A 121,896-nucleotide genomic window follows, 5' to 3' on the forward strand; every position below is an offset into this window, starting at 1 on the left:
ATATTTTAGACTAAACTTGGACCCACTAAAGATAATGTTGCTCTTTGTTCCAAAAACAATGATAAACAATAATATTTTACCCATTTTTCATGGAACACTACACAACTCTCTCTCATGAACTCACCGGTTTTATAATAAATAGAAAATTGCAATGCGGTGTATTTTTCTTGGGTTTAAGAAACTTAAGATAAGAGTATATTTCGATGGTGGCAATGTTTATTTTAAATGTGGGCATTTGTGAAAGATTGTTGTGATTTATAAAAATTGCAATGATTAAAATACAAGACATATACTACTGGCGCTTCAATTATATTAAACACTGTGGTGGTTCATGAATATACGAAGGGGAGCTCATGACAGCCAATAGAATACACCACAAGCACTCGTTGACTTGTTTTCCTTCAATAAATAATGTTAATACTTGTCTCTTAAATAAATAATTTGTTCATGATGATTTTTATTGTAGCAAAAATAACCAAATTTTATGTATTCATTAGTACTCTACCGCGCATATCATTGGCTTTTTTCTACTCATATATATGAACCTATATTGATTGTTGATGCAAAGAAGGAAAACAAAAAAGCCAATGGCCAGCACCAAAGCATACAATGGTTAAACAGGTAAAGAAGGAGACCATATTCAACACAAGAAAAAGATTGCATTATCGTATCACATTGTATATCGCCTCTTTAATAAAGATAAAACCTACTTATATTGTTGGGTTATACAAAAACAAAGTTCTCCTAATAGTTCATTTTCCGCAAAAGATTATGCTAAAGTGATCGTTGAATGAAATCTTTTCATATATTTATTCTTTTAATTTTGCAGTTTCACCTATTTCTTTCATGTTTAATGAAAATTTTATTTCTTGTCACGGGGCCTAAAATAGTCCCGAATCACTTTGAGTATAACATAAAAAGTTTCTTATGATAAAAAGGGCTTTTAGATTATTTGGAGAAATACCAAGTTTTTTTTTTTGGCAGCACTTTCTTTTTTAACAAATTTTTTGATGTACTTGGAATACAAACGCACGCCCATGAGCCTGAGAGTCAGTCAAGTGCAGAGGGAAACAAACAAGGAGGATAGTGAACCCGGTCAAAGAGTGATGACGCAATTCAACATGCTCCATCTTATCAATCGATGAAGTGACTAATATCATTAATAAAGTTACAGTTATGAAGAAGTCGCAAGAAAATGAGAGAACCGCCCGTAGGGAGTACATATTCAATTAATCAGAGTTCTATCCTTGTGGAACTCATTCTCAATCATTTGAAAAATATATGAATCGATAATAATGCCGATGTTGTTAATAGTGAATTTTGTAAGTAATTAAGTTGTCGATAATGTCGATGTTGCTACTAGTGAACTTCTGGGTCGTTTATCTAAAATATAACAACATAGTGTCAAAACAAACTGATGGACTGAACCTGAGTTTTTAGGTCTTTTCAGAGAACTAATAACCCACGTTGGTCTGTCTTTATTTCCACATTCATCAGTGTGTACGTTATGGGTGCAATGTGGAACTTACTCAGGTGCAAATCTGGAAAAGGCCACTGACTCATCTGAAGGGGGGCGCAGGGCAAGTGGGCACTTGAAATTTCCATGCTGGGAATAAAGCCAAGAGTTACGACGCAACATGCATGTATAAAGATTAAAGAGGATGTAAAAGAGTGGACGCATTTGCTACCGACTTTAGGGCTTTATCTTGTGATTGGCTGTCATTCATTGACAATTGAAGGCCCAATAATTTAACTTGAGCTTTTGAACTAATGTTGAAGCATTATTCACTTTAATAATATTCGAGGAGTGGACTTGATTTTGATATATATATTTTTAAATCGAATTTTAAAGCTTCTTGTTTGTCATGTACGACATACTTTGCTTGAGTACCCCTCACGCTTATAAATTAATATCTTGCTGGTGTTGCACAGTTCATCGGAAGTGGACTACCCAATCAATTTGTTTTTTTATGTCTTATAAAAAGAGTACCTCAGCTGCCAATCAAAACCCTTTTCTTGTATAGGCAGGGAAGGCAGACTTTCCATTTTCCAGTTTCCAAACCTATATATGCTAAGTCAGTGTCACCACCATCGAGAGAGAGAGAGAGAGAGAGAGAGAGAGAGAGTATATACACATGAATATGAATATTGATGTGAAACATATTTTGTAGCCCATGTGCCATGAACAACTCATTTTAGCTATCAGCCCACATCCCATTCCCTTTTATTTAGGTTTCCTTATATCAACATAACAATACAGCATGTCATGTCCTAATTCATCGCTGACACTCTATAATAAGCTTCCCTTTTTCACTTAATTACGTATTCAAACATTCTTGCGATTAGGATTAACATGTAGGAGATGCTAATTTAATATACCTGATGATAAGGATAGGGATTTTATCATATATATATGTATAAATTTGTTTGCGTCATTGACATATATCCATGGCATGTCACGATCATGGCAAGTCTAAAACATACGACACTAAAACTTTAATAGTATGGACACAAAAAATCTGTTGTCGCATGCGTGTCTTGACTGTATTGCTAGCTGCTGCATTTTGTGCATCGAAGAGGAGAGCCATACATGCAAATTTCATTTGCATCAAATACAAACTCTAGATCTACTTATATTTTGAACAAAGGAGGACATGCGTGTCTCGCCTGTGTTACTATTAGTATTGCAAGGCATGCGATTGGCAAGTTCATGAGCTGCTTTTTTCTTTTTCTTTTTATGGTTGTTGGAAAAAGTATTAAAAGTCAGTTTTTAATTATCTTCCAACATGCGGTTTAACGAATTGAAATGACAGCATTGGGGTCGACTTTTGCTTGTAACTCTTCCACTTTGAGGCTCATCTATTATCTACTATATATAAAAACTTTGCTTTCTATAAAAGTCGTAACGACTTTTCTATTTTAAAGGAAAAATATGAAGCAGGTTACATCATGCAAATGCATGCACATTAACTAATTTATATTTTTAGCAACAAAATTACTCTTTAATCCAAATGAGTTCTTAAAAACTGGTCAGAAGTTCTAATTCGATTGGGCCTGAAATAGCTGAAGATAGGAGAACTTTTTATGATAAAATACAATAAGATTAAAACAACAAGAAGCTTTGCAAACCAATAGAGAAGCTGTACAGACCTACATATATATATATATATATATATATATATCAAGGGGGAACTGCAGCTATACCAACCAATAATACTAGAGCTCAAGAATTTTCTAGACCAAAAGGTTGGTGATATGATATACTTGGAGGGGGCCATCAAAGGATTTAAGGTTGTGGAAGAATCATCATCTCATCAATTGTATTCCCATTGTCATTATCATTCCAACAAAACGGACGGATGATATGAAAGAAGACTAGGAAGAGATCCTCCCATTAAAATTTTATATTGTTAACTTTAAAAGTGCGCTCAAGTATTGAATGAGGAGTTCAAAGGTACATACATATATATCACCCGCCACACCACACCAACAACAAAAGTTTTGCTCAATGATTCATGCTAGCGAGGATGTATCATGTATATTAATATCATAAATGCTATTTTCCTCTCTCTAATTGTTAACTAATTCATTAAGTAATTCATTACGTATGATGTGGTCCGGATTCTGCTGCCCACTACTCGTAACATTGATATTGTCCCCAACTTAACCATCTATAAAATCTAGTAAGTGTAAAGTTTTATCACAAAATGCCTTGAATGATGATACTAGTAATGAAACCATTCATTATATGTTATTTTTAACCTTATATATTTGAAAAAACAATATTTAAAAACTCAAGTCTCTAAGAAAAAAAGTTGGCAGCCTCCTTCCCTACCTCATCCCTCTCCTTTCATCCATTCTTTTCTCCATTCTCTCCTTTTATTGTTAGTTTATTTTGTGATGTAGAAACAGTGAAACGATGTCGTCGCCATGATATAGTCACTATATTTTCTGTTTTGTTTTTTTCCCTCTTAAATGAGTTGGTATTGATAAAGATTTCTCACAACTTCATGACTCTTCTCGCACAAAATATCTTTGGTTTTTTTCTCTCCAAGTCTTCCCGTTCATTTGAATCTTCAAATTTTATGGATGGTTTCTACACTTGAAGATCATTATCATGATTAAAGTAACCAAACCCAATTTGCTCACCATAATGCGCCCACGATTTCTCAGAGATGTGAACAAATTTGTTCGAGGCACACACCGAAACTCGAACTTTTGCACTTGCGTCGCATTCAAATGATTTTGTCTTAGCACAAGACTTTAATCAATGTTTTGCTCATTGAGGAATTGTGAGGCAAAGACAAAACCATGTGTCAATAAAGCCGGTTACATCATTTTCAATCTTAACCTTACATACACCATTCACTGCCAGAAAATCATTATAGATACCCAAATACGCGTACGATTTCACATCAAGCCTAGCCTAGGCCCTATATTATTTTGTAAAATTATATAAACACATTTTTGTATTGGCATTACTTTATAGATGGCAAGTCTGTCGGAATGCAAAGGAACAACATCATGTGTGAGTGTGACCCAAGATTAAGACAAAGTAACATTTTGCTTATGTTGCCCTGCCAAAAATGGTCACGTTTCTGGTAGATTGCTAATTCAATGGTAATGCGTTTCTCTTGCAAATTGAAAACCAGGCTGGCCACAACTTTGCTTTTAATATACTCATTATTGTGGAGACCCGTCGTATTATAGCCAGCCATGAATGAGCCTCAAACCTACACCAGAATCTGGCCACCCCAAAATTTAAAGAGATTAACTAATAATAAAAAAAGCCACTAGACAAAGATCATAAGACTCATCATGTTTACGTATTCAATCATGGATTTCTCAAATCATCCAAATTCATTCTTCCGGTGTGCTTATTAACACATGGGTATTATAATGATTCGGATGATTCCAAATCATGTGTTTACTTACACCTTAGGAATAAAAAATTATGAGAGTTTCATGCTCAAATCCGTAGTCAAGTACCCTCAAAACCATACCATTTCCATGCCTAACTGTTTGTAACATCAATTATGTCTTGTGACAAAAATGAAAATTTGAACAATAATGTAGAAAAAATTAGGAAACTATAACAGTAATTTTTAAAAAAATTTAACTATTGAGATTAAAGTGGAATAAAACCTAGGTACAAGTAGCAACCTAAAAAAGAACAAACCTAACTATAAGATTCAAGAGTACAAGTAAACCTTTCCCAGTTTGCACATGTTTCCATCAATGTAAGTGTTTGAAGTATAGGCTCAAACTAGAGAAAGGTACATCTGTGAAACACATCTTGTTTCGCCATTGCAAAAATAGTCCAACTTTATTGGAGGAGTGGAATAATTAGTAGACAGGGTGAACTCCATCCCAGCTTATGAACTTTGATCCTCGGCTTCAAACGTTGGAACCAGGTTGGCCGCACGTAATATTGAAATTGTACTTGTACCATATTTAGCTGAATTGGCTATGAGGTCGTATTTGATGGCATACATATCCACGTACACAATAATAGCCCCCCTCATTTGTGATCTCAGCTCTTCACACAGAATATGCAATTGCTTGTTAAATGCTTTTGCAGCGTCATTGAGAAACTTGAGGCAGCCATGGTTATCAACATTTCCGGCGTTTGGGGCAGTTCTGGCAAGCTTTTGGGTAAGCAACCCAGCGGTCCAGTATTGTGCACCCAAAAATATTTACCACCATGTTGGTATATACTCTAATATTATTGATCAAATGTTATGAAAGGAGAAATTAAACAAATAAAGTTGAAAATAAAAATGACATGCATGTTCGAAAATCAATCAATTATATATATGTACATTTTAATATTAGGTGAAGCGATCGAGCTCGAAAACGCAGGAATTGGAGAACTTGAACGTCCAAACTAAAGGGCAGATGTCTAGGAAGAGTGGATGAACCACTGATTGCAAAGTTAACTCCGTTTGTGAAATTTGGCCCCAAAGATTCAAGATATGGGGTCAAATAATGGGTTTGCAAACTTTCACCTGTTAATCAAGTAATTAAACCAAATCAATGAGCAAATAAATCTCTCCGGCAAACATTGTCATAACTACAATAAAATAAAAGCCAAAATTTTGCAAGAAAATCAATTATTAATCGTCCGTCACATAATCTGCCTGCTGCTCACGATGCTCATGGTGGTGGTAGTGGTGGTAATGATGATGGTAGAAAATACGTCTATTAATTCCAAGTGCATTGAAAAAACCACCTATATCGGAATTGTAATCACCAAAGTTAAATATGACCGGCTTTTTTATGCACTCACAATCAACACGGGTAAGTGCTGAGAAACATAAGATGATGACAAGAGTAATAGGCAGAGGAAGAAGAAGATAGTACTCATTTCTGCTTCAAGTTCGTTAATTAGATTCACTAAAACCACTAATATATAATCTTGTATCATGTATGTGCGATTATTGAATAAGAAAAAAATTAAATTAAACGTTCCAAGTTTTCCTTTTACAGAATGTGGTATGATTAGCAAGTTTGCGGTTTGATCCGCGAGTTTTTTTTAATGTCTCCATAACATAACAATGCAGCAGTTGGGATGAAAGAAAACCAAATCAGAGCTTAAGCCGCTGATTCCAGCATACTACAACTGAATCGGCCATCTGACAGAGACAGCTTCTCTGCTTTTGTAACAGCGTCAAGAGGAAGGGGGCTGAAACTTCGAGATGGACCGTAGAAATGAGGGAAGCTATTGGAACCATCAACAACTTCATATATTAATCCTTCGCCCAGCTGTGTCAACGCATATCAATTTAGAGCAAATTTATCTCAATACTTACTGAGATTACAAGGTATGAAGACAAAAGGAAAACAATGCCAGCAAAATGTGAGTGTGAGTTACATGTGGTTCTCTACCAGTCTAGGTTTCGCACTTTCTATTCTTAAAAGTTTTTTGATGAATTTTGGGGAGCATTCAGTGCCGTGATAAATCTTTGGTTAACAAAAGTCACCAGGAACCCCACCCTGATAAATCTTTAACTGCTCGTCCAAGGAATTCACAAACAAGACTGGGAAATCATTTGAAACCTTAAACACAGGAAGGAAGGCAAATTTTGAAGAAGATACAGTTAGCCATATGACAAGATTCCTATCTTTTAATCTGCAGCTAAGTGGTATGAGATTCCATAACTTCTTATTTCAAAAATAGGTAAGAAGCTTGGAACCGCCCGCAGTTGCAAGATTAGGTTCCATAAAATTAAAGCATGCATGAAATAAACTTCATTGTGCACTGAAACAATTACTTATTTCAATGAAAGTCTTCTGAATGTTGAGTAATTATCTACGCTTCGAACATAATAGGGTGATAATTACTTGTAGGCAAATGGATTAACTGGTTCCCATCATCTGTCAAATTTTGAAATCCTAGCTCCTAAGTGGTTTGACAACAATTGTTTTTACACAACAATATCTAGTTGTAGGCATAGCCCATTTCTAACTACAGAAATTGAAGGTAAAAGTCATAATGGATGGATGCTCATATCATATGTACCTTTTTGGTGTCAACTTGAAGCAAGTAAAGATCCACCTTAGTATTCAGGAAAAAATTCTGCAATGTCAACTGTACCTGAAATGTAAACCAAGCACCCAAAATTTCTCTCATTTAGACTAATTCTTGGACAAATAAGGTTCAATATGCTTAATCATAAGATTTTGAGAAACAGAGAGAAAATAAAACGACTCCAATACACACAATCTTTCAGCGATGCAAAGAGTAGACATAATCAGATTGGGTACTGGGTGGGTGCATATAACTTGAGAATTTAACAAGGTAGGAATTTTGAGAGAAAAGAAAAAGAGCCCATAGCGTTAATCCTGTACTTAAACCTGAGAAAGTGAAGAATTGGGATATAAAATATTAGAATTTGGGGAGAGAAACCTGATTGAGTTTGCTAAGATGAATGAACCCAGAAGTCTTGTCAAGCTCTCCACAGAAACTAGACCCAGAGCTCTGCAACTGTTCCCACTCCTTGGCTGTGCTGATTCTGTACACATATTCATCCTCACGTGCAGCCATTCTTCCTAAACTGGAGACTGGAAGACGGTCTTGTCCAAGGGAAAGAAATGATGCAACAGACAGACATATCAAATCACCATCTCCTTTCCCTTCGGCCCATCTTCAGCTTGGACCCAATTGAGCTATATATATGGGCTTAGCTAGAGCCCATGTGAAAGCAATTGCATGAAGAATCTACCTCGCGTCGTTTTAACTTTTGAAGCTTAAAACTTTCCAAGTGACCACAACGACGTCAACTGACAACAACTGAGACGGAGAGGCTCACTGGCTCAGTAGTCAGTAAACATGGCTGCAATGGCGAAACCAGGCCTGCTTAACCCCCTCCGTTCCCACCTCAATGAGCTTCCTCTTATAGATTCGAGCTCGATCCGCACCAAGCTCAGAGAATTTCGGTTCTCTCACTTCAATGTCACTCTAAAGCACGCAAGAAATGCGTCCGTTCTTCCTGTGATAAGAGCCCAGAGTTCTCCTGGTTCGTTTTTCTACGAACTTTTCTGGCAAAATCATTCATGGGGTTTGAATGTCATTTCAGATTTTGTTTTGGGTGTTTTGGATTTTGAATTTTCATAGTCTCTATTGTTGGTTGCTCGTAGATTATGTACCAGACTCCAAATTTTACAAAGTGGAAGCGATTCTGAGGTGCAGAAACCACTCAATCTTCTTTCCTTCTATACATTGTTGGTTCTTAGGTCCAGCTTGTCTCATTCATTTATGTTTTTGTTTGTATTGATTATCTATACCTCTGCATGTCTGTTGTGATCTTTTTTTTCTTTTTCCTAATTGCATACAACGTTTCAGCTTATGGGTTTTGATTATTTCTAATTATTTCTTAATCTTTGTTCTGATTATGGGACGAAATAGGCCATGGCGAGTTTCGCAGGTTTCTTCGGTAAGAACTATTGACCACAGTTTACTGCATTTTTAGTTCGCATTGCTTTTTTCATTAGGATAATGAAATCAGGAAAAATATGAATTTAGGTATCAAATTTTTTTTTGACAAGATGATAGATAGCTCTGTGGCTTTGCCCCTGTGTAGTTATCTCAAGCACAATACCCACCGTATCCTTCAAGGATTGGCTTTAATCCTTTACACAATCAAATTGATTTCCGGATGAACTCTTAAAATTGAAGATTATTGGTAGGCAGTGTTGATGAAGTTATTTTGTGCCTGATAAAGTCTTAAATATCGTCCCCAATATGGCAATATCACTCAGTCCTTGCCAGCAACTTGCTGACCAAGTTTTCTACTCCTTTCTGTATTCATTACCTTGTTCATAGTCAAGGCACAATAGCATTGGTCTTCTAATAAACATGCTATTCTCAGCATCTCTGAGCCGCTTCATCTTTCAATCCATTACAGACATGAGGCATCCCTAGGATGCTGCCATGCCAGTGTGTTGTCTGTGGTGCAGTAAGCAATGCCATTTGGTATACCAAAAGAAACGTAGAAGCAAGATGATCAAGAGAAATCGCAGAATTAAGATGTTTCCTGTGGATGATGTTTTTTTGTTTTTTTTGTTTTTGGAGTTAGAATGTTACGGCTACAGTCTATAGTAGGAAAAGAATGGTACCCTCTCGTCCTAACCATCCTTTTTGGACGCATGTTCTCAATTCTCTACTAATGCACAGTGATGGTGTTAGAAAGTGTATGATATACGTGTTTCTCTAGTTATCAATCTTTTCATGTGTAATATTTTTGAAGGTCCTTGAGAACATAGCATGAGCATTAACCTTTTTCTTCTTTGCCATCTCCTCGGTGAAAAACAAAGGCTCTGTTGAAAATTGGTATTCGCGGGGTTACAGTATCTGATGTTCGAGGCTTTGGTGCTCAAGGTGGTTCAACAGAGAGGCATGGTGGTATGTTCTTGCCTTGACATAGATCTTTTTCCCTTCATTTTAATTAAATCTACCAGAGGTTTTGATAACTGTCCCTACCCGGTCTGTTGCTTATTTATCCTCCTACTTTTTGGTTTGTATTATCATTTCATAATTGTCTTCATTTTTATTTTGCATTGCTTTGTAAGGCTCCGAATTTACTGAAGACAATTTTGTCGCTAAGGTTAAAATGGAGATTGTAGTGAGCAAAGACCAGGTATGAAGAGTATGAGTGATCATTTTAGTTGTACGATGAATTCTTCTTGAAAATGTGACATAATTTGCCATCTTGATCTCAGGGAAGAGGAGAAAAAATAAATGCTCATTGTTAAAAATCACTGATACAATCCTGCATGTCATTACTTCTTAGGTTGAAGCAGTAGTAGACAAGATCATTGAGGCAGCCAGGACTGGAGAAATTGGTGATGGCAAGATTTTTGGTAAGACTGAAAACGTCTTTATTTGTTGTGAATTGTCCATTTTGAAGCTACAAAGATACAGTAAGCAGCTAAGCAGGTCAAAGAAAATTTTAAAAAATGTAGTGTACTTGCAGCCTTGTCTTTTCTCCCTCGGTTAAGGCCTTGTTCTATTGTTCCTTGAAGAGGAATATCAAAATTCTAAGATATGTTGCTTTAACATGATCAGGGCATGGTTTATCATATTTATAATAATTATTTTATTTTTAAAATGATGTACATCTGAACTATATAAATTACCTTGTTTTCAGACACAATTTTTCTTTTTACTATACAGTTTTCTTCGATGGATTTGCGTCTTTCTATTTTGTTACCAATAGATGGTCTCAAAAAGATACATGTCCCTCCAGCTTTAGGGGCAATCAGATTCAATAAATTACATTTTATCATGTCTGTAATTTGAGATACTAGTCATCAAAAAGTTCAATGCTTGTGAAATTGTACTTCAAAGACGGGTTGTTAGGAAATGTAGCAGTTTGGACAAGGCTGATCATCTGTCAAAAATCTTTGTACTGTGTATTCTGCAATCACTCTGCTAGTTACATGACATATCATTTTTGGCCTCTCTATTGAATATTATGCAGATTCAATTTTTTGTCAAATTTCTAATGAGGTTTCCTATCTTGTGCAGTGGTGCCAGTCTCAGATGTAATAAGAATTCGCACCGGTAACATTTTACTTGTCAACTGATCTAAGTTTATTTCACACACACCAAAAAAAAAAAAACTGATCTAAGTTTAAGATGATTTATGCTGATTTTTTATGGCCATTGGAATTGATGATTGCTCTTTAGAATTTGCCTAAAGTTTCATGTGTATGTAATTTTCAGGGGAGCGTGGAGAGAGGCGGAGAAGATGACAGGTGGGTGGTCTGACCAGTCATCTGCTGCTGCTTGAGCTGCATTATCCGTTTGGGTTCAACTGAGTGAGATACGCCACTTTATGAGCTCTACTCAAATCAACCCCCGTCCAATCTCCCATGTCCATTAGATCTTAAAAGTCTGGTGCTTTTATTTTGCTAGTGTTATGTGATGATATAAGACAAAAATAAGGTGTAATACTAGTCATGTAGCTTCTCACTTTTAAGAAGGTAACCGGTAGAAAATAATTTGGTAGTTATTTCCCCCATTATTTTCTGAAATTAAAGTAGTCAGCTTATGGGGAAACTCGAATGTAGCACTGAAGAAGAATGTTAAACAAAAATAATGGATACATTATTTTGCAATGCATCTCATTTGAGTCCCGGAAATTTCAAACGCTCTTTTAACGTGTGAACTTTTAAATTGTCCCTAGTTGGTCTAATTTCTAGTCAGTTTACTTTTTAACAGTTCCACTTCCTAGTGAATGCATACATGAGTTGAGTAATTCCTCTGTTTTCTTTTGAAGTTCGGTAGATACACTGCTCTATTTCTATGGAATCTTCTTTTACTTTTTACCCAACCGATGATGCAATGCATTTCTGTTTGTTCTTTTCTTTTTTGGTCGAAATGATGCAATGCGTTTGTTGAAAGTCACATTTAATCTTAGCGGAAAGCAGTGTTCGGACAAGTGCACGAAAATGTTAGAAAGATAGCAAAGAAATTAACGACGTTTCATCAGATAAATCCAACAATAACAAGAATATTTGTAAGATAGTAGAAACTAAAATAGTTCAATCTAGAAATAGAGACATGTCCCAGACGAGAATGACATAGAACTAGACAAAGTAAGATTCAAATGGAAGAAATGACAAGATGAACAATCATGCTGCTAAGGTTAGGTTTTTGGAAAATGATAGCCAAAGTCCTACCATGTCATGGCTTAACAAGTACACTAACGGAAATACGAAAGTGATAGGAATAGATGGTAAAAGTAGAAACTCGGTAAATTTTTGGCTAATCCGCAATGAAATTGCAAGGCAGAAAATTTACAACCTATTTCAAAATTATTAATATCCTTGTTCCCGGTTCATATATCATGGAAGTTGTAGGCTAACCGTTGTTTGGAGGCTAACAACGAATCAAACCAACGATAACAAACAACTGGTTAAAAAGCATTTTGTATTGTTCTTAACAATTTTATTTTATTTTTAAATATTAAAAAAGAAAAAAAAAAAAAAAGTATAAATGGGATTCGGTCGGTGAGGTGTATTCTTATTCATTTTATTTTTTGTATCGCTCTCCCTGATCTATAAATACAGATAGTGTGAATCGTAGCGAGCGTATCGGTGTGAAGGACAGCTCCTCTTCCTCTTCTTCTTCTTAGACACACACATATACACAGACAGAAAGAGAAAGAGAAGCGTAGATCTATTTGTTGCTTCAAGGTCGCGCTCTTCCTCAGGTAACCTACTTTACCCTTCCTTCTTCGTCTTCTCAGATCTGCATCGTGAATTGCTTTTTGATATCCGATCTCGAATTTTCTGACTTTTTGACATCCGATCTCTTTGTTTTCCCTAAATCATTATGAAATTGACCAGATTTAGTCATTGTTGTTATAAGATCGTCTGTGATTGCTGATTGATGGATAATTTGGGTTGGTTTTGAAAATTTGAAGGTGAAAAATGGGGCTGTCTTTCACGAAGCTTTTCAGTCGGCTCTTTGCCAAGAAGGAGATGCGTATTCTGATGGTGGGTCTCGATGCGGCTGGTAAGACCACCATTCTCTACAAGCTCAAGCTCGGCGAGATCGTCACCACCATTCCCACCATTGGTACGTAGATACCCATCTCTACCTTAATCCATTCCTTTGAATTCCGCTCCTGATCTATTTCTTTTTCACTTATTATTAGTTATTAATTTGCTTTCAATTATGTTAATTCTATTTGGTTAGGATTCAATGTGGAGACTGTGGAATACAAGAACATCAGCTTTACTGTCTGGGATGTTGGGGGTCAGGACAAGGTATCGTCTTTGTTTTCTGTTTACTCTTTTTAAATTTTTTAAAAAAAATCTTACCTGCCTTTTGTAAATTTTGATTATTGCACCCGATTTAGTTGATTTTGTGTAATCAAGGACAAACCTTGAAGGAGACATGGTTTATTCCTTTTGGGCAAGGTTTTGTTTGTGGACTGTCTATTGCTTTTGGTTTGATGCACTTGCTAGTAGCCTTGAGACAAACATGGGTCCTCCATAGTTTGCTGTATTTGAATGTGTAATGTATATACTTGGTGATGCCCGAGTAAAATACTTTTGCCCGTGGATTGTTTGGTGCTGATTTGAATAGAGGCAGTGCCCAATATGTGGCTTACAAGTCACATGTTGTATTGCTACTTTTTCATTATCCGTTGAATGTTATAAAGCTGTTGGCTTTTCGCTTTATCTTGTTTGTGATTGCATTTAATGTATTTTTCAGATCCGACCTTTGTGGAGGCATTACTTCCAAAACACACAAGGACTTATCTTTGTGGTTGATAGTAATGATCGTGACCGTGTCGTTGAAGCCAGGGATGAGCTGCACAGGATGTTGAATGAGGTATTAATAGTCTTTCGAACTTCTTATCTCAATGCTAAAGAGCGGGATGAAATCTTGTGCACCTCTGTTACTATATAGGATCCGTTTTTTAATAGCTAAGTTTTTCTTGTGTTGGCAGGATGAGTTGAGGGAGGCTGTCCTGCTTGTATTTGCAAATAAGCAAGATCTTCCAAATGCCATGAATGCTGCTGAAATTACTGATAAGCTTGGCCTTCACTCCCTCCGTCAACGCCACTGGTAAACCCGAATATGTTTATTTTTCTCTCTCATACACACGCACACACGCACCTCCCTCTATGGATAACTAACCTTGTAAATTATCCATTGCAGGTATATCCAGAGTACATGTGCCACATCTGGTGAAGGACTGTACGAGGGACTTGACTGGCTTTCAAACAATATTGCAAACAAGGTGGACACATACTCATACATTTTGAGAAACTCCATTGTTGCTATTGGTTTCCTTTCCCTGACTTTGGGTTCCTTGTGTTGAATTGCAGGCATAGATGGCTTGGCTTGAATTTTGTGCGGTGACGAAGTTGGACATTGATCCTTGGTGCTCTGCATTTGCTACCGTTTTAAGTACCCTATTTTACCGTCTTTGTGTTTTCTTTTGCAAACAGTGCCTTTTTTTACCTGTAGTCTAAGAATAATTCGTAAGTTGTCAATTTTTCTCACGGTATTAACTCAATAGCATTGTTCCCCCGATTGTTTGTGTAATGAAATAGCTGCCATTTATTTTACTACCATTTCTTCGTTTATTCATTACTTTGCTGGAGATTATATAAGATGATCCTGCCCTCATTCTCTCACTCGTTCAAAATTCAAATCTCGATTGTTTTCAATTTACTCTCATCTCAGATTGAACAAAAAAATGTAATATGGAAATAGATAGCTGGGCAAGTGATAAACTGAAAATAGAAATCCAGATTCGCTTCATAAACATTGCATTATTATGTATATGGTACAAGATATATCAACAGAACACAGCAACCCGCATCTCCTAGCAGGTCCAACCAGAAACAGAAGAAGATGAAACAAAGCAAAAACATCAAAACCTGCTTTTCCCCGACCCCAAGCATTTGATTCCATTCAGTTCATTAACAGCCATGGAAAAAGAAACATAACAAAGGAATCTAAATATTTTCACTCACTCCACGTCTACCCTTCTTAAGCGGCTGATGGGGCAGTCACATATTGCACCACACCAGCTTCCGACAGAGCCTCAATGAAGGGCTGCATGTTCACCCCTTCACCTTCAGCACCGCCCACAACAGCTGCTCTTGCTCCTGGTGCCGATGGTTTCTTGTTATCCAACGACGTGTCGTTGTATATGTCCCACCATTTCCTCACCAACATCTTTATGTCCTCCCTCTCCATGTTCTCCTCCTTGCCTGTGTACCTCCACGGCTTTGATCCCTGCAGTGCAACAATTAATATTCAATCAATCGTTCAATCATTTTCGAAATTAATCAAACCCTTTAATTGATATTTGAATTATAAGACTCACTGCTGCACAATAATGCACCACTTTCACTTTGTCAAGCTCCACATTCTCCGGGTGTCGCCACAACATTGCGAGGACCAAATTGTAAGCCAAAGGAATTGGCTTGTAGATTTTCCTAAAGAACATGTTCAGATAGTCCTGCTCCGCAAATGGGGTGGGAGGAGTCACTTTGAGAGTGTTCAAGAGGTCATGGTAGGTTTCGAGGTCGGGCTCGAACACAAACATGCCGGCGTTGAAGTAAAGTGAGGGTGGTGGTCCCAGCTCCGATGTGGGCCACTGCACCTTCTCCGGGCACTGCTGGCAGCACCCGATCTTGTACTGCGGCGTGTGACTCCATGTTTTCTCGCAAAAGCAATCCATCACTGCGTAGAAGTGGCCGTCTGGCAGATCAAACAGGTGGTCTATATTGTCGTACACCTGAATGTCCCCGTCCAAGTATATCATCTTGCTATACTCCACAAACTGCAAATTTAATACAAAAAAACATTAGTATATACTTATCAACATAATCTTACAAATCCACACAAACTATAAGAGTTTTATTATACAAGCGATAATTTAAATTAGGCATTTGAACTTGGGTGCAAGAGATTAACCAAATATTATGTGCACAAAAGAAATGAAATAATCAATCTAATGTTTAAAGAAATAAGTTTTTTATGTCGCCTACGTACCTGCCACGTGTAAGAACTAGAGCAGCGCAAATTACACGTGTAACTAAAAGAGCACATAATTATATGGCATGGCCACGTAAGCAAGCTAAAGAACGTACCTCCCAAATTCGGAGCTTGGAATAGTTGATTACGTAATAGGCCATGGCGAACCGGGTCTGGTTCTCGGGCGGGCAAACGGGTTCGATCTCTCGGACTATGCAACCCTGCGACTCCAGAATACGACGGTGCTCTTGAGGGACGTCGGGCAAGACCGCAACGACCAATGGGTACGCCGTTTTGACCTTCCTCAATCCCTTGGCCAATCCGACGACGCCTTTCACGTAGTCGCCGTTGCCGGCCAAAAAGGTTACGTATGCTCGGCTCGGCAGGGTGGCGGGTATGGTGAAACCCGACTTAGCGACGCTGGTGGGGACGAGTACAGGAGCCATTGTGTGGTAGTGACGTGTCCAAGGGAGAAGGGAACGAGGTTGATAGAGGAAGAAGGCCTTGACCCTTGCAAAGCTAGAGAGAGAGAGAGAGAGAGAGAGAGAGAGAGAGCTGGAGATGGCGAGAGAGAGGCAGAGATCGATGGCTTTGAAACTGCTCTGGAGGGATGATGATGTTGTTGGGTTTTAGTGTTGGGGTGGGAGGGGGTTTATATAAGCATTGGAATGAAATTAAATTTGCCCGAAATTTTAGGTTAATGCAGTACATCTTCTGGGATGGCCTTGAGCTGTTTTTCCATACACGTGTCTTTGTGAATTCATCCTACGGTAAGAGGCTGCTCCGGGAAAGTTCCGGAAAGGACCTCAACTTAATCGTGACATTTTTATTTTGAAAAAAAAAAAAAAAACTGTGGCATAGAAGACGCTCGAAGGTCTATTTCCATGTTTGCTACAGTTCGTTTTGAGTTGGAAATTGAAAACCGATGTGGTTGGGTGTAGAGCCACGTGTAGGGTGGTATTTTATTTACAAGCAACAAAGGTTAATTAGGTCTTTACGAAGAATAATCTACTGTTGAAACCATGACATTCGAATTAATTTTTAAGAAAATTCTCATCTCACTTATTACTTCTACGTATTTATTAAAATGAATAAATACAATTGAATACAAATTTGGAATGGAAAAAGTGTCGAGATCTAACACATTTGAGCACCTTTTAGTGAGTTAGTGAACTCTCACGATATTTTTTTTAAAAAAAGAAAGAAAGAAAAGATGATAAATAATAAGATTCTATTATCTATTCTTTAGTTTTCACGTAAAAAATGGTTGAAATTGCCATAACATCCCCAAAGTTTAAATCGACATGATTCTTTCTTTGTCCTTAGTTGCTTGCTTATATATTGAATTGGCCTAAATAGGTTGAATATGAATTTTGAGTTGGAGTCAACAACCAATCAAACATGATTCTCTCTTTTCATTTGTTGCTGGTCATTTGCTACAACTTACCACCAGACGAAGACTGAAATGAAAAAGAAAGGACACCCCAAATTATATTTGTTTGTGGAAAACAGAGAGACAAGGAAATGTGGGGCATTCTAAAAGGTTCCATACGATACCTCCCAAATTGCATTTGCATTTGCTATTTGCATGCATCAAATTCGTGGGCCCTTGCCTTGACGACGCTGAGACTGTGCCAGTTGTCAAAATGGGCCCCAACGTTGAGTTCTCCTCCATCATCTTGAACTTTCCTGTGCTTTGACTAGCAGCATCCATTCTGGCAAAATCTACTAATTACAATTTACAAACAAAACACTCACCCGCCATTTGATAATCTCATAATTACTACATTAGACTATCATTTACTTATTATGATTGGAGATGTTAAAAAGACAACTCGCTGACAATCCCGTGTGTAGGCTGTAGACTGTAGACTGTAGACTAGTGGTGGTGGGGTGGGTAGGGCGTGATGAGTTGACGAGAGAGGTAAAATGGAACTGCCCATCACGACCTGCCCAATTTGGGCCATAGTTTTGCTTTGCGCCTGCATCTTTTTCAAAGTGCTCGTACCGCTTTCTTTTTAGTTGTTGTTGATGCCCTCGGAATGGCCCAGCTCAGGCCTCTTGTTGTTTGGGCTTCAGCCAGCTTCTCAACCCAAAGAAGGGTTCTTGGACCTGACTTTCTGCCCATTCTTCCACAAAAGCTGTGCTGCTAATTGTTGGTCTCGGGTTCATTTAGGTTGGGTTAAAATTGAATTATTATAACTTGTATTGTTCATTGGAATTTTAAAGCTCAATGACCAAAACAAAGGTGTTTTGGATTATTTTTTAGCTTGAAAACAATATATAATAATATTTTAGAAAAGTGCTGCCATATCATTGAAATCCACCAATTCAAACTGTCTATTTCAATAAAACGAATTGATCCAATTCAATTCGATTCCATTGTAGTTTAGGATCCAATCCAATTTGTACTGGTCGACCTGTTTTAGTAATGGAGAAAAACAATATTGAACTATGAAATAATTCTCATAAAATCCAACTAGATTGGATTCGGTTGGATCTCATAAGTAAATTCGTCGTTCAATTTAATACGGTTGATTTTAGAATGAGAGATTCAATCCAATACACCAAATTATTGAAAAGAAAATAAATAAATGTGAAATGTGTAATGTATTGTTGAAGTATTTTAAATGTTTTGACAGATACGGACTTAATTAAGTTGGTTAGAAAGGATGTATTCCTTATTATGTAACGAGTTCGAATACCCTCTCCATAATTTAGCTTGTATTTTTATTTTTTTATTTATAATAAAAACGTTTTGTTGCCACGGTGTTCATTCTGGTTAGGCCGTATTACATCACTCCGCAAGACGGATCCAAACTGCTATTTCATTAGCTTCGTCTCCTCTACAAGCGCCCCACTCTTCTCTTCTCTTTATAAAATAAATTTATTTTCTTCGCTTTCTCCTCTTCCTCCACCTCATCGTCTTCTTCTTCTCTAACGGTAAGGGCTTAGATCTCACCAGCTTGACCTTTTTATTGCTATTTTTTTATTTGAATTCTGTTTGATAGTTATGTTGTATTTAGGCTTTGGTTGAGTAGAAAAATCGTTTTGCATTCTAGATCTGTGGTTTTCAAAATGTCTTTGATCTCTTCAATTTTCTTGGGTTTTATCGGGATGCAATCGTTGTGGGTGATTTAAGCTTTGTTCGGTGTCGCTTGAGATTGTGGTGATTATAAGGTAGATCTTTTAGTTTGATTTCATCTTGTTGCCTGTTTTGATGAGATACAGTTTCAGTGAGAATTTTATTTCAGTAATTCTTCAGTTTTGTAATGCCATCTGAAATATCTTTAGATTCGTTAGAGTTCATGAACATAACATTTCAAATGAAGTTTTAATTTGTTGGATCTGATTTTAGCTTGCAGTTTAATTGCATTTGGGGAAAATTTAGTTTGTTATGTGAAAATTGTTGCTGACTTGAGATTGTAAAATGAAGTTCTCTTCCCAATTCGGTTGTATATAGAGAATTATATGGTGGAGTGACTAGATCCCATGCAAACCAAATGTGGATTTGAGCCTTTGATGCATACAGTTGAGCCACGGATTCCGAATGTTCACACATTTAGTCTCTCACTTTGTGCTGAGTTCTGTTTTCCCACATGCTCAAATTTGATATTTTTATTCTTTCTTATAATCAAGCTCACGTGTGATTTGAGTGATGCAAAAATGGTGGAAGATCATGATGCTTCGTTATGCCTTCCTCCATCCTTCTGATTACTTTGGGTTGTCTGATATTCTTAGTTTTGTGACATTTCACGAGACTTTCATTTTGAAGGTGCTCCTCTAATATTTTTTTTAACTGCCTTTCAGTTGGTGGCTGTCAATAATCTCCAAGTGAATCAAGATGGTAACAATCTGACCTTTGTTAGTTTTCCATTTAATTTTTGAGTGATGTTCTCAGTGGAGTAATGATTATCTGGTTTTGGTGATTGATATTAGTATTATTCATACATTTTAACCACTCAACATGAAAAACTATTCTGTATGCAAGTTCGACTGAAGATGCCACAGCAAAATAAATATACGAGTATAAATTTCTGAGGCTCAGTCAGTTTAACTTGGATCCAGAATAGTTTATATTCTTCAGTTTAATTTCTCAGGCTCAGTCAGTTTAATTGTATGAGTTTATAATCATGTAATTCATTGTGTTTCTCTTCAGTTAAATGCAAAGAGTTTTCCTTATTGAGTGGTTTAAATGTGTATACACAACTTAAGAATGTTGTCCCTAATAATTTTTTGTTTTCTTGGAATATCTCTTCTCATTTTCCCCTCTATTTGTAATTTAGGTTGTGCTCGCTTCTTCAATTATAAGCAAGTCTGGGAAAGGTGAGTTCTGTGCATTTTTCTTATGTTTCTGTGGGTTTCTGTTGGTTGATAATAATAATTCTTGCCTTTCCTTTGTCTACATAAAGTACACATGTGGAAGTGTAGGAATTGTTGATTGGTGAAATAAATAAGAATGACACTTGATTGAATTAGGAAATTGATACACCCTTGAAGGCAGTCTGAGCTGTGTCTCATGCACTAGTGCACTAAGGTTTAACCAAAAAATTACAGTGGTTTATCTATTTCATTGAGATTCACAAGACTCTCATACAATCTTGGTGATGAATTTAGTCAATGGAGTTTCTTGCAGTAAGAGAGAGGGAAATGAGATGGCTTTGGGTATGTTACAGGAATTAAAGATAATCCAGGTTTTCATTTTCTGTTTTGTTATGCCGTATCTGGGGGTTATTAAAAGGAAATAAATAGTTGTACTCTTCGCTGAGCTATTTTAACATCACTTTCTTTTGCCTTAATTTGACTTGCTAGTAACTAATTTGTTGCAAAGGTGCATATCATTAGAGTTGTTAAAATTTTATCTATATTTATTTTCTATTTTTTATTTTGCAGTGCTTGTTTCTAGGCAGTTTGTGGATATGTCTCGTATAAGAATTGAGGGTCTTCTTGCGGCTTTCCCTAAGTTGGTAGGCACCGGCAAACAACATACATATGTTGAGACAGAAAATGTGCGCTATGTTTACCAGCCGATAGAATCTTTGTACTTGCTACTTGTTACAAACAAGCAGAGCAATATATTGGAAGATTTGGAGACTTTGCGGCTGCTCTCTAAACTTGTATCCTTCTTATGCTGGCCTATGATTGTTTTCATGTTGTTTTAATGACTCGACTTCTTGGATCCATCAGTCATTGCTGTTTTTTTTTTGGCAGAACAATTGACTTGTTGCTATGATGATAGTGATAAAATGTTAGAATCGATCTAGATCCTTTTTTTATTTATTTGATTTATGTGCTCATGCCTTCATTTTATTATTCCCCCACTCCATTGGGAACTGCGATTCACATCACACATCTTGGTTCATGGTTTGTGGCCATTCTGTTCTTCCAAACGGGTACTCTCAACTTACAATTATAAATGGTGAAGAAAAAGGATTTTAAATGTGAAAAGTAAATAAAGCTGGAAGTTAGGGCAAAGTTTGTGTATACAGTTTCTGGTCTTCTCATCCTATGTATATGTATGCAAGTGTTTGTGGTTTTTTGCATGCATGTAGATGTATGGATGTTCCTTCAAGTTATGCCCAAGCAACCCAAGTAACAAGTCTAACAATGTGCACCATTTACTTGCCATAACGTACCATGGTTCTGGTGGGCCATAAGTTATTTTTGAGACATGTCTTTTCGTTTCTGGATTTTTAACCATCGAGTTGATTCCTTAAGCGTTTTTAGGTACCTGAATATTCTTTGTCCCTAGATGAAGAAGGTATATGCAGGACAGCATTCGAGCTGATTTTTGCTTTTGATGAAGTCATCTCTCTTGGGCACAAGGAAAACGTGACTGTTGCACAGGTTAAGCAGTACTGTGAGATGGAGAGTCATGAAGAGAAGTTGCACAAGCTCGTAATGCAGAGCAAGATAAACGAAACCAAGGATGTTATGAAACGGAAAGCTAGTGAGATTGACAAAAGCAAGGTAATTATTTAGGGCCCTGTGATGGCTCCTGTAGTGGCTTTGTGCTTTGCTTTGCAAGCCTCCTCTTTAACAATACTATGTCATGTTTCTCTGCAGATTGATAGGGGCAGAGTTGAAAAGGGTGGATTTATGTCTTTACAGTCAATGGGATCTGGAAGAATTGAGAGTACCTTTAGTGATATGAGCATATCAAGTAGTGGAAGTGGTGGTTTTGGAGGTGGTTCTGGTTTTGGATTGAGCACTGATATTGACTCATTTTCTACAAAGACCAAAGGTTTGTGTCTCTATTTGTCTGCATGAATCTGTGATTCATTCTGATATTAATGAGCTGCGGTGATGGTGGTGTGTGGTACATGATTTAAAATTCTTATTCGATTATGATACGCGTAAACCATATGATGTAGTTCCCCGATGTTAGTTAAAATGCTATGTTTGTTAAGCTGTTCTTATATAGTATGTGTAGGAAAACATTGAAAGCACATAATGTACAAGATTTCTATCTGCCACCATTGTGCCTTTCACCTTCATTTTTTATTGTATAATTAAGTCTACTTGTTTTTACCATGTACACTTCTATCGTCAGGTCGTCCACCTTCATCTGCCACCGCTCCTCCAAAGGGTTTAGGTATGCAGCTGGGAAAATCACAAAGGACCAACCAATTTTTAGAGTCCCTGAAAGCAGAGGGGGAGGTGATTCTTGAAGATGTACAGCCAAAAGCAGGCCAGTCTAAATCAGCTGCTCCACCTCTAACTGATCCCGTCACTTTGAATGTTGAAGAGAAGCTCAACGTTACACTTAAACGTGATGGTGGAATGAGCAACTTTGATGTTCAGGGGACATTATCTCTGCAAATTCTTAACCAAGAAGATGCACATATCCAAGTCCAGGTACCGTGTGAAATATTACCATGGGCATAATCGAGATGGTAGTTTTAGTTTTAACATCTCAGTGTTCATGATGACGTTTAAGTAACACATCTTACAACTGACTTATTTGATTACTAGGCTTGCTCTAAATCAGATAGGAACTTCATAATTATCCTTTCCATGGGATGGGAGACTTCTAGAGCTGTGTCTATTTTGAATGTTGTCTTTTGAAGTAGGTCATGCTTTGTGTAACAATGTGTTTTGTCTTATTTTCAGATTGAAACTGGTGCAAATCCTGGCATCCTTTTCAAAACACACCCTAACATGAACAAAGAACTGTTCTCCAATGAAAACATTCTAGGCCTAAGGGATCCTTCTAGGCCTTTTCCCACCGGTCAAGCTGGTGATGCAGGAGGTGTTGGTCTTTTGAAGTGGAGAATGCAGACTACAGACGAGTCAATGGTGCCCCTGACAAGTGGGTTCCACGTATTTTCATCATCTTGATGCACAATTTATCTTGTATGCTCTGATCATTAAATATCAATCTATCTCTGTTGCAGTCAACTGTTGGCCCTCTGTTTCTGGGAATGAAACTTATGTCAACATTGAATATGAAGCTTCACAGATGTTTGATCTGCGAAATGTTGTCATCTCAGTACCTCTGCCAGCTCTTCGAGAGGCTCCACGAGTAAGCCAGGTTGATGGTGAATGGAGGTGAGAAAAGTCAATTTATTTTTCTTATTTACTCTAGCTTTTGGCACCTTGAATTACAGCCATACGCACTGAATATGGTCGTTGTTTTACTGGTACAGAATGTTCCACTGTGAACATGAATGTGGATACAGAGGGATTCTTTTCTGATTGGTACCTTACATTAAACTGTGTGGCTGTGATTTTATGGACATGCTCATAATCCTAGGGTCCTGATTCAGGGTGGAGTTAAAATAATATTTGTGAGATACTGTTTCCAGTGCTTTTTTATTTTAATTTTAAATTCATGATTCTCTAAGTGGTGATTACGTGAAAGATGTTTTAAATTAATTTTTTTTACCTTTGATGCTTCCTTGAGTTTAAGTTGCATCAATAGAATGGTAAAATTGTGATTTAAAAATTTATTTATGGAAAAGCAAATTTTTTTTTACATAAAAAAGAAAAGGAACAGTGAATTCAGTGCTTATATGTAGTATATAATACCATATAATATATATACATTTGTGTGTGTGTGTGTGTGTGTATTCTATCTGTGTTTGAAGAATTATTTTTGGTCACATCAATCTCTAGTCAAGTTTTCTGCTGATTGTAAATTGTAAATGCTGTCCTGTGTGGCTTTGAAACTGTAGTTCAATGGAACATAAACTCTGGCTCTATTAGCATAACTCTTAACAACATTGTCCTGTAGTGTGTAGAACTTTACTATCATTAGTAGTTATAGTGGTTTAACTTTTCTGATAACAAGCCTGGAACTAGGAATTTTGGGTGGCTGCAATTTTGAGTATGCATGGGTTCACATATTGTCAATTTTGTGATATCTTAACTTTCGTTAAGTAGTTTTGTGGAAGTTTTTCTTTTTTCATTTCCTTTTTGATATATTTCTTGCTGGAAGTGCCCGTGATCCCATGAACAACGGGTAGGATATGAGTACCCCCATACATCATCCTTTTGTGTAGATGTTGGTACCGGATACTAACATGGAAAAAACCTGGGAATATACTGGGAAATAGGTCCAGGAATATGCCTGGCGTCCCTGCTATCATGTGATGGTGATGGTACTACTCCTGGAGCAAAAGGATTGAAACATTCACTGCTTTTTTGGAATTTATATTTCTTATATTTGATATCAACATTTGCATTGCAGATATGATTCAAGGAATTCAACGTTGGAGTGGTCCATACTTCTTGTTGATAACTCGAACCGCAGGTCTGCAAATGCTCTGATTCTTTTGGGTTGTTAAATAGTCCTTGTATACTAGCGTTAATGAGATTGTTATGTTTCTGGAATCCTTGGCAGTGGATCGATGGAGTTTGTTGTTCCCCCAGCAGACTCATCTGTATTTTTCCCCATTTCTGTGCGCTTCTCCGCCACTAGTACATTCAGTGACCTGAAGGTACAAGTGCTTGACTTTGATTTCTTGATGAAGATCCTTGTGCTATCATACTTTCCTCATTTTGGTGAATTTAAATAACACATGCTATAAGCGCAAATACTCTGTTGAGTCCATTGTCTCATACTTTACTCATTTTGATGGACTTAAATAACTCATACTATAAGTGCGACTACTTTGTTGATTCCATTGCGGATGTTATACCGCTAGGCTTTTTGGCCTACCATGTTATTAGGTACCTCAGGAATTGGGGAAGTATTATATTGCTCTAACTTCTATCATACTGGCGAGAACTCACTGCTTCACACGCCAGTAACACGGATGGGCCGCAGAGTTTTTATTATCTGCCCATTTATTATGTATATCTGTAGTCCACTTGAAACATGGCTAATTCTCAAACTTCATGTGGAAGTCTTTGGGTGTGTGGTCAGTCCACTCAAGGACTCCATAGCATACGTGAATAAGCAAAAATGTTTTTATTTTCGGTGCATGTAATGGCCAGTCTGATTCTTGACCGAGGTTAGAAAAGACTTACTAACTTGTGCACCGTATAATTTCCTTCTGAGATTGATTAGAGATCTTCTGCCACATATAATTTCCTTTCACTATCATGAATAGGCCACTTATTCTCTGATGGTATTGACGGTTTATAAATTGGAACCTGATCTTATGCCATAACTTACATCTGACTTTTCTTTCTAGTAGCATTTACGTTAGTAGATTGTACTTGAGAAGGTTTTTTAGCCACAAAGCTTTTTCTCAATTCTTTCCCGAAAATCTTGTGTTTTGGCATAATTTGCGTCATATTCATACCTTGTATAAAATTTGCCAATGTCAACTTTATTTTGCAGGTTGTGAACATTTTACCTCTGCAAGGTGGAAACCCTCCCAAGTTCTCTCAAAGAACGCAGTTGATCACAGAGAATTACCAAGTGGTGTGACCGGTTGGGGTGTCAGTTTGCAACTAGATTATCAGTTTCTACTACATTTTTGGACACGAATTAAATTCTAAATCGACAATTTATACTTTTTGGTGTTTTTCCCCCATTCAATTTGAGATGAAGGATGCCAAGAGTTACATTTTTATAAATTTGAACCTAATGTCTTAGGATGCTTATACAATCTACAGTCTTTCATGTGTGTATCTGCCAGACTTTGGATACTATAAATCTTCATGTCATTTCATTCTGTACGTCAGTTTTTATCCCGACTTTATACTTCAATTGCATATTGATCCACCTTTGTCTTTTCATACGGTAGTCTCAACTTGAATCACAAGGATGAATTCATGAATGAAAGTTTTGATGGCTATCCATGATTCATCGATCATCTACTTTATTGTGATAGATGAAAGATTTTATTCTATTTTTATACAAGGAATAGTCTAAATTAATTTAATTTATTGGGAGGGAGACTCTAATTTGAGTGCTAATGGGTGGGCTATTTCCCTGGCTATTTCCCTGGCTACCCCAGTTTCTATGACTCTAATTACTACTCATGTTGACAATTGGTTACCCTTAATTCATTCGATATCCCCAATCGAGCTCAACAAAAAGTATTCTCAATTAACAACCCATTCTCTCTTGAGCAACCAAAAATTTAGAAAATCAAGAACCCATTAAGTTCTATGAAAACCTACAAGAAAAATGCATGAATCATTTTAGTCCCTCTGGGACACGCATTCAAAACATGATATTTGTTATAAGATAGTTGCCAAACACCTCCCCTCGGTCTCTGTCTGGATCAACAAATCAATTAAATATTTAAAGCATTAAGAACAATAACAAATACTCAACATGGAATAGAAACTAGAAATTAATATAAACTATAAAAATTAAGTATTCATGGTTAGACTACATTGTAGCCCTAGTAAGAAAAATTAGTTCATGACGACAATAAAGATAAATAAAATATTCATTGTCATTAAACCAATTCAAACGATGTATTTGGTCTCAGGAATCTCCACAGCAACACCTTTGAAGGCTCCAATTACTCTTGAGAGTCAAAATCTGTATTGTGTATTAGAAGGTTACTTTTAAACAATTGGCAAGTCCTGACAGATTATTTGTATTCATAGTCCAATCCGGTATAGTATATGGTGTCCTATCTTGCAGGCAAGTTTTTTCCCCTATCTTGTTGAAAATGCTAGTCATGTGTTCAATCCAACCTTCTAAATGAGGCCTAAAGGCTATGGTCCCCAATCACTCAAAGAAAGGCTAGGGGAAAAACAGCCTCGACGTTTTTCAAGAATTTATAACAATTAGGCGTTAGTTTGGCTTCTTTTACAAATTTTCTCTCTCCTTTGTGTTTTTTCAAAGTCTTCCTAATATAATTGTGTTTCCACATGTCTATGCCTTGAGCTCTGCAGCCTATAATATATTTTTATTTATATATAGTGTATGAGACCAATGGGGCACTATAAACAGCAGATCCAAGAGACTTATTTGGAAGTTTGAGCAGACACATAAAGAGGAAAAGAAACCTCACCAATGTCTAAGCCAAGGTAAGAAATTCAAAATCTTTCTTTTTGTATCTCAACCTTATTAGATCTTCCGGCTGAGTTCCAATGTTAATTTTCTTGTAACATCATTTCAAGTGCTTGATCAGTTAACTTGGATTTTGGACATCATATTCCTTTTCACTCTCACAATCACAAACACCTTCAAATTCCATGCCTTAATCAAAATGCATGCTCTTAATATAAACAAATATATACAATTATGATTTTATAGGTTGGAGGGCAAGGTGGTCCTTATCACAGGTGCAGCCGGTGGGATTGGTGAGGAGGCAGTGAGACTATTTGCAGAAAATGGAGCCTTTGTTGTTGCTGCTGACATTCAAGATGAATTGGGTCCTCACGTTGTCGCCTCAATAGGCTCCGAAAGAGTTAGCTATTGCCACTGTGATGTAAGAGATGAAAACCAAGTTGAGAAAACAGTGAACTACACGTTGGACAAATATGGCAGCCTAGACATTTTGTTCAGCAATGCAGGTGTCTTGGGTCCAATGACTGGCATATTAGACCTTGACTTTCAAGGCTTTGACAACACCATGGCCACGAACGTTCGCGGCGTTGCTGCAACAATCAAACACGCGGCACGTGCCATGGTGGCTCGAAAGGTACATGGTTCAATCATATGCACAACAAGTGTGGCAGCTTCTATTGGAGGTATATCTCCACATGCTTACACAACTTCAAAACATGCTCTGTTGGGTTTGGTGAGAGGAGCTTGCAGTGAGCTTGGGGCTTATGGGATCAGAGTGAATAGCATTTCCCCATTTGGAGTTGCAACCCCTCTTTCATGCAAAGCTTCCAATTTGCAGCCAAGTGAGGTGGAGGCTAATTGCTCTGCCATAGCCAACTTGAAGGGCATTGTGTTGAAGGCTAGGCATGTGGCGGAGGCTGCTCTGTTTCTTGCTGGTGATGAATCTGCTTATGTTAGTGGACACAACTTGGTTGTCGATGGAGGCTTCACGGTGGTTGGTCATACTTATTCGGCCAACTAGAATTGTGGTTTGTTGTCGCTCAAGGAGCAAACTTATTTAACGTATGGTTGGCATTTTGATTATTATTTTTTGTTGTCGCTTCTTTTCTACATTAAACAGAGTTTTCTGTTCTAAAGTCAAACTTTGTTAGCAGTAATTCCCATGTGCACTTTCCTTGTAATCTGCAATGTGATCTTTTTTTTTTGTAGCTTCCACTTCATAAATCCATCGATCATGTCTTTTGTCTCCCCCTTGTTCATACACTCTTAAGTTTTCTAATTAATTAAAGAAAGTGAAAACAGTACAGTTGAAAAGAAATGAAGCTATAGTTATAGTAAGGTACATTGAACAATTGAAAACCGATGTTTGTATTGTATATTTCTGACAAAAACCATTATAATTATTTGGACATCATTTTATGAACCCCATTTGACTTGAGGGGTCTATCTATTCTGTACACTACACAAGATTTAGCACTTTAAATGTATCAATAGATGCTAATGTGGGCAATTAGTGCTGAAACTAGCCATTCGTATGTGGCTGTTATTTTGGATATAGATGGTATAGGGAGAACCCGAACCTTAGCATTTAGAGTAGGGGATGTTTGGAACCAGCTGTGTAATGTACCAATTATTAGGTGTCTGTTTGCTTTATTCATCACCCAAAAAGGGAAATAGAAAATTAGGGAAAACTACATTTTGAGTATGTGATCCTTGCCAAAACCGCAGAGCAGCAGCACAGATGGAGCCGCTTGACAACTTGTGCATCCATCCATCCATCCACACACCCAGAGAGGAGACACAACAAACAAGTATAGTCTGGTCAAGTTAGATGCGGCATATGATACAATGCATAACATAATACAGCAAAATATAACACTTATCTGAGTCACTTTGACCAAATGCTTCATCATTCATCATTCATCATTCATCATTCATGTCATGTGGTCCCAAGGAAATGTAGCTACTACTACTATAAACTACAATGCAAAAGGCAAGAAGAGTAGAGAAATTTAGCTCTCTGAGCAGCAACTGTACCATTTCTGCCAATCTCTCTGAGCAGTGACTGTAAGCCCTCTGAGGGGTTCTTCTTTGGGCCTCGTGGTGGCTCCTAGTCCTTGCCTCTTCTCTTTGGTTTGGTTTGTTCTACTTTTTTATTTGGTGGCTGGTTAGGCTCTTTGGGCCTTTTTTGGCTGTTGTCAAACGATGGTTATGCCCTCTGTTTCTGTGCTATTTCTTAGGCCTTGTTAGTTTCTTAGGCATTCTTCTAACTTTATTTGATTTACTATTTAAGTGTCATGAGTCATGACAACAAAATGCATACACAAGCACGAGTTTTAATTTACACACCGGGTAGAATGTTAAATGATGTTAATCAATTGAGCTACAAGACCATTGCAGCATTAATACTGTTATAATAGGATTAAATGAATCGAGAAATTTTTTAATAAGGGATAAGATGGGCACAAAAGAATTAAACTTGATTTAGTTTTCAAACATCACTGTCAAAATGGAAAGTGTTACGTGTACATTCATTCACCCACTCGTTGCCTTGCCCCCAGTAAAATGATGAGAATGTAGTTTTGACCTAAATAGTTTGTATTTGGGTTAATGACCTAAATGGTCCTCCAACTATCGCTCAATTATCACTTTGGTCCACTAACTAAAATTTTCAATTCAAACGTCCTTAAACTTTTTATATTGTACCAAAATCGTCCTTCCGTGACAGATTCCGTCACTTTCGATCACACGATGGCCACGTGACTGAGTTTTGAAGGGTATATGTGACTTTTTGGAGCTGCTTTTTCACCCATTTCACTATGTCTTCGTCTTGGGTAAACATCACCGGCCTATTCCCTGTCAAGAGCTCAAGCAAAACGATCCCATAACTGTAAACATCTGATTCTTTTGTGACTTCTCCTGTTAGAACTGCTTTAGAACTGCTTCTGGAGACACATAGCCTAATGTCCCAACTGTGGTTGAGCTTGAGGCCTCAGCTGGGGTTGCCAATGTGAGTTTATCTAGCCCGAAATCGGACAGATGGGCTTTGAAATCGGCAGCGAAGAGCATGCTTTGGGGCTTCACATCGTCGTGAACCACTGCGGAACTGTGTAAGAAGGCCAAGCCACGAGCAATTCCAAGTGCAATAAGGTGGCGCATTGGCCAATTGAGGACGTGGCCATCTTGGTGTGATGCTTCTTGCAAAAGGGTAGCGAGATTTCCTTTGGGCATGTAGTCATAGACAAGAAGCCTCATGTCTGGTGGGCTGGCGTAATAGCCTCGAAGAACTGTTAAGTTCCGGTGCTTCACTCTGCCTAGTGCTTCAGCTTCTTTTATGAACAAGTTTTCATTGAGTGCTCCATCTGGAAAGCGGTGGACCGATAACACCATACCATCAGCATAACAAGCCTTGAAGACCAACCCATATCTTGTTCTGCTGAGCACATTTTCTTCGTCGAATTGTCTGGTAGCTTCAATTGTCTCTGCCAGTGTGATTTTGTTGTTGAACATAACAAGCTTTGGCCCTTCACTATCAGAGCTTCCACTGTCCCCACTGGCCCCTGAGCTTGCCCTTGCTGGACTCCTGTTCTTCTCTCCAGATGCCTTTTGTTTGAGCTTTTTACGCCACCTGAAGAGGCTGAAGATGTAGAAGCAGCAACACACAGAGCAAAACCCTCTCTCCAACTAGTGGCCAAGTCGTTTTAGAAGAGGATACTCACCTAAAAATACGGTTTTGTCCCTCAATTTAACGAAATAATACACAAATTTTGACGAAAGGACGATTTTGGTACAATATAAAAAATTTAAGGACGTTTGAATTGAAAATTTTAGTTGATGAACCAAAATGATAATTGAGCAATAGTTAGGGGACCATTTAAGTCATTAACCTTTTATATTTTACAAATTTATAAATAAACCCAATCCTAGACATGTATTTATAAAAAAACTCAAGCACTATTTAAACATAGAAACACACCCAAAATTAACCCCAAAGTCAACTTTTTGGGTGTATTTATTAATGAATTTTGAGTGTGTGTAATGATGGGTTTTGGGTGTGTTTATATGTTTAAATAATGCTTGAGTTTTTTTATAATTTCAATCCCCATTTTGAGTGTTTTAGTGAAACTCCCTTTATATTTTGTATCTTTAGGTTAGTTTTGTCACCGACCAATCTCCCAAAGCGTCCAACGTGTCCAAAAATCCACCTCTACCTTCTCCGTCTACTCATTTCAAATCATCATTCAGAAAGTACTTCCAGACCTGACAGTCAAAACTACTAGTCGTCTCCATCAAACGATCAACTGAAACAAGTTCCAGATACACAATGGTGGTCTGTCTCATTGGGCTTTCATATCTCAAATTGGAAATTCTGGGTTTTCATTTCTGGAGGCTCAGATTTCAATAAACTTCTTCCACTTCAACAACAGCCATGGCACTGGAGGTTTATTGGTATGACTTCGTGTGCTTTGGCATTGTTGGTGTTTCCTTCTTTGGTGCTTTATGGGTCATTTGGAGGAGGGAAGGCGCTTCTGCAAGATTCGAAGATACAACCTTGTATGAGAGCCTTCTGGTCACTAGACCCGACAGTGAGGTGTTTGTGAGTGCACTGCCGAGGGGTCATGTTAGCACTTCTCAGCTATGGACTAGTTGCTGGAAAGGGCTCCACCCAGGTTGGCTCTTGGCCATTCGATTTCTCTCCTTTCTGGCCCTTGCTGGGTTCTTGACTTGGGATATTGCCGATTGGGATGCTTCCATTTTTATTTACTACACCGAGTAAGATTTGATTTTCTGACTTGCTCATTAATTTCAAGTCTATAGCTTGATGTATGATTTGATAGCTTGATCTCTCAGTATATGTCTAATTCATCACAACTATAGAGTATTGGACCCTCTGGCTTCTGTGGGAATTTGACTTAACAATTCATTTTATCAGCATGGTCTGTAATCAATAAGATACCCTGTAAATAAGTTCCTAATTCTGCTGATCATAATCATGGTTTTGTTTCATTACTTTGTGCCTGCCCCCATTAGGAAACTAAATTGATGGTCAGTCCGTTTTATTTTACAAGTAAAACAGTAATACTGGTTAGGGTTTTAACTGAAAGGGTGAGACCAATGACCAATTTGGTAAAGTATGTGAGAGGATGATACATCAAGCTCACCCAACGTTCTGCACATTATGTGCATGAGGGCAACCCTGTATTGAAACAAGATTGAAGCACCACTTATATACTAAAGCATCCCTTGGAAAGATTAACATGTGGATAAGCGGCAGTAATTGCTGACATGATGAATAAAACATGGGCCTAAAATTTGGTTTTATAGTACGCTTTCAGAGTTCCTTGGCAATTGTTTCAGCTTGAGTTTTCTGATTCAACCTAAACCTTCAAACCATGCATGTCCATTCTCAATACAAGTTCTTCTCCTTAGATTGCAATCCTCTGGATCTATGCCACTTATTAAACATGATATTTAACCTTATATGTGTTAATGTTCTGTTAATGATCTCCTTCATTATTTATTTGATGTTGTTGATCTGCAGGTGGACTTTTACGTTGGTTATGGTCTATTTTGCGGTATGTCAGTCTATACAACATCACATTGTCTTCCTTTTTCTTTTGGTAACAAAACACGCATTTTATTGGCTCATTTTGGTGTTCATCCGTATCATGAATACCCTACATGCTCTGGTGTGGAGACTTTCACATAGAGAAACAAAAATGAACCGTGCATAAAGTCAATTTGGGTTTGGTTTGTAGAATTAATAAATTAGCAAGACCATATCTGTTTCAAATCTGATCCTGCTTTGCCTTTACACATTGCTAATTTCTCTGTATAGCTGGGAACTATAGTGTCTGCGTATGGTTGGTGGTTGTCCACAAACAAACCCCACTCTGAAAATGGGACAAGGGCTGAATCTGTGATAAGGGATGTGGAAGATGATAATGGAATCGTTAATACTTATAGGCAAAAAGGAATTAACGGTACCATCAAATTGCAAAGCCACTATGCTCAAGAGGAGATTCAACATAGAGCAGGATTTTGGGGATATCTTATGCTGATTGCATTCCAGGTTAGTTAACCAAGATCCAGATTTTGTACTTTGTAACCTATTCCCATTGGTATATGTGTGTGTGTGTGTGATTTTGTACTTTGTAGCCTATTCCCATTGGTATGTGTGGTGCGCGCGTGTGTGTGTTCACAAACTGTTGTCAAATTGAGGTTACTAGATATTTACGATGCCTCAGAATGATTTCAAATCACAATTGTGCCTAATGTTGGGAATTAGCTTGATTTTTGAAAATTTTCATGAATGCCGTTTGTTGGAGGTATGCAATATGCCAAGAAGCTGATATTTCTTGGTAACAGACTTGTGCAGGAGCTGTTGTCCTCACAGACGTTGTCTTTTGGTGTGTCATCGTCCCATTTTTATCAAACGCTCACCTGGGCCTAAATACGGTGCGTGTCTAGCTATTTCTTGTAATGTGTCCAATTCTTGTACATCCCCTAATTTGTTGCTTAATTATGTTTTCATTCACCATCTATGAAATATAAAGTTGCTATCTTATGGATTGACCGATGACTAACTTGTATATGTACTTGGCAGTTGATGTGCTGCATGCATACTTTGAATGCGGCTTTTCTTCTTCTGGATACCTCTCTTAACAGCCTTGTGAGTATTTCAATATGTCAGCCAGGCTCTCGTACAACTGGTTTTACCATGTCTATCTCATTATCAGTTTACTGATGTCCCTTCCATCTTCTTTTTTTTCAGCCATTTCCTTGGTTCCGGCTTTCGTACTTTGTCCTTTGGAGCTGCATCTATGTCATCTTCCAATGGGTCATTCATGCACTTGGTTTCCCATGGTACGCTTAATTAATTAAAATCTTCTCTCTTTCACACTTTTAGTTGGCGTGGAACAAACAATGAGTCTCATAGACCTGTGATTAAAGAGCTAGTAACATTGTCTTGAGTATTTTCAGGTGGCCATATCCTTTCCTCGAGCTTAATACACCATGGGCCCCATTATGGTATACTAGTTATATATATCTCCTCTGTTTTGACTTCTCTTCAAGATGAAGTTATAAGCATAAAATTCTAATGGATGTTTTCTTTGATTTGACAGGTATTTTTGTATGGCTGTGGTTCACATCCCTTGTTATGGGATTTTTGCTCTAATTATAAAAGCAAAGTATTCACTTCTCCCCAAATGGTTCCCCCACGCTTTTGTGAGGCCAATCTAGCTCACTTGTTATTCTTGGTTATTTGAAGAATTACATACAATTGGGACTGGTTTTGATTTTGATTGTTTTCTAGTGTATATAGAGAGGGCAATGCTTTTCTCCGTCCCTCTCGGGATACTTGTGATTCACATATTTTACAATGTCTTATTAAAATAGTTGGATTGAACCAATCATAGCTTCTTCTTCTTCTTCCCTTTTTTTATTTATTTATTTATTTATTTCTCCTGTCGCAATGAAGCTATATGATCCCATACTTCTTTATTTAACTTATTTGAACTTTTTTGGAATTTGCAACAATCATGTTCTGATCCTCTTTGTTTTCTTGTGCTGCTCAAAAGAAATTTGGAATCTCACCACAGCAGTGAGATTCCAAATACATAGGTTAGGTCTTTCAATAAGAAAGTTTGTAGACCAAGCATGTTTTATCTTCACATAGTTTTCAACGAATGATTAGACTAGTATATGATTCCTGTTTTATTCTCCACCCTTGAATGCGATCACCGCTGCTCCAATTTGACCAAATATCAAATACACACACGAACTACGTGGGGTTTTTTTTAACAAAAAGACACGACTGAAACCCATGTAGTTAAAAATTTCTCCTTAACAATCACAGCCAGACATTCAACAATGAACATTTGCTTGGCTACGTCCTCAAAAAAACATTTCCAAATCAGTGTGACATTAACTCATTATTTCTTATAAATAGGATTTCATTACTCGAATTTCTTTTGCTTTTGCGGATGATTATTTGGTGTTTGGTCGAGAAATTTGGGGATTAAGGTTGGGTTACATGGAAAATTTTGGAAAGGAACCCGGAGCACTGTGGAGGTCTTGGTGGGGCCTAGGTTTTTTTAAAAAAAAAATTATAAATTTTATAAAGCTTTTTTCTTTTTTTTTCCTTTTGATTTTATCTATTTAACTTTTATTTTATTCAAGAATACAAATATATCCCTAAAATTAAAGGAGAATTGGATGAGGCACATTACTCTTATAAATTTAAAAAGTAAAATTTATATACACATGTCAAATTATGATGAGCAATTAAATAAGAATGACTATTTTCAAGAGAAAGAGCTAATTATTATTGGAAAATACTTCCTTCGTCTATGAACTCATGCATTAATGTCAATGGCAGTATGACATATATAGAAGTTTTTCTTTTTGTGCTTTTGATGAATTATTAGGTTTTCTAGGTATTTGAGTATGTAATTGAAAATGACCACACAATGTGGAGGATCTTTTTGTAGTTTGTCCTTAAAAACACCAAATGACAAGAAGCCAGTTAGAGCATCCACAGTGGGGAGTGTATTTTCGGGAGTGTAAAGCTACTTTTACATCCCTTTATAGCTCCGGGGGGTGTAAATACGTTTTTTGCTTCAATGAGAAACGATGTAAATCTAAATATGTATAATTTATTTGTTTGTCTTAATTTGTTTTTGTGTTAAATTTGTATTTTGTGTTCACTTTATAATTTTATTTTTTTTGGGTATTAGGTTAATTTTATTTTTTCAAACAAATAGACCTAAAAATATTTAATTTCGGAGAAGATATGATTTCATACTATAGCCAAGATCCCACCTTTTTATGCTGACTTTTTTTCATTTTCCCTCTTCTTTTCTCAGCTAAGTCCCACTTACAAGAGATGTAAAAAAAGATGTACAATTGAATCTAAATTTACATATCATGGTGGTGATATAATTATACATTCATTTACACCCTCCATTATGAGTGATTCTGATCACAACGGCTGTATATTTAAGATACACCCCATTATATACCTCCTCACTGTGGATGCTATTACAAACTAAGAACAAAATTTCAAGGCATATGGTCCGTGAGTAATGAGCCGTGAACAACTTGGTGGGCCTTCCCACCCCGACGCTTACCATTGGCCTCTCAATAGCTAGATAGTCGGTCATTTCGATTTCAACTACCTACCCAGTAGGCCATTATTGCTTGGCATTTTTCATCCAGTCATCTTCCCTCTTTTTCTTGCAGAATTCCCACTTGAGAGTTGAGAGTTGAGATTCAGCTTTTTCTGGGTTTGTTCAGAAAGAAATGAGCAGTGAAGAAGGAGAAGGCCCTGGCTACTGGCTTCAATGGCAAGTGCTGGTTTGTGCTCTGATTGTTACCGTTCCAGCAGTGATAGCTCTGAAATTTGTGAAGAAAGCAAAGCAGCAACCTTTGAATTCTGTGGACTTGTGGAGCACATGCTGGAGATCCCTCGATCCTCTTTGGCTTCTCTTTTACAGAGCTTTGGTCTTCCTTTGTATGGCCAAAATGCTCTATGACATGGTCTCCCAATATGGACTTTTTACCCTCGTTTTCTACACCCAGTAAGAGCTTTGATTCATTCACATCACACACAGTTGTTGAAATTATTAGACTTTTTATTTAACAACATCAAGAGCTGTGTAATATTTGTGGCAAAATTGGGCTGTAGGTGGACTTTTGCGTTGGTTATGCTATATTTTGCGGTATGACATAGAAAGAGTTGATCAACTCAAACTAGTTTGGCCATTTCAATAATATCAAATTAAGCATCTCTTGCTTTACATTTGCTTATGCTTTTTGTTTGTGTGTATAGCTGGGAACAATTATATCTGCACATGGATGTTGGGTTGGAAGGTCTACTTACAGAGAAGAACAATCGAAGGGTAGAGTCAAATCGAAAAGCCACCAAGCTCGAAATGAGATAAGCCAAAGAGCAGGATTCTTTGGAAATCTAATGCAGATTATGTATCAGGTTTGTCCATCTTTTTGAGTGCTGAATGCCTTGATCCTTGATTCTAGTGTAGATTTAATCTTTGAAGCAAGCTTTGTTATAGTTTACAAGGGCTATAGTATTATTGTATTAGTAGGTCATCTGAAACCAACATGAATCATATATGGCTGTCTAGTTGGAGGGCTTGAAGCTAATATGAGTAAGATATGTTTGGGAAATCAGATATGTGCAGGTGCTGTGATGCTAACAGACATTGTATTTTGGTGTCTCATACTACCATTTCTAACAAGCATAGAATTCGAACTGACCCTGGTGAGTTGCTCGTCTTCTCCTCTCTTCTAACACAGGAAGATTAACTCCTCTTAACATATGAATATGATACATGATGTCAATGGCAGTTGATAGGTGCCATACATGCTGTGAATGCTGTTTTTCTAATCGGGGATACCGCTCTCAATAGGCTTGTAAGTCTTTGAAAAAACTGCCATTTTGTTTTGAATGTTGTTTTTCACAGCACAAAACTAATGATGCTACTTTGCACGTTGTTTTCAGCCATTTCCTAAGTCGGGTTTTGCATATTTTGCGCTCTTCGGCTTCCTCTATATTCTTTTCCAATGGCTCCTTCACGCCTTTGGTGTTAAATGGTAAACTTTTTTTTTATTGTTTTCAGAAAGAAATTTTACATAAATTGTTTTGGCTTCAGTTAAGATCCCTTGTTCCGCAGGTGGCCATATCCTTTCCTTGAGCTTAATACACCTTGGGCACCTTTATGGTATGTCGCCTAAGCCATATCCTTCAATTATTTTTGGGAGTTTCACTAAAACACCCAAAATGGGGACTGAAATTATAAAAAAACCCAACACCCATCATTACACACACTCAAAACCCATTTATAAACACACCCAAAAAATATACAATTGTTGATTTTGGGGTTGATTTTGGATGTGTTTCTATGTTTAAACAGTGCTTGGGTTTTTTTATAAATACATGTCTAGGATTGAGTTTATTTATAAATTTGTATTATTTTTATCTTTGTTAAATAAAAAAAGAATCTTATCCAAATTTTTATGTGTATTCCTACTATACAACAGGTATTTTGGATTGGCAGTATGGCACATTCCCTGTTTTTGGATATACTCCCTAATCGTCAAGGCCAAAATTTCAATCCTCCCAAGCTTGTTTCCTCGTGCATTGGTAAGGTTATAATTTGCCAATCATCCTTTGATTATTTGATGATAAGCAGACACTTGTTCTAAATCTTCTGGGGATTAATCGCCCATATTTTGTATACTGCTAAGCTATACCTATACACATTGTTAAGCAGCTTGCCATTTTTTCTTTGTAATTGTCACTCGGGCTAGACATCTACCATTACAAGTTACTGGTTTGAATAAAATTGGCCATGGAGTTGGTGATTCTAACGGGTCCAAAGGCTGTTCAACCCACCAGACAGGCAGCTAGATATGACATTCACAATAACAGAAAATATTCACAATCCTTCCCCATCCTCAAATCCAATTCAACGTGTGAATTTTAAAAAGTTTCGTAGATAATAAGGGAAAATGAACCACAGAAGGCACATACAACACAGAGTGCATCAAAAAAGCTCAGGCCAATGACGCAGACAGGCACATATGGTGGTATGGTGGGAGACTGGTAAAATAGAACACAAACTTCCATTTAAATGGTAAAAAAGTTTCAATTAACTTTGGCAACAATAATTAAGGAAGCATACTCTTTGTGGACATGATCATGAAACAAATAACTTTTTTACCTAGAGATTTCAAAACCAACATTGGCTTTTGAAAGGCAATGGAACTTGGGGGGCATTACATATTAAAGTTTTGAGGATGCAGAAACCCAATGCTACCTTGCAAAATAGGAAAAACCCGATAAAAAATGCAGAACCAGAAACTACTTCAACAAGCATGACTTGACTTATGCTTCCTTTAAGATATAGCTAGGCAGACAAAAGGTCATCTGACCAAACATACTTAACAATTTACTGTGATTTTGCAGGACGGCATGGAAACATTATAGACATCAGAACAGAAATAAGGAGTTCAACAAGGGCTAAATGAGCAATGAGACTAAGCAAAACAGGCATCATTCCCGCTATAGTATTTGGAAATGATTACAAATTGTATTGATACACAGGATTAGATAACACTAATTCCAACAGAAATTGCTTTTCTAATTGCAATTGTGACCGAAACGGGGCACATTAATGGCAGTTTATATCCTGTGCATCAATGCAACCGCATCAGCAGCAAATAAGTTTACCAGCAGAAGCAACTAAAAACTCAATTTGATGGTCAAAATAACAAACATCGAACTGAACCGAACAAAAGACAATATTCTAGGAAACAAATTTCAATACAAAATGAATTAATCACAGGCGTACAACTAATATAAAATATGTTCAAGTTCTAAGCTGTATGACCAGAGAACAGACTGAAATTTCACCCAATAATTGGAGAACCACTTCGAAAGGCACAGGGGAATGGAGAACCCACATCAAATTGGGAATGTCGAGAGTTGATGGAAATCAACACATGTGAAGTTTGTTAAGCAAAAAATTCCATCCGGAAATTGTGTCAATAGAAAAAATCAGAAACCAAATTCCACCTACTGGATAAGAACGATTGAGTTCATCCATACAACAAAAAGCACATCAAATCACAGGAAAAATAAATATAACAAAATTATAAATAATAATAGCTAACCATTGAACTCCAAAATTGAAATTAAAATTCTAAGTACCATATCAAAATACATAAACCATAAACCATAAGAACACGGTTCCAAATCCTAAAGCAGAATTATTTAAAATTAACCAATTGTTCAGCACCCTAACATAGAGATATTAAAAACGAACCCAAAACGGTGCGTTTGACTCAGTCGCCGCCAGCCTTCTGATAGACATAGGTGAGGCCGCACTTACCACAGTAGTGCCTGTCGAAATGGTTGGCCATGAAAGTTCCGGCGCCGCACTCAGCATTGGGGCACTCCTTCCTGAGCCTCTGGACCTTTCCAGAATCGTCGACCTTGTAGAACTGCAGGACGGCGAGCTTGACCTTCTTCTTCTTGTGCTTGATCTTCTTGGGCTTGGTGTAGGTCTTCTTCTTACGCTTCTTGGCTCCACCACGGAGACGAAGCACCAGGTGCAGAGTCGATTCCTTCTGGATATTGTAGTCAGCTAGGGTTCGGCCATCCTCGAGCTGCTTCCCTGCGAAGATGAGACGTTGCTGGTCTGGGGGGATGCCCTCCTTGTCTTGGATCTTGGCTTTCACATTGTCAATGGTGTCGGAAGACTCAACCTCTAGGGTTATAGTCTTCCCCGTTAGGGTTTTGACGAAGATCTGCATCTTTTCTCCGCAGACAGAGAGAGGGAGATTCGGCTAGGGTTTCAACTCTCAGCTCTCTCAAATGTGCGCTTAAGAGATGGGAGGGGATTAGGGTTTTGAGGACCCTGGGGTCTGGACAGGAAATGACTTTTATGTCCCTGACGGAGGAGGTTTTTAGTGACGTGGCGTGTTTTCAATGGGCTGATGCTTCACAAAATCGGCTTGGCCCATCACTGTCCAATCAAACGACGTGCCGTTGATGCTATACGACAATCGTTGCAGCATCTGTCTCTAGGTGGAAGAGGCAGTTTCAATCACTCGACTAGGGTGTCCCCAAACTGCCGGGCTGGAAGCGGAGAGGAGTGAAAAAGAGAGCAAACAATGGAGATTCGATGCAAATTTTGGCTTCCTAAAAAGAAGAGATTTTGTGCAAATATCCCCCTCAACGAATCTTTGTAAGCTCAGCATCTTTCTCTGTACTCTGTTTCTTTTGGTTTAGTTTGCTTTCTGATTTTTCAAAGTTTGTTCAAACAAAAACACCAAATTATGGTAGATTCTGTGGCAACCACACACCCAGGTCCGATAGCCAGTGGATTCCATGTCCAATAGACCCTTCTCAGTAAGCTCCTTCTTTCTCTTCTTTTCTGTCTGATTGGAAGTTAGAATCTTTCACTAAGCATGGTCTCTGCATTCAATTGTTTAACCTTTTTTTTTCTTTCCATTGTTTATGTGATTCAATAGCTCTGTACTTAAAGAGAATCTTGAAGGACATGTTAGAAGATGCCCATTACTCAAACAAGTGCAGTCTTTGACTCTCCAACCCTTTTACCAAAAGGGTATCAATGCTGGCAAAGAAGAGGACCAGGAAGAATTAGAAACATTCAGACCCAAAGGAGCCGATGATTTGGAATCTTCTAATGACCCCGAGTCGGGGTCTTTGGATAACATTCTTTCAGAAATGAAGAGGAATGCTGTTTATAGTATGACTGTACTTGATTTCTATAAATTAATTGAGAAAATTGAGCATGTTCATGAATCTATATGCAAGGATATTCAGGACTCATATAAGGTACCAGAAGCTTGTGGAATATGGATTAAACGAGAGGTTGACAGGTATATATGAGCTGGAATGTTCATTTCATTCTTGATGTGGGGTTGTTTGATTATGTAAGATAAAGTCGTTGTTTGCAGAAAATTGCCAGTTCAAGAGAAACATGTTATGCAGCAGGTGTCCATTCTTGGGAACTTGGAAGATCTTGGTGTATTGATGAGTTCTCTAGGAAAGGAGAGGGCGGATTATGATGATGACACTGGTATCCCTGCGGTGGTTGAGTTTGGAGCCGGCAGGGGATACTTGACACAGATGCTGGCAGATTGTTATGGGATAAAAAAGGTCTTTCTGGTTGAAAGAAAATCATACAAGTTAAAGGTTAGTTTGGTTCAATGCATCTTTTCCTAAGGCTAGATTGCTTGACTTTTATACAATCAAATTTGAAGATGTTCATTTCCTTGGACCTAGATTGGCTAATAGTTCACTCATTCTGTATGTCATGTGATGCTATTTCTAGGCTGATCGATCCTTGCGGCAGAAAGAGAGCTTGATATTGCAACGTTTGAGAATTGACAGTAAGGTTTCTTTTTCTTTTCCATTTTTGCTGGTAAGAAAAGAGTTTGTGTAGTTTCATTATCTCTACTACCTTGTAAAGAAAGTGCATGAGTTTCCTCCTGTAACTTTTAGCCAACTCTTTGTCTCTTCGTCCAAGCAAATAGGCAGATATCAGTTGTGCACACTATTCTTTTAATTTCATAAAATTACATGCACATAGGGTTATGGCTAATTATATGGGAAGATGCTGCCAAAACCGTTTGTCGGTCTCAAACACTATATTTGTGTCCATGGACAGAAATTATAGCTTTTTTATATAGTAAAAAGAAAAAAAAAATATCATACATAAGATGGCGGATACCTTGTGATATTACAATGTTTGATTTGCAGTTGAGGATTTAAACTTGAATGCTGTTGAGTCATTGCAGGAAGATCCTTACCTTGCTATTGGTAAACATCTTTGTGGGCCTGCAACAGGTGATCATATGTTTTCGTAAACATACCCTAAAATAATCATTACACATACAGAGAACAAATAACTGTTGCTTGTGGGAATTTCTGTTTCACTGAATCACATAACTTAATTATAACTTATATATTTCGTACATTGTATAAATTTTGTTCTTTATGCAGATCTGACTTTGAGATGTTGCCTTGGTGAACACCGTAATCAAAGTAATGCTGAATTGCAGAGTGTTAACCCAAACCTGAGAGGTCTAGCTATAGCAACATGTTGCCATCATCTCTGCCAGTGGAAGCAATACATAAGTAATCAATTTATCTCACCATACAGTTTATGAATTAGTAGTTGAAGTCATTTAAGTTATGTGCATTTATCTTTTCATAGATGAATGGGTGAAAAAAATTTGGCTTCCTTGCAGATAAAAAATATCTATTAGAGTTGGGAATCACAAAAGAGGAATTTCATGCAATTACTTGGTTTACTAGTTGGGCTGTAGATGCTGATCATGGTGCCGATCTCCCAGATGTTACTGATTGCAAATTGCATCTTGAATCTGTGTAAGTAATCATGTTGAACTTTTGTTTATCTGAATGCCTACGTCTAACATTTCTATCTTTTCAATCTACAGTTAATAGCCAAACCACTAGATGGCTTTCCCTCTTCTTCTTTTTTTCTTTTTCTTTTTCTTTTTGATGATGGTTGCTTACCATGTTGTTGTGACAGTGAAAAGAAGCAATGCGGTGAGGATTATGGAGTTGAAGACATTGTGAGAAATATGAAGGCAGTTGAAAGGGCTGTGTTAGGGTTTATGTGCAAGAAGATTATAGATATGGGTAGGTTGATGTGGATGAAGGAACATGGCTTAGACGCACAGTTTGTCAAATACGTCCCATCCAGCGTTTCTCCTGAAAACCATCTATTGATTGGTAGATGCCCCCGTCAATTGTGAGATGCCATCTCCTTTTTTTACTTTAATTCAGATTGTTTCTAATGTACAATTTTGTGAAAGCGTCTTCTTGAACTAGTACATTGACAAATTCTTCTCTCTTTTGCTTTTGGAGGAGTATTAACCTTTGACACCTCTCGCATGCAAAACCCACCCCCCCAAACAAATTTTTTTTTTGGGAAATTCACTATTATATTTAATATAGAGGCCCAAAATATAAAAATACTCTATATAAAATGGACTTTATAAACACACTCAAAGTCCATTTACAACGTAACAAAAAAACTTTTAACTTCTTTGAAATTACAAAACTGCCATCAATTTCTTAAAACAAGTCTAATCTAAAATCTCATAAAAATACTCAAAACACTCAATAGGACATCGAAGTAATTTAATAATTAATATTAAATTCGATAAGGTCAGTTGTCATTTTTTGAATTTTTTTTAGGTTTGTTTATAAAACTTCAATTGTATATGATTTATTTATAAGATTAGTGTTAAGAATAAGTATATCACTAAATTTTTTATTTATTTTTTGGTCCACGCGGCATAATGAAATCCTTTTGCGTTTGTTTTCTTCGTCCGATAACATAATATGATAATATAGTGCTTCTTGTCTGGTAATGTCCAAAAAACGTCAGCTCATACGCAGAAAATCTCATACATATCCAGTTCCACCACCGCCACCCCTACTACTGTCTTTCTATCCACGAAATCGATCCACCTTAAAGCCATCACCTTCATCTTCAACTCTCTCGCAACTCTCACCAATCACAATGAACGACCCCAAAGGCACTGTCGTCTTCTCCACTGTTGGCAGGCCCCACTACGGCTTCGACCTTTTCTCACTCCCCCTCCACTCCGCCTTCAATAATCTCGCCTCAGAGCACCGCCTCTCCGACGGCATTTCCGTCAACTTCAACGCCCAATTTGCCAACGACGATCCCCACTCCGTCGTCTTCATCTCCGAGAGAACCGGGTTGCCTGCCATTTACCTAACCCGACCCGGACTTCCCACCCCCAAACTCTTACACTCCGAACCCGGAAGCCTCTTCCACGACCGCCCCATCCTCAAAAACGACATCCTCTACTTCATCTCAGCTCACCAACACCCCAATCGACCCTTCAAGTCCTGGTCTGCTCTCTACTCCACTACCACCACATTCCTCCTGGATGAAGATCAAAACCAAAACACCAAAACCACCCGATTGACTCCTTCTGACTCCGTCGATTACAGTCCCGCCATTTCTCTCTCCGGCCAATTCATCGCCGTTGCGTCCTACGGCTCTCGTCCTTGGGACGGTGAGTTTCACCACCTCAACACCGATATTGTCGTCTTCCGAGCATCGCAGCCCAGCAAGCGTGTACTCGTCTGTGAGCGAGGTGGCTGGCCCACCTGGTCCGGCGATGCCGTCATCTATTTTCACCGCCAAGATGACGACGGCTGGTGGAGCATTTTCCGGGTCGATTTCTCCCAAGATCTCGAGTCTTCTTCCGGGTACCCGATCACTCCCACTCGGGTCACTCCCTCCGGGCTCCACTGCTTCACTCCGGCTGCTCTCCACGACGGCAAGCAAATCGCCGTCGCCACTCGCCGGCCAGAAAAGAATTTCCGGCATATTGAGCTCTTCGATGTCGAATCAAAGACTTTTCGTCCGGTGACCGAGACTCTGAACCCGAACTTCCACCATTACAACCCGTTTGTTTCTCCTAATTCCCAGTTTCTCGGGTACCACCGATTCCGCGGTGAGTCAACCCAGTGGGGGGAGACGACGATTCCTTATCTCGAGCCAGTTTCGTCTCCAATCAAACAACTCCAGATGCTGAGGATTCACGGTTCGTTCCCAACCTTCTCTCCGAACGGCGATCTCATCGCGTTTAATCCCGATTTCGATGCCAACGCCGGCATCAAGATCGTCAAATCCGACGGCTCAAAGCGTTGGAATTTGATCAAGGACCGTGCAGCGTTCTACAACGCCTGGAGCCCCACAGAGAAACACGTCATTTTTACCTCGCTGGGCCCAATCTTCCAGTCCGCAAAAACAACGGTCCAGATTGCACGAATTGAATTTAACCCGTCTGATCTGGACGGTGATAAAGAGGAGATCCCATGCAATGTCAAGATATTGACTAAAGAGGACACAGGGAACAACGCCTTCCCTTCGTGCTCCCCAGACGGCAAGTCGTTGGTATTCCGCTCCGGTCGGACCGGCCACAAGAACCTCTACATTATTGACGCCGTTAACGGCGAGTTTAATGGTGATGCTCGTCGGTTAACGGAGGGCCAGTGCATTGATACAATGCCCAGCTGGTCACCGAAAGGAGACCTCATTGCTTTCTCATCGAACAGACACAACCCGGATGATGTTGCGGTGTTCGGCATTTACGTCATCAAACCGGACGGTTCTGGTTTGAGGAGGGTCTACGCGGCGGGAGATGACGTGGAGAGGGAGAGGATTAACCACGTGTGCTTTAGTAAGGATGGGGAGTGGCTGTTGTTCACGGCGAACTTGGGAGGCGTGATTGCTGAGCCGGTGTCGCTGCCGAATCAGTTTCAGCCGTACGGGGACTTGTATGTGGTGAGATTGGACGGGAGTGGACTGAGGAGGCTGACGTGGAATGGGTACGAGAATGGGACGCCAGCGTGGCTTGAGGGTGATGAGGAGGTGGACATGGGGCGTTTGCGTTTGGACAACGAAGTTGGAGGAGATAAGCTCAAGGGTCAGTTTGAAGAACCTCTTTGGATCTCTTGCGACTTCTAGAATGAATCTGTTTTTTTTTTTTTTTAGGCTTGTCTAATATAGATCCTTACATTTTCTATTTCCTAGACATATACCCATCACTCTATAAATTTACGTGTAAAACTCAATTTCAAATTTAAATTACCAGTAGGATATAAGAGGTCGTAGTATTTCTATATTTTACATCGTTGCCACTAAACTTCATATTTTATTTATAATTTATTTCAAGCATTTCATTAACTGCCATAATTGTAATTAATATACTCCCTATTAATATATCAATCACCCCATTTCTCACATCCCGCCCCCTAAAATTGCAAACCAAAAAAAAAATGTAAATTACATATCCAATAATGTACTTATGAAAATTATAATATAGATATATACATATAAAATATAGGTATCCTATAAATTACATATCCAATAATGTACCTATGAAAAATAGGTACATTATTAGAGGAAAAAAATAGGTAAGTTATTTGGAGAGAGAAAATAGGTTCATTTAAAAAAATTACTTTTAATAAAACAAATAATAGGTACTTTATTCATAGAAAAAAGGCTATATTATTTATAGAAAAAAATAGGTACATTATTAGATAAATTATTTGTAGTAGGTATATTATTCAAATGGTAGGTACATTGGATGACATATAATACCTAAATCCTAATTGTAAGTACATTAAAATTAATGTAGGTATATTGGATGTCGTATAATGTAGGTATATTGGAATAGATAATTATGTACACTTTTCATACTAGGTAAATTATATTTTTCATAAAACAAACAAGTAATAGGTATATTATTTTTTCAACATAATTAGTATGTATAGTTTTATTCATAAACAATTATAAAGTGGATTATTAGTCATGTATAATTCATAAAAAGAAAATAACATAAACATTTTATTAAACAAACTGATTACCCAAATTTGAATTTATTGTTAAATTTTAAAAAAAAAATGTTTCAAATTATTTCCTACATTCATTACAACCATTTGGAGATCTTTCCAAATTCAACATCTGTCATTATATACAATCCAATTAAAAGCTGTTTCCATATTGATTCCTACATTAATAGACAAAATGCAATAATGGCTTAGTTGGGGGTATTTTTGGAATATGAAAAGTACAATAAATCAGATTTTATGCTTAATTAGGTAACTTGCTGAGTTGAATCCTAGTCATGGGTTTTTTACTTATACAAATTAGGTATTATTTATAGGAACAAAAAGTGAAGGGTTTTAGGTACGGCAAATTGAATTTGAAGGGTGTAAACCAAATTTACTTTTTTTTTTTTGAATAAATAGTTTTTTGTTTGGAGTTGGAGGTCAAAACAGAAATGTAAGACATCATATCTCTCTATGGAGAGAGGAGCCTTATGAAAACAGATTTATGTCGGGAGGCTAAATTGAATCAATAAACTTGTGAGAACAATTATAAATTACTATATCCACTCGCTGACTCACTTGACAAGATATACACACGGATGCAACACGTGACATATTGATGTGATTTATCAAAATTTGCTCAAATTATTATAAGGTTTATTATCACAAAACGTCCTTAAGGTTTGCGAAACTGTCATATTGCATCCTTAATTTTTTTTTTGTCATTCGTGATCCCAAGGTTAGTATGTGTGATTACAAATAGTTCATGCCGTTAGGTTCTGTCAAAAACTCCGTTAGTTTGTTGACATGGCATATGGCTGGGCTCGGTTTGGGTTGGTTCGGTTTTGGGCTCAACTCGAAATCGAACCGTAGGCTTCGGTTTGACTATTTTGAAAACCGAAACCAAACCATAATTGATGAAAACCGACCATTTCAGTTAACTGGAATTGGTGGTTTGGTTTGGTTCGATTTCGATTTTTTGGCTTTCTGAGAGAGAGAGAGAGAGAGAGAGAGAGAGAGAGAGAGAGGAAATAAAAGCAATGGAGAGGAGAAGAAGAGAAAAAAATAGGGAGAGATGGAGAAGTAGAAGAAGAAGAGGAGAAAAAGAAAGGAGAGAGAAGAAGAAGAGGGAGGCGGGGAGAGGGCGTGAAAACATGTATAAGAGGAATGAGAAAATAAAAATAGAGAGAGGGACTGATGAAGATAAGACAAACGGAGAGATTGAGAGAGAAGAAAAATTGAAAATATTGAAACTATGTATTATTATATATATATATATATTTCTTATAATAATATTATATATAGTATTTTTTAAGGTTTTTTAGGTTTTAGATATAAAAAAAATTTCACTTTTGGAAAAAGCCAAAGCTTTTTCAAAAAAGACAAAAAAACCACTCAACTTTCAAATCAAAGACATGCAAATGTATTGGATTCCTTAGGAAATCTAAAAATAAATAAGGGCATTTTTGTCCATTTTTGCTTCTTTTAAATTTTTTTTTTCTCCTTTTGCTTTTTCCAACATGTCCCTATTTTTTAATATCTTCAGTTTGGTTTGGTTAAACTGTGGATTTGAATATTGCAAACCGTACATCGAACCATATATTTCGGTTTGGTTTGGGCGGGTTGGCCGGGTTTGGGGTCCAAATGCCCAGGCCTAACGTGGCATATATATATATATATATATATATATCACAAAATATCTCTGATGTTTACGCACCTATCACAAATGGTTCTAGCAAAAAATTTTAATTTTAAAATTTAAAATTCATAAAATTTTTGTTTTCTTTTTAAAATTTTATGAATTTTAAATTATTTTAAATATATTATATTTTTAAGGCTTAATTATGTACATGCCCTCTGTACTTTCAAACTTATCTCATATTACCATATGTGTTTGCAAACGTCTCAAAGTACCCCCCAACGTTTTGAAAACCATCTCACATTACCCGGTTCGTCATTTTTTTGACGTTCCGTTCTGACGTTAGGCCCCACTTCCTTTTTCTTCTATTTTTCTCTTCATCCCCCTCCCCCAAAATTTGAGAATAGCAGCCCCTCCCCAACCGGCAGATTTTCAATTGCTTATTTACCCTCCAAAACTCATAAATTTCTCATAACCAACACAACTAATAGCAAGAACAGTTCGAAAGGTTGAAAAACCATACATGGATCGAAGCAAATGGTGCTTGGAATCACCCGAACGAGCGATGAAGATTTTGGGTAAAACCGGCCTATTTCTTGCTTGTTCCGACGATCCAGACGGCGGTTGGCATTCTTGAGATGTGAGGCGGTAGAGGACAACGTCTTTGGTTTTTGATACCCATGCCGTCGCTTGGGTGGTCGGAGGAGGAGATGGCCGCCCAAAACTGTTCGGATGAATAGTAACAAAGGGGAGGGCTGCTTGTTCTTGAACAAGAATAAAACTTAACGGAACGTCAAAAAGCGGAACGGATAACGTGAGAGGGTTTTAAAAGGCTGTGGGGTACTTTGAGACGTTTGCAAACACAAGTGGTAATCTGAGATAAGTTTGAAAGCACATGGGCCATGTACATAATTAAACATATTTTAAATATATGTCACACTATATTATTGTAGATGTGGGCTCCGTATATATATCACATCAACAAACTAACGGAGTTTTTTAAAAATAATTTAAAATTCATAAAATGAAAAAATGAGAAAACTAAAGATTTAGGGTTCATTAATGGTCCTTAAGATTAAAATCCTTCTATAAATGGTTTTTTCATTTATAAATAACTTAAAAAAGAAAACCAAAATTTTATGAATTTTAAATGAAAAAAATTGAAAATTTTCGTAAGAACCATTTGTAATAGGTGTGTGAACCTCAATGATGTTTTGTGATATATATGCCACGTCAGCAAAATAACAAAGTTTTAGATGGAACTTAATGGCAAGGACCATTTATCATCGCACATACTAACCTTGAGGACCACGAGTGATACAAAAAATTATTAAGGATACAATCTGATAGTTTCGTAAACTTTAGGGAACGCTTTGTGATATTATAATATCCAAACATAACGAACAATAAGAGAAAAAGGGGCAGCCAAAGGTGGTTCATATCATACGGTAGATCCAAAGATTCCTTGTACTAACAACTAAACTTTGAATATTTGAAGAATACGTTATGATCCATTCCAAACAGAGATGTGAGGCCAAGGTGGGAAGGTAGAGCAAGTTTGCAGGAATTTACAACCATGAAAGAGAAATCATTGTTCATATCTCTGAACATTGGCATGGCCCCCAAAGGTTTTCTCAGTGCTATAACACATGTAGAGAAATCCATCCTCGTCCTCGAAGGATTCATAGACAGAGTCCATCAAACTAGCTGCAATGTGACATTCATTCATGAGAAAAAGGACTTGTAAGTTACAATATCATTCTGGCAAGAAAATCAAAACAGGCCATGCATGACTGATACTACAAACAAAGAATCAATTTTCCATTTACCTGTTTGAGGCAAAGTATCCTTCACAAACACAAAGAGAGCTTTTCCATGGGCCAGATGAAGTCTGCTGCTCAGAACGTAAATGAATTGCCCGACAGACATGTCTCGGGGGACAAGGTATCTACCATCAAAGAGATGATCACAAGGATGTTAAAACTTATAAGCTTATTATTATTAGTGTAAGTTAAAGTGTACATGGCTATTAGTCTACACATTACAAAAAAAAACATTCAACTCCTCCAAGCATAAAGCAGGAGGAACCCAACGCTCCAAAGTTTAGAAATTTGGTTAGACAATGTTGGCATTTGAGATTTGACAAGGTAATGCAGCAGCCTTTGATAAATTACTCATACCAAGGCAATCATTTATAAGTTATTGCAAATCAGCAGCCACACCCATTCCAATCTTAGACACAAATCACAAATGTAGGGTTCGGTCATAGGACCATTGAAATGAACAATGATCTAGTGTTAACTGATAGAAAGTATAAAGGTGGCAACTTTGAAATATGAAAGAGGTCTCTTAAGCTTACTTTTTCTTTTCCATCTGAGGAAGGTCGGTCCTGGAATACTTTTCCACAATTACCTGTGATACCATTACCCAGAGAAATCTGATAGTTAGTAATAATGAATATGAATGATCCCATAACATCTCTTTTCCCTTCAATTTCAACCATACATAATCTTCAGTTGTAACCTGTATGTCCGTAAACAGAGTTGAAACCAAAAATGAGAAACAAAAAAAAAAAAAAAGGAAAAGAAAAAGACTTATTGGTGGGTCTTACGGGTACTCGATCAGGGTATTTGGCCTTGATGTCCTGTGATTCTTCAACCCTTTGTTCTGAAACAATTTCAAACAAGGAGATACAAGTTATAACATCAGATTCTATAAACAAAAAGAACAACAACAAAAAGATGAGATTTTGTTGCACAAGAAGACTTCAAGTGTTTGGAACAACAACAAACCGAATGTAAACTCATCCTTGAATGATTTTGTTCTACCCATCCGTGAGTCTGTGGTTTGTGCCGTTACGTCTGCGTCTGAGAGATTGCAGAGGAAGAGGGAAACGGTGCCGCAAACGCAATGGAACTGGAGAACGGATGACGACCTTTCAAGAAAGAAACAAGGTTTCTATTTCTTGGGTTTATCTTTCCCACTTACACAAATTGTTTGGGCCAAGCCCAGCCCAGCCCAGCCCATTACGCTTAAACCCTTCAAACGGTTCAGTCAGTAACTCTCAGACAACAAAGAAAAGGATTCAAGTTCAGCCAGTCCAAGCAACGAAGCAAAGCCAAACCATGGCAGTGGAGAAGAAGAGAGGTTCTTGGCAACTGCGAAGCGGTCAATACCTCGGAGAAATCTCAGCTCTATGTTTTCTTCACCTACCTTCGAGCTTCTCTTCTTTCCCTTATCTCATCGCCGGTACGACTTTCATAGTATCAGTCTCTCTCTGAAAATCTTCAGCTTCAAATTCGTTTTAACATGTATTTTATTGAACAAAACAGGGTCAGGTTCTCAAATCATGGTGTATGATTTGGAAGTGGGAAGAATGGTAAGGTCGTTCGACGTGTTCCAAGGCATTCGAGTGCATGGGATAGTTTGTTGTAGCTCTACTGATTGCGCAGAGGGAACATTGCCTTCTGTTGTTGCTTTCAACATTGTTGTATTTGGCGAAAGGAGAGTGAAGATGTTTAGTTTGCAGGTTGCAATGGGGCAGCTAGTGAGTGTCAGTTTGACGCTCTTACAGTCCTTGCCAAAGTTTGCTAATTGGGTATTGGATGTTTCATTCTTGAAGGTACGAATGCTTCCTCAAGTTCAACAACTTTTTTTTTTTTTATCAGGTTGAGAATATTAGTGAGTTTTTTTTTTCTTCTTTTTTCTTTGGTCTGTTGAATTGGTAGCAGGGGTCTGTGAGTGGTTGGAATGAGGAGGGTGATTGTCTTGCTATAGGGTGTAGTGACAACTCTGTCCAGCTTTGGGATGTCACAACTTCTACTGTGGTTCTTAAAGTTCACCATCCTGGTTAGTTCTGGCTGAATTGACTCATTTTTTTTAGCTTTAAAAAAAAACTTTTATTTGAAGTTCAAGAACTGAATTCTTATATTCAACTGTAGAGAAAACCCTTCTGTATTCAATGCGGTTATGGGGTGACAATCTTCAAGCTCTCCGTGTTGCATCTGGTACTATCTATAACGAGGTGGCTAATCTTTTCTTTTCATAGTTTTCCCCACCCATCCAAACAAATGATTGCTCAGTGTGCGTGTGTGTATGCGTGTGTATGCATGTTTCTGGTTTAGATAACTACTAAAGAATTGGATTTGCACAGATCATTGTTTGGAAAGTGGTTCCTCAGTATGATGCATCATCTTTAGCAAGTCAAGTAGAAGACCACATTGATCAGAGTAATTTATTCCCAAAATGTGTTCAGCCTCATGGTTGGCAGTATGAAGCTAGTCATATGTGCAAACTTTCTGGACATGAAGGTTCCATTTTCCGCATAGCATGGTCCTTTGATGGATCCAAACTGGTTTCCGTCTCTGACGATCGCAGGTGAAGTAGTTACTGAAATTATATGATTTTAAAATCTCCAGCAAGTTGTGCTTTTTTTTTTTTTTTGTTTCCTTTAATGATGCTTCCAATCAATGATTTGGTCTCTTCATTGGTGTAGTGCTCGTGTCTGGGAAGTTTCCTCTGAGATGAAACATTCTGAGAAGCTAGGGGAACCCATTGGCCTTGTGCTGTTTGGTCACAATGCCCGAGTTTGGGACTGCTGTATTTTTGGTTCTGTAAGTTTTACAAAATCTTATGAATACTCATTGCCTTCTTATTTCTTGTTTATTTTTTTCTCTCCTATCCAAAATAATAATACTAATAATAATTGTTGGAGAGTCAACTCACCATATATTAGAACAGATTACTCATGTCAGTTTTTCCCTGGGGAAAACTTTTCATTTGATAGGATTTTCAGTCCTGTCTATCTCTAAGTATGCCATTTCACTGTCTGTCATTATGTCTGGTGATAAGGGTTAACTTTCCAAAATCAGTTAACTTAGTCAACTTGAATTGTTTTCATAATCATTCTGGTTTTTTTAGCACGTGGGTTGAGTTCTCCTGATGGCGATGGTCGAGATGATCTAGACTAGATTATAAGTTTACTTATGTGTACAGTGCTGATTAGTTCTTGTTTCCATACTTTTTTATTTTAGTTGATTGTCACTGCTGGTGAGGATTGTACATGTCGTGTGTGGGGACTGGATGGTAAACACCTTCAAATGATCAAGGAGCACACGTAAGTGGCTTGCAGTTCCTTTCTGTTGATTACTTTGGTTTTTATTTGTTTTGAAATGAAATGGTTGTATTGATTACTGAGGATCCAAATCTCAACATAACAGTAAAATAATTTCTGGAGAAAAGAAAATAGCCTCAACCATTTACTTTTTTTGGTCGTGTTATGTACAGAGGAAGGGGAATATGGCGATGTTTGTATGATCCAAACTCTTCACTTCTCATTACTGCTGGTTTTGACTCTGCAATAAAAGTGCATCAGCTGCACGCTTCACTTTCTTGGGGACTGGAGGGACTTGCAGAGACAAAAGAAATCGATAGAACGATTGCATACACAACTCATATCCCCACTTTGTCGGAGCATAGTGGACCTATGGACAGGTAGTACTTTGAATATTGAACAAACTTTGGGGTCCATCTCAACATTGTTAACTCCAAACTTTTGATATTTCTAAAGAGAAAGAAAAGATAAGTCTGTAGTCTTGGAAATTTGAAAATGTGACAATTTGGTCCTCCACATGCTCAGCAAGGGCATTGATTCATTGGCACCATAGCTAAGAAAGGACATGACTATAAGAGTCCGGCTGCCTGGAGTCAGGTAATTGTAGATGTGTCATAACAATCTTAATGTATGATAAACAATCAACTGGACAGGTAGTTAACACCTAAATAATTGAATGTCAGAACCCAGCAAGCTTTATAATAAATACACACACCACACGCACACACTTTCGATCCTTTGGTCTATGGTTCTTCTGTTGTTCTTTTCCTGAAATTTTGTGATTACCGCAATTCTATCTTACTTTACATTGGTACTAAGAGGACTTGTTGGCTTTTTCTCAATTTGGTTCAGCAAAAGCGAGTATGTACGTTGCTTGCACTTTGCACGTGAGGATACACTATACGTTTCCACAAACCATGGTTATCTGTACCATGCTAAATTATTGGACAATGGAGAAGTAGAATGGACTGAACTTGTCCGCCTCAGTGAAGAAGTGCCGATTATTTGCATGGATTTATTGTCAGAACCATTTGAACTTTGCTGTAGTGTTGAGGATTGGGTTGCTGTTGGAGATGGTAAAGGAAACATGACAGTCGTTGGGGTTATATGTGATGCTTGTACCCCAAAAGTGGGTTTTGCCCTTACTTGGTCTGCTGGAATGGAGAGACAACTCCTAGGGACACATTGGTGCAAGTCACTAGGTTATGGGTAAGGATCAGCCATTATTTTTTTAAATAATAATTGTTAATTATTTCTTCTATACCTAAGTTGTTCATGGGTGCTGAGTTGATACTATCTAGGTCTTTACTCTAGATGTACTGTCCATGATTGTCAAAGGTGAGCCATATTCTGCGATGGCTACACATACTACTTCCTAATTGGCAGAATGATCATGTCCCTGCCACTTAGATTTTCGATGACAGACATCACCTAGGCCTTCTTGGAATAACTCTCAGATGCAGAAGTTTAAAATATTCAGACCATCAATTCTGCTGTTGTTGCCATGTAGGTACATCTTCTCAGCTGACCCTAGAGGAACATTGAAGCTTTGGAGGTTGTCTAACCATTCTGCCAGGAGCTGCAATGTATCTCTTGTAGCAGAATTCACATCTAGTTTTGGAATCCGAATCATGTGCTTAGATGCATCTTTGGATGAAGAGGTAATTTTTTTCCGTCAGCTTCTTTTTTCTTTTAATTTCATTTGAATGGGATTTGTCACATTCTGTGCCATTTTCTGTTTCTTCGATTTTCTTTTAACCTTTGATTGGTAATAAGTGTTCAGAATTACTAATAATAACGAGGGGTTCAGTGTTGTGTAGGCACAATACCTCCCCTCTCACACAAGCGCACACACTCTCAAATCATGATTTTGAAAGTTGAGATGAAAGAAAGCGAACAATGACTACTGCTGAGCTACATAGGGAGATGAAAGCCCTTCCCTTCAACTTTAAGAAAATTATTAACTACGTGCCTAAATTTATAACACAATAAACATGAACAACCATTGATCATGTGAAAATCAGATGTTGGATTGATTCACTTTTCAAATGCTTGAATTTGATCTAATAATTGTTTTTACACCCCTTCTGGTTGAATTTTGCAGGTATTGGTATGTGGAGATATACGTGGTAATCTTGTTTTGTTCCCTTTGCGGAAGGGCGTGTTGCAGGGCACAGAGGTGGCATCTAATGTGAAAATATCTCCGTCAAATTATTTCAAAGGAGCTCATGGGATATCAAGTGTTTCAAGTGTTTCTGTAGGTAGACTAAGTTCCAGTGAGATTGAAATACGCTCGGTATGTCAAATTTCAACTTTGATCTACAAGAGTGATCATAGCATTTGCTTTCTAGTAATTCTGAGTGTGTCTCTGTGTACAAGTGCATTTTAACTTTGCTTCTTTTTTTATATAAACATGTTCTAGCCATTATCTGAAAATATTGGAAGATAATATTTCATTCAAGTAGGCTGCTGTGTACTTAATTTCTCATTTTTCCCAGACAGGAGCAGATGGTTGTATATGCTATCTGGAATATAAAACAGATAGGAAGACATTAGACTTTACAGGGATGAAGCAAGTGAAGGAGTTGAGTCTTATTCAATCCGTCTCCACTGATAATAGCTCTGTCAGTGAGTTGTCAAGCTGCCATTGTGCTGCTGGTTTTGCATCAGTGGATTTTATTATTTGGAACTTAATGACTGAGACCAAGGTAGAGTCCTTTCCTGTACCTCAGACTGCTTACTGAAATGATTTGTAAGTTGTTCGTGTTATTTATTTGGTGCCTAAGGGCCCATATTTTGTTGCAGGTTGTGCGAATTCCATGCGGTGGATGGCGTCGTCCTCATTCCTATTATCTTGGTGATATACCAGAAATAAAGAACTGCTTTGCATATGTTAAGGTTCGTGCTAATCTATTTAGACTTAGTAATTTCAGAGCCACAAATAAAATAAGCATTGTGGAAAGGTAGATCCACGGAGCAGGTCAAAAGTGTTTTTTTATCATTTTAAAATAAACATCCATAATGCATGATATGAGTTCCTTTAGTTTTGTGTTATGAATTGCTTTGTGAACTGTTTTGCTGCTAAGCACATCATTCTATCTTTTGTTAATAATTTATCGTATGTTTCATTTGTTTACTTTGAAAAGATAAGGTTTCATTTGGATTTTATCTTAAAACTGTGCACTATATTTCTTTGATTTATCAGGATGAAATCATTTATATTCATAGGCAGTGGGTGCTTGATAGTGAAAGGAAGATACTCTCCGGGAATTTGCATATCCAATTCCATGGAAGAGAGATGCATTCCATTTGCTTTGTCTCGGAAGGATTTCAACCTGGAGTATCTGGGAAGCACAGCCTCTTCTCTGGATCTAGTTGGATTGCAACTGGGTGTGAAGATGGAACTGTGAGGTTGACTAGGTATGGTTATAATTCTTAGCTATTTAAGAACTTCAAATTTTTTGAAGGACAAACAGTTGAATTTATTGTATAATATAATTGAATGTATTTCCACTCGTGTAAACCTTGAGAACGGAGCTAACAGTATACATGCATGCTGTAGTCTACAGAAAAATGAATATATGCGTGATATTTAAAATATGAACCCACCTGTGTGTCAAAACTGAGTGATTTTTCAGGTGTTTATACAAGACCAGCTAATTGTCTAATGATTCACTTAGGTATATGCCAGGGGTTGAGAATTGGTCTGCATCAAAATTGCTTGGGGAGCATGTTGGTGGATCAGCTGTGAGATCAATATGCTCCGTGTCAAAGATAAGCATAGTTCCGTCAGATGTGACCAACATACCCGATACGAATGGACAAAATGCAGCAATGGAGAACATAGAAACTCCGGTTTTGTTGATATCTGTTGGTGCAAAGCGGGTGTTGACTTCTTGGCTACTAAGAAGTAGGAAGGTAGACAAGAAGGAAGAACAGCATAACATCACTGGAAATAGCAATAAAGTTTTGTTGCAAGAGTCATCTTCAATGTCATTCCAGTGGCTTTCCACAGATATGCCAGCCAAGTATTCTACTGCTCATAAGTTTCCAGAAAACATAGAGAAAAAGGCTGGTCTAGCTGCGAATGTTTCTAGTGCAGAAGCTGATGGAAGATCTATGTCACTGTCTTCAGAAAATGGAAAGATGGAGTTGAAATCTGGCATTAAGGATAAATATGAAGATGACTGGAGATACCTGGCTGTCACTGCTTTTTTGGTTAAATGTGCCGGTTCCAGGTAATAGGAAAAACGACTAATATTTATTTTTACTTATCTGATTTCCCTTTTGTATTTAATACCATATTTTGGATTTCTTTTCAGGATTACCGTCTGTTTTATTGTAGTCGCTTGTTCAGATGCCACCCTTGCATTACGGGCTCTTGTTTTACCATATAGGCTATGGTATTTATGAAGGATCCTAACCTATTCTATTCTTAATGATTCTCTTATCATCTCATATATTACATTTGTTTCTTTATCTCTCTGTAGGTTTGATGTTGCTATATTATTTCCTTTGTCATCACCAGTTTTGGCATTGCAGCATGTCATCCTTCCCACATGTCTCCCTTCTGAAGGTTAGTTATTGTTGGATTCTTCAGGGTCTAGAAGTTTGTAAACCAGTCAAACCTTAAGACATATGTATCTTATGAAATTGTTGAAACCCTCCATTTCCTGACTCCAAGGTACTTCATTAGTTAGGCAATTTTCTTGACTGAAATTTTGCTCATCATTTAATGCGATACAATTTTGTTATTTGTGGCTATTATAGAAATATTTGAATGTTTATAACGATGCCTTTGCCTTTTGATTGGATCCAAATCACAACTGCATCTCTTACCATCAGTTCCTTTGTTATAACTTATAAAGGCATTGACCATTGAGCCTATGCCATTGGAATTTGAGTGGTGTTCCCGTCTCTAACCATAGAGAATATAGATTACAAGTGCACCTCAAAAGAAAGTGTATATCGTTTGATAATGGCATGTGTTTTGGTCTAAGCAATAGATGCCAATTTAAATTGCTCGATCCCTCTTCTGAATGGACCTTGTACTGATTAAATCGTGTCTGTACATGGCTGATTTTTTTTTTCTTCTTTTTTCCCCTTAGATTTCTAATACTATTGTCACATCTCATCTAAATTTAACTAGAGATCCTTGTTGATTTATTGAACATAAAAATGCCTCTTCCTGGCTGCATGTTGATATCAGTGGAGGAGATAATTGCCACTGCCATAACTTTGCTCTCTATGACCTGAGCTTTTTCCCTTGTCATGATTTTTATACTGTCAAAGCATGTCCATGCTGGGGTTGTGAGTATTCGAAAATGTTTGTCCTAAATTTTGTATTGTGATATCTTTCAGTTATATTTTCAAAGTACCATTTCTTATAACTTCTATTCACAGAAAATGTTCAGATTGGAAGTTTGTATATTCTCATTAGTGGGGCTACTGATGGAAGTATTGCTTTTTGGGACCTCACTAGAAGCATTCAGGCTTTCATGCAGCTGGTATCAGTACTTGATGTAGAAAAGTTCATTGATTGTCAGAAACGGCCACGGACAGGGAGAGGAAGTCAGGGTGGACGACAGTGGAGATCTTTAGGCAGTAGCATGTCAAAGAATAGACTAGGCGCTGGTTCTGCCACTGTAAAATCTGGAGAGGAAACTGATCACAATTTGCTTGATCGTGTTATGGATGGAACCTCAGAGATGCTAAATGATTATGAAAGCAGCAGAACAGCATCTTCACAAGCTAGTGATACTGCTTCCCTAGATTCAGAAGTGAATGCTTGTGATTCCTCATCTGATATATGTGAAATATCTCCTTTATATGTTTTCAAGAACATTCATCAATCTGGTGTCAATTCTCTCCATGTTTCAGATGTAGAGGGTTGTCAAAGTCCTGAAATTGGTTTTCTTTACAATTTAATTAGTGGGGGTGATGATCAAGCCCTTAGCTGTGTTAGGTTTGAATTGTCAGTGTCAGCATCAGACTCCGAATTTGAGAACATGACACTGGATATCAGAAGGTCAGTCACTCAACTCGGAAATTCAAAGAACTTTATTCATTCTAGTCAGGACAAGAACTATTGGATCAGATTCCTAAATCATGATATAGTCCCCTCAGCTCACAGCTCTGCTGTAAAAGGTAGGCCATTTTATTCAAACTTGAGTTCAATCCCATTCTAGAGTACTTCATAATATGGAGCATAAAAGTGTCTCCTGTGTGTTTAACCTCTTGTTTTCTTGTTGTCTCCTTTCCTAGAACCTTTGAAGTACTAGTTTTAGTGTTTTGTCTTTGCTAAATTTATAATTTTTACTAAGAATTCAAATTGTGTTTTATTTTTCAAGGTGTTTGGACAGACGGATCTTGGGTTTTTTCCACTGGTCTGGATCAGCGTGTCAGGTGCTGGCGTCTTGAGGAGGAAGGTAAACTAATTGAGCATGCTTATTTAATCATCAGTGTCCCAGAGCCAGAAGCGCTGGATGCTAAAGCGTGTGGCAGGTGAGTAAAGCGCCTTATAAAAGCATAAGATTCACAGTGATTTAGCATTTCAGTACGATATGAACTGATAACAATTTTCTTCGACAGCTTACCAAGTATTGTTTGTGTTTTATTTAGGAACCATTATCAGATTGCAGTAGCTGGAAGAGGAATGCAAATGCTTGAGTTCTCTGAAATTCAAGACATCAGTTGATGGATGCAGGACTTGGTTCTTCGGTGATCTTATAATCCAGTAATGGCTACATATTGATCTGAAGGTCTGACCCAAGCATGAGTAAGTCTTCACCTCATACACACTGGCATTCGATCTGCAAAATTTTGATATCTGGGTTGCGTAGCATGTGTGAGCCGTCTTGAAGTTCCTCCCCAATATATATATTTATTTTACAATTGCAATGTGTGCAAAAAGCCCAGCTAGGCTGCAACAAGAATCTCAAACTCCCAGGGGATTTTGTGATGGTGAGTGGGGTCTTTTATTTTAGTTTTTTCTTCTCTCCTCTTTTGGGCCCTTGATATATATTATAGCCAATTTAACCAGTTTTGGGGTTCACTTTAGAAATCTGAGCTGTGAACTTCGACAAGCAATGATATATAACAGTAAATTGTAAATTAGCTTCAATTGATTTTTAAAATATCTCATGATTCAGTTAAATTGGCCATTAATGCATATTTTGAAGCTTAAATTACACACAAATAGGTGGCTGGAAGATCTCTTGTTCACACTAGGGGTCCTCACTTGCCGGGTACGAAGTTGGTGGCATAAGCCCAGGCATTGTTGTTAACAGGATCAGCGAGATGATCAGCAAGGTTCTCAATAGGGCCCTTTCCAGTAACGATGGCCTGCACAAAGAACCCAAACATTGAGAACATGGCAAGTCGGCCATTCTTGAGTTCTTTCACCTTAAGCTCTGCAAATGCCTCTGGGTCATCTGCAAGCCCCAAAGGGTCAAAGCTGCCTCCTGGGTACAGGGGTCAGTGACCTCACCGAGTGGTCCTCCGGCAATGCGGTAACCCTCAACAGCACCCATGAGAACCACCTGAGTTGCCCATATTGCTAGAATGCTCTGTGCATGAACTAGGCTTGGGTTTCCAAGGTAGTCAAGGCCACCCTCACTGAAGATTTGAGCTCCAGCTTTGAACCACACTGCTTCACCAAACTTGACTCCATTTCTGGAGAGCAGCTCTGGGAAAACACAGCCCAAAGCCCCAAGCATTGCCCATCTTGAGTGAATAACCTCGAGTTCACGGTTCTTGGCAAAAGTTTCAGGGTCAGCTGAAAGTCCAGCGGTGTCCCAACCATAGTCGCCGGGGAATTCGCCGGTTAGGTAAGATGGCGCCTCACCAGAGAATGGTCCGAGGTATTTGACACGATCAGGGCCGTACCAGGGGCTGCCTGATGATACAGCTGGCTTTCTGGCTGCCCTCCTCATAGAAACTCTACCATTGCCTTGGACAGTTGAGAACTCTGTCTGTGTGTTTAAAGGAATGGCCTTCCCGGTGAATGGGGATGAGAGAGCCATAGTTGCCATGTCTTATATCTTCGGAGAGAGAGAGGGGTGGATACTTATGAAGCTAGTGAAATGTTTGATGATAGAGTATGCAGAATATGATGTTCTCTTTTATAAGGGATCCAGTGAGATCCACAATCCTATCCACAATCCATGCGTATCTTCACCCTTTTCCTGATTGGTTCTTGGGGTGATGAAGTGATTAGAGCATCCGGCTCATCTTCCCATCCTATCAATGGATTATATTGAAATTATTTGGACTGTTTACTCAAAGCACATATCACGTCACCTTCTGGTCCTTCATATAACTTTACAAGGCATTTTTAATTTTTGGTTTGGCCTCATTTTGCTTTTACCCAAGTCCTCGTAGTCATAGGCGTAGTAGGGCTTTGTTATTTTGGCAATGCTTCTTTCTTTTCATGGGATTAATAAGCTTCAAGGTAAATGCTGGTGAACTGGTGAAGGAAAAGAGAGAGAAAGGCCTTATTTTAATGATGGAATTTCTTACATTGCATTCTGTTCAGAATGACATCAACATGCATGAGAGCAGAACGTGCCTCTTAATGCATCTCACACATTAATGTATAGTCCGGCTGGATCTAACAAGAGTATTTTTTTCCATGTCGCCCAATGCGATGAAGTTGACAAATTGTGTCCAAGATATTGTACACTGTAGGGCCGCTGGTTTAAAAATTAAACAAAATCATTAACAAAGATTGAGGCCCGCAATCCCAAACGGCTCGGCATGGGGGTGACTACAAAAAACAACACCCATGGAAGAAGCGGCCTTCTATGAATTATCCAGAACTTATTATACCCGAATGTTAAAAATACAATACAATATTTGAACACTCCATCCAATCTGGAATTGTGAATACCTCACGAGCAAGGTATAGATGGTTAGCGCCTGTTGGGAATTTTTTTATTTATAACAAGTACTTTTGATAACAAGTGTTTCTATAGAATGTCAATTTTTTGTTAAGAATTCAAGGGCTTCATGGGAAAACTTTGTCATAACATAAAATGTTTTTAGTCATTTCAGAGGCAGTCTCAAACACGTTTCATAAAAGCGTTTTTCAGAAAAACACTTAGTAGGAATCACTTTCAAGTGGTTTCGATGTTTTTCTAATAAAAAATAATTATTATTATTATATAAAAAGCCCCTGCTTCATATAGAAGCAATCCCAAACGGGTAGTTGCTCCTTATGTGAAATCAAACATGGTTGAATTAGTAAATCACATAAAGGGTTGTTGAGGTTTAGGAGTGGCAAATTTTAGTTAATAATAGTGGGGAACTTTATGCTGGTAGGTTTTAGAGGTATTCGGGGCAATTTGACTCCTAAGCCGACGAAAGGTCATGGCAGCCTATTTGGGTTTATAGGTGGCAAATCAGATTCATATGTTGTTTTGTCTTCTTTTTCGTGAACGTATTTAGGCAGCGAATCTGTTAAGTAAGATTATGGCTTCTGAGACAATGGATTTGGCCAAGCTTATAAGCATGTGATGTGTAAGTGTTTTATAGGGTTTAATAACTTTGTTTAAGGTCCTATATTATTTGCTTGATGGATAAGAGTTGGTTGGTTGGTGGTGGATTGGACTAGTCACAAATGACGATATCAACTCCTCATCAGCTTAGGCGGACAACAACTTCACCAACCCCCTTTTGAGCCCTTTGAGAAGAAAATAAATCACCAACCCCCTTTGAGACGAAAATAAAATGGAAAATTTGAAAGAAATATCGTATTGTTAAGAAGACTGCGTCCTTTTTCAATCATTTCTGCCAAGGGGTACACTAATCAAAGACTTGGGTGCATATAGAAGAAGCTTCTATGCAAGAACGTTGATGACGATCTTTTTTCCTTTGGAAAACAAGAATGACGACGACGAGGATCATCATCATGCAGAGCCGATTTGTGACTATTCTCAAATAAAAGTTAAAAACTTGGCTGTGAGGGTTTTCCATATTTCACCAAACCTTATTGCCCCAAAAAATAAAAAGGTCCATGTGGTTGTGGAATCTGGATGTAGATTTATTATAGGCAAGTGACAAATCCGTCTCACCAAGCAAGCTAGCAAGCAAGCAAGACAACAGGTACGTGCCGGTTGCCCCAAGTTCCCAACCTTTTGGGAATTTAGCAGATAGTGATAGAATCCATCGTCTCAACTTTTTGGTTAGTTTTTGATGGGTGGGAAGTAGGAAGAAGGTGGAAGAAGGAAGGAGGAAGTGGGAAACGCACCTAGCTTATCCCTAAATAAATCCCAACTGCCCCTTTCTCGCTTTTTGCTTAGTTGCTTCCTCGTCATCTAATCATCATCATCAGCAGCAGCCATGGCTTCAACTCTCAAATTCAATGGGTTGGGTTGGTTAAATTAAAATCCCCATAGTGCCCTCCCTCCTCCAAGAAAAAAAACAAAAAAAGAGCTAGTGTGCGTTGGTCAATGACTCAATTGGGTTGGCGACCAAATATCAGATGAATTTAATTACCTTAATTAAAGAGAGGTACATATGTTGATACAACAATGAGTTTGACTTGTGACCAAAGACTTTTTACAAACTCAGTTGTTAATGAGGATAAACCAAACCCACCTCAAAAAGCATTTGATCTCATGCATATCACGTGCTCCTTTAACTGGCTCCTACCATGACCTTCTCGACTCGAATATATTCTCTCATCAATAATGACTATAATATCCCCTAATATTACAAAACAAGCATTCATCCGGATTTATGCAAATTCTGAATGGCATATGGAATACTTTTTTTAAATATTATTTTATGTCAAGATATGGAATCCGATTGATCAACAATACCCTTATTTTAGCTTAACAACTACTTGTTCTCCAAGGATTCGATTCTTTTTGTTTTGGTTAGAGGTTGAGTAACCTCTGATTTTATTTAGGACGCTGTTTGAAACGAGGATGTTAGTCTACTTCTCTAGAACGTTGTATTTATTTCGAGTTCATAAATAAATATATGGAGTATATATATAGTTGTACACGTATACAAGTCAACAAAGGCATAGTTGTTTCTATAACACGCAATAATTGAATTTCAGAATGATACCTCACCCATTTTTGTCCTTTTCATTTCAAATCTAAGAAGAAGAAGAAAAAAGGAGCAATGTGGCAGTAATGCCAGCTTTCACTTAACACTTCCTTACCGAGCAAACTTCAACCGACGAACTCATGATTTTTTTACCTCAATTTGCATTTCATTCCTTCCTTTGCTTTGTGTTTTATTTCTATCATTACCTGCTTCTGCATTTCCCTTTCAAGAAATGAGGTCCTTGAGAAGGACACTTGCTTTCAGTGTCTTTCCTTCTTGCTTTCAGTGTCTTTAATAAGGCTAGGTTCCCAGCTCAGTTTTCTCCACTGCGTTGTCGGTTGTCGGTGGCCGTGTCAATAAGACCAAAATGCCATTGCAACTTCACCGCTACTAAAATAAGACCACAAGGTTATTTTAGTACTTTCACTACTAAAATACCTTCATTTATATATTCCTCCTCCTATTCATTAATGGGTTATGAAATAAATGCACTCTCTCCAAACAAATCCCACTAGCCGTTAAGTTAATTAATTAATTATATGAAAACGGAAACTATTTTAATTTTAATATTATGAATATATATATATATATATATAGCCTCGATTTCTGTAATTACAGGGGTTCAAGAGATTTGTGGTACACACTCATCATTGTATGTTAATCTAACGATTTAAAATTTTTTCTTAAAATGAGTGCAAGAATGAGTGAATCGTTGAATTTACATCCAACGGTGAGTAACCACAAACCTCGTGGACCGCTGTAGTCTAAGAGATCGATATATATATATATATTGATTTGATATTAATGCTAATAATGAATAGTCAAAATGTATTATGCACCCAATCTTGTCCTCGTTCAACCTTCACAAACGTTATCCTTGAAAGTAGCCAGCCAAGCTAGTTAAGCCAAGCCAGTCAGCCGAGTACCGGTTAGGGTTGGTGAAAGACCAGCAGTAGCCGGTAATACCTACGGCCCAAATACTAGATATTCTCTCTTACCAAACTCCGGAATTATCTCATCCCTGGATTCGCTCACATCCAACGGCTGAAACTTTTTTATGCTTTTAAGCTACCTTTCGCAACCGTTAGATGGTTGATGACAATCCGAAACGGACGATCCCGGTAAACCGGTTTGGTGAGATTGGATCTATAAATAGCGGATAAGAGGAAATTAAGGCTCCAAAAAGACGTTTGTAGTCGTTTAAGTTCCGCTTTCTCTGCGTTAGGGGTCTGGTTCGAAAAGCACAGCCTCCTTCTTCCCTCCAACTTCTTAAGAGTTTCAGATCTGCGCTTCAGAGGTACCATTTTCGCGCTCTTTCCTATGAATTTTTGCTTTTCATGTCTTTATGTTTTGTGGGTTCACTATAATGCATGCAGATCTGGTGGTTTATATGGTTTTGGTTTGGAAATATGAGAGATCTTAGAGGCTTGCTGTCGTTTTTGTTATCATTTGCCTCGGTTGCTTGTGACCGACAAGTCAAATTGAAGTCGTAGAATTTTATGTAGTAAATTTTGCAGATCTGGTGACCTCTTCATTTCATTTGCTTGTAATCTACAGATTTTGGGTATTTGATTTTCATTGTGTTGCTTATTTAATGAGTACTATTACGTATTCTGAAGATTGGTTTGAGACTGGTGTCATTATCAGAACAACCCTGTTTAATGGTTGATATTTTTCCCAAACAAATCCCTTTTTCTTGAAGATGACCATGATGTTCTAGTTCACTCAATTATTAGGATGTCAATCTGTTTTAGGGATGTAGATTCTATTCAGCCTTATGTCTGATCTGATGTTATTCTTTAGGGATGTGGTTGTTCTTTGTTTGTTCACTCTGTATTTGCTTTTCTGGGAATAATACTTTTGTAAAAGTATAATTGATATGTTTGCCACCAATTTCAAACTTTTTATGACATTTATTCTTTCACTTTGTTGGAGCTATTGACTTTTCTTTGTTGCATAAAGTATACTACGGTGGGTACCCTGCTTAGCTTGATATTAAGATGTCTTGTTATGCTATTGTGATGTGTAGAGAATGGAGACTTTCCTATTCACATCTGAATCCGTGAACGAGGGTCACCCCGACAAGCTGTGCGACCAGATCTCTGATGCAGTGCTCGATGCCTGCCTTGCCCAGGACGCTGACAGCAAGGTTGCCTGCGAGACATGCACCAAAACCAACATGGTCATGGTATTTGGAGAGATCACCACCAAGGCCAACGTTGACTATGAGAAGATTGTTCGTGAAACTTGCCGCAACATTGGATTTGTTTCTGATGATGTAGGTCTTGATGCTGATAACTGCAAGGTCCTGGTTAACATTGAGCAGCAGAGCCCGGATATTGCCCAGGGTGTCCATGGTCACTTCACCAAGAAACCTGAGGAGATTGGTGCTGGTGACCAGGGTCACATGTTTGGTTATGCCACTGATGAAACCCCTGAATTGATGCCCCTTAGCCATGTGCTCGCCACCAAGCTTGGTGCTCGCCTCACTGAGGTTAGGAAGAATGGTACCTGCCCCTGGTTGAGACCTGATGGCAAGACCCAAGTGACTGTTGAGTACTACAATGAAAATGGAGCTATGGTTCCAGTGCGTGTCCACACTGTCCTCATCTCCACCCAGCATGATGAGACTGTCACAAACGATGAGATTGCTGCTGACCTCAAGGAGCATGTTATTAAGCCTGTTGTCCCAGAGAAGTACCTTGATGAGAAGACAATCTTCCACCTTAACCCCTCAGGCCGCTTTGTGATTGGTGGCCCTCACGGTGATGCAGGTCTCACTGGACGCAAGATCATCATTGACACTTATGGCGGTTGGGGAGCCCATGGTGGTGGTGCTTTCTCTGGAAAGGACCCTACCAAGGTGGATAGGAGTGGTGCTTACATTGTCAGGCAGGCTGCCAAGAGCATTGTAGCAAATGGGCTTGCTCGCCAGGGCCCTTGTGCAGGTCTCCTATGCCATTGGTGTGCCTGAGCCATTGTCGGTCTTCGTCGAGACATACGGAACTGGAAAGATTCCAGACAAGGAGATCCTTAAAATCGTGAAGGAGACCTTCGATTTCAGGCCTGGAATGATCACCATTAACCTGGACCTCAAGAGGGGTGGGGGCGGAAGGTTTTTGAAGACGGCTGCCTATGGACACTTTGGAAGGGATGACCCCGACTTCACCTGGGAGGTTGTGAAGCCCCTCAAGTGGGAGAAGCCTCAGTCTTGAGCTTGAGATTGAACAAGTCATGTCCCTGCTGTTGGAAGGCTTTGCATTAATTGGCACTGGATGAATAATTCGTGTGTTTACTTGCTGCTGCAGCTCTACACTCTAAAACAAATTTCTAATGTTCTAATTTCATACTTTTGAAGGTCCCTTTTTCTATTATTTGTTTTTGGTTTATCTTCTTATTTCATTTTTCTGTAATATGTTGTCTTCATCACCAGTGTCTCTACTCTATAATGAAAGAGAATTTTGTTCAAATTGATGGCACGCTTATTATATCCACCAGCAGGGCAGTTTAGCTATCCAATTCCGAACTAACTCAAAATTAAATTTCATGCTCATACATTATACATTGATGAAGCGGACTTGTAACACAGAAAGAAAATAATAAACGAGTTGTTGCTTTGCTCTCTCTCTCTCTCTCTCTCTCTCTCTCTCTCTCTCTCTCTTCTATTTGAGCTTACAATTTGCCCTTGTCGGCCATAACACCCTCTTAGGGTTCCCCCACATCGCATTTACGTGTTTATGGGTTGGCTAGAGATTTAATTGGATGTTGAGATCAAATGGGGAATGATCAAAGTAGATCATTACAAGATTTTATTTTATTTTTACCATCATTCGAATGGCGGTAATTATGTTGGGACTTCTATTTGACTTTCGTAATTATGTTGGAGTTGGGATATTTCTGAAAAAATAGGACAGAATCAGAATGTATCTTATCTTGCAACTTTGAACATAAAATCAGGGTTACTTTTTTACTTGTCAAATACTTATTTTCCGAGGTTTAGATTTATTGTTTATTTATTTTCACTTTATCTTTTTATTTCACTTTTTTCTTTTTTTATCAATCGATAAAAATACCATTAATAAAATACAAATTTATAAATAAACCTAATCTTAGACATGTATTTATAAAAAAAAATCCAAACACTATTTAAACATAGAAACACATCCAAAATCAACTCCAAAATCAACAATTATATATTTTTTAGGTGTGTTTATAAATGGGTTTTGAGTGTGTGTAATGATGGGTTTTGAGTGTGTTTGAGTTTTTTTATAATTTCAGCCCCTATTTTAGATGTTTTAGTGAAACTCCCTAAAATAAAAGTCGAAAGAAAAGGCTCAATTACTATAGCACAGACCATTCTAGGCCATTAAAATTGAGCCGTGGTTAATAAGCTGAGCTGAGTGAAAATGAACGGTTTAATTTAGTCCAAGTTGGGAGACCATGGATGCATATAAAGAGGCTGACCAGGAGGAGAGGAGTCTGGACTGGTAGATTAATAATTTAATATTATTACTGAAAATGCAAATTAGAATTTAGACAAGAGTCAATAATCGTCAAAATAACAACTAGAAAAAGATTTACAGCAGCAAACAAACAAAGCAACCGATGAAGATGATCCTCTCGTCTCACACTGCATACTCACAACCGCCAACAGCTGCCATACATCACATCACGTTAAGCAATTAATTATATATAATTAAGGAGAATGAGAACGACGAAGAAGAAGCCAAAATGAAAGATTAAAACGTACATACATGGGTTCAAAACGACTAAGCCGGTGCCATTAGAGCATCTCCAGCAGTCGGGCTAGGGGAAAGGCTGCGACGCCGAGTTCACTCGAGGCCCGTAGCCTTTGGTGGCGGGTCCCACGAGCCCGAGGAAGCCCAAGGGCAAGTCTTGTCCGGTGCCACGTGGCGCGACGGGACTCTCCGATGGAATTTTTCCAATCCGACGGTCCTCCTTTTTGGCTAAAAAAATCGAAAAAAATCTGAATTTTTTTTTAAAAAATACCCAAAAATTCTGTATTTTTTCTCTATAAATACCTAACCATTTTATTTACTTTCCACACTAAAATCTTCATACAATTTCTTCTCCATCCCATATTTTTTACTCTTTACTCACATTATTCACTTTCCACACCAATTCTTCATACAAACTTTTCTCCTTCCAATTTTTTTGTTCATCTCCACTTACATTTTTCACTTCCACACCAATTCTCCATACAAACTCTTCTCCTTCAAATATTTTTTACTCTCTTTCTACTACTTTCCATTTGTATAAAAAAAAACAAATGGCATCTTCTATTGAAGTCGGAGGCTCGTGGTCAACGAATGAAGATATTGCGTTGTGTCAATCTTGGGTGAACATTAGTCATGACCCTATCACGGGTAATGAGATGAAGTTTCATCACATGTGGAGCAAAATTCATGGAGAATTTTGTCAAAGATCGGGTTCTATTTGGACCGAAATGGCGTTGTCTAGTAGATGGAAACTTCTTAATAAAGAGTTAGGGAAATGGAGAAATGCCTTGACAAAAGCAAAGGCGAACATTCAAAGCGGTCAAAATTTAACCGATGAGGTAAAATATTTATAATTGCCATTTTAATCAATTCAATGTCACTTTTTTTATTGCATATTCTATTTGTTTTTCTTGCATAATTTCTTTTTTCTTGGTGCACCTTTAATTTGTCCATATTTTCTTGCATAATCAATTTTATTTTTGCATTTCAAAATAGTTTATATTTTCTTGCATAATAATTTTTGTTTCTTGCACTTCCAATTATTTATTTTTAATAGATGGTACAAGCACAAATGTGGTTCGGTGCCATGGGGCAAGGCAAAAAAAGTTTCGTGCATTTCCAATGTTGGGAAATTGTGAAGGATTGTTCGAGATTCAAAATTATTCCCACCGGTCCGCCGGTTGTGATGAATGAGACGCCACTCCACGATTCAACATCAACCGATTCTCCATTGGACTCCCCAATGGAAACGGAGTCACCATTTGTGCCACGTCCGCCAAGACCTATTGGGAGAAAGGCGGCAAAGGCCAAGAGAGGGGCCACTTCGACCAATGATTGTGTACAATTATTGGAGCAAATAGCTAAGAGCGCCTCACTAAGAATGAAGAGAGACTTGAAAAGAGATGAAATGGACAAGGCACGAGAGGAAGCATTTGTTCTCCAACAACAAATGGCACAAGAAAAAGACATAGAGGATAGAGAGATTAAAATCATGGCTATGGATACGAGCCATATGTCTCCCGAAACAAAGGCTTATTGGAAGCTACGACGAAGAGATGTGATGAGGAAAAAACTTTTCAATGACGACGGACCTAGCAATACGGATTGGTTAAATGATGAAAACCATTAGGAAGCAATTGAAACACCTTTGCCATATGTTGTATTGTTGTATTGTTGTATTATCCTTTAAGTTGTTGTATTGTTGTATTTTCCTTTCATTTGTTGTATTGTTCCCTTATCCTTTAATTTGTTGTATTGTTCCCTTTTTATTCAATCAAAAAAGCATTAAATTAAATGATTATTTATTAAAAACATTTGAGCATCAAAACAAATATTAATTCAAAAAAACCTTCATTGATTGCAAACAACATACAAAACAAACCATACATAAAAGCATAATAATAAAAAGCCTAATTCCAAAAAAAAAACCACACACAAAATTAAGTATAATTAAAAACAAGGCATAAGTCCAAACAAAGCACTAATCTTGACTTCATCCATTGTGATTGCCTTTCATCTCCCACAAGTGCTCGATCAAGTCACGTTGACGTATCTCGTGAACATATGAAGATTGCATTTCTTGATACCGATCAATCATGGGGTTGTTGAATTGACCATCCCGAAGTATGGGTTCGGGCTCCAGTGGTAGTCCATTTGGTCCAATCGGCCTTTCATATATTCTTGTCAACGATGTGTTCATTGGATCGGGTTCAAACACCTCTTGAGCATCATAGTCATACTCATCCTCCACAATCATGTTGTGAAGGATGATGCAAGTCATCATAATACTCCGCAGCACCTCCTCATCTAGCATCCGAGCAGCACCTCTAATAATTGCCCAACGAGCTTGCAAGATACCGAAACACCTCTCCACGTCTTTCCTGTAACCTTCTTGAAAGGAAGCAAAGTTTCTTTCCTTCTCGGATTGGGGATTCGGAACTGTTTTCACGAATGTCGTCCACCTAGGATAAATTCCGTCGGAAAGGTAGTACGCACCAGAGTAAACGGTATTGTTGATTTGGTACGTGACACAGGGAATGACCTCGCAGATACCTCATCGAACACCGGGATTGACCAAGGGCGTTGAGGTCATTCGAGAACCGGACAACCCCGAAGAAGGCATGCCAAACCCAACAATCGAATGAAGCTACGGCCTCCAAAATTATACTTTTTTGGCCCTTCCGATTCCCGTACTCCCCTTGCCAAGCAAGTAGGATGCAGTTCTTCCACTGCCAGTGCATACAATCGATGCTTCCAATCATTCCTGGAAACCTCGGGCCTCGCCTTTTTGTAGAAGCCGTTGCAGGTCTCTTGGCGTTGGTTTGCGAAGGTACTCCCTCGTGTACAAATTTTCCACTGCATCACAAAATCTCACCAAGCACTCTAGGACAGTAGATTTTCCCATCCTTGCAATCTCATCCACCTGCTCTGCAGATGCCCCATAAGCAAGCATCCGCAAAGCGTCGATTTTGCTCCGGGATAAGACCTAAAGCTCCAACAGCATCATGCTTTTGAATGAAGTATGTGTCGTAATTACAAATATCATGCATGATTTTTTGGAACAAATGTGGTTGCATTCTATATCTTTCTCGAAACTTAGAAGCAGGATATAACGGATTTGGGATAAAATAATCCTCCATGAGATTCTTACCCCGAGACTCCCTATGTCTGTCCACATTCGGGGCACGAGGACGACGGTTTTGCCTTGATTGATCCATCATACACACCGCTGCTGCAAGCAGTAGTTCCTCTTCTTCATCGGCTTCCCGATCTTCTTGAGCACGTCTACGCCTTGTTTCTTCCCTTTGTTTCTGTTGCCTCTCCAACACCCTCAACAAGTTTGACATTGAGAGTAGAATGTGTTTTCTACAATCTGAGAAATGAAGGAATAGATAAGAGATGGTGTGAGGGGTTTGAAAATCAGGTCTAGTTTATAGACGGATTTAGAAGATTGAGATGACACGTGGCACAATTTGAGAGGATGAAAATCTTATCAAAAATCTGAGATTAAATTTTTTAAAAATATCTGAAAATGTTATCTGACATTTGACACGTGGCACAATTGTAGAGGGTGAAAATCTTATAAAAATCTGAGATTAAAATTGTTTAAAAATATCTGAAAATGTTATCTGACATTTGACACGTGGCACAATTGTAGAGGGTGAAAATCTTATCTAAAATCTGAGATTAAATTTTTTAAAAATATCTGAAAATGTTATCTAACATTTGACACGTGGCACAATTTTAAAAGGAATTTTCTTTGAATAATTTTTATTAAAATCTAAAATACTGAAAATTAACTACGAAACTTTAAATGCCGTTTTGGAAGGCCAAACGACCTCAAAATACCAAAATCCATCATACATCACGGCAAAGCCGTGAGTTTGACTCGTGGCGTCGTTCCCTTTCCGAAATGGTATTTTGCGTCCTAATCGGAGTTCGGACGACAAATCTGCAAATTCCCACTACGCCCTTTTTCTAACTCAAGCGATAAAATCTGACATTTGTTCTACATCAGACGTGGCACAATTTTAGAGGGTGAAAATCTTATCCGAAAATTTAATTACAAAAGATTATCAAAATTAATGGTTTAAACTATAAAAAAATAGAAAATAAAATACAATGAATAGTAATTGCCTTAGACTTGCCCTAGACTTTGCCCTTGTGGGTGGAATTAAATGCAAAGGCTGATACTATTCACGTGAATAAGTAACAGCCCTTACTTGCCCTTACCCTAGACTTTGCCCTTGTGGGTGGAGATGCTCTTAAAGTAGCAGTCCCAAGGGTGCTTCCCAGTGGCCTTCTAAAAGAGGTTCATGGCAACTGAAGCATGCGATACTGCATTGTCTGGCCTGAAGCAACTGCCACCTGGCTGAATGGCCCTACAGTCAATTCCTGCTTGCCCGCAGCTATAATCAATATTCTGGTAAAGCTTTTCAACATCTGTCGATGGCATAGCTATGCACCATGTAGCTCTAGCTGCTGTCCCACTGTTTCCGATATCCTACATGTACAATATTCAAATTTCATTCCACATGTTACAATATAAAACAAACAAACACATCTCTCTTACAAGCAATGGTTTAAATTATTCTAATATACGGGAAGACGAATTCGAAGGGGCGAGCTCACTGCCCTACTACGTCTCATCAAATCTCTTTTAAAAATATTAAACTGCACCAACACCTTTTATTACCTGATCATCTTGAGTAGCAAAGTTCCTTTTGACTCTGCAAGGTGAAAGGCAACCCAGAGTTAGAGGTGTACAAGTAATTCCTGCAAGTGACAATGTGCTTGCATGCATTGACTAAGGCAGAGAGAGCAAAGCAGCGCAGATAATATTACAAATAAAAAGTAGTAATTAATTTTGAATTGTGCACCTGTGCAAGCAGCAAAGCAAAGAAGAAGAGCTAAGCCCATTGTGACTCTGAGCAATGCCAAAGGCTCCATTTTATTTTATGTCTCTCTCTCTCAAATATCAAGTCACACAGAAATGAAGAGAAGAGAAGAGAAGAGAAGAGAAGCTTATATTTTCATGAGGTTGAAGGGGGCCGACAAATTTGTCATAATGATATGTACGGTTATACATGCAGTGCAGGGCAATAGTGAAAAAGAAGAGTCTGGTGGACTGGGATTTGGTGGAAAAGTAGGCAAAATTGAATAGTTTATTTATTTATTCAAGGAATAAGGGACATGTGGTGATTTGGTTTTGTTGCATGCAGTCCATTTGTCATGCATGCGTGATGCGTCCATTTTCTGATTTCCTGATTTCCAATGCTCACGCACTGCCCTTTGCATCTCTATACCACAATGTACAAGCATTATATCTGGTTAATTTCAATTTCTGGTGTGTAACTTTTATGCTAGAAGAAAAAACACACGCATAGAATTATACCATATGGTATGGCATGTTAAGATTGTATATCGATGAATCTATGAGTCACAATTAAGTGATCACGGACACTGTCCTTCAAATTAATTGTCTGTAAAGACTGCACAACTTAGTAGGTGTGAAGTTTTATCACAATAAGCCTTACCAATGTTGAAACAATTCACTTCTTCTTGTACATGTATTTTATTTTATGACAAATATTAAGTGGCATCTTAAAGATCAACGAACAGCAAGAAGGGTGAAGCCCAAAGAACAACCAAAGATACAATGCACAGCCCAATGTGTAGGAAAGACAAAAGGTTACTCCACATTACAAACCAAAGAACAACATAAGAGAACGAATGTTCAACAACCATAAAATCATGTATAAACTTCATTTTTCCTTCTAGAAAATCATGTATGGTACCAAAATTTGTATACAACTGAAAGTTACATTGATTATGATTACAGGAGCAAAATACATAGCATTCTTTTGATACAAATATACTAAAATTAAAAGGTTTGTAGTTCAAGTGATTTCAATTAAGTATATGCAATGACCACCAATGAATAATAACCAATAACAATATGTACCAAAGGTTCGAAAAGAAAATGAGGGTGATCAAGCCACGTGTGCAGAAAGCGCTTCCATAATCCAAAAAACTAGTAGAGTTTACACTTAAACCCGTTCCCAAGCCACAACACGCCATGGAGGAATATCAAATTTATCGGCTTTCCCACAATGAATCAAATCCATGAAAAGAAAAAGAGAGAAAGTCGTGACGAATTGACATTTATGAGAATTAACCATTTACGTTACGGGGAGACAAATTCTATCACGTGATGCGATGCGAGCCTAGCTGTGCACCCCAAAGATCTTGAACGAATCAACATCGACCACGTCAGTATGGGTTGCGCTCGAACGCGCCACTCTTTCTAGGGGGAAGCGGAGCGAAGTAGTCAAAGGGTCACATTCTCAGTCTGTCTTCTTCTGTAGCTGAGTCAAGTCTGGCCAACACCCAAAAAAAAAAAAATTTCAAAAAAAAAAATCCCAAAATATTAAAACGCGATCAAAATGTCACCTTCCCTAAATACATACATAATTGTGAAATTTGTAATACAATTTACAATCGCTTTTCGGTATCCTTATCCTACGCACCGCACTTCCTTCCCCGCCTATCCTGCGCTGCGCTTCCCTCGCCGGCTTTGGAGCTCAGATCTCTCCCTCCCTCAGACACCCACTGACTGACACACCCACCCAATACTCTTGTAATTACTTTACAAGCATCCACTTAGCTTTTCCCTCTCTTTCAGGTACGCTCACTCTCTCTCTCTGACGATCTGTGTCTTCGCTTTACTTTTTTTATTTTGTTTTGGTTGATCTCCATGTTTGATCACATACTAGATAGACAGTCAGATAGATAGATAGATAGATAGATAGATGGATAGATAGGGTTTTAAATAAAATAATGGAAATGGGTTCTCAAGGTCAGCGACTATGAATTGTTCAGTCATTGGTATTACTTTTTAGTAACTGGATTATTAATTCCTCAATTTTGCATTTCTACAATCCACCTTGCCATTTGCTCTCTTCGTTTCGTTTGCATTTTATGCTTTGCTGGTTTTAAATTTCAATCTCTTCATGTCAATCATAGTAGCAGTTTTTATTTAATTCACTAAAAAGATCTTTTTCTTTTTTGTGGTTGTGTGTGTGTGTGTGTAAAGAATCATGAGCTGCTTCGGCTGTTGTGAAGATGATGATATGCATAAAGCGACTGACCATGGAGGTCCATACATGGTCAAAAACCCAGCAGGTAATCTACTGTGCTATGCTATAGTCGAGTCGACCTGTTGTTGTGTTGCATGATTGCATCTAGGTTGATATATTTCAACTAACTATTATTTGATAGTTTCTTTTTTCCTTCAAATTTTGTTTCTTTTGCTTCATTTCTTCTTGTGTCTGTTTGTTTCTGTCACCGATTTCATCAATTCAACTGAGTCGAATTTCATCACACAGGAAATGAGGGAAGCCATCACGCCTCAGGAACTGCACCTAGGGGTGCTCAAGCTGTAAAGGTCCAGCCTATTGAAGTTCCTACTATACCAATAGATGAACTAAAGGAAATTACCGATGGCTTTGGGACAAGTGCTTTGATTGGAGAGGGTTCATATGGAAGAGTATACTATGGCGTACTCAAAAGTGGGCAGCATGCAGCAATTAAGAAGTTAGATGCCAGCAAACAACCTGATGACGAATTTCTGGCGCAGGTTTAGACAAGAGAATCTGTTGATTGTTATTGTTATTGCCATATTCAAACGAATTAATTAAAATTCATTCCTAACTTGATGAATAACTGATCCAGGTTTCTATGGTGTCAAGGCTGAAACATGACAATTTTGTTCAATTGCTTGGTTATTGTGTTGATGGGAGTTCACGTGTTCTTGCCTATGAGTTTGCATCAAATGGATCTCTTCATGATATTCTACATGGTATGTGAGAGTAAGATCAAGGTGAAAGCTTAATGATAGGATTGAGATTGATGTGTCTTGCTGCATAATCTTGTTTGATGCATTTTTTTATGTGACGAAATTAACTATGTTGTTTTGCATTATCTAAACTTCATTCTCGTTAAAACAGTTTCTTGCAGTTAGACTGTACTACTCGAGATGAGAGCTGTTGTCTTTGCTGTTTCTGGAAAATATAGTGTTCAACCTGATTATTTTTCTAATGCAGGAAGGAAAGGTGTTAAAGGAGCACAACCTGGTCCAGTTTTGTCATGGGCACAGCGTGTTAAAATTGCCGTGGGTGCTGCAAAAGGGCTCGAGTATTTGCATGAAAAGGCTGACCCCCACATCATTCATCGCGACATCAAGTCTAGCAATGTGCTAATATTTGATGACGATGTCGCTAAGATTGCGGACTTTGATTTGTCCAATCAAGCTCCTGATAATGCAGCACGTCTTCACTCTACTCGTGTGCTAGGAACTTTTGGTTATCATGCCCCTGAGTAAGCTTTTAATTGGTTCTTCAACAATTGCATTTAGCAACTATGTTGTGCATTTGCTCTATTATAAACTTGAAATGAAACAATGCTCTTTTTTTTATTGTTGAGAATCCTTTGGTGAAGAAATTAAAACTTGTAAGTTTACAATGACCAACCCCAATTCTAAAGGCGGTGTAATCAGTGTTTCATGTTTCTTTGGGAAGATTTAGATTTTTCTTCGTTTCTTTGTTTCCCAGTAATCAACCCGAGCATCAGTTTAATGTATTAATTATTCCTACTCAAAAAAGTTTTTACCAGAGTGTATGTCTTCCGCACTAATATATTCAGTAATTTTGTTTGTGGCTGTAGATATGCAATGACTGGACAGTTGAATGCCAAGAGTGATGTTTACAGTTTTGGTGTTGTTCTGCTTGAACTTTTGACTGGAAGAAAACCCGTTGATCATACATTACCAAGGGGACAGCAGAGTCTAGTAACATGGGTACTATATCTGTGCTCTTTATTCTATATTCATAGCACCTGCTATCTGTTTTTCGATTTGTAGACATGAGAATATGTTTCTTGTCAATCAAGCTGATTTTTAAAGTATTGGGATGTGTTAGGCTACACCAAAACTCAGTGAAGACAAAGTTAGGCAGTGCATTGATTCAAGACTAGTAGGAGAATACCCACCAAAGGCGGTTGCGAAGGTATTCATTGGATCATAATACATTCATATATGTTGTATGTACACATATCTACCTACATGCATATACACACAAACATGTAATTAATGGTAATTTCTTTTTGTATATGAACAAGGGTGAGGTGCTAAACTGGCATCTCTGTTATTTTTTCCCATGCATTTGTATATAGAGAGCATACCACATCATACCTACGACTGAAGACTGATGATGCGACCAAACATCTAAAACTGAAATGCTTTTGTGTCTTGATTATAGATGGCTGCAGTTGCTGCCTTGTGTGTGCAATATGAAGCTGATTTCCGCCCAAACATGAGCATTGTTGTCAAAGCTCTCCAACCCCTGTTAAACGCTCGGCAGCATGGACCCACAGGGGAAGTACCAAACTTGTGAAAATCTCTCTCTCTCTCTCTCTCTCTCTGTGTCTTCTTCCCCTCTGTCTCTGTCTATGCCTCTGAAGATGTGTCATGTGTGCATGTATGAGTAATTCAGCATGCAAATTGTAACAAGGGGATTGTTTTGAGGGTGGTGGTATATTGTTTGCACGGTGTTCTAAATGCTTCATTTTCATTTTCGAATAGAAATGTACTATATTGCTTCATTATTTGCGGTGTATTTGGTTTGTTCATAATGCAAGGGGCATTTTCTCCTAGTGACTGGACTGTTATTCTTCTTTGGATGCTTTGCTTAATCACGGTCCAATATTATTGAGAATTCAATTATTTCGGTTACATAAAAATTATTGACAAATTAGTGTTTGGTCAATAATTCAAAGCTTGATACTTTGACTAGATACAATTCATGGGTCCTATGCAAGAATTAGAATACACGTGGCCAGAGACTCAACATGTTATAACCTGTGCTACAACAACCAAGGAAACACGAAATAAAATGAACAAAAATTGTTAACAGAGTGATTGGATGGGTTGCTGCAGAACTGGTCTAGTTTGTTGTGAGGTGCAGTCGGAGTTGCAAATGATAACAAGTAAACAAGTTCCTTCTATTTAGTTGACATATGTCCATTTACTTACTTAACCCCAAATCTAAAACTTAACTTAAATAAACATATTGTTGTTTGAAAATGAAAAAAAAATAAACTTATATAAAAAAAATAAACCAAGAACCTAAAATCTAACGGCCACCCAAACTCCCCTGATAACCACCCCACAACGTTGGATATGCTCCGTTACCTACTTACTAATCTTGATTGCATCACCATTCAATTTGATGTCTGTAGCTAGTTTGGATGTGGGTTTTTGTCATTGGTTTTCTAGCAGAACGTGAAAGATGGTTTGTTCTTGAATACTATACAGTAATTAATATTTGTCCTTACAACATTGGATTTTTTAATTTGTTGATAATTTATTCTTCAGCGTTTTAAAACTTGAGATTAAGTTTGATTCTTACTTCTCTGGTGAGGGAGAGAGGGGGAGACACAAAGAGAGATATGAGGCAATCGATCCTTGGCCTATGATGAGGAGTAGGTTGGGTTGCTGCCGGTGAGGTGGTTGTTGGGGTTGGGTTTGGTGTATGGGACTTCGGTTGTTGCGGCTATGGTGGTGGTGGCTGTTGGCTTTTTGCTTGTTGCGACTATGCAAAAACACAAAAAAAAAAAAAAATCATTAAAAACACGAAAAGAAATATCACCTGCTATTAATGTAAAAACCCTTACTTACATAGTAAAAAAGAAAAACTTGGAGCTTTTTCTAATAAAAGTCATTCTATAAAGATGTCTTTATCTTGATGTCTAAGGAAAAAAAAGTTGCGTGGTGGTGCATACTCGTTTTTCCTAGCTGCCATTCTATTTGTTTCTCCGCTTAATAGCTGATTAGATGAGACATACGTTTGACAATGTGTACCACTCCAATGGGCTCGCAGTTGGTGGGTCGGTGCACGTCAAAACCCATTCACTTGTCATTAACGCTGTTTTTTCTTTGTAACGTTATCTATCTACACTTTAATAATTGATATTTCTCCGTGATGTGAGCGCATCAGTCGGTATAAACATTTCGCGGATTGAAACAAAATGCTTTTATCTTCCGTGGATACTAATTCCTTCTTTTTCGGTAAAGAGATACTCCTCATTTATGAAAATTAATTTATCGAAAAGAAATTTTTTTGTACTCTTGTTACATTATCGTTGGCAAGAATATAGAAGTTTTTACTTACATGGTAAGAAATGAAGTATTTTCTTTTATCTTGGTTGCTAAAGAAAGAAGAAGAAAGAAAAAAAAGTACGTTTGAACCTATTATTTAGAAGTTGAATAAATCAACAATTGATATGGGAAAAATAACATCGGACTTTGAGTCAACGATTTTATTCCCTTAATCCTAACTTAGTTTTAGAAAAGAAAGAGAGTATTATTCTCTTTTTTATTGCTAGTGCCCTACTGACTTGCCTAGTGGTTAAGCAATCTCTAACCCCCCCCTACCCCCGTATTTAAAGCTCAATTATTGGTGTTAATTATTTATTTATATAAATGGTAAAAAAGGTTGGCAATTGGGCAAATAGGGTTTGGGCCTGACGAGACGACGGTCATTGACCCCAAAAAGAAGAAAAAGAAGAAAAAGGAAAGTCTTGATCCAAACACAAAATCCACGTTAGAATTTGGGTCAAGCTGCCACCACCCAACCACTCTCAATAACGCAAAATTGAGGCTGTCGTTGCTGGAAAAAAAACTCCCCTTCATGACTTTAAAAAACAAAACTGAAAAGACAAAAATATTAGCCCCCGAAACACAAGGGAGGGGGTAAAATAGGAACATGGATTATTCCCGTCCCATGACCCATGAGTGGCGGTGGTAGTAAAAACATGGAACCTATTATATTAGGCAAGTAGGTAAGTAAGAATCAAGTAAAAAGAAAGGAATAAAGAAAAGACGGAGCAACGGCTGGACTCCAAACACTCCAACCCAAAAATCTCTATAGGGAGATACTACTTGAGAAGAAGAGATCAATCTCAAGAAGAGAGGAACCCAATCCAATCCATAAATCAAAACCATGGATTTGATTTTGATTTTGATTTTGAATTTTGAATTTTGAATTTTGGTGCTTTGAAGGGTTTTCAAGAATCGATCATCATCGCCGTCGTTCATAACTGAGCGGTGACCAGTCAGATCTCTAGTATTTGGAGAGCGCCAATGCGTGGGGATGTGAGCGGAAGTAGCATGGCGGCGTCGACTATGGGTAAGGCGGAGACGCAGTACGAGTACGCGAAGACGTCGGTGTGGTGGGACATAGAGAACTGCCAGGTCCCCAAGGTCTGCGACACCCACGCCATCGCCCAGAACATTAGTTCTGCTCTCGTCAAAGATGAATTACTGTGGGCCCGTCTCCATCTCTGCCTACGGCGACACCAATCGCATCCCTGCTTCTGTTCAGCACGCGCTCTCCAGCACCGGCATCGCCCTCAACCACGTCCCCGCTGGTAAAAATAATTAATTTTTATTGTTTTTTGTTTACTTGTATTATTCTTTGTATTTTTGTGTTTGATCTTCACCGGGCCCTAAATTGGAACCCTAGTAAACAGATTGCCCCTCCTGTTTTTTGTTATTGTTTTGCTTGGCCTGCTTATTTTTTTAATTTTGCGATTAGTTCATATCAAGGGTTGATTTTCTTTTCTTTAATTTTTTAATTCAAATAATTATGTGATGAGTCCATTGACTCTAATTTGATGGTATGATTTAAATTTAAATTTTTTATTTTTAAAATAAGGCTTACTTTGATATTGATTTTAGTTAATCTTGACAACCGTTACTTAAAAGTAGCAAGTGAATCAATTTGGTGCTATTTTTGGGTAATTCATAAATTGATTCAGCAACTTCTTGTTTTGTTCATGCCTAAATTGTTCAACATGTTTTCCATCCCAGATTGATGACGTATCGCCTTATTTTCCTTCTTCTTTCTCTTTTTCTTCTGTTGTGATAATTGATGCTTGTAATTCGTTCTCTGTTTGCTTTGTCCCCTCAAACTCTGTATATTCTTTTCTTTCCCTATCATTATGATCTTCATTGGCAGCTCATGGTCTGAAACAGGTGTGAAAGATGCAAGTGACAAGAAGATTCTAGTTGATATGCTGTTCTGGGCAGTAGATAACCCTGCTCCAGCCAACTACCTGCTTATTTCTGGAGACAGGGATTTCTCCAATGCTCTACACCAGTTGCGCATGAGAAGATATAATATCCTTCTGGCACAACCACAAAAAGCTTCCGCACCCCTCATAGCTGCAGCAAAGAGTGTATGGCTTTGGACGAGCCTTTCAGCTGGAGGGCCCCCACTTTCAAGTGGGGAGTCATCTCAGCTTGCGAATGGTAACCATTCTTATAACCCTGAAATGCCGCAGTACTCGATGCCTGAAGCGTTCCAGATAAACCCGCCGCCAGTTTATTATGAACAGCCTTCTATGGGAAATCAAAAGAATTCTACCAATGGAAGGGTTGGTGATAGTAAAAATAAAGGGAAATCAAATCGGAAAAACCCAAATCAACCCAACATATCAAGAGCCTCAAGTGTGCCAGTTGGGAACCAAGACGACAAGAACAATGATTACCCTTACCAATCAGAACATACACATGCAAAGCAGTTTAAGAAAGCTCCACACGAATTCTTTGGTGTTAGTGAGAATCTAGTCTCCAGTAATAGGTCTACTCCCAATTTCTTCCCTGGAAATTCTGATCCTTCAGGCGGTAATGGCAATAATTTCCTAGGTCAGCAAAACCAATATACTCCTCCGAGGCCGAACAACTTCCACATGCAACCTAATGTTGGACTGGATAATATGTTCCCTCCTAATTCTCAAAGTCATGGTTTTCGACCTATTCCTCCCAGACCTGATGGCCTTAGATTTTCTTCAGCCCCACCTACGAATATGCCCGATATGAGTAAGCTAAATGTCTCCGAGTACAGCAATTATGCTCAAAATTCGCAAAGGTTCCCCCATCGAAATGGAGACGAGTTTAGTAGACCCAGGTCTAGCGAGTCACTAAATTCAGCTAGCCCATATGCACCTCATAAGGGCCATAATTTGCAGAGTGGCCAGGGGTTTCATCATGATTCTATGAACAACAGGTATCCTCGGGGTTCTGATTATCTGTCCTCTCAATCCTCCCCTGCTGTTGCAAACAACATTCCTAGTAATGGCATTTGGGGAACTCAAGGCTGCACACCATCTGAATATGTTCAAGGCCTTATTGGCGTTATTTTACTAGCCCTAAACACCTTGAAAGTTGAAAAAATTATGCCTACTGAAGCAAACATAACCGATTGCATTCGTTATGGTGATCTGAAACACCGCAATACCGATGTAAGGAAGGCCTTGGATTACGCAATAGAGCAACATATGGTAGTGAAGCAGAGCCTTGGTGCACTTCAGTTGTATGTTGGTAAAAATGAGCAATTATGGAAGTGTGTGAACCCTATAGGTGGTAATCTTAATCATTACTCTAAAGCCACATGGGATCAGATACAGAACTTTCTGAGTTCCTCAGATGGACGATCAGCAATAATGGCTTCTCAATGCAGGTAAGTGTTAATGATAGATTCTTAGTCAGATGCTTATGGTTCCTGGAATGTCGAGTTTTGACCATGGTTTTCTTCTCTGCAGATATGAAGCAGCAATGATTTTGAGAAAGGCATGCTCAGAAGGGCTTGCTTTGGGCAATGTACTTCAGATCTTGAATATGATAGTCAGCATGAAGAAATGGATCACTCATCATCCGTCAGGATGGCAACCGATTTCTATTACCCTTGAAGAGACTAAAGCGGAAATGGGTGCTGAACCTGGTACTTGATTTAGTCAACAACTCCCTAAATAGAGATAAAGTGGCTCTAAGATGGTTAGATTAGAGAATATTATCAGTTTATTGAGACCTTGATCAACTGTGTTTACTTCCGAAACAAAATACAGTTGAGTATCTGAAGAACTAAGGGGGATGGAAACCTTTACATTTTGAACCAAGTAAGTAGGACTAGGTGTCTTTTCCTCTTCTTTTTTTATTCTTTTTTTCCCCCTTTTTCTTTCATACTCTATGGGGTACTCAATGAGCTTCTAAAGAATGGGTAAAAATGCTGCTAATGGAAGATGCGTATTAAACAATTAGAAGCTACCTAATTTACGAAGTTGATTGTACCAGCATTATTGTGAGCCTTTTTGTCCATTACAAAATCAATGGATCGTTCTGCCCAAAGCCGTGCTTCTAAGTAAGGAAGAATGTCAGGAATGGAATCAGGAAGTGGTGGTATCATGTTTTATCATATGAATGTGTAGGCAAGATTATGTAGGTTCTGGACAAGTTTCAGCATGTTCTACCTGGATCAGGGCTTATGTGATTATATATTGCAGACTTTATTATTCAACTGCCATGCAGATGAGCTCTATTGATGACTAGTACATAATCAGGTATCTGAGATATAGTTGTTCGAGTTCTATGTTGGTTAATTGATGAGAAAGTTTGCAGACGAAAAAGCATGAAGCAACTTCATAGACATTGAAGCCGCATTTTGACGTATATTCATTTAAGAAGGTATCCTGATGGGACTGCATTTGTGGTTCAGGAGGCTGCCAAGGTAAAGCTATCCTACAAGCCTTTAGGCATGCATGCGATTTCTGGAACCTGGTGTGGCTATATACATGCTTGGATGTTGCAAGTAAATTTAGGTTGAGTTTTATGTATCGTATTTGACACTGTTTGTTTTAAAAATATTATTGGAGAAGAAAGATGTGTAATTGCTTGCTTTCGTTTTATTCATCCTTTTATATTTGTTGTCTGCAACTCAAGCTTCGTTAGTGGGTTCCTGGCTTGGTCCTGGAACTCAACTAGGAAGCGTGCTGAATAAATTTATGTATTCTATTCTCTACTACTATGTAATTTGCATTTGCAAAATTCTATGTAGTTTTTTGAATTCCAAAGCTCCTTGGTTTTCCTGATTTCCACCAATTCAGGTTACTTGCAGATTTGTGGTAGCGATGTTTTTGTGTGTGTTCAAGGTGGGGAAGAACCCTGCAGCGTGGGTATGAGGTGCAATCAAATGCATGCGGTGGATTGACCAGTCCAGTTCTCTTGCAAATTATAATAACTAACTCATCAAAATGAAAGTAGAAATGGTTGCTTCCAAAGAAAAGGACCGAATATATTCCTTTCCTTTTCGCTATTTATTTTCATATGTATCAAATTAAGGAGGTCGTGACTCATAATGTTGGCATATCAAATAATGTGTGCATATCGTCAACAGCCTCTGGAAGTCAACCAACCTCCCGTCGTGTCACGTCACACGTGTGGCTCTGAACCCTTTCTGTGACCATTCATTCGGGCACCGGGGGAGGATTCCTCAACTGATGTACTCATCACCATTTATTCATTTTTACTCTTTCAGTTATTTTTTCATCTTTTCGTCGTTAAATAAAAAAGTTTATTTTTCCAAAGCGAAATAGGTTCTGACCCCCTAAATTAATGTGAATGTCATTTCTTATGCCACCGGCCACATTGTCAATATCATTTCTTAAGGCACACATTTGGCACAAGAAATGACAACTACTATGTTTGACGCAAGACAAACCCAACAAACAAACTGGTGCAATGCATTGGTGATGGGTAATGTAGTTTAGAGACAAGACCTGCCAAACAATAGGAATAACATTAGTCCTAGTACATTCATTGCCTTGTCTTGTGTTGGAAATTGGCCAGCATATCTATCCCCGCGACTGCCACCCAAAAGCCGGTCAACCATGCAAACTTAACCTCCATTCAGTTGCATGCACACCTAATTTGGGTAAATCGTTGCACTATATTACCCATGCACACCCTACCTCGTTTCTCCGTAGACAGAAAAGAAAGAAAGAAAAATTTAACTAGGATTATTCCCTCCTCTCATCTCTCTCAATAGTTTTCTCTCCGATCCGCCGCATCATGTTTTAGTTCCCGAGCTATCGCTGTAGGGAATAAGCGGTTCGGAGGGACATCGAAAGGTAAAGAAAACGGAAACCAAAAAAACAGATAGAGCATGGCTCTTAATAAGAAAGTAGTTGTATCAGGGATTTCTCTGATACTTGTAGTGGGCGCGGTCATCGGAGCCGTGGTGGCGATCGTCCACTACAATAAGAAACCTAAAGGCGAGTCCTAACAGCGCAGCAGAAGATGGTGACCCAAATCTGTAACTACACCGACTTTCAACCGGAATGCCAGAGGAGCCTCGGCCCCGTCGCACAAAACAACAGTGCCGACTACAAGGACTACGTCAAGGCCGCGCTGCTGTCCATCTCCGAGGAGGCCAAGAAGGCCTTGAACATGTCCGAGTCGCTCTTGGTGGAGGCCCAAAACGGCACCAGCTCCAAGAAGTCGCTCGAGGAGTGCAAGGAGATGTTGAAGGAAGCCGTGGCGGAGCTGCAGGCCGTGTTCTCGTATGTGGGCGATGCAGACTTGCACACCATGGAGGACCGCGTAATGGAGCTCAAGGCCTGGATTGGAAGCGTCATCAGTTACTCCACCACGTGCCTTGACATCATTGGAGACGACGACAACAAGATTTTTGAGGCGTTGAAAGATCCCATAGGCAACGCCTCCGCCATCACCGACAACGCTCTGGCTATTGTGGGTGAGATCGGCAGCATCCTCGGACTGTTCGGAATGAAGATAAACGACAAGGCCTTGAGAAATCTCGGCACTCAACGCCGACTTTTGGAAGACGAGCTTAGCAGCGACGGGAGGTCCCCGAGCTGGTTCTCGGCCTCCGACCGCAAGCTGATGGCGTTGCAAGACAACGGAAAGCTGAGGCCTCACGCCGTTGTGGCCAAGGACGGAAGCGGGAAGTACAGCAGCATTAACGCGGCGCTTAAAGCGTACCCGTACGGACAACAAGGTCGGTACATTATCTACGTGAAGGCGGGAGTGTACCAGGAGTATGTTACGGTGGACAAGAAAATGACCAACGTATACATGTACGGCGATGGGCCCAGGGCCACCCTGGTCACCGGACAAAAGAGCGAAGCAGGAACAGGAGACAAAATCTCCACCAGCGGTACATTCCAAGTGTTTGGGGCCGGCTTCATTGGGAGGTCCATGGGGTTCAGCAACACGGCGGGTCCCCAGGGAAGACCCGCCGTTGCTCTGCGTACAGTTGGTGACCAAATCGCCTTCTTCAACTGCAGGATCAGCGGGTACCAAGACACCCTGTACATGCAGGCGGGACGGCAGTTCTTCCGCAACTGCGTCATCTCAGGACACGTGGACTACATCTTCGGGGACGCTCGGGCATTCATTCAGAACTCGTTGATCATTGTGAGGAAGTCGTCGATCCCGGAGCAGAACCAAGTGTTCATCACAGCTCCCGGCAGGCAGTACTCTCACGAAATCGGTGCGATCATCATCCACAACTCGAGGATTGTGCCGGAGCAGAAGCTGCTGCCGACGAGGTTCCAAGTGAGGACATACTTAGGGAGGCCGTGGAAGCCGTACGCCAGGGCTGTGTTCATGGAGAGTACTTTGGCAGACTTCATCAGGCCCGAAGGTTACAGCGCTTGGGACGGGAAGGCCGGGAACACGGAGCACGCCTTCTTCGGAGAGTACAAGAACCGCGGGCCAGGCGCCAATCTTGCCAAGAGAGCCAAGTGGAACGGTGGCTTCTACGGTGAAATGGACAGGGCTACCGCGGAGAAGTTCACAGCTGGGCCAGCGCTGCTGGCTGATCGCTGGTTGAAGTTCGCTAACATTCCTTACACCCCAAGCTTCATCCATGCTGACTCCTAATCAAAAAAAGGGTCTTTTATTAATTAGCTAATTAATTAATGGGATGGGCTAATTGAGTCTAGAGAGAGAAGAAGAGATCGAGTATGCGCATATACGTATACATATACATAGGTATATATCTATGTAGCGCTAGCTCTCTCCATATATGTGTATGTGTATGTGTATGTGTATGTGTATGTGTATGTATATGTATGTATATATCGATCTTAATTAAATTAATTTATTGACGTGCATCTTGCATTGCTTATGTCTTCCTCCGTGGCCACCATTGAGCACGTCAATTAAGAATATACCATCTAATTCCCAGATAAATTACAAAACTCTCTTCCATCCTTTATCAGGCCAACAAACAAGCATAATCCAACTCCTCCAAGGCTCATCATCAAGGTCATATCGTCACTGCCTCAAAGTTCATCAAATGATTCAAGGTGAAAGCTTGAACAACATGTTCAATGGAAATGATCAAGAGCAGCAAGGCTTTTGGCTATGTATATGTTCCCAGCAGCACCATTTTCATTAATTGAATCAACCCCCCTGCAGATTATTCTCAAGCAATTATCTCTATATGAAAACATAAAAGGAGACATAAAACAGAACAGAAACAGAGCAGCGACATTATTTCTGAGGCTGTGAGTGAAGGGAAGTGGAAACCTGTCAAAGTGGCAAGACTCCCTCAATAATAATTCAAGCCTTGATTCGGAGATCAAGTTCTTTAACTCATAATTTGGGAAGAAACCTTGGTGTTCCCTTGGTGCATTCCAGAAGTCTCAGAGCAAGCTGGAAGCTTGGAAGGCTAACTCTGTCTCTTGCTGGCAGTCACTCTCATACATGTCACATCATCCAAAACCATCTTTTGCATCCAAGCATGGTTTGCACTAGTTTGTCAAAGTGCTCATGCATAGTTATTATTAATAAGAGCCGAAGCCATGTCTTCATCACTTAATTAGACTTCCATGTACTTCAACTCAGTAAGTATCTTGTTGAACTCATTGATGTGACCCTCTTTCCATCATGAACTTCCAAAATTTCTTCTCGAGTCTTCAACGATTTGTGAGAGATTTCTGTTGGAAAAGCAATTCTGAAGCTTCGCCATTATACCCTTCGTGTTAGTCTCTCATCTTGAACAGTATGCCTAAATTCTCTCGTGGCACACAACCGGATGGTAGAGCATGCCATCTCATCGAGTTCAACCCAATCTTCATTCTTCATACCATTAGATTGCAAACTCAGGTTTGAGTTTATAAGTTTCAGGTCGTGTTTGAGTTTTGTATATCAGTTTCAAATGATATGACATCACACCAACATGCTTGAAAAAAAATACACGAACGATGAGAATCAGTCTATATAGTTGTAAATAGGCTAATAAAACCTCCTCAGCAAGTTTATGTGGAGTGGTATTAGAGTCAATGGTTTGTTTGGACAAAGCAAACTGACCCCAGGTTCCTGGAACACCTTATAATATAGTTGTTGGTTGTTGGTTTACTCCGTGAACGTAAAGACAAAACTTTGTGTTTTCTCGTTTTGTCTTGATATAGATGTACATATTATGGTTATTGGTTAAAGAATTCGATGAGTGATTTGTGTGATTTGCGTGGGACTTGTTGGGGAGAAGATTAATAGTGTACAATTACATAAGTTTTTGCAAGGAATAGTCAAGGACAAAGAGAAACTTGTTAATGCTTACTCTGGATTGTTCTGGGGACAAGGATATCCAATTAGAGTGGGGTTTAGTTTTTGTTAATCCTTGATTCCTGGCAATTTAAGTTGAAAGAAATAGAGATTGCAAACTGACCTTTCACAACTTGGTATGATAAGTCGCCCCCTTGTCATTCATTATCTTCTCTCCCTCATCCAAGACAGGGCTTGCCCCACACAAACAAGTGCTTTTCCTTAGTATGTTATCTCTTAACCTAAACAAACATAAAGATAATAATCTCATCATTAGTTGTCTATTTTTCTAAACAGATCAACTCTAAGAGCCTTTTGAGTTGAAATATGGACTTCCTTCCACATCATTTCTATATTTCTCTAATCTCTACAATCTAGTTTTTTCTTTTCTTCCCCCAATTGAATCATGTAAGTTTATATATAATATACAAGGCCATGAGCAAACCCAAAAGATACGGTGCAAATTCAAATCATCTGGGTCCAGAACTGTCTGGACTGAAGGGGACAGGTTAACATATTCAATCAGGAAATTTGATTGATAAATAAAGAAACCCTCCTCCCTCCCACCACATTTCATTAGAGAGTTTGATTAATCTCTCTTTACCTGCTTAGTTTTTGGGTATTTTCACCCATTAAAAAGTCATTGAAAGTGACCCAATTCTGGATTGTGAATGCATGGACATGTGGAAAGATGAGGCCCTCCTCCATCCCAACCACACAAGTCTCTATCTTTTATTGTAAGGTAGAAAGAAACGTAGGCAATTGAAATAATATTTCAATTGGCTGTTGAGGAGATGGATCAAAGTTCTTTTCATTCTTGGTTAATAAAAATTCTAAGACTGAGTAATAAAATTATATGTGATGACTGCAGGGTCTAACACCAACTGGAATCCAATGCTAGAATTGGGAACCCAAAACAAGAAAAAAAAAGTATTGAGATTCTTGGTCTTGCAAGATATGGTTAGTGAAGTATTACTTTTTGTCAGTTTTTGATCATTGGTTTTCCAGTTTTGGCCCAAACAGATTAAAACTTGTGTTGTTATTATGTGTCAAGAGTTTATATATAAATATATATAATAGAACATATTTCTTATTTTTTATATTTCATTGGATCATGGTTTAGATCTGAGTTAAGGAGGGACAATATTCCCTGACACAAAGCCCCTCCTATAAAACAGACTTAGAATTTTACAAAGGTTTGTTGCCCACACCACACAACTGACACAACCACAAGAATAGGTGGTCAAGAGAAAGTGAGACAAACAAGGTATCAGAAAAGAATCTTACCCCATTTGTTGGGTTTGGTGATCCTTGTTTTCCTCAAATTGATCAAAAGAGTGTGATCTGGTTCGTTCTCGGCTCTCTTCTGCTGCTCTGCTGACATGGACATCGTGGACATGAATGTTTTTCCTAAGTTGTTGTGTGGATGGAGTTGGGAGGAGAACAAGTTGTTTGAGCTGGCTTTGGCTGTGGTTGATGAGGAAGACCCACAGCGCTGGGAAGTAGTTGCAGCCCTGCTTGGAGGCAAAAAAAGCGCAGAGGATGTACAGAAACATTATGTGATCCTTTTGGAGGATTTGCAGGTTATAGAATCCGGTAAATTGGATCACAAACTGGGACAGCCGCAGAATTATGTTCAAGTGGTGGATCATTGCACTCAATCCGTTTGCTGGACTGACGAAAATAACAAGTATGTGAATGAAATTCAACAGCTTTTGAAAGTCATTGATTGCTTTGCCTTTACCTTTGTTGCATTCTTTTCTTCGTTTATTGTTCATATTGACCTCCTGATTAATCATTATGTGTTTAGTTACCTTGAGCTCAATTTGTTTCTTGAAATCTTGTGGCTTTATAAATCTTATTTAGATTCTTGTTTATCCAGTTCCATGGGATATTTGAGTTTTTCTGACTTCTGGAAAAATGTTTTGTGACAGTTTGCTGGTTCAGTTGGGCTTAAATTAAAGTTGCTGGTCATGGCAGTTGCAACTACCGCAGTTTCAAAGATCTGTCGGCAGCTTGTAAATACCACATTTCTCTTCTTGTAATTCAGAAGTTAGTGAAATTCAAGCCAGATGGATTGACCCTTCCCAAACTCTAAATACTGCACTCCTTCTGACTCATGTCATATAATGTATAAGCCCTCACTCAGTTTCTAGCTACTTCTAATTTGCGTCTTTAGAATTTTTTTAGAATTTTATACCGGTGACCTCCTTCGCCTTTAATGAGATTTAACACACACAAAAAAGATTAAAGGAACATTACATGACAATTCTTACTTTCAATCTGCTCTTATTCACATACATAGACTTCCTTTCAGAGACAACATTGTACAATCAATCAGTGAAAAGATGAACACAGCCAGATCCAGATCCAGATGGGTTGTATGCACTGGAACATGAGTAGAAGAAACCATATTGATTTTATTGAGACAGGAAACAGAGAAACTTATTTTATTCAAAAACCACAGTTGTGCTGTGTCTTTTGGCATTGTTACACTGCAAAGCCAATATTTAACCACATTTAACCTCAACATGAGGTAGAAATGAAAGAAATAAAGAAATAAAGGGTGTGGGGTGAGTAAATTAAGAGGAGGAGAAAAGGAAGATTGAGGACGGCAGCCAGGGAAGAGGCAGTGCATGAGTAGAGCCACAACAGCTCTATTTTTCTGTTGGGAACTCCATCCATGCTCTACCTGTTCCCTGTCTTATCAGTCTCTTTCCCATTTTCTCCACCCCTATATTATTATTTATATGTAATTAATAGGATGATTTACCTCTTGTTGGCTTTTGCACACACCTCATCCATCAGCTCCTCTAATTTCAATTGTCACCAGCCCCCCACCAGTCTGCAACTTGTAGATACATTAATTTGTCCCTTCCCTAACCCTTGCTGGCCTTTCTGTGTATTTATTTGTACAACAAAGGCCATTTTAAATCGTACACGTGTACTACCCAAATCCAATATTCCATTGACCAAGATGACAATGCATGTACTACCTCTTCTTCTGTGTACTAAATAACTGGAGAGAGAGAGAGAGAGAGAGAGAGTGAGGAGCTTTAAGAAGGATAAGAAGAATGCACAAGATACAGATGAGAAGATGTACTACACTCTTCTTGTCGTTGTAGTACTTACCCACAACCTCCTCCTCATCAATAATAATTGTGTTGATTATTATTACCAAAAAGGAAAACAATTATTATTAAAAAAATATATATATTCATTGGAACAAATTAATTTCTTCAAGTTCTCTTGGGGCATTTTTCATTTATTCTTCTTGTTATGGGAACTAACTAATTTACAAATTAAATTAAAAATGATTCTCTTCTCACACACAACAGACAACAGTAGGTACCTATTTGACTTATGAAATCTGTGAAAAGGAAAAAGAGATTATGGTGGCAGGCAGCCAGCAACATGCGACGATCAGGCTACCTTGATCACCAAACAAGCATGACTAAACTCCAACACCACCAAATACACGCTACACGGTCCTACACAAGTTTTACTTTGTTTCCTACTTCTATTTCAACTTGTTTGACAATAAATGACTTGCAGGGCTTGTTACCTATTTCACTTGCGCATAGGACATGGATATATTGACGAAGAGTGACAATTTGAGTCTTGGTCAAGTGGCTTAGATAATGCACAGAACAGGGCAAATGATAATTCGACCAGCAGCAAGTTGTTGCATACAGAAACATTACATAGCCGATTAAGAACATTATGGACCCCAATCCTTTCCTAAGAGGCTAATTTATGCAAAAATCCCACAAGGCTAGGAATAGTTTCTTTGAAAAGCTCACAAAACATCAGGGTCCTAAAACTGTGACAAGAAAGTTGACAAGCGCCTATTAAACTAATTTAATGTGAGGCTCCTCTTGACTAAAGACTAATGGCACCAACAGCAATGTAAATCAACTCCCTAATTCCTCCAAACACAAGGGATAAAAGACCCTATGATGATAGACGCATAGTATCTCTACAGAACAAACTTAACCAAAATTCTTACATCATTCAGATTCTGGATCCACAATATCGGGAAATGAATCCTCATCTGAATCATTACCCGTTTCAAATGCAACTCCCTTGCTCTTCTCAGGCTTTGGAGTGGTAGCGAAATTGCCTCCGCCAAGAGACTCATCACCCTTAGCCACCAGAACATCGACCATATTGCTACCCCTTTGATCTGATGGACCACTTTCCATATCAACCCTCCCAAACACTTCTTCAGTAATAGTAGTAGTTCCAACAACTGGGACAACCTTTGGAGACGTGATATCCTGAAATTGCAATATGGATTCTTTCAATTTGTGGGATTCAACCATACTTTCATCCCTATTGCCTCTCATCTCCACATCCTCCATGGTTGCTGCGAGCTCCTGTACGCTTCCTGCTGCTAGAGTCTCTTTACTAAATGACCCATCTACAGAAAGCGTTTTATCCTGAATAACTGTTACAGTTTTTGATGGCTCTCCCACCTGCATAGTCTTTCCTAGGTCACTCACTGGTGCTTCCATTTCTTTACTACTTGCAAGCCAGCTATCATATAGGTCATCATGATCAGAGTCAGCAGCATCATGCATCATTCCCTGTATGTCACCTGAAAATGGGGTTCGGGGTCTCAGACTACCAGAGTACATATTTTCTGGGAGTTTGTAGTGAACTCTATCAGATGGGAGAGTTGCGTCAGTAAAATCTGCCAGCGGGAGGGCCCTGGGATGTATAAGCACCTCTAAAGCCAAAAGAGCATGAGCACAAAATTCAGCAAGTTTGGTTCCAGTTTCTTGTTTGCCTGCAGAAACCACTTTCATGTGGTTAAAATAATTGAGGAATACGAGTGCAAGAAAAAAGACAATTCTAATTGAAGAAAAACCTATTTTACACAGTTAGTTTTATTTCAGATTGTGTCTATTGTTTTTCGAAATGATGCCCTGTGCTTGTCTTTGAATTTTAATTTGTAGATTCAAAACCAAAGTCAGTCTCTTACTCCTCGGTAGTTTCCCTTAGGAGTAGTTAAGTATTATTAAAGAGGTGTAATTCCTTCCTGCACATCAGTAATTAGGTTGTAATAAAGGTGAAGAGTCCACCATAAGTTCAGTTCAGGGCATACTGGTGATCTTTCCATACATGCTTATTTCTTGCTGTTGATACTTTGACAAGATAATCAAATCAAAAGAGAGATTCCACATATTCCAGGAGGAATTACCTCTACGGAAAAGATCAAGACCCTCAGCTAAATAAGGGGGGCGGACACAAGATGAAGAAAGGAAAGATGCCAAAAGCGCACGTAGTGCAGCAAGCTGCATACCACCCCCAATATCACCAGGTTCATTGAGTTGGTAAATGTTTCCGTTCTCACCACCCCATGCCCCTTTCAGAGAATTAGTAGCTATGTTTATCAGAAGAAGATCAACATCTGATCGCCATCCTTCAGATTTCAATGCACCACCCTGTGAAAAAGAAATAAAACATCCCTGTCATTCATTAGTAATGCTTTGATGTCAGAAAAAGTTATCCACAAAGATGATAATTCTACCTACATAAGTAGATTGGGAACATGTGAACTTTGAAAGACCACACTCTTGTTCTATTAGGACACAGGAAAGACAAAACTTGATCACTTACAAAATATTTTATGGACAAAGAATTTAAAAATGGACCCAGAAAAATAAGCATGGTGATTGATTAACAAGTTGCAAAGTTTCAGGTACATTTTCACCTTTTTTATTTATTTTTATTTTAAACTTTGTTTATGAACCAAGGCCATAATGATTACAGTATAGACCTACAATTCCCTACATCCTCAATGGCACTTTTTCAACTAAAGGCATTTATGGAAATTCTTGAGTCCTATATTAGAATTATATCAGAGAGCGAGAGGAGGGGGGTGGGTGTGGGGAGAGAGAGAGAACTGTGTAACTTTTCACATAATCTCTTTGACTTCGTTTTAACCTTGATCAAATTAATCACAATAACACTGATAATTAAAAAAAAAAAACCAACAGTGTAACCAAATTGTTATCTTATGATTCTCTTGATGGTAAGCTTATTGAATTCATGTTCTGGTTAATGTGGAACTTCTGACCTTGATTTAACAAAATATAAGCAAGCACCAATAGATTACTTGAACCATCGTGAATAGATAATTTCAGGGGTGTATTTAACTATTGGAGTTGCCATGATTGATGCATATACCATTTGTTAGTGCGATGAATACAGATTTATATAACATTTTTGGGTCTGTTCTGTAACAGATTTAGGTTCAGAAATTGATAATAACTTACAAGCTATAAACTAATATGGTTCTTGGACATGTTCATCCACCACTTTATTGCCAACCTGATACCACTCTAAATTACTTCAGGTTTGTCAAGAAATTCATGAAGAAATGAGGATGCTGTTAAAGTTTCTAAAAAAACTATTGGGAATGATATTCAGGTGCGACATTTAATATTAGTGGATTGAAATTTTCAATGTGGTAAACAAATTGAAGGTCGACACAAAGATGTTATGTGTGCAAGGAACTTGTGCATAAGAAACTGAAGCAAATAGAATTTTCAAAATATATGATTCTATGGAACAAAAGAATCCAAAATCTAAAGATCAACGTGAGGGAGAGTTTTTCTTGAGGGATCCCTACCAAACATTTATGGCATATAAAGTCAAGAGTCTGATTTCTTGTAGAATAATAATTTGGATGTGTGAATACTAAGAAGTGACCTTCTGAGAATGATTCGTTTAGAAAAGAGGAAAAGTTATTGGTAGGTAAACTATATGAAGGGCAGAACCCATAGCCTATACAGTTCACAAATAAAATATCGTCTTTAATCAAAGTATTGGTTGTTCACATAGCATAAAAGGCTTTAGAGTTTCCTTTAGGAATCTAGGATCCTACAGTTAGTCTTCTACTTACAGTGTAAAGGGGACTCTACTATTCTATATTTACATTCATTACCTACAGCAACCTGATCGAAGACTATGAGGATAAACATTCTACGATGCAGAAAGATGAACTGAACCACACTGTACAGAGCTAGGAGTGCACATACCACAGTGAGAAGAGCTTCTAACGCCTCGAGTGCAGCGATTTTAACAGCAATTGGAGATGTTGTATGGTTCTTGGGGGTTCCCCCTTCCAATCTACTAGTGTTATGCCACTCAAGAGATCCGCTCGAAGCTCCATGCTTCCTCTTTCTATGGCTATGTTGTGGTGTTTGAACCAATGCTTCAGTAGAAGGCTTTGAGTTTCCACTAGAAGATGCACCACCACTCTCATTGGCAATGGGATTTAGATCAATAAATGCGCTGTTAACAACTTCTTGAGCAAGGCATACTGCCATACCTGATAAGCATATAAACCAAATAAAGGGTAACATGAGAAAACTTTATGCGATCATAAACAATTGTTATCTTAATTACATGGGGAGCACGCATTGGAGCATCAGAAGGGGAGTATAGAACACAGTTGAAGGGTGGTTCAGATACAAATTATCAGAAAGCTACTACATATAGAACTATATGTGCGGACACATACATCAGTTTATACCACATGAAGTAGCTAAGATTTGTTTTTTTTTTCTCAAAGGAATCACTTTGTTTTGTAATAAGGCTGTGCACATTAGTTCTTTAGGCTTTCTGGTCTGGTCAACACATGACATCCCTGTCTTTGCAATGTGACGCTAGTATCTAACAGGAAGGTTTCTTTTCAACAGGACCAAAATTAGATTACAATATATTTCTGAAATTACTGCATACCAACGCCCATGGATATCAGCAAAATCCTTGTGATTGAGTAGACCTTTATTCTCAATTCTGGCAATGCACATCTCTTTAAATACACTGAAAGCAGACGCACTAAATATGCAGCATGTGGTAAAAGTTGACTGCAAGGAAGATAATAAGATAGTCAGAAAGCTAACATTCTAGGAAGTCAAGAACCGGAAAACGAACTAGAGAAGAAAATATCTCTAAAACATATACTAGATGAGAAAATTAGAGCCTAAAAAGAACATCTCTAGCACTCCTAAGTTCAAAAGAACTAGGCATCTTAAACTCATATTCCAGTGGAGACTCATATCAAGTAAGCATCCCCAAAATCACAAGTTCAAGAATTAAGCATCACCTATTGACCAAATGCTCTACTAAACAATGACATCATTTTGTTCTAGGACAAACCTTGACAAATGGAAAAGAAAATAATGGCATTAGTGAGGATTGATCTACACTATTTGGCCCATTTTCTATCACTTATGAGACAATTGATCATCCTGCATGGTATTAGAGCCTTAGTTGCTTATTAGGCCTTCATTCAAACTTCTGGGATTCCCCATTTTAATCTTGCCTTCTGAAAAAGCAATGATCGCATTGTCTGGAAGTTTTGGGGAATTCATGGCCTTGAGGGGGGTTAATTACAGCTTAAAGCACGTAAGCTTGAAATACATTATGGAGCACGAGCAAGACCATCTGAAGCCTTTGGTTAAATGAACTATCCAATTCAATTGGATGCAGCTCAAAGCAAAAACAGTTTGTTATTTTATTATTTAAAAAACAAGAGTTCAGATTAACTACACTTGCACAATATCTGGCTAAAGCCAAAAATCGCAGGTCCCTGTTAATAAAATTTCCAGGTAAACATTCAACTCTGTAGAAGTAAAAACCCATACAGAAAAATAACAAGTAAGAAAAACAGTAAAACAATTACCAAAAGAAAAGGTTTAGAAGAAAGAGAAGATTTGTGTTGAAAAGTATAAGGTGTAAAGAGTTGTTGAATGCCCACATCAGAAACAGCTCTAAATGAAAGAAAGAGAGCACACACATGGAGGGTAGCCTTCCAAAATTTTATCAGTAAGACACATTGGGTAAATAATAGAGAACGATACTCTAGATTACCTGCGCACACCCTCTATGATCGCAGTGAGGAGTTCCAAACTATACGAATGCAAAAGTGGAAGTTCTGAACAAATGAATTCTTGCTGCATGGCAGTCATAAAGGCCAGCAAGGAGTGTGGCAAGGAACCATCCACGATCAGCACTCTCTCAATAAGGGCTAAAAAGGACCGAATGGGAACAGTCACCTATAAGTAAATATATGTTAGATCCTTGTGGACAATCAATTTGGTTTGCATTGTTTATAAAACACAGAAAAGAGAAGTGGAACCTAAAAAAACTATTAAAATTACATTCAGTATATCTTCTTTTTTTCACTTTTTCATAGAAAGCATCAGAAGATAGCTGCAAAAGTTATATAAACCACCTGAACAGGGTATGAAGTTGTTAGCATTGTAGAGCAGCAAACCATCAATGCAGAGACACTGGGCATTGGCAAACGCTCAGAACTCTTTCTTGCCTTCGTTGAGGCTTCTCCTGACATTTTATTCCCTCCTAAGGGAGGAGGTGTATCTTTTCCTGGGGGAACCAAAAATCTAATAATTTCATGGCGTTTGGTTTCTGCAGTACAAGTAAATAAGTGCATCAGTTTTTTACCTTAGGACCAGCACCACCACAATATTTATTTGAGGGACACCATTTAGGGTCCCTTACAAAAAAAATTTCAACGATCCAAACCATCTATTTTTTAAGTCTACATTCATAGATCATCCTTGCAAAAAAATTAGACAAATCGGAAACCATCAATATCCAATTGTGTCCTACAAAATCAATGAACACAGTGCTTCAAGAAAGTACTAAAATTTCAATATTTCAATTGAGTGGTCAAATAATATCGGATTCTAGTCATTTTTTGTAGAGATGATCTTTGAATGAATATCTACAATATAGAGTGGGTCCTACAAGGGTGTCCCTCAAATAAGTATTTGAGGGATCCCTCAACTAAAGCTCCTTGTACCTTCCTCAAAACCCTGAAAAACATCATTCAGGTGACCATTAATCAAGAATAAGATCTTCTGAATCATTAAGGACCAGCTATCCTCATCTCCTCTTGACTTTGGTAGTAATGCCAGGCAATGAGCAAGTTTCTGAATGTTGAAAACCAGACAAAAGTTATTGTGGATGTAATAATTTGGTTGATTACTACTTACTACTATTCCAGCATATTAACGCTGCATTTTGTAACATAATTTGGTTCAAGCAAACAGGACTTTACCTTCAGTATATTAACACTGCATTTTCCTGACAAAATTTTTGAAGCAAGAACATCTTCAGCCTGCATAAAACATACAATTAGAATCCATAGGCAAGCCATGATTAATTTTTGTGAGAAAATCATCCTTAGTGTTTGTTTGACCATGGGGTCCTGAGAGGCGTGATTTAATATTCTTGTTATGATTGTTATGAGCATTAGCTCCAGTAAAAAGAAAATTTTCTAGGTTTTCATGTAAAGGGGATCAAATGAGGTTTACCTCCTTGATATCATTAATTAGGCTTAACACATCTATGGTATGGGATTATATATTCCTTTAGAACAATTCAAGAGGACATATGTCAAGCCAACCATTATTAGGTTTCCATGCATTACCTATAATGAGATAGTAAGACCCTACAATGAGGCACTAAAGCAGCATAAATTATTTCCACCTCCTACCAGACCAAAATCTTACACAGAAGTTTTCTTTATCATAAAGTTGAAAATACTGTATATAAATATTGTGTGACTAAATAATATATGTTAAGCATAGAAAGATGGGAATACAATGGATGGCAACTTATCCAGAAGCAGGAATTAGAGAGCTTGTCTGATCCAATTGGGCACAATTGGTATTTGATCGTTTTAAGAAAGGGCATGTAAATCTCAAATAAATGGAATAACAAAGTTATGAACATAAGTACAAGGAGTGTTTTGATAACATACACAATTTGTTACATTAAGTACACATTTACGGTCATCCTCATAAAATGTATTTGATAATATATATTGTACTTCACTATGGAGTAAATGTAATTCTGAAAAGGAAGGACAAGGAACTTACAGTGTCATAATGGCGATTGATGCTAAATGGAAACAAAGACATAATTGTGCACAACAATTGAGCTGCTCCTTCCTGCATGTAACATGAAATCCACATGATACATGAATAACCAACATCAATAAATAAAATATAACAAAAATATTGCCTGCACTTCACTCAACTATATATCCTACCAAAGCAAAATATAATATATTCACGAGGCAGTATGGTAGACCACCATACCATGGGCCGCATTCAAGAAATATAAGTCTATATTAATCATGATAAATTTATTTTGAACGTAATATGCCGTAATCAAACTTAACACCTGTTATGACCCTTTTGTTAGGATTTTGGCCCGTCAAATATGTCCTAATTGGTTTAGGATTGTTTTAGGAAAATTAGAGGTATACCAATTCTTGTCCTAGAGGGATTAGGAAAGAATTTCAGTTTTCCTTATTCAATTCAGGTTTGGATTTCTAGAAGTCTATTAGGATTTGGATAAGTGTAATTTCCTAATCCACTTAGGAATAGGAATCCAATCAGCCTTGGGACATGTAAGCCAACTCTATATCTATAAATAGGGTGTGGCAAGGCTTATTTTAAGGAGAGGAAAAACAGCCAGAGACAGCCAAGAGTTTTGAGATTAGTTCTAGGGTTGCAAAAGTTCTGTAATCTCTATTATTAGTCAAAGGAGCGGTGATTTCTCTACCTAGAGAAATCACAACTGGACGTAGGCAAAAGTTCTGCCGAACCAGTATAATTCTTGTGTGTTTCTAAGTGTTTTAATATTTGCTAGTTTAGTCTATTGCCGTCGGTTACATCAAAGAACAAGATCTAGAAGGCGAGTTATTTAACACCTTCCTGGATTCATCAAGCTAACACTAACAATATAAAACTAAGATGCACCAATGGCATATAGCCTATATAGCAAGTTATTGCATGACTATAGCTTTGACAGCTTGGCCTCCACTTCTGGATATCAACTAAAAACAGGCAAATTTGCAAAAGACGAATTAAGAGGTTTCCTCACAACAACCTCAACTGATGGACTCCATTTTATAATCAAATGCAAAATTCATTAGAAAATTTGACCAGAGAAAAAAAAAAAGCAATTCTTTTGTGGCCAAACAGAGTTAAGCAACTTACCCAAACAACCTCTGAATGATCATCATCTAATAATTTCAAAACTGGTTGAATGACTTGTTGAACAAGCTTCCCAGCATGGGTAGTTCCATCCCTTTTTGCATTTGGAGATCCACCCAACCTAAAAAACAAAAGGAAATAGCCTCATAGTTGAGGACCTAGCACCATTACTAACCTATATAGCCTTCAACTACTATTGATAAACAATGAGGATTACAAATTCCGGTACAAAATTGTTAATGTCAATTACCACTGTTATATTATCTTGGTTTCATAGAGCAAGATGATGTATACGACTCTCAATGAAAATTTTGAGCTACTAACCTATATAGCCTTCAAATACTATACCTAAACAATGAGGATTACAAATTCCAGTACAAAATTGTTAGTCAATTATCATTTTAAAATATTAGCTTGGTATTAAAGAGCAAGATGACAGATGCAACTCCGAATGAAAATTTAGGCATGAGGAAGAGGGAGAAAGAAGATACTTGATTCAGACCTAGGGATCTAACTATAAGTATAATAAAACAATTTCATGTACTTGTAGTGTGCCCTTTGTGTCTTTGTGTGAGGCGAACATTTACATGGCTAACACTGTAGGATATACAACCTTGTGAGGAGATCTGCCATTGAGGAGCAAGAGGCCACCTTCACAAATTGATAAGTTTCGGCAGACTGTTTGGAAAACAAAACACATCATTAAAGTTAATTTGAAAGATTATTTAAAATAAAAAAGGATGGTGCAGAGAGTTTATATATAAGTCAATTTCATTCACAACAAAACCAGAAGTTCAAAAGAGGACAAAATCCAGAAAACATCATCAAAACCTACACAAATGCAGTCTGATGTACTCCAAATGAAACACAACAGAGAATCCATGTGATCCAAACAGGGTGCACAAAATGAAGTGCTTGGGGATAATTCTCAAAACATCTAATATAACATATGGTATTATCACAACTAAATATAATGACATTCAATTCTAGAGCTCAATCATAAGGGTTCACCGAAGATCATCAGGATATTGCGGTTTATTTAATTTATATCTGGCTTCTCTTTATCTTTATCATTTATTAAGTAAAAGGAATATCTGTAGTTTCTATAATTGTTGGAGATGAGCCAAAATTGTAGGCCATGGGTCTTGCTACATAAGTAGTACTGTGAATTCTTAGATATTGATTGATGAACATGAGAGTAATTTGTTTATCAGGCATGGCTGCCAAGAGGTGTGCATATGTGGCACTAGGGCCATATTGATCAACAAAACCATGCCATTAATACAAATGCAGCACAATTTTCCTTGTAACCTGATATATACAGATTCAGGTCAAAGGAGATATCACAGCAACTGATAGTAGGAGCTAAAAACAAAGGTTACATCTGATTTTGATAAGTAATCTTTGTACTATCTTACAGTTGCTGAAAGCATCATGTGAGGATCAATAACATATATAGCAAGGCTAATAGATCTAAAATATTGGATATCGTATTTTCTTGTGAATCAAAACCACAATTGGCAAGGGCAGTGATTTTAGAGTTGTATCTTATACTTTTATTATTATTTTAAGAAGCAATAGTTTAACCATAACATAATTATTATTATTTGAACAAACAGTCATTTGGATACCTGAATATGTGATAGAAGCTTCTGGAACCAACCAGAGTATGATTCCAAGAAACGCTCATAGCTGCATTCCTGACAAGTCACCCCCAGCAAACAAATTCCCGCCCAACATTTATCTGGCTAGAACAGAAGTATATGATCAAATGAATTCCCAAGGAAGACAAAGCAAACTCTTAGTAGAAATCAAATAGAAAGTGTCTTATTTTCCCTCGCCCTAACATGGTGTAAAAGTAAAACTATTAATTACACCTCAGGTTATGACTGTCAATTATAAAAGATGACTCATCCTAGAACAATTTTACTGTTTGACTTCCTCAAGTGACACTAAATCTTGTATCTAAAACTACCACTGAAATCTTACATGTGAACACTAAAAATTTTATTACTTCCATCTTGCCTCTGCAATCAAGTTCACCAAACAATTTTTTTAAGAAAGCTATGCAATTCTGTGGTTCCAATTTTGGCTTTTCTTTCTTAAGAAGGTCCTGTAGGTTCTCTCACACCTCAAATAATTTATCAACATCGTATACTTATTCATCAAGTCAAACCTTTTTCTTTTCATATAACCTTCTCAAAGAGACCCCTAGGTTCAAAAGACCCAACACTTAACTTCATGCCGGTCACTTGAATATTAGAGAGAGGAAAGACTTGGCAACCCTACCATTGACAGCTAAAACTGCAAATTTACCATTCAAACTGAATACATGGACTTTCCTAAAGTACTAAACACATGTTTCAATAAACTCAAGAAAATCAAATTTATCAACAACAAAAAGTAAAACAAGTGACGTTAAATAATTGGAATTTGTCAAAAATTAATTGGTACATACAATGTCACTGGCGATGAGCTCCATCAAATGGTTGACCCAGGAATCAATGGCGGACCTCCAATTATTGATTTGCTTTTGATCAGTCAAATCTTGTACAGACTCGCGAAGGAGGTTGTGAGTATTGATCATGTACACTACGTTGGACAGCTCGAATGGGCTCCCAAAAGGGTGCTTAGTGTCGGGGACATGGTCTCTAATGAGCGTGTGCAACAGACGAGGCTTTAGAGCAACATCGTACAAGTCCTTGATATGGTCGAAAGCTGCCATTGGAGTCCAAGCTTAAGCTCTAAAGTTGAACATACAGAGAAAAACAGAGGTAGTCAGTCAGGGTTTATGGATTGGTTGTTAAACCCTAATGGAAACGAAAAAAGCCAAATAGGCAGGCATGTAGAGAGTTCTCTGCAACTCTTCCACCTCCACAGACTGACATGAATGATTTAACTCTCAACTAAATACCCAAATTTATAGTTTGCAGAAAAAAGAAACATTCCATCAAGAAACATACCAAATAGCCGACTAGGTTTGGCGTTTATGTATGGATGAATGAACAGAAGTTTGGAACTACAGAAAAAGAATTACTGAAAACGTTTGAGAAGCAAGTGAAGATTGAGAATGTTTGGGAGAAAGGTGGAGCGGAGGAGAGCATCGTTTTACTATTAGGTGTGAAAAAGGGTGTCACTGTCAGGGCAGGGTTGGGATTGAGAGCTGCCGCCGCTGGTTAGAGACAATGGTGTGGTGGGCTAAATTTCTGCTCGGGTGGGCTTTATTTTTGTTGGGCTACATACTACCTTTTTTGGTTCGCTGAAGTATTAGTGTTTAGGATTTTTATTTTATCAAAAGGGTTTAGGGTTTAGCTTATAAATTTTGAGAGTTAAAGGTAAACTAACCTGAAATGCGCCAAAAATCAACCAAGATAAAAAGGGTTAGGCAAAAATTAATGAGAAAAGAAATCTAGAAAATAGACTAAATAAAAACATACAAATCAATATTGGAGGGTTGGATCGTGGGGTGACAGGCAGTGTGAGGATGTGGGTGCGTTGAGGAGGGAGGTGAGTTTTTGGTGAGGAAAGATTGGGGGTGGTGATATGGTGACCGGGGTGAATCAATTAAAATGTTCATTAATTTTAGGCTTTTCATCACAAATAGTCTTGAAGTTTGGGAAATTATCATCTTTCTTTCGTCATTAAGGGTTTTTGTGACCAATGATCCTCAGGATTACCCTCCGACAGAACAAAGGCCACCATCTTATACTTATGGACGGTGACGAATCTACAGAGACGCAAGAATGTGCAGTTGCATCTTCCTTTGCCGGAAGAAACCATGGTGATGGAAGAGTTTATTTTATATTTTTTTTGTTAAAGCCAAAACAACGTCATTTGGACCGGGTCTTTAAACAAATAATAAAATAATAACAAGCCTAGTCTTTTCTACACAAAACCTGCAATCAAATTAATCCGTATACGAATACAATAGCAATCAAATTTCAGCGAAGGAGAGGATTTAATCCTTGAGTTGAATTGCTTTTCTTGAAACTGGAAGATTTCTCTTTGCTTGCTCTAGACCAACAAGGTGAACTCACGCCACTTTGCTTTTTATATATATATATATATATATATATATATAATAATAATATTTTCTTTTCTTTTCTTTTCTCATAGTTTTGTTTTCTTCTAGGTTTTTTTTTAAATCTTCAGTTTTCCTATTCTTTTCTTTTTTTATAATTATTTTTTTTGCTGGTTTGGCTCTCTATATATTAGTTTAATCAGTAGCAAACTCAAAGAGGCTAATATGCATTTTGATTTGTTTATTGAATTGATACTTTGATATGCATTTCGATTAGATTAAGTGATATTGATTTTTATAAAATTAATTGATGATTTGATATGAATTTTGGTAGACTAATTATGTAATTGATATACTGTATAGACTATAGTCAATTAGTAATAGAGCTAAGATCCTTATTTGTTTTAATTATACAATTATAGAACAGTACTTTAAGAAAAAGTATCTAAATCTTTATTTGAATAATTATGGTAGTTCTAATCCTCCTTCAAATAATCCGGGTAACCTTTTAAAAGTGCTCATCTCTTGAAAAAATCATGAATCCACTAATGCTTATGGAGAAGCAAACGGGAGCTTCTCATCATAATCACTTAAAATCAATAAAAGTGATTATATAGAGAATCACATTTCTCTTTGTAAGTGATTATGACTCATTTAGAATCACTCCCAAATAAACCTTAAATTAAATCTTCCTCTCCTCCGTAGATTAGATTTGAAGTATAGTTTGTGTGAAGAAAAAAAAAATTACGTGTAGAGCGCGTGGGTGAAAGTGAGTTTAGGAAAACACATACTTCAACTTTTGTGTCTCTCGTGAATGGTGATTATGCAAGAAGAGGTGTAGTCAGAGCCCGTGAGTGACTCAAAAGTCGTGTTTTGACATGAAATTAGGTTAGGTTTGCCCACACCACACCACATCACATGGGTAGTAGTAATATGCCCATTCTATTCCTCTTTGAAAAATAAAAATAGAGGGAGAACTCTAACTCAGACAAGTACCTAGTGCGATGTATAGGTATCGTTAGTACCAAACCAATGCGTAGGCACATTTCATTCTATTCTACTGTCATGTAGGTATCGTTAGTACCAAACCAATGCGATTGGATTGGTACCAAAGAAACAATTGGAACACTTTTGTCAACGGGTGGAAGGCATTGTATTGGTTGGTTCGTTGGAAAGCAGTTTGGTGGGTGATTCTGATTCTTGCTTCAAATGGAGAAGACAGCCGCAGAGATGAGCCCTTTGCAATTTGCTTTTACAACTGGTGCCCACTTAAACCAACTTATATATGGCTATGTCACGTGTTGCAGTAATTCGGATCACATTTTGCTTATCAAATCCTATCAGACAATTTATTTTCTTTTATTTTTAAAAATTATTAATGAACGAACTTAGAACATCTATCTTCCATTTCAATAAAAGAAGGCAATCAAAGAAGGCATTTCACAAGTTTATTGGGTTTAACAATAAGAAAATAAAACTCGTATTTGGAGACAGGTTTGAAGTGATCTCCTTATGACATTGAGAATTGGCTTTTCACAATGACTTGAAGTTGAAGCTTTCTTGACCCGAAAAAAAAAACAGGAAGTTGAAGCTTTAAAGCTACCCTTACGGGATTTGCTTGCTCCGGTTTCTTCCTAGTCTCGTCACCCTTATGAAACTAACACATTTCTTTCCATTTGGTCTAAAACTCTAGAAGACTAGATCTATATATTTGGAAAAAAAAACAATTAAAAAGATGAAAAGGTTTGAGAAAAAATGCTGCTATGGATGTGGAATTATGAATTACTTCTTCTTGGGTGTAAAAATCACGTCGAAGTCACTGAGAGTCCACTCTGCCACTTCATCTTTGTCACTAACAAAAATTTCTGTACCCACATCCACTGATCCCCATATCCTTCTTGCAGGAGTGGTGCCTGGATCCTACAACAACAACAAACAGAAAATGAAAATCAATCACATAAAGTTATTGGTTGAATTGCATAAGCAGTTTAATTTGCAGTTTTTCTGTAACTAATTAGTTACCTGATAGAAGTAGAGTCTACTGGATAGGGCACCAACATCAAGCTCCCAAGTTCTTGCATCTCCAACCCAACCCTGCCCTTGTTTGGTTGGATAGCCATACTCAGCCCATATGGGGTGAGGCAGCAATTGCATTATCTCTTGTGCCTGAGGATTGCTGTAAGGGTCACATGTGCTTACAGGTTGCTCTAAATGTTTGGCATTCCCTGGAGCACAGTAGTAGTGATAAGCTGAGTATGGGAAGTTGGCTGTGTCATTTCTATAAATCTTTCTGTCATCTGGTGTAATATGGTATGGTGGGCAATTCCCCAAACCTGTGGGGCTGCACCAAGCTGGAGTTTCCGGGTTTATGATCATCTCCGTGTATCTGGTTACGTCAGTCAGCACATCCCCGTTACAGGGTTGGCCATCGTTCTTCCAACAGCTACCAATATCAATAAGGTAAAACTGGCTCTTGGGTCCTCCCCCTTTTTTGATGTCCAAAGTCAACCTCACCTTAAAATTTGGTGACTCTGGAAGCTGAAATTTAACTTAAATTGTAAGTTATGTGATAAATGACTATATCATCCTTCTATACTCAAACAGTTTAGAAGCAAATATTTTAGAAAACAAAAGCAACAAACTCTGGCAGATGTCAACTCTGGTATTCTGAGGTCCAACTTCAAACACAGATGATTATAATATGACACAATTGATTCTGTTGATTCGGTGGCCTTGTGGCCTTCACTAGATGATCATCTTCCAGGGTCGGTCTAAATGTCCCAGTACCAATTAAATAAGGTCGTAGAATGCAAAGTTTTCTAAGACCTTTGACATGGAGGGTTTGGTATGAATGTTACCTAACAATATTGAAGAATAAATGTATTCATACAAAAAAGGACAGTGACAGATTAACATATTAATTATTCATGAAATCCCCCACTGAATAAACTAATACCTCTGGAAATGCAGTTAGTTTAACAAATTAAGCAAATCAGCCGTCCAGTTATGGCCTTCTTTTGTTACTTTGTTAACGTATTAATCACATGAAAGATGGAAAGCATACACCATCTTACATTTAAATTTTGTCATGAAGACAAACAATAAGACTAATTTTTCTGTATTCTTCTTAGAAGTTACATATGTTGGCATACATCATACAGCAGCAACTAAAACAAGAGAAAAATTCCATCATTCTAGCTTCAGCTTCTCAATATAATAATGATTGCTTGCTACTTGACAAAAGGAAGGAAATTAGATTCCAGTTCAAATGAAAGGTTTCTACTTAGAAATTAAATTCAAATGAATGGTTTCTACTTACTGTTTTTAGCATTCCTCTTGTATCATAGTGATAGCCTCCAGAATATCCTTGGGTTGCATCAGCTCTGAGGTACAGCATCAGCCATGGATATTTCTTTGAAGTCTTGAGCTTATGACTGAAAACCCAACTTCTAACACCAAGTTTCTTCTGCCAAACCACCTCATAGAAAGATATCCCATCAGCTCCACCATTTCCATTACTGAGATCAGATCCCAGATCATAGGACCCACTGAAACTTCCTCTCATTGTATCACCATCCAACAACACTGTCTCTTGGTGATTCACAATGGGTTGATTCATACACCCACTCCCAAAGCAAGGAAACTTTCCCGGACTGAAAGGAGCTGCCTTTTTCCCATTTGCAGGGCACAAACCAGACTCTGTGTCAAAGTTACCATTTTTCAGCATAATCATCCAAAATTGCCATGGTTTTGGAGAGTCTGAAACTTGACATAAAGAACCCAGATACAGCTCCTTCTCTGCTGCATAAAGGTCTACATTGTTCAAAGCCCCCTGGCTAATCCCTGGGAATGGTTTGCCCACCCCAAGTTTGTTATCCTCTTTGCTCACTAAATGTCTTAGAGAAGAACCTGCCCCATCAAATTCAAAACAAATTAAGAATCAAATCAGCACATAACTACTTCAATCCAATGACAAACACAACTATGAAGTGCATTGAGATGAATTTGGAACATCTATCAAATACATTGTATGCTATCAAACTGAATGCCCATGTACATGATTTTTTTTAAAATTAAAAAATTAAAAGGAAGAAAAAAAATAAAGATTCTTCCACCCAAAAACAAATTAATGATAATAAAATCATTTGATATGAGAACTAAAAAGAAAAAAAAACCACTCTTCCTCCTCAATCCCCGAGTTGTTCGATGGTGGGGCTTACTTGTGAGATTAAAGCAATCAGCAGCTCTTGGGCTGCCCATGCCAGGTGCTTCTGCTCCAACTTCATTGCAGAAGTTCCAAGCTTCCAAGGCCACTCTCAGTTCATCTCTTCTCATTCCTGGGTCTCCCACAGCAGAGATATAATCCTTCCCAGAGGCACCATGAAGACTGATCAGAAGAAGCACATGTGCTACGAACAATGACACATGCACCATCTGATTCTTCTTCATGCTTCTCTCTCTCTCTTCTCTGCTTTCAGAGACAGACAGAGCATGCGAGTGGGCCTTATTTATATGCAACAAATACAGAGTTTGGAAAGGGGTCTCTCTCTCTCTCTCTCTCTCTCACGCAGCTTGCTGGTGAAGTGGGGATGTTAGCCAGCTCCTCTACTTTTCTGTAATATTTTATTTTAATTGATTAAAAATCAATGTCATGTAGATAAATAAATTATATTATAATTAGTCTGTTCTGTTGAAACTTGGAAACAGTAAGACCGTGCCGTGTACTTGCTTTCCTTCACCCAAAGCTATGTATATCAATGGTCTGTCTCTGTGGCCCCTGTTTTTTTTTCTCATGGAAACCGAGTTTTTTCTCGTATTATTAATAACTAAGCACAGCTCCCCTTGCTTGCTAGCGCTTGAAATTTTGAAAATCTCATCTCCTCTCAACTTTTTCGAGAGCAAAAAGTCCTTTCTGTGGTTTCCTTTTTTTCTTTATATTCGAAAGTATTAGTTTTGTTTGATTGTGTGACTCCAACTAGAAGCAACTATCGATTTGATGGATTCTCTTCTCTCTGCCCACTTTTTCTCTAGTTGGTTACATGTGGGGTCTCCTGGTCAAAAAGAAACACGAGAGCCAAACTGGATTTCGTCTGGAAAGAAGCAAAATTGGAACAATATGTCATTGCTTTCTTGTAAATAAGGTTTACACAAATAAAATCAGGGAAGCACTTGTTTCTTTTACGCCAAATTGCTGTCGTTTTTTTAAAAAGTTATTTCTATTGTGCTTTGAAAATAATGAGAGGTAAAGTAAAACAGTTTTTATGAATTCCCATTTGCCTTTTTCGTATTTTATCGTTAAATGGTAACAATTTTCAATTCATGAACAGTAAAAGTCCCTTTTTATAACTTTTTTAATGAAGGTAGGTTGGGGGGATGGAGTACATGTTACACAACTTATAATCATTAAAATCAAACCAAGGTCAAATCAAATGTATCATCCTCGTGATGCAGCTCGTCGCCAATTCGATTAAAATTCATACTAGGATAAAAGAATGTCTTCTTATGTCAATGATATTTTTGTTTTGGGGTTAAATAATAAGTTAAACATATAGTTTGAAGTATAAAAAAAAACATAGTGAAAGAAAAAATGGAGGGAAAAGTCAGGGGTTTGTTAGCAAGACCTCTAGGAGCTCTTTAATATGAGGAGAGAGAAATGACTCATAGTGGCTCTCTATAATTAAATGTTGCTTTATTTGAATGCTATTTTTAATATTTATTTCATGCAAACTTATATACATATAAATCATTTATGATTCCCTAGAGTAGGGAGCATAGTTGGAGTTGAAATTTTATAAGAAACTCCTAAAATAGCTTTATAATGTTTTTAGTTAAATTTTAACTAAAAAATAAAGAGCATGATCATGATTATGAATGCTGTAATCACATATCACATGTGGCAATATTTCAATATTTCGTTTTGTTGACACCTTTTAAATCTCATTTATTTATAACCAATACACAACTGCGATGTGATCTGTGCATAATGTATAAATAACAATAAAAATAAATAAATAAGTTGTTTATTAACATTATTTATGCGTGTATAATGTAAAAATAGTTTGTTAACTTGTAGATTAATAGCATTAAATTCGAAATTCTCTGACACTTTGCGTGTATGAGAAAACTTTCATCCTCCTTTCTAACTACAGCAGAAAAAATGTACAGTAGTCCACATGGTGATGATAGATATTTTATGGCACTTGCTACTAACTTTACAAAATTCAACGTGGACGCCGACATGAGTTTGTTTGTTTGTTTGCCTGCTTCTCTCTTTCTACCGTATCCCACAAGCCTAATGCAATGGTAATGATTAATTTATGTCCATCTGTCTGGATAAGTATATAGGGAATTTTATAATATTATTTGTAGATTACAGATGCAATGCTATGCTAGTACAGTACTTTTGCTGTGATTAATCCTCAGATGAGAAGATGCCTGCAATGCAATGCAAACACCCAAGACCCAACCCACACAGGGTAGGGTAGGCACCAGTGGCACCACTCTCCAGAAGGCATTACAAAAACTAATTAATATGTCTTGTAATTGAGGGTCATGAATTATTTGAGAAGTTAGGAACAGGTAATGTTTTAGGTTAGGTGGTGGATACATACATTTCATCAAATCATTTATATATATATATATGTATACACATAGACCGCATCACATTCTCTCAGTGATTCAGAAGCTTCTTTCAGCAGTATCTAGCTAGAGCAGGCTGCTATTCCACAATAATGTCGCCCAATTTGTTTTCCGCTGACTCTAGTATCTGGAGAATAAGAATCAAACTCAACTCATCAGGACCATGTTAGATTAGATTACACTAACCTCAAAAGTTTTAAGCTGTCAATAAATGAGTCAACCAATCATGTATATCATGATTACATGTTCTTCTCTCTCTCTCTCTCTCTCTCTCTCTCTCTCTCTCTCTGTGAAACTACAGTTTAAAAGTTGTCCATTTATCTCTTCTTGGCATGATCCAGGTGATCCATATATATATAAACATTAAACTTTCATATTACTTGAAACCATGGGCCAGGCATACGCATGGATTTAATTATTATAATGGATGGTAGTTGTCTAGTTGAGGATCCATTCCATCATCCATAATTTGCCTTCCTGATCCCTTTGCAAGTTAAATAGGCTCGGGCTCTGCTCTCACTGCCACTTCATTTCATCCTCCAAACGACTTTCGCCCATCCAATGCCATTGATAAGGACCACATATTTCACTTTCAAAGTTGAAAAACAAATATAAAGTTTAGCCCAACAGACCGGGCCATATAAAATTGGAGCCCAAGGGAATCAAAATCCAAAACTCCCCCATGCTCACTTAGATGCTGAAAGGCTTTGAGGGGTTCATTGTAAAAGCTCCCCCAGTTAGCTGAAATCAGCCGAGATTGAAGTATAACCTGCCCGCCATGTCTGAAAATTTATTAAGTAATTTATGAAATCAGTAACATATTTAAATATTCACTAAACAAATAATAATTAAAACATAATTACTAATTAAAGTAATTCATAAAAGCTAAGATACTACTTAATTACGTATATTAAATTAAAGAAGTTGACAAAAAAACAAAAATAAAGAAACTAATTTTATATTTTAAAAAAAACCTCTCCTGACGAAATTTCGTCGACATAGGTCTATACCGACAAATATTTGCCAAATTAAACTTCTACTGAGAAAAGCTATCTATGCCGACACAATATCGTCGATTGAGGTCTAATCTGGCAAATATTTGTCGGGATAGAAATTTGCCGACGAAATTGCGTCGGGAGAGGTTTTAAAATATATATATAAACTTAGTATGTTTAGGTTAATATTTTTTTTAATTTTATTTTTAGTAATTCAATAATATCTTAGTAGCGTATAGCCGAGCGGCTATACATTTAAGTCATTCTATTTTAGAGTACCGCCGCGCGGCTATACATTTAAGTAATTCCATTTTGGAGTAGAGCCGAGCGGCTATACATTTAAGTCATTCTATTTTGGAGTAGAGCCGACCGGCTTTAGAGTAGAGCCGTGCGGCTATACATTTAAGTAATTCCATTTTAGAGTAGAGCCGAGCGGCTATACATTTAAGTCATTCTATTTTGGAGTAGAGCCGACCGGCTTTAGAGTACAGCCGTGCGGCTATACATTTAAGTAATTCCATTTTAGAGTAGAGCCGAGCGGCTATACATTTAAGTCATTCTATTTTGGAGTAGAGCCGTGCGGCTATACATTTTTTGGAGTTGAGCCGGGCGGCTATACATTTAAGTAATTCCATTTTTGAGTAGAGCCGACCGGCTATACATTTATTCTATTTTGGAGTAGAGCCGTGCGGCGGTACATTTAAGTAATTCAATTTTGGAGTTGAGCCGAGCGGCTTTACGTTTATTTCGGCTATACTTTATGGAGTATCGCCGAACGGCTATACGCTTAAGTTATTATATTTTCGCGTATAGCCGGTCGGCTTTACTGTTAAGATAGCCGCTCGGCCATGCCCTTAAGTTATTCTATTTCTGAGTATCGCCGTCCGGCGCGGCGATACCGTTAAGTTATTCTATTTTGGAGTATATCCGTCCGGCTATACTGTCAAGTTAAAAACAATGAGGATCCATCCTGGTGCTACCGCAACTTTTTCAATTACAGGGCATTGAAGGCTGCAGACAACATTCGGCGGTAGTTAGCCAGCATTACAGCCCGTTTTGATCTCGAGTTATGCAGTACTGATTTGAACGATCATGACTACTCCGTCAACATAAGAAGGGCCATGCTAACTGGATATCCCTTGCTGGTGGCTCACCTAATGCACAGCTGGTAGTGTTTCCAGAGGATACTACCTGACACCAGCGAACGATAAGGTACACTTGCATCCCCCAAGTGCTTGGGTCACAAACCAGAGTGGGTGATTTACAACGAGTGTGTCATGGCAAGCAGGAAATTTATCCAGACAATGACACAAATTCCTGGTGAATGGCTTGTTGCTGGTGTACAAAACCAGGACCCATTCTGACAGAAGACATGTTATTTGTCTTTTCCTTTTGGTCGAATGTTATTTTGTGATCTATTTACTTGTTTAATGACAAAGAATAATTTATCATAATGAGCACAACCCTGTTTTAATGAAGTCTGCCCTTTTGCTTGAAAGTTTTCGTTTTGCTTGGTCTAACTGCTATTTTGCTGTTTAGACTTCTTTATGTGGCCATCTTGGCCACCTTGTAATTCTATTGTCATATTGCAATAAAATTCTGTTTCCTTTTCCTTAAAAAAAACACAAACAAAAATGAAGTCTGCCCTTTGGTCTCTTTTTTCATTGGAGCTGGTTATCACTTTGATTTGTGACTTTGTATTTTGGGGTGGTGGGGGTTCAATGGAGGGTGTAATGTAGGATATAGGCATATAGCCGAAGCATGCCATCTTTCTTTCTTTTTTGGTCATAGGTGAAGGATTCCACGTTTGCCTTCTTTATTTTTAGGATTTAGAAGTTGAATTGAAAAACTAAATTATATGGAAGTTTAAAACAACTTAATGGAATGTCTTAACAGTATCGCTGCTCGGCTATACTCCAAAATAGAATATCTTAACCGTATCGCCGCTCGGCTATACTCTGAAATATAATATCTTAACCATATAGCCGAGCGGCTATAATCGAAAAATAGAATATCTTAATTATATAGCCGCATGGCTATATAAAATAACTTAAACGTATAGCCGCACAGCTATATATATAATATTTTACCAGTATAGATTAAGACACTTCCCTGATATTTTAAAAGGGAACCTCTATCCTATTTTAAACAGTATAGCCGTGCGGCTAGACTATAATGTATTAGAAGACGAGACGACCACGCGAAGCTTGCACTCGCAGTCAAGCCATTTCTTCTCTATCAACTCAAGCTTCGATTTGTTTTCTTTGGTTTCGGTTGCTTCGTCCTCCGGGTTTCGCAACGAAAAAAGATCCGACCAGCCTAGGCGCCCAGCCTAACCGCCTAGCGCCCGCCTAGCCACCGCCTAGGCCGATTTTTCAAACACTCTTATTGACTGAAAGTCTGAAACCCGAAATTGAAACAATTTAGCTGCAAGTTTGAGCTTGAGATTGGGAAGCCGAAGCAGTGAAGCACAAGTCAGGTCCATAGAAGAACAGATCATGGAGACTGGGAATCCCAAATACAAAATTTGCTGACTTGGTGTCTGTCTTCAGTAGAAGGAAATGATGTTGTCCTATCATGGAGTTTCTGTGGTCTTCCCAATAACAAGGTTCAGTTTTTAAGCACTTGTAGGATGAAAGTGAAGTTTTCTTCAGGATCAAAAGAAGTACAAAGCTACAGAAACTGGTTGATGCTTTGTGTACCACCGTTCCCTGGTTCCTGAATCATTAATAATTTTGTTTGAGAACGACCACATTCACAAGCAGAATACTGCTGAGGAGGTAAGACTTCATCAAAACCACTGTATAAAATGTTACTTATAACAATAATTTTATTGTTGCCTTAACTGATTTGTTACCCTATTATAGATGATGCCCCTAAACTTATATATTTCTGTTTCTCATGATCAACTCCTTGTTACTTCATGACTTTGTGCAGCATCATGGAAGACAGTGATGAAATCGATGTCTTTCTGCTCTCGGATAGATGTTCCCTTTTAATATTCTCTTTGTCATGAAGTGTTGAGCTATACTATGCTCATCTTTGATAGAGCTTCCCTTTTATTGAAGACAGTGATCAACAAAATATTAGCTATATATTAAGACACTTCCCTTTTAATTTGTCATGAAGTGTTGAGCTATACTATGCTCATCTTTGAAAGGGGATTATAGGTAACCAAAGGTTTGGATGGAGAGAGCCTTACTGCAAAGTTTCGTCGACGAATGAAAGGGCGTCAATAAAGTTGTAACACTTTCAGACCAAAACATAAAAAACATAAAAAAACAAGATGGTTTTTCTTGTTTTGTTTTTGGTCGGAAAGTTGAAGTTGCTCTTGTTGTATTGTTGCTAAATATTGAAGATGCAAATAAGGGGAACCCCTGGCCTTCTTTGTTTCTTGAGTGCTTTTTGTTTTAAGTTTTAATTACAGTGTGAGCAAGGAAAGGGCAAAAAAAAGAAGATGAACTTCTTACTATGGTCAAATTGTCTATACAATTCATCTTTTACAAGGCATGATTACAATTTACATGCAATGCATTAATCTTCAAGTGAATATTCTGCCAGGAATATGCAAGACGCAGGCCCAGCTTCATCTTCAATACTTCCATCCCATGCTTTGACCAGAATGAGAAAATCAGTGCTGTTTCTTCCCCTCTGAAAAGAGCATAAACCAGTTTTAAGTTTGTGCAGTTTACAAGCGATTCTCCAAGAGATCAGGCAGTGTTATCTTCCCGGAGTGGTTCTGATCAAGCTTACTGAACTGATTGCAGATTTGCAATATATCTTTCTCCCCTATCTTTCCCATCTCTTTAAGCTTGTGAATAACATACTCTGATTTACTGAAATATGCATTGGAGCAAAACAATGTCGGGATGTTATACTAAATCATTGGTTACTTCTAAAAAATTATTGAAGATGATAAATAACAGTTAAAAAGTAGAAAATGTAAATGACAGATAAGATGGGATTATGAAAGCCACCTGATGAAACCATGGTCATTGATGTTGGCAGCAAGCAGATCCTGGACAGTGATATCCCGATCCAAAACCCACTTGATAATCCTCCTATGTCTTTTGTCCACTCTGGCCTCTGCCAAATACATAAACGCCCGAGCCACCGCCAGTGTCGAAAACAGAAGCCACACCGCAGCGAAGAGCCTCCCTTGGACAGTCTTGAAGGCCCTGTCCCCGTACCCAACCGTCGTAACAGACATAACTGATAAGTAAATAGAATCAATCCAATTCAAATTCTCCACAAAACAGAGAACCAAAGCTCCCATGCCAATGGACAACACCACCACTCCAAGCGCCAGACCAACCTTGAGCCTGATTCTCATCCTGCCCTTTGCCACATCAACAATATAGTCCCTAGCGGAAAAGCGATGAGAGTGAGCCTGAGCCTGAGCCTGGCCCATTTGAATTCCGGTCAAGATCATATTTTCTTGCAAGTCCAGCACAAAATTGACAACCCCACTTAGCAAGATGTCAATAAAACCAAACCCAAAAAGCACAAACACACAAGCAAAAATCTTTGTGAATGTTGTTGTGGGTGCAATGTCACCGTACCCAATGGTGCACATGGTGACTATACAGAAGTAGAGGGCATCGACAACCGGGTGGGTTTCTATGCCGGAAAATTTGTCCCTGTTGAAAGAGTAAATTACAACACCGAGAGAAAGATATATGAGGAGCAAGAAGACGGCTTGCCTGATGATGGAGCTGGACTCGGACTGTGGTTTGGGGATTTGGGTCGTCTTTGGCTTGAGGTCTCGCATGACGGCCATGGCGGGGCTGTCTTGCAACGGTGGAGAGTACCCGGTTTCTTGGTGCGGGCACTCGGGGCTCCGAATTGGGTTGTTGAGGAGGAGGAGGAGGAGGAGGAGGACTGTGAGTCTTTCTGTACATGATGCTGCTGGGGCTCTTGGAAGATGAGCAGAGTTGGGTCGCTGAGGGACGGAACGATTTTGAATGAGAAATCATGGTCTTCAATTATGGGTTGGAGTTGGTGTTGGGGCCCTGTTTGGGAGCCGAGAAAAGGCTCATTTTCCATCAGAGAAAAAAAAGGAATAGATTCTCTTTGGAGGTAGTGTACTGTGTAGTAGATAAGGTTGTTGGTTTAAGTTTGCTTAAAGTTCGAGACTTCGCTCGCTCAAAAAGAAAAAAAGGTTTGAGACTAGCAAAGGGGCCCATGCCATTATTCAACGAGAGTGAGATATACGGAGAAAATTTATTTATTTATTGTGCGGTAATACGACTGAGAGTATCCACAGAAAAATCTCTAAATTTTAGCTAAAATAGCTAGAAAGTCATTATAGCCAGCAATATTTTCTATACTTTGGCTCATCTCTAATATTTTATTATGAGATTTTCTATTTAAACCTCATATTTCTCTTAGTTCACCCCAACTTTTAATTTAAATTTTTAGAATTTCTAATAAAATCTCACTATCTTCCCAAACTACCCTTAAATACACCCCAAGCTGAAAAATTAAGAAATAAAAGATATTTTCTATTTAAACCCCACACTTTTCTTTATTTACCCTCAATACTTAAAACATTAAACAATATTTGTAGTAGACATGAGATTTTGTTATTTTTACAAGCTGTTTTTATCATGTGATTAGATCATATGGGAAATTGTAGTTTGTTATGGAGGTCTAAACAGAGAAACCATATATAACATCAAATACTGTTGAAGGGATTGCCAAAAAAAAAAAAATCAAATAGCAATTTGAAAAACCTATGCTGAAAAATTTATCTCCAGCCTAGATGCCCCAAATTATAAACAGATAAAGGTAATGTGGAGGGCAACACCTTGATGAGCGTCAACAAATCTCAGCCATGGGTATTAACAGCTTCCTAGGCCAAGTTCTTCGGGATTGGAAGATCCATGTCCCAAGCCTTCCGGGCAGCATACCTTAGAAGCCTAATAGTGGTTACATTGGCATCCCACAAGGACAAATGCTTGTAAGGCAAATTGTGCTTCTTGCATAGGTCATTCTAAAACTTAATATGAAAGAGTGGTGGGATGTGTGGGGTGTGTGTATAGATGTAATAGGTAGGGTTAAGTATTAAATTGGATGACCTTTTTTGTCTTTTTACACAATAATAAAACTTACAGCTTAATGATTTAAGTATTTGGGATGAACAAAGAGAAGTGTGGGGTTTAAATAGAAAATCACTTTATTATTTCTCTCTCATCCTCTCTAAATTAAAATTCCATTAAAAGATCAAAAAGTAATAGGTGAGAGAGGGTTGTGTGCTTAGGGAGAGAGGAGAGGAAGAAATGGAGAACCTCTCAATTTCTCTCTCCTCCTCTCCAAATGTAGAGAGCCACCAAACTTAAATAAGAAGTTCTCCAAAATAGAGAATCAAATAGCAAGTTTGCTAGATCTGCGTTTTGTTCTTATTTTAGCTAAAATGGCTAAGGATCAGAGTATAGCAACTCTGCTGGAGATGCTCACGACTTTAACCAATGTGTACTTTCACTATCATTCTTAATACTAGACACGTGTTTATTGGCATAACTATAATTAACTTTTTGCTTTGTATTTATGGAACTATGGTTTATGTCAATATACACGTGTCAAAAATACTCTTATGGGTTAATGTCAATAAGGGGTAATTTGATGAACTTTCAAAAATGGTATTGGTGCACCATGAGCCCAACTTCCAAGATTGAAAAATAAAGGAGAATTGACTTCTATAGCCCAAAAGTGCAAAAAAAATTTGAAAACGAAAGAGGAGAGAGTATAAAGGTGGTGGCAATGGAGGCTGACAAGATCACGCAATGAACATGATTGCTTGCTACAATTATGGGATTCACATGATTAGTCGGACAGATGATAATCTTGAAAACTTGAGCAACTCACCTTTAAGAGCAATGTCTTGAAATAATTCATCGCCGTAATATTGTAGATAAGTTAATGGCACTAAACCATTAACTTATCGTATAAATTTCGATTTTATTCACGCTTTTTCATTTCTCGACGTAAACTTTGCAGTAAGGCTCTATCCGTCCAAACCTTTGGTTCCCTATAATCCCCTTTCAAATTTGAGCATAGTATAGCTCAACAACACTTCATGACAAATTAAAAGGGAAGTGTCTTAATATATAGCTAATATTTTGTTGATGTATTACATGTATGGTATGGTCGATCTTTAGTAATATTGATCAAACATGTAATATCGATCAAACATTTGACAACGTATTAGGTACAGTAATTTGGTATCGACAATGTATCAGATATTGTAAATTGATAATGTACCAGATACTGTAAATTGGTATCAACAATGTATCAGGAATTGTAGATTGGTATCAATAATGCACAAAGTATTGTAGATTGATATCAAGTACCAGATAATCACCTGTGCAAGAGAAAATGTAGGGTAGGTATCATTTTATTGTTAAACCCATGTGACACTTACCTATTAGCAAATTGATTGTTTTTCACCAGGTGACTCAATTTGAGATGCAGTGGATTCGTATTGAACATCAAAGTTTGGCATAGACAAGACCTCCAATAGTCACTTATTGGAATTGAGCCTTGTGTTGTATTGGCAAATTGGCAATTGGCAATTGCTTATGACCCTCCTAGTCTCCTAGACGAGGCCTAAGAATTAAGTTGATACCAAAGTATAAAAATTTAAAACTGTTTTTGGACCCAGTATTGACTTATTCACGAAGGCTCTTATCATCAACGGACCTACATGAATAAATGAACATCTTTTAAAAAAAGTTTAGGCGTTTGGTAAATTGTAGAAAAACTGCAAGTGTTTG

General features: G+C 38.0%; 22 protein-coding genes, 2 long non-coding RNA genes and 1 pseudogene across 32 annotated transcripts; 15 read left to right on the top strand and 10 right to left on the bottom strand.

Moving 5' to 3' along the window:
* Nucleotides 1-6,437: 6,437 nt before the first annotated feature.
* On the bottom strand, nt 6,438-8,140 carry LOC103327283 (dihydroorotate dehydrogenase). The gene is made up of 3 exons (XM_008229588.3): nt 7,910-8,140; nt 7,523-7,597; nt 6,438-6,765 (listed from the first exon to the last, which is right to left on the bottom strand). Exons 1-3 carry the CDS (start codon nt 8,045-8,047, stop codon nt 6,595-6,597), a joined length of 384 nt encoding a protein of 127 aa, XP_008227810.2. The 5' UTR covers nt 8,048-8,140; the 3' UTR covers nt 6,438-6,594.
* Nucleotides 8,141-8,248: 108 nt separating this feature from the next.
* On the top strand, nt 8,249-11,516 carry GLB1 (nitrogen regulatory P-II-like protein). Its single transcript, XM_008229587.2, is given in 9 exon segments — nt 8,249-8,519; nt 8,641-8,686; nt 8,909-8,936; nt 9,817-9,904; nt 10,072-10,139; nt 10,293-10,362; nt 11,030-11,065; nt 11,228-11,239; nt 11,242-11,516. Coding segments are annotated over 9 exon segments (588 nt in total). The 5' UTR covers nt 8,249-8,332; the 3' UTR covers nt 11,295-11,516.
* Nucleotides 11,517-12,544: 1,028 nt separating this feature from the next.
* Nucleotides 12,545-14,592, top strand: LOC103327280 (ADP-ribosylation factor 2). The gene is made up of 7 exons (XM_008229585.3): nt 12,545-12,719; nt 12,933-13,087; nt 13,208-13,278; nt 13,730-13,849; nt 13,968-14,086; nt 14,180-14,261; nt 14,350-14,592. Exons 2-7 carry the CDS (start codon nt 12,940-12,942, stop codon nt 14,353-14,355), a joined length of 546 nt encoding a protein of 181 aa, XP_008227807.1. The 5' UTR covers nt 12,545-12,719; nt 12,933-12,939; the 3' UTR covers nt 14,356-14,592.
* Nucleotides 14,593-14,878: 286 nt separating this feature from the next.
* Nucleotides 14,879-16,581, bottom strand: GOLS1 (galactinol synthase 1). The gene is made up of 3 exons (XM_008229586.3): nt 16,129-16,581; nt 15,360-15,818; nt 14,879-15,268 (listed from the first exon to the last, which is right to left on the bottom strand). Exons 1-3 carry the CDS (start codon nt 16,456-16,458, stop codon nt 15,020-15,022), a joined length of 1,038 nt encoding a protein of 345 aa, XP_008227808.2. The 5' UTR covers nt 16,459-16,581; the 3' UTR covers nt 14,879-15,019.
* Nucleotides 16,582-18,767: 2,186 nt separating this feature from the next.
* Nucleotides 18,768-26,143, top strand: LOC103327279 (clathrin adaptor complexes medium subunit family protein). 2 transcript variants are annotated; one of them, XM_008229584.3, is made up of 12 exons: nt 18,768-18,955; nt 19,823-19,859; nt 20,299-20,338; nt 20,906-21,129; nt 21,740-21,982; nt 22,079-22,256; nt 22,566-22,870; nt 23,126-23,324; nt 23,410-23,563; nt 24,705-24,767; nt 24,858-24,954; nt 25,803-26,143. In XM_008229584.3, exons 2-12 carry the CDS (start codon nt 19,857-19,859, stop codon nt 25,890-25,892), a joined length of 1,596 nt encoding a protein of 531 aa, XP_008227806.1. In that variant the 5' UTR covers nt 18,768-18,955; nt 19,823-19,856; the 3' UTR covers nt 25,893-26,143. The 2 variants fall into 2 exon arrangements, with proteins under 2 accessions (XP_008227806.1, XP_088906423.1); XM_089050297.1 differs by lacking the exons at nt 18,768-18,955; nt 19,823-19,859.
* A 1,164-nt stretch (nt 26,144-27,307) lies between these two features.
* On the top strand, nt 27,308-28,645 carry LOC103327278 (short-chain dehydrogenase reductase 3b-like). The gene is made up of 2 exons (XM_008229583.3): nt 27,308-27,454; nt 27,684-28,645. Exons 1-2 carry the CDS (start codon nt 27,441-27,443, stop codon nt 28,456-28,458), a joined length of 789 nt encoding a protein of 262 aa, XP_008227805.2. The 5' UTR covers nt 27,308-27,440; the 3' UTR covers nt 28,459-28,645.
* Nucleotides 28,646-30,040: 1,395 nt separating this feature from the next.
* LOC103327316 (putative LRR receptor-like serine/threonine-protein kinase At4g36180) lies at nt 30,041-31,092 on the bottom strand. Its single transcript, XM_008229627.2, is given in 2 exon segments — nt 30,041-30,369; nt 30,372-31,092. Coding segments are annotated over 2 exon segments (774 nt in total). The 5' UTR covers nt 30,948-31,092; the 3' UTR covers nt 30,041-30,171.
* A 510-nt stretch (nt 31,093-31,602) lies between these two features.
* LOC148918015 (uncharacterized) lies at nt 31,603-34,852 on the top strand. The gene is made up of 8 exons (XM_089050298.1): nt 31,603-32,210; nt 32,980-33,013; nt 33,277-33,510; nt 33,807-33,896; nt 34,045-34,110; nt 34,213-34,304; nt 34,422-34,469; nt 34,565-34,852. The coding sequence occupies exons 1-8, from the start codon at nt 31,867-31,869 to the stop codon at nt 34,680-34,682; spliced, it is 1,026 nt and encodes a 341-aa protein (XP_088906424.1). The 5' UTR covers nt 31,603-31,866; the 3' UTR covers nt 34,683-34,852.
* A 1,768-nt stretch (nt 34,853-36,620) lies between these two features.
* On the top strand, nt 36,621-40,246 carry LOC103327276 (uncharacterized). Its single transcript, XM_008229581.3, has 9 exons — nt 36,621-37,021; nt 37,129-37,162; nt 37,273-37,431; nt 37,633-37,722; nt 37,809-37,874; nt 37,963-38,054; nt 38,135-38,182; nt 38,502-38,604; nt 39,430-40,246. Exons 1-9 carry the CDS (start codon nt 36,744-36,746, stop codon nt 39,448-39,450), a joined length of 891 nt encoding a protein of 296 aa, XP_008227803.3. The 5' UTR covers nt 36,621-36,743; the 3' UTR covers nt 39,451-40,246.
* LOC103327275 (ubiquitin-ribosomal protein eS31 fusion protein) lies at nt 40,116-40,861 on the bottom strand. Its single transcript, XM_008229580.3, has one exon. The coding sequence runs from the start codon at nt 40,776-40,778 to the stop codon at nt 40,308-40,310; it is 471 nt and encodes a 156-aa protein (XP_008227802.1). The 5' UTR covers nt 40,779-40,861; the 3' UTR covers nt 40,116-40,307.
* Nucleotides 40,862-40,986: 125 nt separating this feature from the next.
* LOC103327274 (methyltransferase) lies at nt 40,987-43,871 on the top strand. The gene is made up of 9 exons (XM_008229579.3): nt 40,987-41,212; nt 41,311-41,376; nt 41,499-41,870; nt 41,949-42,186; nt 42,326-42,383; nt 42,754-42,840; nt 42,997-43,131; nt 43,245-43,383; nt 43,550-43,871. The coding sequence occupies exons 1-9, from the start codon at nt 41,139-41,141 to the stop codon at nt 43,773-43,775; spliced, it is 1,395 nt and encodes a 464-aa protein (XP_008227801.2). The 5' UTR covers nt 40,987-41,138; the 3' UTR covers nt 43,776-43,871.
* Nucleotides 43,872-44,371: 500 nt separating this feature from the next.
* Nucleotides 44,372-46,696, top strand: LOC103327273 (tolB protein-like protein). Its single transcript, XM_008229578.3, has one exon. It carries the CDS (start codon nt 44,396-44,398, stop codon nt 46,532-46,534), a length of 2,139 nt encoding a protein of 712 aa, XP_008227800.2. The 5' UTR covers nt 44,372-44,395; the 3' UTR covers nt 46,535-46,696.
* A 3,693-nt stretch (nt 46,697-50,389) lies between these two features.
* Nucleotides 50,390-51,967, bottom strand: LOC103327272 (autophagy-related protein 8i-like). Of its 2 annotated transcripts, XM_089050302.1 has the most exons (6): nt 51,832-51,967; nt 51,651-51,706; nt 51,545-51,562; nt 51,399-51,451; nt 50,869-50,987; nt 50,390-50,746 (listed from the first exon to the last, which is right to left on the bottom strand). In XM_089050302.1, exons 1-6 carry the CDS (start codon nt 51,869-51,871, stop codon nt 50,628-50,630), a joined length of 405 nt encoding a protein of 134 aa, XP_088906428.1. In that variant the 5' UTR covers nt 51,872-51,967; the 3' UTR covers nt 50,390-50,627. The 2 variants fall into 2 exon arrangements, with proteins under 2 accessions (XP_088906428.1, XP_008227799.2); XM_008229577.3 differs by lacking the exon at nt 51,545-51,562.
* LOC103327315 (Transducin family protein / WD-40 repeat family protein) lies at nt 51,853-62,210 on the top strand. 5 transcript variants are annotated; one of them, XM_089050299.1, is made up of 21 exons: nt 51,853-52,288; nt 52,372-52,418; nt 52,569-52,661; nt 52,771-52,888; nt 52,981-53,063; nt 53,193-53,416; nt 53,535-53,652; nt 54,073-54,155; nt 54,326-54,532; nt 55,005-55,361; nt 55,663-55,813; nt 56,257-56,448; nt 56,651-56,860; nt 56,958-57,050; nt 57,358-57,572; nt 57,833-58,390; nt 58,475-58,555; nt 58,643-58,728; nt 59,556-60,299; nt 60,503-60,656; nt 60,774-62,210. In XM_089050299.1, the coding sequence occupies exons 1-21, from the start codon at nt 51,853-51,855 to the stop codon at nt 60,847-60,849; spliced, it is 4,326 nt and encodes a 1,441-aa protein (XP_088906425.1). In that variant the 3' UTR covers nt 60,850-62,210. The 5 variants fall into 5 exon arrangements, 4 of the variants coding, with proteins under 4 accessions (XP_088906425.1, XP_016649058.2, XP_088906427.1 ...); XR_016126071.1 differs by having other exon boundaries at nt 52,372-52,661; nt 59,567-60,299; XM_016793572.2 differs by having other exon boundaries at nt 52,372-52,661.
* On the bottom strand, nt 61,280-62,185 carry LOC103327271 (chlorophyll a-b binding protein of LHCII type I, chloroplastic-like; annotated as a pseudogene).
* Nucleotides 62,211-66,366: 4,156 nt separating the features above from the next.
* Nucleotides 66,367-68,428, top strand: SAM-2 (S-adenosylmethionine synthetase 2). Its single transcript, XM_008229574.3, is given in 3 exon segments — nt 66,367-66,507; nt 67,240-68,142; nt 68,144-68,428. Coding segments are annotated over 2 exon segments (1,182 nt in total). The 5' UTR covers nt 66,367-66,507; nt 67,240-67,242; the 3' UTR covers nt 68,426-68,428.
* A 7,981-nt stretch (nt 68,429-76,409) lies between these two features.
* Nucleotides 76,410-79,660, top strand: LOC103327269 (Protein kinase superfamily protein). Its single transcript, XM_008229573.2, has 8 exons — nt 76,410-76,634; nt 77,046-77,134; nt 77,338-77,588; nt 77,684-77,810; nt 78,055-78,328; nt 78,674-78,806; nt 78,928-79,014; nt 79,267-79,660. Exons 2-8 carry the CDS (start codon nt 77,050-77,052, stop codon nt 79,399-79,401), a joined length of 1,092 nt encoding a protein of 363 aa, XP_008227795.2. The 5' UTR covers nt 76,410-76,634; nt 77,046-77,049; the 3' UTR covers nt 79,402-79,660.
* A 2,355-nt stretch (nt 79,661-82,015) lies between these two features.
* On the top strand, nt 82,016-85,915 carry LOC103327268 (uncharacterized). The gene is given in 4 exon segments (XM_008229572.2): nt 82,016-82,316; nt 82,318-82,435; nt 83,043-84,528; nt 84,611-85,915. Coding segments are annotated over 4 exon segments (1,959 nt in total). The 5' UTR covers nt 82,016-82,148; the 3' UTR covers nt 84,798-85,915.
* A 941-nt stretch (nt 85,916-86,856) lies between these two features.
* Nucleotides 86,857-88,981, top strand: VGDH2 (VANGUARD-like protein). The gene is given in 2 exon segments (XM_008229571.3): nt 86,857-87,118; nt 87,121-88,981. Coding segments are annotated over 2 exon segments (1,740 nt in total). The 5' UTR covers nt 86,857-87,006; the 3' UTR covers nt 88,749-88,981.
* Nucleotides 88,982-91,649: 2,668 nt separating this feature from the next.
* On the top strand, nt 91,650-92,613 carry LOC103327265 (protein RADIALIS-like 3). Its single transcript, XM_008229570.3, has 2 exons — nt 91,650-92,106; nt 92,351-92,613. Exons 1-2 carry the CDS (start codon nt 91,799-91,801, stop codon nt 92,376-92,378), a joined length of 336 nt encoding a protein of 111 aa, XP_008227792.1. The 5' UTR covers nt 91,650-91,798; the 3' UTR covers nt 92,379-92,613.
* A 203-nt stretch (nt 92,614-92,816) lies between these two features.
* Nucleotides 92,817-93,328, bottom strand: LOC103327266 (uncharacterized). The gene is made up of 2 exons (XR_513770.3): nt 93,190-93,328; nt 92,817-92,911 (listed from the first exon to the last, which is right to left on the bottom strand). It is a non-coding gene; the product is annotated as an uncharacterized LOC103327266 (long non-coding RNA).
* A 730-nt stretch (nt 93,329-94,058) lies between these two features.
* On the bottom strand, nt 94,059-105,661 carry LOC103327264 (proline-, glutamic acid/leucine-rich protein). Of its 2 annotated transcripts, none has more exons than XM_008229569.3 (14): nt 105,430-105,661; nt 104,925-105,210; nt 104,098-104,214; nt 103,080-103,144; nt 102,470-102,587; nt 101,342-101,413; nt 100,519-100,578; nt 100,261-100,390; nt 99,670-99,863; nt 99,306-99,490; nt 98,172-98,299; nt 97,466-97,758; nt 95,623-95,866; nt 94,059-95,208 (listed from the first exon to the last, which is right to left on the bottom strand). In XM_008229569.3, the coding sequence occupies exons 2-14, from the start codon at nt 105,189-105,191 to the stop codon at nt 94,427-94,429; spliced, it is 2,655 nt and encodes an 884-aa protein (XP_008227791.2). In that variant the 5' UTR covers nt 105,192-105,210; nt 105,430-105,661; the 3' UTR covers nt 94,059-94,426. The 2 variants fall into 2 exon arrangements, with proteins under 2 accessions (XP_008227791.2, XP_016649496.2); XM_016794010.2 differs by having other exon boundaries at nt 104,098-104,210; nt 105,430-105,634.
* A 2,321-nt stretch (nt 105,662-107,982) lies between these two features.
* Nucleotides 107,983-111,085, bottom strand: LOC103327263 (uncharacterized). Its single transcript, XM_008229568.2, has 4 exons — nt 110,708-111,085; nt 109,807-110,396; nt 108,510-109,025; nt 107,983-108,407 (listed from the first exon to the last, which is right to left on the bottom strand). The coding sequence occupies exons 1-4, from the start codon at nt 110,934-110,936 to the stop codon at nt 108,270-108,272; spliced, it is 1,473 nt and encodes a 490-aa protein (XP_008227790.2). The 5' UTR covers nt 110,937-111,085; the 3' UTR covers nt 107,983-108,269.
* Nucleotides 111,086-116,350: 5,265 nt separating this feature from the next.
* LOC148918016 (uncharacterized) lies at nt 116,351-117,577 on the top strand. The gene is made up of 2 exons (XR_016126072.1): nt 116,351-116,901; nt 117,059-117,577. It is a non-coding gene; the product is annotated as an uncharacterized LOC148918016 (long non-coding RNA).
* Nucleotides 117,563-119,245, bottom strand: KCO5 (Ca2+ activated outward rectifying K+ channel 5). 2 transcript variants are annotated; one of them, XM_008229567.3, is made up of 3 exons: nt 118,825-119,206; nt 118,099-118,761; nt 117,563-117,957 (listed from the first exon to the last, which is right to left on the bottom strand). In XM_008229567.3, exons 1-3 carry the CDS (start codon nt 118,899-118,901, stop codon nt 117,810-117,812), a joined length of 888 nt encoding a protein of 295 aa, XP_008227789.2. In that variant the 5' UTR covers nt 118,902-119,206; the 3' UTR covers nt 117,563-117,809. The 2 variants fall into 2 exon arrangements, with proteins under 2 accessions (XP_008227789.2, XP_008227788.2); XM_008229566.3 differs by having other exon boundaries at nt 118,099-119,245.
* Nucleotides 119,246-121,896: the final 2,651 nt, after the last annotated feature.

This window comes from Prunus mume, linkage group LG4, assembly GCF_029339155.1.
Source record: "Prunus mume cultivar Tortuosa linkage group LG4, ASM2933915v1, whole genome shotgun sequence".
NCBI lineage: Eukaryota > Viridiplantae > Streptophyta > Magnoliopsida > Rosales > Rosaceae > Prunus > Prunus mume.

Excerpts from the sequence above, each read along its gene's own strand:
- LOC103327283 (XM_008229588.3), bottom strand. The coding sequence starts at position 8,047 with ATGGCTGCACGTGAGGATGAATATGTGTACAGAATCAGCACAGCCAAG. Across the intron at positions 7,598-7,909 it reads ATCTTAGCAAACTCAATCAG|GTACAGTTGACATTGCAGAA; the intron begins GTTTCTCTCCCC and ends TTTACATTTCAG. Across the intron at positions 6,766-7,522 it reads TTCAAGTTGACACCAAAAAG|CTGGGCGAAGGATTAATATA; the intron begins GTACATATGATA and ends GCGTTGACACAG.
- LOC103327280 (XM_008229585.3), top strand. The coding sequence starts at position 12,940 with ATGGGGCTGTCTTTCACGAAGCTTTTCAGTCGGCTCTTTGCCAAGAAG. Across the intron at positions 13,850-13,967 it reads TGCACAGGATGTTGAATGAG|GATGAGTTGAGGGAGGCTGT; the intron begins GTATTAATAGTC and ends TTGTGTTGGCAG. Across the intron at positions 14,087-14,179 it reads TCCCTCCGTCAACGCCACTG|GTATATCCAGAGTACATGTG; the intron begins GTAAACCCGAAT and ends TATCCATTGCAG.
- GOLS1 (XM_008229586.3), bottom strand. The coding sequence starts at position 16,458 with ATGGCTCCTGTACTCGTCCCCACCAGCGTCGCTAAGTCGGGTTTCACC. Across the intron at positions 15,819-16,128 it reads CCAAGCTCCGAATTTGGGAG|TTTGTGGAGTATAGCAAGAT; the intron begins GTACGTTCTTTA and ends TTAAATTTGCAG. Across the intron at positions 15,269-15,359 it reads TGGTGCATTATTGTGCAGCA|GGATCAAAGCCGTGGAGGTA; the intron begins GTGAGTCTTATA and ends GTTGCACTGCAG.
- LOC103327279 (XM_008229584.3), top strand. Across the intron at positions 22,257-22,565 it reads ATTTTCTACAAAGACCAAAG|GTCGTCCACCTTCATCTGCC; the intron begins GTTTGTGTCTCT and ends TTCTATCGTCAG. Across the intron at positions 24,955-25,802 it reads GTACATTCAGTGACCTGAAG|GTTGTGAACATTTTACCTCT; the intron begins GTACAAGTGCTT and ends TTTATTTTGCAG.
- LOC148918015 (XM_089050298.1), top strand. The coding sequence starts at position 31,867 with ATGGCACTGGAGGTTTATTGGTATGACTTCGTGTGCTTTGGCATTGTT. Across the intron at positions 33,014-33,276 it reads TGGTTATGGTCTATTTTGCG|CTGGGAACTATAGTGTCTGC; the intron begins GTATGTCAGTCT and ends TTCTCTGTATAG. Across the intron at positions 34,305-34,421 it reads CATGCACTTGGTTTCCCATG|GTGGCCATATCCTTTCCTCG; the intron begins GTACGCTTAATT and ends GAGTATTTTCAG.
- LOC103327276 (XM_008229581.3), top strand. The coding sequence starts at position 36,744 with ATGAGCAGTGAAGAAGGAGAAGGCCCTGGCTACTGGCTTCAATGGCAA. Across the intron at positions 37,022-37,128 it reads ACCCTCGTTTTCTACACCCA|GTGGACTTTTGCGTTGGTTA; the intron begins GTAAGAGCTTTG and ends ATTGGGCTGTAG. Across the intron at positions 37,432-37,632 it reads TAATGCAGATTATGTATCAG|ATATGTGCAGGTGCTGTGAT; the intron begins GTTTGTCCATCT and ends TTGGGAAATCAG.
- LOC103327275 (XM_008229580.3), bottom strand. The coding sequence starts at position 40,778 with ATGCAGATCTTCGTCAAAACCCTAACGGGGAAGACTATAACCCTAGAG.
- LOC103327274 (XM_008229579.3), top strand. The coding sequence starts at position 41,139 with ATGGAGATTCGATGCAAATTTTGGCTTCCTAAAAAGAAGAGATTTTGT. Across the intron at positions 41,377-41,498 it reads TGTCCAATAGACCCTTCTCA|CTCTGTACTTAAAGAGAATC; the intron begins GTAAGCTCCTTC and ends GTGATTCAATAG. Across the intron at positions 42,384-42,753 it reads GCAACGTTTGAGAATTGACA|TTGAGGATTTAAACTTGAAT; the intron begins GTAAGGTTTCTT and ends TTTGATTTGCAG.
- LOC103327273 (XM_008229578.3), top strand. The coding sequence starts at position 44,396 with ATGTCCAAAAAACGTCAGCTCATACGCAGAAAATCTCATACATATCCA.
- LOC103327315 (XM_016793572.2), top strand. The coding sequence starts at position 51,853 with ATGATTTTGTTCTACCCATCCGTGAGTCTGTGGTTTGTGCCGTTACGT. Across the intron at positions 54,156-54,325 it reads CAAATGATCAAGGAGCACAC|AGGAAGGGGAATATGGCGAT; the intron begins GTAAGTGGCTTG and ends TGTTATGTACAG. Across the intron at positions 57,573-57,832 it reads GGAACTGTGAGGTTGACTAG|GTATATGCCAGGGGTTGAGA; the intron begins GTATGGTTATAA and ends TGATTCACTTAG.
- LOC103327272 (XM_089050302.1), bottom strand. The coding sequence starts at position 51,871 with ATGGGTAGAACAAAATCATTCAAGGATGAGTTTACATTCG. Across the intron at positions 51,707-51,831 it reads CAAGGATGAGTTTACATTCG|AACAAAGGGTTGAAGAATCA; the intron begins GTTTGTTGTTGT and ends AAATTGTTTCAG. Across the intron at positions 50,747-50,868 it reads GGATACTTTGCCTCAAACAG|CTAGTTTGATGGACTCTGTC; the intron begins GTAAATGGAAAA and ends GTCACATTGCAG.
- LOC103327269 (XM_008229573.2), top strand. The coding sequence starts at position 77,050 with ATGAGCTGCTTCGGCTGTTGTGAAGATGATGATATGCATAAAGCGACT. Across the intron at positions 77,135-77,337 it reads CATGGTCAAAAACCCAGCAG|GAAATGAGGGAAGCCATCAC; the intron begins GTAATCTACTGT and ends TTCATCACACAG. Across the intron at positions 77,589-77,683 it reads ATGACGAATTTCTGGCGCAG|GTTTCTATGGTGTCAAGGCT; the intron begins GTTTAGACAAGA and ends TAACTGATCCAG.
- LOC103327265 (XM_008229570.3), top strand. The coding sequence starts at position 91,799 with ATGGACATCGTGGACATGAATGTTTTTCCTAAGTTGTTGTGTGGATGG. Across the intron at positions 92,107-92,350 it reads TGGACTGACGAAAATAACAA|TTTGCTGGTTCAGTTGGGCT; the intron begins GTATGTGAATGA and ends GTTTTGTGACAG.
- LOC103327264 (XM_008229569.3), bottom strand. The coding sequence starts at position 105,191 with ATGGCAGCTTTCGACCATATCAAGGACTTGTACGATGTTGCTCTAAAG. Across the intron at positions 104,215-104,924 it reads AGCTCATCGCCAGTGACATT|CCAGATAAATGTTGGGCGGG; the intron begins GTATGTACCAAT and ends CTTCTGTTCTAG. Across the intron at positions 103,145-104,097 it reads AGCTTCTATCACATATTCAG|TCTGCCGAAACTTATCAATT; the intron begins GTATCCAAATGA and ends TTTTCCAAACAG.
- LOC103327263 (XM_008229568.2), bottom strand. The coding sequence starts at position 110,936 with ATGAAGAAGAATCAGATGGTGCATGTGTCATTGTTCGTAGCACATGTG. Across the intron at positions 110,397-110,707 it reads TGATTGCTTTAATCTCACAA|GTTCTTCTCTAAGACATTTA; the intron begins GTAAGCCCCACC and ends TTGATGGGGCAG. Across the intron at positions 109,026-109,806 it reads CAAGAGGAATGCTAAAAACA|CTTCCAGAGTCACCAAATTT; the intron begins GTAAGTAGAAAC and ends GTTAAATTTCAG.
- KCO5 (XM_008229566.3), bottom strand. The coding sequence starts at position 118,901 with ATGGCCGTCATGCGAGACCTCAAGCCAAAGACGACCCAAATCCCCAAA. Across the intron at positions 117,958-118,098 it reads AATGACCATGGTTTCATCAG|TAAATCAGAGTATGTTATTC; the intron begins GTGGCTTTCATA and ends TGCATATTTCAG.